Raw genomic sequence first — 118,609 nt, forward strand, 5'->3', positions numbered from 1 at the left:
TGTTCAGTAATGGAGTTTTGCGTGGTGATAGTGCGTACAGGCCACGGAGGTTGAGTGCATTACTTATAGTTTTTGGGTTTTTTTAAACAATTGTACCTGCTGACTCCAGGTCTTCTTATAGCTCTCAATAGGTGGTCTTTGGCGTTTGCACAACTCTTATGATAAATTCTTTCACTCCTATGTCTTAAATCTTACAAGGTGTATCTGATCATGTCCACTTTATAGTAACATGATATTCTTTCCACTTCCGGATTATGACCCCCAACAGCGCTCACTGGAACCTTCAGTAGTTTAGAAATTCTTCTGTAGCCAATGCCATCACTATGTTTTGCAACAATAAGATTGCAAAGGTTTTGAGACAGCTCACTGTTTTTACCCATCATGAAATGTTTCTTGTGTGGTACCTTGGTAATGAGACAGTTTTTTATGGGCCATCAATTGAACCAGTTGATATTATTTTTCACATTTATGGACATCAATGGTTTGATTTCTTTCCTGTGCGAATTAGATGGGTTGTTATCGACCTCTGTTGAGAAATATATTTACTGAGAAAATTGATGATGTGTATGATGTGTTCAATACTTAGTCCACTGAATTTCATAACACTCTCCACTTCCTTCGCACGAATACACTTTCCCACTAGCAAAGAAATCCCCAATTGTTACCTGTGCTTGCTGTCAGCGTCTCACATATTCTTAGTCAAGGAGTGTTATTTTTACTGCTGTTGCCACTTTTTTTTTTTACTATACATTTCTGACAACACTATAATTAAAGGGGTTATCTGGGCCTTTTTGTAATGTGCCTACACCAGACCTGGGCAAGGGGTGGCCCGCGGGCCGGATGCGGCCCGCCTACTGTCTGTGACCGGCCTGCCCATCTTAGCTCAGAGTTGGAGGTGTGGCCTGATCTATGCCTCAGCCCCACTCTCACTGCCGGGAGCTATGTATCCCGCAGTGCAGTGATAAGCAGCTGCCACGCCCCCACTCTGCCGGTCACGCCCCCTCTTGCTGCCAGTTATGCCCCTCTGGATGCTGGTCACAGTCTCTGGATGCCTTCCATGGTGTCTATGCTGCTAGGCACATCCCTTTTTCTGTCGTCCACGCCCCCTCAATGCTGGACACACACACTCCTCGGATGCCTTCCTTGTCCCCTCCTGCTGCTGTTGATGCTGGCCACGCCCTCTTTGCCTGCCCCTTCTACCCAGGATGCTCACATGTGACCGGCTCATCTGCACAGCGGCCACTTCAAAAATGTCTGTTCTGCAACTGAGGTAAGTGCACCAGTAGCAACAGGGAGAGAGCAGAGTGTCTGCAGGAGGGGGAGCAGGGGAGCAGCACTTGTGTCTTCTCAGGTCCCCCTGTGCCTGCAATAGAAGAAGCAGACACACAGGGGACACAGAGAAGGCAGCCAGAGGAGCCCTCATTCTCTGCTGCTGCAGTGCTGCCTGCCTGTGCCTTCAGCATCCCCAGGGCCAGTATGTATGCTCTCCACTGGCCACCAGGGCCAGTATGTATGCTCTCCACTGGCCACCAGGGCCAGTATGTATGCTCTCCACTGGCCACCAGGGCCAGTATGTATGCTCTCCACTGGCCACCAGGGCCAGTATGTATGCTCTCCAGTGGCCACCAGGGCCAGTATGTATGCTTTCCACTGGCCACCAGGGCCAGTATGTATGCTTTCCACTGGCCACCAGGGCCAGTATGTATGCTTTCCACTGGCCACCAGGGCCAGTATGTATGCTCTCCACTGGCCACCAGGGCCAGTATGTATGCTCCCCACTGGCCACCAGGACCAGTATGTATGCTTTCCACTGGCCACCAGGGCCAGTATGTATGCTCTCCACTGGCCACCAGGGCCAGTATGTATGTTCTCCACTGGCCACCAGGGCCAGTATGTATGCTCTCCACTGGCCACCAGGGCCAGTATGTATGCTCTCCACTGGCCACCAGGGCCAGTATGTATGCTCTCCACTGGCCACCAGGGCCAGTATGTATGCTCTCCACTGGCCACCAGAGCCAGTATGTATGCTCTGCACTGGCCACCAGGGCCAGTATGTATGCTTTCCACTGGCAACCAGGGCCAGTATGTATGCTCTCCACTGGCAACCAGGGCCAGTATGTATGCTCTCCACTGGCCACCAGGGCCAGTATGTATGCTCTCCACTGGCCACCAGGGCCAGTATGTATGCTCTCCACTGGCCACCAGGGCCAGTATGTATGCTCTCCACTGGCCACCAGGGCCAGTATGTATGCTCTCCACTGGCAACCAGGGCCAGTATGTATGCTCTCCACTGGCCACCAGGGCCAGTATGTATGCTCCCCACTCGCCACCAGGGCCAGTATGTATGCTCCCACTGACCTCCATATTTTCATTGAATCTTAGTATTGTTTAACTTACTGTTTGTTTATGGAGGGTTAGTGTATATACTATATACAGTATTGGGTAGAACTGAGTTCATTATATTAGTCTGGCCCTCTAAAACCATCCCAATTTCTCATGCGGCCCAATGTGAAAATTAATTGCCCACCCCTGGCCTACACACTTAAAGAAAGGTAGATGCTAACGATTTGCCTATTGTACCCGGCGCCTATCTCTGCGGGAAGAGAGCTGTCACTGAATACTTCTGCCATCAAATTAAACAGTCTGTAATTTTAAGGGTAGATTAGTTTTAACAGTGAGAGATAGAATATCCAAAATAATATCCAGAAAATCACATTGTATAAATTTATATACATTTATTTGCATTTTGCAGAGAGAAATAAGTATTTGATCCCTCTGGCAAACAAGACTTAATGCTTGGTGTCTGTTCCCTTGTTGGCAAGCACAGTAGTCAGACTTTTTTGTAGTTGATGATAAGGTTTGCGCACATGTCAGGAGGAATTGTGCTCCACTCTTTGCAGATCATCTCTAAATCATTAAGATTTTGAGGCTGTTGCTTGGCAACTCGGAGCTTTAGCTCCTCCATACGTTTTCTATGGGATTTAGGTCTGGAGACTGGCTAGGCCACTCCATGACCTTAATGTGCTTCTTTTTGAGCCACTCCTTTGTTGCTTTGGCTGTATGTTTTAGGTCATTGTCGTGCTTTAAAATCCAGCCACGACTCATTTTTAATGTCCTGACGGAGGGAAGGAGGTTGTCACTCAGGATTTTACAGTACATGGCTCCATCCATTGTCCCATTGATGCTGTGTTGTGGTCCTGTGCCCTTAAGCAGAGAAACACCCTCAAAACATAATGTTTCCACCTCCATGCTTGACAGTGGGGATGGTGTTCTTTGGGTCATAGGCTTCATTTCTCTTCCTCCAAATACGGCGAGTTGAGTTAATGCCAAAGAGCTCAAGTTTTATCTTATCTGACCACAGCACCTTCTCCCAATCACTCTCAGAATCATTCAGGTGTCCATTGGCTAACTTCAGACGTTCCGGCTGCACATGTGCCTTCTTGAGCAGTGGGACTTTGTGGGCACTGCAGGATTTTAAGCCATTACGGCGTAATGTGTTACCAATGGTTTTCTTGGTGACATAGGTCCCGGCTGCCTTGAAATCATTAACAAGTTCCCCGTGTGTAGTTTTAGGCTGATCTCTCACCTTCCTCTTGATCCTGGAGACCCCACGAGGTGAGATTTTGCATGGACTCCAGATTGATGTCGATTGACACTCATTTTGTATTTCTTCCATTTTCTTACTATTGCACCAACAGTGGTCTCCTTCTCACCCAGCGTCTTACTTATGGTTTTGTAGCCCATGCCAGCCTTGTGCAGGTCTATGATCTTGGCCCTGACATCCTTAGAAAGCTCTTTGGTCTTGCCCATGTTGTAGAGGTTAGAGTCTGACTAATTAATGGAGTCTGTGGACAGGAGTCTTTTATACAGGTGACAATTTATCACAGGTGTCTGTAATGCAGGTAACGAGTTGATTATTAGCATCTAAGTGTCTGTAGGAGCCAGAACTCTTAAGGCTATGTCCGCACGTTGCTTTTTACCTGCTTTTTTGCTGCTTTTTCAACTGCAGCGTTTAATGCCAAAATGGATGTGTTCTGCTTTTCAAGCTTAGTCTATGGGAATTTGGGTTTCTAGACCGCACTATGCAGTTCAACATGCTGCCTTTTTGTGGCAGAAATTTGGGCAAAAACTCTGCTTTGCAGTTCTAAACGCAAATGGCAAAACAATTGACATTGTATCGATATCACTAGCATGCGTACCCGCCCCCATCGGTTGTGCGTCATGGGTAAATCGCTGCCCGTGGTGCACAACAACGCCCGGACCCATCACACTACTTACCTGCCTAGCGACGTCGCTGTGACCGGCGAACCGCCTCCTTTCTAAGGGGGCGGTTCGTTTGGCGTCACAGTGGCGTCACTAAGTGACCGCCCAATAGAAGCGGAGGGGCGGAGATGAGCGGGACGTAACATCCCGCCCACCTCCTTCCTTCCTCATTGCCGGCGGGACGCAGGTAAGGTGAGATTCCTCGTTCCTGCGGTGTCACACATTGCGATGTGTGCTGCCGCAGGAACGACGAACAACATCGCTACTCACCTGTCAACGATTTTTGGTGTTGGAGTGACCTCTCCAATACCAACGATTTTTACCTCTTTTGCGATCGTTTTAGGTCGCTCAGAGGTGTTACATGCTGCGATGTTGCTAACGACGCCGGATGTGCGTCTCAAACACTGTGACCCCGACGATATATTGTTAGCAATGTTGCTGCGTGTAAAGCACCCTTTAGACTACAAGTCTGAAGTCACTCTCTGTGACCTTAGGCTTGTGAATCATCACAGGGCGCACACTGTACACTGTGAGGATTCTTCAGGCGCGTGACCACAAGTATGCGATTTGCATACATTCAGCCACATGCTAACTAGACGTGAGCATTCTCACTCAATGTATTGAGCAAGGCTGGACAAGTCTAGTTGAAATGTGGCAGACGTATGCAAATTGCATATATAGAGTGACTGCAGACCAAACTTGGGGTTATCCAGTCTTAGGGATACTTTGCACGCTGCAACATCGCTAGCCGATGCTTGCGATGCCGAGCGCGATAGTCCCCGCCCCTGTCGCACATGCGATATTTTGTGATAGCAGCCGTAGTGAACATTATCGCTGCGGCAGCTTCACATGCACTTACCTGCCCTGCGATGTCGCTCTGGCCGGCGACCCGCCTCCTTCCTAAGGGGGCGTGTCGTTCGGCATCACAGCGACGTCACACGGCAGGCGGCCAATAGAAGCGGAGGGGCGGAGATGAGCGGGACGTAAACATCCCGCCCACCTCCTTCCTTCCTCATTGCAGGCGGGACGCAGGTAAGGAGATGTTCCTCGCTCCTGCGGTTTCATACACAGCGATGTTTGCTGCCGCAGGAACGAGGAACAACATCGTACCTGTCGCTGCAGCGACATTATGGAAATGCCCGACACTACACACATCATACAATTTCGACACTTTTGCGCTTGTTAATCGTATTAAAAACGATTCACATACTCCGATGTTGACAACGACGCCGGATGTGCGTCACTTTCGATTTGACCCCACCGACATCGCAGCTGCGATGTCGTAGTGCGAAAAGTACCCCTTAGACTACAAGTCTGCAGTCACTCTCTGTGACCTCAGACTTATGAATCATCACAGGGCACGCACAGTAAGCCGGTGCAAATGGCTGGCGCATGACCACAAGTATGCGATTTGCATACATTCGGTCACATGCCAACTAGACGTGCACATTCTCACTCAATGTACTGAGCAAGGCTGCACAAGTCTAGTTGAAATGTGGCGGACGTATGCAAATTACATACTGTATATAGAATGACTGCAAACCAAACTTTCTTCTGCTTAAAAAGTTTGTCCAGTCTTAAGCCCCCGTCACATTTAACGACTTTCCAGTGATCCCAAAAACGATACGACCTGATAAGGATTGCTGGTAAGCCACTACGTGGTCACTGGTGAGATGTCAAACAGTCAGATCTTCACCACGACGTAGCAACGATACAGCGACCATACCGACCTGTATAACGATCTCGGTGGTATATATCTGAGCTCTGAGTCATCAACGAGGTCATTGGTAAGGCGTCAAATATACCGATGCATCCTGCCCAACAGGACCTCGATGATCAAAATATGGTCCAGGCCATTCCGACAGGACCAGTGATCTCACAGCAGAGGCCTGGTCGCTGCTATGTGTCAAACGTAGTGAGATCGTTGGCGAGGTCGTTGTTGCATCACAGAATCTGTGACTCAGTAGCTGCAATCTCGCTAGTGATCTCGCTATGTGGGAAGGTACCTTTAGACTACAGGTCTGTAGTCACTCTCTGTGACTTCAGACTTATGAATCATCACAGACGCGTACTGTAAGCTGTGAGGATTCTCCGGTGCCAATGGCAGGTGCATGACAACAAGTATGCAATTTGCATACATGCGGTCACATGCCAACTAGACGTGTGTGGTCTTAATATAGTAAGCAAAGCCGGACAAGTCTTGTTGAAATGTGGTGGAAGTATTCAAGTTGCATACATTGAGTGACTGCAGACCAGTCCCACAAGGCTAGACAACCCCTTTAAGGCCTAGGACACACTTCCGCAAAAAAAAGTACGTGTCTTACGGTCCGTTTTTTCGGGGCCGTGTTCCGTTTTTTAGGGGCGTTTCTCCGGTACGTATGGCATCCGTGTGATGGCGCATGCGAGCCGTGTGTGCGTGTTGAATGTCCGTATTGACATAAAATACGTACGTGTGCTGTCCGTGTGCTGTCCGTTTTTAAAGGCCCGCATTCTTACCCAATTAACGATTATAATCATTCATCATGAGATCCTGGTGTTGTTGTTTGCCTTCAATTGTCCTGATACATTGGAAACAAGTGTTTCAGATTTTGTGATGGAAAACGGACACGGACGATACGTGCTGAACACGGACATACTCACTGTGCGGTCGGTGCAGGCACGGACCCATAGACTAAAGCGGGTCTGTGCCTGCGTGCTGCCGGCCAAAAACGGACATGTCGTCCGTGTAGAAAACCGCACACACGTACTTACCACACGGACACACGTTCCGTGTGATTTTAAGTGTGTGTGCCATCTACCATTGAATAACATGGGTCTCTGTGTCTACGTGTCTCCGATACGTGCAAATACGTACCGCACACGTACAAAAAAAATGGATGTGTGTTGCGGGTCTAAATGAGATTTATGAAATTCCATTTTTAACGCTACTCGTATAATTCATATCAGACTTTCCACATGTGGACCTGCAGTGGAAAATACACTGCATATTTGGAACGTGGGAATATACTCTAAGTTAGCCATCTGTTCTAGGGACTCGACCTCTCCGGTCTATATGCAAATAGGGCACGTTCACTGGATAACAATAGATAACGTCCTAAGTATGTGAGCACTGATCTATGAAGATTGCGTTTAAACCGGCTAAAGTCCAAAGAGCAAGGAATCCTAGTAATCTGCAATGGTTGAATAAAGTCATATCACACATCCACTAATTAAAACTAGAATAGAGGGAAGGGTCAATAAATAATCTTATTCATCTTTGTAATACATGTGTATGGCATCAAGAAAGTATCAAAACTCCTCTTTCAGTGAGCTACATACTCTTCTTCAAAAAGTTTCTGATATTACCTAGGATAAAAACAATGAGCCCTGCAGTACATAAATAGTAATAATATATGTAAATAATATAGGGCACTTACCGTGGTTGATACTATTTTGATCAAAAAGCATAAGTACCCTAAGTTATTTAAATGTACTATTACTATTCACTCATTTACTGCAGGGTATTTGCGTTTTTTGACTGTTAGTGGCCACAGTGTGAATGTGCACCTAGGCATTGCAGTTATACGAACAGGTGTGCGGACCTATTTCTTTGCTTTTACTTTAGTTTGTATACATACAGGGACATGGCTTCCCTTTTTTGGGCTGTACATCTGGTATATAAAACTTTCGATGGACAGGTGCAAACCAGTCAGGAATGAATCCTGTTCTAACTCTGCCTATTGAGGTCTGCTGGCACATTGAGAGGTAAATATCACGCCAAGGAGAGGGAACGCCTGGCATGCGGTGCAACACAGAGGGAAAGCCGGGGAATATGTAAAAGAAGGCCCTGGCATTAGGGAGAGGGAAAAAGGGTCCCCACACCTGTCGCTCCCTAACGTCCCTAAACGAGTCCTTCCCCCTATGTGCCATCACGTGCCCTCTCTAACTCTGAACTTACCCTGACTAGTGAGTAGATCAGCGAGACACTAGTCCCACTACTATAATAACACAACACAAGGAAGATAAGACAAATGGGTGGAGAAAGAGACAACAAAAAGCACTCAAGTACTCCTTGGTTTCTTCAGCAGGAAACTACACAGCTGCAACTGAAACACCTCAGCTTTTGCAGGGATAGGCTCCTTCAAAGGGATCAGTATAGAAAATCTATCACCGGCATGGAGTAAAACCAGGAGTGGGTAAATATAGCATATGGGTGTGATGACATGATACAGCAGCTGTAGTTAAGGCTATAAGTAATATCAGCCAGAAAGGAAAGAGTCCTTAACCCATTTAGCATCAAATGAAAGTAAATCCATTCCACCACAAGTTCTAACCTGCGGATGCTACACACCTGTGACAGTAAAATACTAGAGCTGGTACCTTCCTAACTGGGTAGACCTTCTCATGGGACTATATTTGTGACAATGAAAACGTGTACTCAACTTCTAGTTCGTAAGTAGTTACAAAAGAGATGTATTGTTATGCTGTTAAAAGATAAAGACAAAATAAGATATTATTCCTGGATAAGGTGGGTCCTGATGAGATAAAAAGACTCATGTTAAGAGATGTAATTGGAGTGTAATGTGAGAATGAAAAAGAGAGAACAAAGATGTGATGGTGTGATATTGTGGGTTGTATATCATTTTGTGTAGGTTCGTATTTTAGGCGTGGTATTCTGTCCATTCTATGTATTATTTGTCCTGTCTGCAGGTTTATAACCCCCTGCAGTGCTTCTGTCTCTAGGTCTGGGGGAGAGTGCCTGGATCCCCCCAAACTCTCTGCTTACCTGTCTGTCTGAGAACTACCAGAGACAAGCAGTAAAGGGGGCTTTACACGCTACGATATCGCTAATGTTTGGTCGCCGGGGTCAAGTTGTTAGTGACGCACATCCGGCGTCATTAACGATATCGCAGCGTGTGACACTGACCAGCGACCTTAGGCGACCTCATAAATGGTGAAAATCGTTCACCATGGAGAGGTCGTCCCAAAGTCAAAAATCGGTAAGGGTTGTTTAGCGTCGTGGTTCATCGCTCATGCGGCAGCACACATCGCTATGTGTGACACCGCATGAGCGAGGAACGTCTCCTTACCTGCCGCCGGCCGCAATGAGGAAGGAAGGAGGTGGGCGGGATGTTACGTCCCGCTCATCTCCGCCCCTCTGCTTTGATTGGCCGGCCGCTAAGTGACGTTGCGGTGACGTCGCTGTGATGCCGAACGTCCCTCCCCCTTGAAGGAGGGATTGTTCGGCAGTCACAGCGACGCCGCCGACCAAGTAAGTATGTGTGACGCTGCGTAGCGATAATGTTCGCTACGGCAGCGATCACAAACAATCGCATGCGCGACGGGGGCGGGTACTTACATGGTCGCTATCGCTAGAAATTGCTAGCGATATCGCTACCGTGTAAAGCCCCCTTAAGATTCATCCTCTGAGGTAGAAGCTGAGGCTCCACAGAGAGACTCGGACATTTATCTCTTACTGGACTATTTCCATGTTTCTGGACTATATTACCCTCTGTGTGGTGAATTATTTTTATGGACCTTCTGATTTGCTTGGAATAAATGTTCTTTAGATTGCCCACTGATCTCTCGCTCTGTTGATTGCGTGATATCAGAGAAGGACCCCGTGATCACACCATCACAAAAGGAAATGTTAATTGCTTATTTGCTATCGCAGTAGAGTAACCCCCCCATACATTTTAGATAGCTGAGTATCAGTCCGAAATTGGTCTTGTCAAATGCTTATTTCCAACTATACACATTAGGTCTAGGACACACAGCGACTAAACTCAGACGAGTGGAATGCGATAAAAAATTGTATTCCACTCGGACCAATATTACTTTATCAAGGAGTTCCCATCTGCTATTTTTTTCTCAGGCGGAATCGCACACATAAAGCAATTGCAACATGCTGTGAATGTATGCTGAGTCGTATTCATTCGCACCCATGTTTCCTTTCTGATGAGGCTTCATTTGAGTACCCAAGTGAATGTTGGGATTATCAAAGCCTTAGGCTAGATTCACACTTGCGTTGTGCAGCATCCGTCGCATTGCGTTGTGTGACGGATGTAACGGATGCGTTGCATAAAGTGGCACAACTGATGAGACAGATGCTGCAAAACAACGGAATCCATTGTAGCTTTTTTTTCAGCATTTTACTCAACTGAGCATGTGCAGTTGTGTAAAGACGGATCCGTCACAGGAATCCGTAAAATGACCGATTCCGCCACCATAGGCTTCCATTATAAAAATGACGGATGTTGACGGGATCCAGCACCTTGCGTTTTTTTTTACGCTCTGGGAACTGCAGAAAAACGCTACATGCTGCGTTCTTTCCGCCAGGCAGATGCAACGCAGCGTCGGACGGCGGATTCAACGCAGAACCATCAGTCGCAATGCGTCATCCATACAAGTCTATGGGCAGCAGCGGAATCTGTTAATGGATTGCGCTGTTCTCCAATACGGCGGATTGCGACTGAAGGAAAAAACCGCAAGTATGAAAGTACCCTTAGGGGACAGAGGCTGCGATCACTGTCACAGAGCCTCTGCCCCTCCCTAAAAAGAGCGTCATCAGTAGAGATGAGTGGTGTTCGAATCGAACTGTTCGCCAATCTCAAATTCAACCTGTTTTAGGCGATGTTCGAGTCGTTCGACGAACGCGGACAATTAGCTTCAAGTTCGACAGTTCGAGGTTATGTTCGATAACTGTTCAATCACCAAAGGCGTAACTGGCTTTTCACAGTAATACTGTCATTCAATGTTAATACAGTAGAACCTTAGTTAACGAGAACAATCCGTTCTGGGACTGTGCTTGTTAACCAAGTTACTCATTTAGCAAAGCAAGATTTCCCATAGGAAATTATTGCAATGCAGACAATTCCTTCCACAACTTGTTAAATGTCCCATCCTGGTGCCCTATTGTGCCATTCCACACACACAAACACACACAAACATACACAAACATACACGCACACAAACATACACGCACCTTACCTTCCGTTCCATCGCCAGCCTCCTGGGACTTGCAGTTCACTGGTACAAGATGTGTATCGGGTAACCATCGTGACCGATGCCAGAACGTCCACTGCCAGAGGGCTGACGTCAAAGGCAGGAGCCGCTTGCCTCTGATTGGCCAGCACGCTGCCTTTGAGTAGCGTCTCACAGAGGAAGTTCCTCCCTCGTTGCGATGGTTACCCGATACACGTAGTTCGCCGGTACAGGATGTGTATTGGGTAACCATCACGACGAGGGAGGAACTTCCTCTGTCAGACGCTACTCAAAGGCAGCGTGCTGACCTATCAGAGGCAAGCGGCTCCTGCCTTTGAAGTCAGCGCGCTGGCAGCGGAAGTTCCGGCTTCGGTCACGATGGTTACCCGATACACATCTTGTACTGGCGAACTGCAAGTCCCAGGAGGCCAGCGATGGAACGGACGGTAAGGTGAGCATAATATGTGTGTGTGCGTTTGCATTTGTGCATGTTTGTATGTGTTTGTGTTTGCCTGCCATTGTTTTCAATGGTGTTCGAAGCTGTTCAAAAGTGTTCGACGAACTGCACAAGAAAGACGGGGGGGAGGGGGTGATGGGGAGATAGTGTATGGAGGGAGGTGGAAAGATTCAGTAACTGCACTAAGATGACGCTCAGGGACACAGCAGTCACAGCATCGCCCCTGTAACTAATGACACTCCTTTTCAGGGAGGGGCAGACGCAGTGACAGAGACCACAACCTGTGCCCTCTGATGGCGCTTTGAATATTCCGGCATGCTCTGGAGTACTCAAACAAATTGTCATCAGAAAAGAAATAGGGGGAAAAAAACACAAGTTTTAGCATAGTTAGGGGAATGGTATGGAATCTTTAAAGCAAATATCAGAAAGTAGCTTAGATTATGAGACTACAGTAAATAGGAAGTTAGAAGAAAAATGTTTTGCTTTCGGACCACTTATTTAATGTTTTGTGCATGTCATGTTATGCTAAATGGATTATTATATGACTAGATAGTAGATAAAAGGTCAGTGGGAAGGGGTATGTTCACACAGGCGTATAAGATATCGTTCAGAGTTTTATCCTGAAATCTTGGATGAATTTTTTTCTCACTTGTCACCAGTGCAATCCATATACAACTAGTATCTGCACTGTCCCAGTGAACAACATTGGCCCGAGTGCGGTCCAATTTCTTTCACAGATAGCCAAAAATACAATGGTGTTTTTAGGAGCCCTAGAGCCTCCTTCACACATTCATGTCTCCGATTTTCACTCGTACCAGAAATACATTTAGACCCATTAAAATCTAAAGGTCTGCGCACACATCCGTGTTTTGATGTGTCCGTGTGGAGCACACGACTGTCCATGTGTGCCACATGACAATATGTCCATTTTCTGCAGGTAGCAGGTATGTCACATGGACCACCACTGATGTGATCCGTGTGACATCAGTGTGAATTTTTATACTTACCTGTCTCCGCTGCTGCTGTTACTTCGGGGCTGCTCATTGCATATTGACTGCACTCACTGCAGACTTGGAAGTAACAGCAGCACGGGAGAGAAAAGGGCCAGTGACAGGTCTAAACCATGTGGCCCAGTGGCCTAATGGATAAGGCGCCAGCCTCCGGAGCTGGAGATTGTGGGTTCAAGTCCCATCTGGGTCGAACATTTTTGGAACATGTAATGTTTCTGAATAATTTCAGCTACTGACTTTAAAATAGGTTATATATTTGTTCCTTGTTGTTTTTGTCTGTAAATATTTAGAAAGCTTTCACTACTCCCCAAAATAAGCCCCGCCCTAATGAGGAAGATTCATTGGAAATTTTATACCATTTCAGAAAGTATAAAATTCTCAATAGGAAATGTAAAAAAGAAATCAAGCTAACAAAATTAGCTAGTGAAACAAAAATTGCCAAAGACATTAAAATAAAGTCCCAATTTTTTTTTATAAATGCGTCAATGCCAAAAGGAAAAAAAAAAGATGGTATTGGCCCTGTAAAAGATTATAACAGGATAATGATAGAGGACAAACAAAAGGCTGAGATATTAAACAATCACTTTTCATCTGTATTCACCAAGGAACTGACTGTTCCAGGGATCATTCAACAAGGCAAAAATCAAAGACCCCCATGATATAACCACCTGGGCCAGATGGCATTCTGTCATGGATATTGAGGGAATATAGCACAACCACACAAAGAGGAATAACATTTTCCCCATGTGGTGTACTTAGATTAGGCGGGCTGCCCATCACTATATAACAGTATGGGCATCATTAATAGGCTGTGAGCCAGACACTGTGCACCAGCATGTGTGAATGGCGCTCTTTACAAGCCATTTGTGTGCAATTTTAATACTGAGCAATCACCCCCTCCATGGATTGGTAATGAGTGGTTGCTTCATCAGTGTTTTGCACTGGTGTTGCCTCCATCTTTATTAGTGGGTTTCGCTGCATCCTGTTAGTGCATTGGATTTTTTGGCCTTGGAAGGTAAACATTGTTGCCCTTTGTTGGTGTTAATTTTTGGTGGGAATTGAGCTCAGTAATTGACAGACCGCTGTATCTTATCTTGTTAGGGGCACTTTGCACACTAAGACATCGCAGGTGCGATGTTGGTGGGGTCAAATCGAAAGTGATGCACATCCGGTGTAGCTGTCAACATCGTAGTGTGTAAAGCATTTTTAATACGATTAACGAGCACAAAAGCGTCGTAATCCTATCATCGGAGTAGCGTCGGAAATTCCCATGATTTGGGATAGACCGATGTTATGATGTTGTTCCTCGTTCCTGCGGCAGCACACATCGCTGTGTGTGAAGCCGCAGGAGCGAGGAGCATCTCCTACCTGCGTCCCGGCCGGCTATGCAGAAGGAAGGAGGCGGGCGGGATGTTTACGTCCCGCTCATCTCCCCCCCTCCGCTTCTATTGGCCGCCTGCCGTGTGACGCTATGACGCCGCACGACCGCCCCCTTTGGAAGGAGGTGGGTCGCCGGCCAGAGCGACGTCGCAGGGCAGGTAAGTGTGAAGCTTGCCTGAAAATGTTCGCTACGGCAGCTATTACCATGATATCGCAGCTGCGACGGGGCATTTTAAGAGATAGCATGCAACAATATATTAGAGAGAATAATATAATAACTGACAGACAGCATGGATTTATGAAAGATAAGTCATGTCTGACCAACCTTTTGGGGTTCTATGAGGAGATAAGTGCAAATCTGGATATTGGTAATGCAGCTGATGTGATTTATTTGGACTTTGCAAAGGCATTTGATACTGTACCACATAATAGCCTTATACTAAAGCTCCAGAATCAAGGACTAGGGGAAACTATATGCAACTGGGTAAGGAATTTGATAAAAGATAGGAAACAAAGAGTAGTCATAAATGGTACATTCTCTAAATGGGCTATAGTCAGCAGTGGGGTGCCGCAGGGATCTGTGCTAGGACCGATTCTTTTTAATCTCTTTATTAATGACCTTGTGGATGGGATAGATAGTAAAGTGTCAGTCTTTGCTGATGACACCAAACTATGTAGGATATGAAAAAGGGACCTTGATAGTATAATATTACAAAAAGATCTGGATAAGATGTCAGAATGGGCAGATACTTGGCAAATGAGATTTAATGTTGATAAATGTAAAGTAATGCACATAGGATGGAGTAATCCTATAGCTGCATATACGTTAAATGGAAGTAAACTCGGGACTACAGAACAGGAGAAGGACTTGGGTATTCTCATTACAAATAAGCTGAGCAGCAGCACTCAATGTCAGGCAGCAGCTGCTGATCCCAACGTAATGTTACCCCTTGTATAAATCATTTGAAAGGCCACATCTGGAATATGGGATCCAGTTTTGGGCTCCACATTTTAAAAAGGACATTCTGAAGTTAGAGTCAGTTCAAAGGCGGGCAACTAGTCTACTACAAGTAATGGAAGCCTCCCATATGATGACAGGTTGGAAAAGTTAGATATGTTTAGCTTAGAACACAGACGTTTTAGACTGGATTTCATTTAGATGTATAAATACATGTGTGGTCAATACAAAGGACTAGCACATGCCTAAAGGGGGCTTTACACGCTGCAACATCGCTAATGTGGAGTCGTTGGGGTCACGGAATTTGTGACGCACATCCGGCCTCATTAGAGATACCGTTGCGTGTGACACCTGTGAGCGGTTTTGCATTGTTGCAAAAACGTGCAAAATCGCTAATCGGCGACATGGGGGTCCATTCTTAAAAATCGTTACTGCAGCAGTAACGAAGTTGTTCCTCGTTCCTGCGGCAGCACACATCGCTCCGTGTGACACCGCAGGAACAAGGAAGCTCTCCTTACCTGCCTCCTGGCCGCTATGCGGAAGGAAGGAGGTGGGCGGGATGTTACGTCTCGCTCATCTCCGCTCCTCCGCTGCTATTGGGCGGCGGTTCAGTGACGCTTCAGTGACGTCGCTGTGACGCCGCACGGACCGCCCCCTTAGAAAGGCGGTTCGCCGGTCACAGCAACGTTGCCGGACAGGTAAGTATGTGTGACGGCTCTGGGCGATGTTGTGCGGCACGGGCAGCGATATGCCCGTGTCGCGCAACAGATGGGGGCGGGTACCCACACTAGCGATATCGGGACCGATATCGCAGTGTGTAAAGTAGCCTTAAGACCATACTATGAACCAGCTGGCAGTCATTATGGGTATAAGAAAGGTGATTCCGACAGCTAAATAGGAAAGGGTTCTTTACAGTTAGAGCAGTCAGACTGTGGAATGCCCTACCACAAGAGGTAGTAATGGCAGACACTATAACAGCTTTTAAAAAAGGGCTGTATGATTTCCTCAGTACACACAACATTGTCGGATGTAAGTGACTTTAATGTCAAAATGTAGAATTGGTGGAGGAAGGGGGAACTAGATGAACCTAGGGCTTTTTTCAACCAAAGTAACTATGTAATATTGGCCCAAGTGCGGTTCCTTTTTTTATCACAGATAGCACTTGGACCAAAAATACAGTCGTATAAAGGAGGAGTGAGTGCACAAAAGCTTCATGAAGTGTATAAATGGAATGAATATTTGCCTTTCTTCTGGCTTCAGTATTTGTGTCTGGAAAACTAATTGCTGAGATACGTTTTCTTCCACAGTTCTGGACAAGGACATAAGTATCCCTGCTATTTACTTTATCCCTAATGTTTAACTAGATAGACAATGCAACTAATCATCTGTCTATTTGCAGGACTGAAGAAAAGACCCCAAACTATGTGACCTTGTAGAGTAGATGGGCAGTTGCTTCAGTACTGACAATTTGGAAAAGAAAATACACAAAGTGAGATACAGATCTGATTATAAACAATGCAAATACAAGTTTTCAATTTTTTTTTTTTTTATAGAGCGAAGTGTTTCGTGGGTTTTTTTTTTTTTTTGTTTTTTTTGTCCCAATCTCTGGCATATAGCCTTCAATTTGTGAATGGAAACCAATTTGTTAGTCTGCTATATGTGCATAATGGGCCCCCTGAAGGGAATTTGTTGCCACAAAAAATCTATATATATAATTGCCTTATTCTGTCTGTCTGTCTGTCTTGCTCCAAAATTGTGTCCTTACGGTGACAAACAGCGGATTGGCCGCTGGGCTCGCCATGGCCCCGCCCCCCGCACGGATTGGCCGCTCGCCTCGGCTCCGCCCCCTCGCACGGATTGGCCTCTCGTCCAGGCCCCCTGCACGTATTGGCAACTCGGCCACGCCCCGCCCCCTCACGCATTGCCCGCTCGCTCTGGCCCCACCCCCCGCACGCATTCCCCGAACCGACTCCCAGGTGAGTGCTGTACCCCCGGGAGCCCACATCAGCATACGCCGGCGTACGCTGGTGTGGGCTCCCGTGCAAGCGGGGGGCGGGGTACGCTGGTAACCATGTAATATTGTAGCATGGTTACCAGCGTACACCGGCTCCCAGGTGAGCGCATCAAGGTCCTGCAGCAACGGAACACACACGCACATAAGAACAGACACACACACACACACACACACACACACACCAGATCACACTCACTCTCAAGGCCACTTTACACACAGAGATAAATCTTTGGCAGATCTGTGGTTGCAGTGAAATCATGGACATATTGTTCCATTTGTTCACAGCCACAAACCTGGCACTGATTGTCCACAATTTCACTGCAACCACAGATCTGCCACAGATTTATCTCTGTGTGTAAAGTGGCCTTTACACACACATCAGATCGCATCCACATACTCACAACATCCCGTGATATCACTTGCTTCTCGGCAGCGATCCTGTGCGTGCAGTGATCTGACTCGCCCACCCCAGGGCCCACCCCGGGCCGGACTAGTCCGGGGGTCGTCAGTGGTGGCGGGGCCCGACTCCGTGGCCCTGGTGGGTGTCAGTTTAATATGGCTGGTGACTTGGGAGTAATTAAAGTTTTTATTTCGTGACGCCACCTGTGGTTTGCGGCTATTAAGCCGCCGCTGCTGTGTGAGGCCTCCGGGGTGATGTTATGGCAGCAATGGTGGTACTGCTCCCCACAGGCGGAGCGGTGCCCCGGGGACACTGTTGGTGCTCGTGAGAGTCTATGGTGTTGTGTGGATAACACGGTGCAGGGCCGACAGGCAATGAAAGAACCAGGCACAAACAACAGTCTCTTTACCTTTTCCTCTTTTACTTCACAAACGGTTAGTCCTGGGAGACCGTCACAGGTGGTAGAGGGCTCCGGCCGGCCTGGAAGTAACTGAGATGTCGTTTTGGCCAGATGAGTATGAGGCCTACTCCTGTTCTTTCCTTACTGTGATAGGACCCTGCTCTGTGAATTTAGCAATGGCCCTCTTGCTGCTGGGACCGGTGGTACGTCCCTTTCCCTCTATGGTAGGCTGCACAGGCCCTCTCTGGTGCTTCTCTGCTGGAGTCCACACCGGGCCCTGTTGATGCAGCTGTACCTTCGGGCTGTTTATGGGCCAGGTGCTTGCAGCTCTCCTGCCCTTCGGATTCGGCTACCAGGGAGTATTTTAGGCCCTGGTGGCCACAGACTCCGATGTACGAGTCTCTTCTGTGCCTCTCTGCTCCTCCTGCTTCACTGGGCCAAGCTGCTCCAGCTCTAGGCCCCAGTTCCACAGGACAGCACTACTCTGCGTCTGCTTGCTATGACTTCTCTCTACAGACTGACCACTAACCCCTCCCTCAGGTCAGGCTTAAGGAATGCTCCCTGTAATTCCAGGTTCAGAGCTCCCCCTGCTGGCCCGAGGGAGGAACTGCGTTGGATGTTAAACTTACTGGCCAATAGAACTCCCAATTACCTCCAGGCTCAGCATTAACCCTTTGGAGGGGCAATGCTGTTGTGGCGACCAGGTCCTGGGGCGCCACAGATCTTCCAGGACCTGACGGAGGATCACATGGCCGGAAGCATGTGGTATCTCCGGATGTTGTGATTGTGTGAGCGCTGTGCGATATCGTCAGTGTGTGTGTGCGTGTATGCGATCGGATGTGTGTGAGTGTGTTCTGATGTGTGAGTGTGTGTGTGTGAGTGTATGCGATCGGATCTGTGAGTGTCGGCAGAGGAGCACGGCGTGCAGCACAGCTGCTGGGACCGCCCACCGGTGGGCACAGGGAGAAGTGGGGTGTGTGTGTGAGTGTATGCGATCAGATGTGTGCGTGTATACTGTCTGATGTGTGACTGTGGAGCACGATGGGGGGTGCACAGCATGGGGGATGGAGCACGATGGGGAGTGCGCAGCATGGGGGATGGAGCACGATGGGGAGTGCGCAGCATGGGGGATGGAGCACGAAGGGGGGTGCGCAGCATGGGGGATGGAGCACGAAGGGGGGTGCGCAGCATGGGGGATGGAGCACGATGGAGAGTGCGAAGCATGGGCGATAGAGCACGATGGGGAGTGCGCAGCATGGAGCACGATGGGGAGTGCGCAGCATGGGGAATGGAACACGATGGGGAGTGCGCAGCATGGGGGATGGAACACGATGGGGAGTGCGCAGCATGGGGGATGGAGCACGATGGGGAGTGCGCAACATGGGGGATGGAGCACGATGGGGGCTGCGCAGCATGGGGGATGGAGCACGATGGGGAGTGCGCAGCATGGGGGATGGAGCACGATGGGGAATGCGCAGCATGGGGGATGGAGCACGATGGGGAATGCGCAGCATGGGGGATGGAGCACGATGGGGAGTGAGCAGCATAGGGGATGGAGCACGATGGGGAGTGCGCAGCATGGGGGATGGAGCACGATGGGGGGTGCGCAGCATGGAGCACGATGGGGAGTGCGCAGCATGGGGAATGGAACACGATGGGGAGTGCGCAGCATGGGGGATGGAACACGATGGGGAGTGCGCAGCATGGGGGATGGAGCACGATGGGGAGTGCGCAACATGGGGGATGGAGCACGATGGGGGCTGCGCAGCATGGGGGATGGAGCACGATGGGGAGTGCGCAGCATGGGGGATGGAGCACGATGGGGAATGCGCAGCATGGGGGATGGAGCACGATGGGGAATGCGCAGCATGGGGGATGGAGCACGATGGGGAGTGAGCAGCATAGGGGATGGAGCACGATGGGGAGTGCGCAGCATGGGGGATGGAGCACGATGGGGGGTGCGCAGCATGGAGCACGATGGGGAGTGCGCAGCATGGGGGATGGAGCACGATGGGGAGTGCGCAGCATGGGGAATGGAACACGATGGGGAGTGCGCAGCATGGGGGATGGAACACGATGGGGAGTGCGCAGCATGGGGGATGGAGCACGATGGGGAGTGCGCAACATGGGGGATGGAGCACGATGGGGGCTGCGCAGCATGGGGGATGGAGCACGATGGGGAGTGCGCAGCATGGGGGATGGAGCACGATGGGGAGTGCGCAGCATAGGGGATGGAGCACGATGGGGAGTGCGCAGCATGGGGGATGGAGCACGATGGGGGGTGCGCAGCATGGGGGATGGAGCACGAAGGGGGGTGCGCAGCATGGGGGATGGAGCACGATGCGGGGTGCACACCTCCCCCCAAAACACACACACACTGCCACACACGCACTGGGAACCACAAACACTGCCCTACACAGACACCCACACACACAGACAACGCCGCACACACACAACACCCAACACACAAACACCGCGGCACACACAAATATACGCACATACCGCACAACACACACATTGCACAAAACATACCTCCCCCAAAACACACAGACACACACCACACCCACACAAACCGTGCAACACACACACACAACGCTACAGACACACAGCGCTCCACAAACAACGCAACACACAAACAACACCGCTCTCACCCCCCATCACACCCAGACAACACCCAGAACATGTACAGCGCCCTACACAAGCACTTGCTAACTACACACAACATCTATATATATATATATATATATATATATATATATATATATATATATATATATATATATATCACAAAAATCATACATGAAGTACACAATACGTAAATTCTAGAATACCCGATGCGTAGAATCGGGCCACCTTCTAGTAAATAAATAAATAAATAAATACAGTAAATACAAAATCAATGTTCTCTGGAGCAATTTTATGAGTGTTATTTTTTGGGGAGTGTTTTCTTTCTTTTTTCATTGTTGAAAATATGAAATCTTTTCATATTTTCTACTGTTGGACACTAGAGGGAGCTCCTGTTCATCTTTACCATCAAAGGTAATTCTTACACTTAAAGGGGTTGTCTGACATAACAAAAATTTTTGAGTTTAAGCTAATCTGTGCTGTATTGTCATATAAAACACCCCTACATTGTTATTTTTTGTTTTCTAACTTTTGTTCCTCTTGAATTATCCCTTTATTCTCTGCAGCTCCTTGTTTACATTCATCTCCAGCAAACTGAACACTTCCTGTGCTAAACCTCCCAGTCAGAGCTGTCACCGCCCGACCTCCGTGTCCAGCCCCTCCCCAGTGTCCAACCTCGCCCCCTGCACACACAGTCCCTGTCAGTATATTCTGCCCCAGCACTGACCTGTTATCACTACAGCATTGCAAATAACAGCCCCACATCGGGCTCTGCACCGCATACACACATCGGGCTCTGCACCGCATACACACATCGGGCTCTGCACCGCATACACACATCGGGCTCTGCACCGCATACACACATCGGGCTCTGCACCGCATACACACATCGGGCTCTGCACCGCATACACACATCGGGCTCTGCACCGCATACACATCGGGCTCTGCACCGCATACACATCGGGCTCTGCACTGCATACACACATCAGGCTCTGCACCGCATACACGCATCAGGCTCTGCACTGCATACACACATCGCTCTGCACCGCATACACTCATCAGGCTCTGCACCGCATACACTCATCAGGCTCTGCACCGCATACACACATCAGGCGCTGCACCGCATACACATAGGGCTCTGCACCGCATACACACTTCAGGCTCTGCACCGCATACACACATCAGGCTCTGCACTGTACACACACATCAGGCTCTGCACCGCATACACATAGGGCTGTGCACCGCATACACACATCAGGCTCTACACCGCATACACACATCAGGCTCTGCACTGTACACACACAACAGGCTCTGCACCGCATACACACATCAGACTCTGCACCGCATACACACATCAGGCTCTGCACTGCATACACACATCAGGCTCTGCACTGCATACACACATCAGGCTCTGCACTGCATACACACATCGGACTCTGCACCGCATACACACATCGGGCCTGCACCGCATACACACATCGGGCCTGCACCGCATACACACATCGGGCTCTGCACTGCATACACAAATCAGGCTCTGCACCGCATACACACATCAGGCTCTGCACCGCATACACACATCAGGCTCTGCACCGCATACACATATCAGGCTCTGCACCGCATACACATAGGGCTGTGCACCGCATACACACATCAGGCTCTGCACCGCATACACACATCAGGCTCTGCACTGTACACACACATCAGGCTCTGCACCGCATACACACATCAGGCTCTGCACTGCATACACACATCAGGCTCTGCACTGCATACACACATCAGGCTCTGCACTGCATACACACATCAGGCTCTGCACTGCATACACACATCAGGCTCTGCACTGCATACACACATCAGGCTCTGCACTGCACACACACATCAGGCTCTGCACCGCATACACACATCAGGCTCTGCACCGCATACACACATCAGGCTCTGCACCGCATACACACATCGGACTCTGCACCGCATACACACATCGGGCTCTGCACCGCATACACACATCGGACTCTGCACCGCATACACACATCGGGCTCTGCACCGCATACACAAATCGGGCTCTGCACCGCATACACACATCAGGCTCTGCACCGCATACACACATCGGGCTCTGCACCGCATACACATCGGGCTCTGCACCGCATACACATCGGGCTCTGCACCGCATACACATCGGGCTCTGCACTGCATACACACATCAGGCTCTGCACCGCATACACGCATCAGGCTCTGCACTGCATACACACATCGCTCTGCACCGCATACACTCATCAGGCTCTGCACCGCATACACTCATCAGGCTCTGCACCGCATACACACATCAGGCGCTGCACCGCATACACTTCAGGCTCTGCACCGCATACACACTTCAGGCTCTGCACCGCATACACACTTCAGGCTCTGCACCGCATACACACATCAGGCTCTGCACTGTACACACACATCAGGCTCTGCACCGCATACACATAGGGCTGTGCACCGCATACACACATCAGGCTCTACACCGCATACACACATCAGGCTCTGCACTGTACACACACAACAGGCTCTGCACCGCGTACACACATCAGACTCTGCACCGCATACACACATCAGGCTCTGCACTGCATACACACATCAGGCTCTGCACTGCATACACACATCAGGCTCTGCACTGCATACACACATCGGACTCTGCACCGCATACACACATTGGGCCTGCACCGCATACACACATCGGGCTCTGCACTGCATACACACATCAGGCTCTGCACCGCATACACACATCAGACTCTACACCACATACACACATCAGGCTCTGCACTGTACACACACAACAGGCTCTGCACCGCATACACACATCAGACTCTGCACTGCATACACACATCAGGCTCTGCACTGCATACACACATCAGGCTCTGCACCGCATACACACATCAGGCTCTGCACCGCATACACACATCAGGCTCTGCACCGCATACACATATCAGGCTCTGCACCGCATACACATAGGGCTGTGCACCGCATACACACATCAGGCTCTGCACCGCATACACACATCAGGCTCTGCACTGTACACACACATCAGGCTCTGCACCGCATACACACATCAGGCTCTGCACCGCATACACACATCAGGCTCTGCACCGCATACACACATCAGGCTCTGCACCGCATACACACATCAGGCTCTGCACTGCATACACACATCAGGCTCTGCACTGCATACACACATCAGGCTCTGCACTGCACACACACATCAGGCTCTGCACCGCATACACACATCAGGCTCTGCACCGCATACACACATCAGGCTCTGCACCGCATACACACATCGGACTCTGCACCGCATACACACATCGGGCTCTGCACCGCATACACAAATCGGGCTCTGCACCGCATACACACATCAGGCTCTGCGCCGCATACACACATCAGGCTCTGCGCCGCATACACAAATCAGGCTCTGCACCGCATACACACATCAGGCTCTGCACCGCATACACACATCAGGCTCTGCACCGCATACACACATCAGGCTCTGCACCGCATACACACATCAGGCTCTGCACCGCATACACACATCAGGCTCTGCACCGCATACACACATCAGGCTCTGCACCGTATACACACATCAGGCTGTGTACTGCATACACACATGGCGCTCTGCACCGACCCCCCCCCAAAGGGAACACATGTAGGGAATACATACTCACCCCTCCTCGGTCCCCACCGCTCTTGCACGTTCGCGCGCTGTCTGTGCTCTGGCCATATCAGCACAGTAGTGACGTCACCACTGTGCTGAAGAGAGCACAGACAGCGGGACAGTGATGAGAAGCAGCGCTGCTTCTCATTAGCGCTTTCAAATATACCGGCATCTGTGATCTGTGATGCCGGTATATTTGAATGTGTGATCCTGAGCAGGGGGCCCGGTGCTGGAGCTGACACCACGGCAGCCGCTGCCAAGCCCCTCCCCAGGTCACGGACCCCATAGTAGTGACGGGGGAGGTTGTGGGCAGAGTACGGGGTGCGGGGGAATGTGTGGGAGGGTGCAGGGAAGGGGGGTGGGGACTCCACGCACTGTACAGCCCAGCACGCCGGCGACATGCTGTTTCCAGATTTGCATGTCAACATGGCCCTGCCCATGTTGACATGAAATGACTGGAAGCAGCAAAATCGCTGCAGGAGCAGTCACATGACCACTCTGAGCCGGGGGAGTGGGGCTTACAGCAGGGCAGGTAAGTGGTCACTATCTACTTACCTGTCCCAATGTAGCCCAATAGGGTAATAATGAAAAAAACTCAAAATAAGCCGGATAACCCATTTAAGGGGGCTTTACAAGCAGCGATATTGCTAGCGAGCGCACCCGCCCCCGTCGTTTGTGCATCACGGGCAAATCGCTGCCCATGGCGCACAATATTGTTTGGAGCCGTCACACCGACTTACCTGACTAGTGACGTCGCTGTGACCGGCGAACTGCCTCCTTTCTAAGGGGGTGGTTCGTTCGGCGTCACTAAGCGGTGTCACTAAGCGGCCTCCCAATAGAAGCGGAGGTGCGGAGATGAGCGGCCGTAACATCCTGCCCACCTCCTTCCTTCCTCATTGCTGGCGGCCGCAGGTAAACTGTAGTTCGTCATTCCCGAGGTGTCACATGTAGCGATGTGTGCTGCCTCGGGAACGACGAACAACCTGCGTGCTCAACAATCAATGAATTTTTGAAAATGAACGACATGTCAACGATTGACGATTTGGTGAGTATTTTCCATCGCTAACGGCCGCTCGTTGGTGTCACACGCAACAACCTCGCTAACGACGCCGGATGTGCGTCACAGAATCCGTGACCCCGGCGATATATCGTTAGATACTTCATTGCGTGTAACGGGGCCTTTAGGGTATGTGCCTATGATAAGGACCCACCACGTCCTGGACGCAGCGGGTCCTGACCCGCAGGCCCACGAGCCTCTCCTGCAGGAGACCACAGTGGCCTGTGCCCATGATCAGGGTTCGGGGTACTGCGGTCTCTAGCTTCTGTTCTCCCTACGGACAACACTTGCGGCTCCGCAGCAAAGAATTGAAGTGCTTGTGGCTCGTGAAGATGTACCACAGGTCAGTTTTCACTGTGGGCCACACACAGGATTTCTAGAAATCTCATCCACTATCCTTGTATTGTACAACCAGTGTTTTGGACGCAGCGAAAACACGCTGCGTCCAGAACGCTGCAAGCACTGATCGTAGGCACGCACCCTTAGGTAGGCTTGTGATTGCTGCAATGGTGGGCTGGCACTTTTCCCCCTACCCTTTGAGTGTTGGCAAAAAGAGATTGGAGAATAACGTTTTTGAATCACTGTTTCCTTGCTGAGTGCATTGTGATTTTCATCCGTGTAATCTCACTTGTGGTTCTAACACACAGAGCGGCGCAGTAACTAGTCACATGATAAAAGATCTGCGATATGTATAATTGCGGTTACGTGCACCTAGTCTCACAGAGATTCTCTCCTTAGAACATAAATAAGAACAGTGCAGAAGTCTAGTCTGCATGTGATCGTAAGTATGCAGATTGCCTACATGTGGTCATGTGAACAACCACCTACACATTGATTGCATAGGAACCATAACAGCACCACACATTGTCATAATTCAGCAGTCTAAAATAACAGAGTGCCTGCAGGCTTTTGGTGGCATATATTGTCCAACAACAAGACAATAGTCACAGGTTTGCCATTTCAGAAAGGCCTTGTAGCTCTCTTGACTGAGGGTGGACCTAAAAAGATTATTTTTTATTGTTGTTCCTTGTTTTAAGGGAACCTGTCACCAGGTTTTTGCTCCCCCATCTGAGAGCAGCATAATATAGAGACAGAAACTCTGATTCCAGCGATGTGTCACTTACTGAGCTGTTTGCTGTCATTTTGATACGATCAATGTTTTCTCTGCTGCAGATCTAGCAGATATACAGAGCTCATGAATATGCTGCATTACCTGCAGCACGCAAAGTAGTCTTGTAATGATAAGCTACTGCTGATTAATCAGTGATTGTATCAAAGCTACAATAAGCAGCCCAGTAAGTGACACATCACTGGAATCAGGATCTCTGCCCCTACTTTAAACTGCTCTCAGCTTAGGTGGCAAAAACCTGGTGAGAGATTCCCTTTAAGCCCAGTTATGACCAAATATGAATGGGGAGCAGGATGTTGCATTTGGTGTTATCGCTCACACACTCTCTCATACTGGTCACTGGTAGTTCAGCATGGCTCCTCATGGCAAAGAATTCTCTGAGGATCTGAAAAAAAGAATTGTTGCGCTACATAAAAATTGGCCGAGTCTCTAAGAAGATTGACAATAACCGGAAACTGAGCTGTAGCACGGTGGCCAAGACCATACAGCGGTTTAACAAGACAGGTTCCACTCAGAACTGTCACAATGTGACTGTCAGATAGCAAGAGACAGGGGCTCCTATATTGGTCCCCAAACTAGGGGACCTCTAGACTATCCCTCACATCTGGATTACCCCCGACGGTGGAGATGCAGGAGTACTGTGCCTTACTATGCTCCTGAGTAATGCTGATCTGTTCCCCCCCTTCCCCCTGGGAAGAAAGGGAAGGAGTGCGATGGAAATACAAGAGACACACAGGGATCATAGAAATTCAGTCACACTGCACACTTACAGGAACAGACAGTAAGAAACTAAAGTGAAAAGTAAGGGAAGTAATACAGTAACAAAAGGAGAGCAAGGGTTAACACCACAACCACACACAACAATAAAGTACTTCCACCACCAGTAAGTTTGGATCACAACATCTCACCAGACCAGTTTAGAGAAGCTATAGCTGGCATTAAAGGAAGCGTCCAGCCAGTATATATAGGAGGGGACCGAACGTGACTGGTTCTCCCATAGCATGTGATCATGGAGACTAACAAGCAGCCCAGAGATTAACTCTTGTGAGCCTGCCCATAAACCATAGGTCTGTGAGTCGATACCCGAGTCTGCCTGTGCTGATCACAGACATCAGAGAAGTTAGCAAGCAGAGAGCCAGAATCTGAAGTCTCCCCAGATGACAGTTGGTGATGCCTGCATAAACCTTCTTGTGACAAGAACAGGCCTCGCCATGCTCGACCAAAGAAGTTAGTGCATGTGCTCAGCGTCTCATCCAGAGGTCGTCTTTTCAAAATAGGCGTATGAGTGCTGCCAGCATTGCTACAGAGGTTACAGGGGTGCGGGGTCCGGCTATCAGTGCTCAGAGCATACGCTACACACTGCATCAAATTGGTCTGCATGGCTGTCGTCCCAGAAGGAAGCCTCTTCTAAAGATGATGCACAAGAGAGATTATACTTAATAGTACAGAAATTAGAGAGACTTTATACTTAGTGAAAAAATAATCTATGTAAAATATGTGCCACAACAAAAAATAAAGGGTAAATAAATATATGGATACATTTATATAGCCATAGTCACATATATTGGTTCTATAGCAAGGACCAAGATGGTCATATCCTATACAAGGTCAGAAGATTAGTGAGGATAACACAGACAAAGTAAATAGTATTAAAAGTTAATACCACATTGTTAATACAGACCCCACAGCATGTATATTATGCCCAACGCGCTTTCAGCTCTGCCTTTGACGAGGTACTTGTATGTCTGGGGGGAGTGTAGTTCCCCTTATACAACTACAATTGATGCCGATGCAGCAGGGTCTTAGCTGTAACATACAGCTGACGCTCTCTGCTGATGGAATGGCGCTACTACTACTGAGTGTAGTACGGTGGCTCAGTGGTTAGCACTGTATACCTGCAGCGCTTGGGTCCTGGATTCAAATCCCATCAAGTTGAAGATCTGCAAGGAGTTTGTATGTTCTCCCCGTGTTTGCGTGGTTTTCCTCTGTGTTCTCCAGTTTCCTCCCATACTCCAAAGACATACTAATAGGGAATTTAGATTGTGAGCCTCAATGGGGACAGTGTTGCTGATGTATGTAAAGTGCTGCGCTGCAGAATATGTTAGCGCTATATCAAAAATATAAAAATAAAGACTATTATAATTACTACTGATACATACCTCTGCAAATGTGAGATTGGTATCAAAATATGTTGGATGCTGAGATTTTTTGGTAGTGGTAAAAACAATGATTTTTCTTCAAGAAAAGGTCCTTTTTTGAGGAGTCTTTTTAGGAGTTTCTCTTTTTTGAAGAAGTTTTTCAGGGTATGGGCACACAGTTTTTTTATGAAGCTTTTTGGAGGTGAAAATAATCAGAAATTCATTTTTCCCAAAAAAGCAAAATTCCTCAAAAATTTGGAGTATCTGCTCAGTTTCCTCTCCAGAAACTCAGCAGAAAAGACTCCTAGGTGAACATGGCCATAGGATTTTCAAACTTGAGGTGGTTAAAGGAAGTGACATAAGATAGAAACTGTGCACAGCAATGTCGATTTAATATTGCTGTGCATTCTGATCGTTTTATGGGGAGCTTTAGTGGCCCGAAATCTGCCTTAAAAAAACACAGTGTGGACATACTCCAAATCCTCCTCAAATAACCTCTGAAATTTGGAGATTATTATTTATTATTAAAGCACCATTTATTCCATGGCACTTTACATGTGAAAAAGGGGCATACATAAACAAGTACAATAATTGTGAACAATTCAAGGCACACACTGGTACAGGAAAAGACAGGACTCTGCCAATGAGGGCTCACAGTCTACAGGAGGAGAGAGGACCCTGCCAACGAGGGCTCACAGTCTACAGGAGGAGAAAAGACCCTGCCTGCAAGAGCTCACGGTCTACAGGAGGAGAGAGAACCCTGCCCATGAGGGGTCACAGGCTACAGGAGAGAGCACCTTGCCCACGAGGGTTCACAGTCTACAGGAGGAGAGAGGACCCTGCCCACGAGAGTTCACAGTCTACAGGAGGAGAGTGGACCCTGCCCGCAAGGGCTCACAGTCTACAGGAGGAGAGAGCACCCTGCCCACGAGGGCTCTTAGTCTACAGGAGGAGAGAGAGGAACTTGCCCGCGAGGGCTCATAGTCTATAGGGGATGGATGAGGATACAGGGTAGGTTAGGGTAGAGATGGTTGTGTGGTGGTACAGTGGACTGAGGATTACTGCAGGATGTAGGCTTGTTGGAAGAGGTGGGCCTTGAGGTTCCTTTTGAAAGTTTCCATGGTAGGTGTGAGTCTGATATGTTGGGGTAGAGGGTTCTAGAGTATGGGGGAAGCATGGAAGAAAATCTTGTATCTGATTGTGGGAAGAAGAAATAAGAGGGGAGTAGAGAAGGAGATCTTGTGAAGATCGGAAGTTGCATGTGTCGCAGGCGGAGGGGACGCGCTTGCCAAGCTCGGGTCCGGAGCTTCTGCTGCTGCTGCTCGGTGGCTCGAGCGGTGGACCGGACCCGGGGACTCGAGCAGCGCTCCTCACCCGTGAGTGAAAAAGGGGTGGTATGTTTAGGGAGATTGTTCGTGACGCCACCCACAGGACGTGGTGATGATGGCACCATTGCTGCTGGTAACGGGGATCCCGGGAGAGATGGTAGGGTGCAGCTGGGATATTGTCCCCTCCGTGGGTAGGGGGGTTGGTGATCCTGGGGCCCGGTGGTGTAACGGGGAGGCTGGATGGCTGGGGTGCAAGGACTGCGCGGCGCGGTGCCGGACGGCACTGGTGTACTCACTCAGACAATCACTGACAGTCTCTGGTAAACCAAAACGGCCGGATGGACGGGTCCCGCAGCCGGCTGCAGCATTGTTGTTGTGCTCTTCCCGGACGGCTGATGGTGGCTGTCTTTCCCTGCACCTTTTAGAATGTTCTGACTCCTGTGGTTGCCCACCGGTAGTCCGCTCCCCGGCGTATAGGTGCCGTAGGAGCCCGTTTTGCCCGCAGGCGCTGGCCCTTGGATCTCTAGCCTGTGGCAGTGGCTATATATCCTCTCTGGGTGGACTGTTGCCTTCAATCGGGACTTGGTTGTTAGGAAACCCCTTGGGTTCCTGTCACATTCGGATTTGACTATTGACGGCGGCTCCATGCCTGGTCGGGGTCCGATGGCCCTGCCTGTGTGCTTAGCTTCACTCCGTTCCCTGGTCCGGTACCGGCGGGCCGACGCCCGACCCCGGTCCTTACGGCTCTGCGGAGTTCCACCAACTCCAGACGGCCACCACCGTCTGCCAACCTTTCTGTCAGTGCCTGGGCTCCTACCCATACACCTGAGGTGTTTACTCCTCTCACTTTCACCTCAAAGACTGATCTGACACTTTTCCCGCCTCCAGGCCTGTGAACTCCTCGGTGGGTGGGGCCAACCGCCTGGCTTCGCCCCACCTGGTGTGGACATCAGACCCTGGAGGGAGGCCACAAGGGTTTTTGATTGACTGTTGTTGCTGCCTAGGGTGGGGGGTGTGTATGTTGGTATGTATGTGACTACCTGGCTAGTCCAGGGTGTCACACTCCCCCTTGGTAAAATGCAGACCTTCCGCAGGCTGCCCGTCCATCACCGGTTTTATTTTTCAAACTGTAAAAAAATAATTTAACATATTAAACATTCAACATAAGCATGTGTAGAAATCTTCCCTTATGGGAGGCACGGTACTTTAACGTTACAACTATTGAACATTTTTATTAAACGGACGGGTTCATGGTCATCCACTCCCCCACCCAAATAACCTAAACCTTGGTGCTGCCCCTAAGAAATGGGCAGCACCCCTCTTCCCCAGTTCAGGTCCAGGTTACTCGAGCGGGAACGGGTACGGTGTCTCGCACCCGGCTGTCACTTCAGGGGACCCCACGTCCAGGGGGACCCCTGACCCCCGGAGGATGGCCACCGGTCCAGGTGGTGGCCGGGCCCCAGCCTGCTCTGCTGCAGGCCCTTCCTCCTATCTGCCTCTCCGGAGGCGGCACGGACGGAAACCAGCCCACCAAACTATTTACAAACCCACAAGTTCGTGGGTGGCCTGCCAGTTCTCGGCCATGTTCGTGAGCAGTTTCTCATGTGGGCGGTAACACACATAGGATCCCTCCGGGGACAACTTGCCGGCCACGGCCGGGATAATCACTGTAGACAATCAGATGAAAACTCAGGTTGATTTGTGTTCATTCAAGCTGCTGAGGGTCCCAACGGGGACAACTTGGTTGCAACGGAGGACCGCTGCCACTATTGCTCACTTTGTACTCCTCACCCGTTTCCAGGTGAAGAAACACGGGTTCCAGCCCCTCAAGCGCACGGCAGGCGCAACGGGGAAGGGCTGCCCGGCATCCATTATTTCCGCTCCGAGGTATGTAAGTGGCCTCCATGTCATACAAGCCGAAGATTCCCTCCTCCTCCGAGACAGGCTCCGTTTCAGCCCCCGAGCCGCTGTCATCTGACTCCAGGGGGCTAATGATGGGACCCGGCAGGACAGCAGCGGTTTCTAGCTGAGCCCAGACTTGTGGTTCCTCAGTGGCAAGCGATCCGTCATCGGTCGGTGTACGGAGGCCCGCCATCGGTTCTTCTAAGTCAACCGCTCCAGCTATTGGTTGGCTGGCATCCTCTCAGGCATCCGGGCCCTGGCGGGGCAGCACGGACTCCGTCACCTCCATTGGGGACGGCGGCCTGAGCGGGGCCGTACAGGCGGCCAGCACGGGCGATGGAGCGGGCTTTGCTGGGGCCAGAGGTAGACCGAGTCCTTCAGCCGCAGCGGCCGGTCCCTCAGGGACACAAGGGCGTGGGTCACTCACCAGCTCCTCTAGCATGGCCTCTATTTCATGCGCCCGCACGACCGCAGCCAGCTCTTCCATCTCAGCGGTCCAGCGATCCAGCAGGTTCCGTACCAGGACCCGGTTACGACAGCACAGCAGCATCACTTGGGTTTTCAGCCACGCCGCTGTCCCGGGGGCAGACTCTGGAGACTCAGGCCTCTCAGGTGGTGCGGACATGTTGCAAGCTGCTTCCAGGAACCGGATATGTTGCAGAGTCCTGGCATCCCCGCTTTTCATGCCCTCGGCTACATTAGGCAGGCTTTCACCCGCCCCCCATTGGTTCTTTCTAGCACTTCCGCTTGTTGGGGGCGTGGCTTCGCTTTCGCGCCTTCTCCGCTCGGGGAAGACGCTCGAGCGGGAAATCTTCGCGCCAAATATGGCGGCGCTTCAAATTTTTTGGCCGGACGCCGCCGTTGGAGACTGCAAGGCGCACCTATACCGGTAGGTAGATCGGTTCTATCCTGTTCATGACGCCAAGTTGTCGTTGGCGGAGGGGACGCGCTCGCCACGCTCGGATCCGGGGCTTCTGCTGCTGCTGCTCGGTGGCTCGAGCGGGGGACCGGACCCGGCTACTCGAGCAGCGCTCCGCACCTGTGAGTGAAAAGGGGGTGGTATGTTTAGGGAGATTGTTCGTGACGCCACCGACGGGACATGGTGATGATGGCACCACCGCTGCTGGTAACGAGGATCCCGGGAGAGATGGTAGGGTGCAGCTGGGATGTTGTCCCCTCCATGGGTAGGGGGGTTGGTGATCCCGGGGCCCGGTGGTGTAACGGGGAGGCTGGATGGCTGGGGTGCAGGGACTGCGCGGCGCGGTGCCGGACGGCACTGGTGTACTCACTCAGACAATCACTGACAGAGTCTCTGGTAAACCAAAGCGGCCGGATGGACGGGTCCCGCAGCCGGCTGCAGCGTTGTTGTTGTGCTCACCCCGGACGGCTGATGGTGGCTGTCTTTCCCTGCACCTTTTAGAATCTTTTGACTCCTGTGGTTGCCCACCGGTAGTCCGTTCCCCGGCGTATAGGTGCCGTAGGAGCCGTTTTGCCCGCAGGCGCTGGCCCTTGGATCTCTAGCCTGTGGCGGTGGCTGTATATCCTCTCTGGGTGGACTGTTGCCTTCAATCGGGACTTGGTTGTTAGGAAACCCCTTGGGTTCCTGTCACATTCGGATTTGACTATTGACGGCGGCTCCATGCCTGGTCGGGGTCCGATGGCCCTGCCTGTGTGCTTAGCTTCACTCCGTTCCCCGATCTGGTACCGGCGGGCCGACGCCCGACCCCGGTCCTTACGGCTCTGCGGAGTTCCACCAACTCCTGCAGACGGCCACCAATGTCTGCCAACCTTGCTGTCAGTGCCTGGGCTCCTACCCAGACACCTGAAGTGTTTACTCCTCTCACTTTCACCTCCAAGACTGATCTGACACTTTTCCCGCCTCCAGGCCTGTGAACTCCTCGGTGTGTGGGGACAACCGCCTGGCTCCGCCCCACCTGGTGTGGACATCAGACCCTGGAGGGAGGCAACAAGGGTTTTTGATTGACTGTTGTTGCTGCCTAGGGTGGGGGGTGTGTATGTTGGTATGTATGTGACTACCTGGCTAGTCCAGGGCGTCACACATGCAGGTAAGAACCGGGAGACTAGGTCACAGATGTATGGAGGAGACAGATTGTGAATAGCTTTTTATGTCATGGTTAGGGTTTTTTGAGACTGTCTTTGGGCAATGGTAAGCCAGTGAAGACATTGGCAGACAGGAGAGGCCGGGGAATAGTGGGAGGACAGGTGGATTTGTGACACCCTGGCAAAACCAGGTAGTCACAAAAGTGTCCATCCTCCTTATCACCACCAGAAACTCACACTCAGGTACAACACACAGCCATTAAAGCCTAGCCACCCTCTCATGATAATAAGGAGACACCAGTGGGCAGGATCAGGCAGATGAGAACGCTCACCTAGGGGTCCTGAGGTGTCAGGGGCGGGAACACGTCAGTCTAGTTGAAGGGTGGAGTTGAGGAGTAGTGGAGTAGTCAAGTGCTGACAGAGAAGTGGAGTCAGGGGTAGGGGCCCCTGGACTACCTGACTAGGTGGCAGACAGTAAGCAGGGCCACAGGCGACGGAGATCCGGTCGCTGGAGACCTAAAGTGGACCGGGGCAGGGTCGTAGCCCGCCGGTGCCGACAGCGGGAATCCGGTCTGGAGGCCGTGCACAGTTGGGGTGCCAGGACCCTAGGACGAGGAAGGTTGCAAGCCCCTTGTTAATTCACCAGCAGAGGACGAGGTTTCAGGCCTTGTTCTCCCGAAGCCCAGAGAGCGAAACGGAAGCCCAACGCGGGGGATATGGTGTCCGTCAGAATCCACAGAGATCTCAAGGGTCAGATTTCGCGGGCCACATCTCCTAAATACATACAGAACCGGCAGTGGACTTCTCCGTTCCATGCGTAGTCGTCCAAAAGGAGAAACAAACACAGCATGCAGGAGGAAGGGACACCTGTTCACTAACCTGGGTGTGGAACCCAAATACACCCTCCAACGGCAGCTGGTCACTGGCAACTTGGTTTACTACTGGACTTGTGTGCAATTACTGAATCGTGAGTACACCATTGACCCCCGGTCCAATCCGGCGTGCCACTTCCAGCAGCCATCACTCCCGTGTACCGACACAGGGCCCCGGGACTACACCTCCCCTACCCATGAAGGGGATCCCATCTAGCTGCCCCGTTCCACCAGCCCCAAGCACCCCATCACCAGGCAGCGGCGATGTCACCATCCCTCACCGCAACCCATGGGTGGCGTCACAGACAAAATCCCCTGTAAATACCCCCTTTACGACGGGCGAGCCCGGGTCCGGTCACCACTCGAGACGCAGCAGTAACCCGGATCCGAGCAGCCCCAGAAGTGGCAGCGGCCCTCGCCCGCAACAGATTAGTCAGGCAGCAGAGTTTTAGGCCTGTTTCACACGTCAGTGATTCTGGGACGTTTGTGCTTTTTTTTTTAAACGTACCAGAATCACTGACATACGCAGACACATTATAATCAATGGGTCTGCTCACACATCAGTGATTTTTCACTGACCATGTCTCCGTGCAGCGTTCACGCGTGTCCGTGATTGCCGCACAGAGACATGTCCATTTTTTTCTGGCATCACTGATGTCCCACAGACCACGCAGTGGTGTGATCCGTGAAACACGTGCCAGAAAAAAACGTGCTTTTAAAATAAAAATCATTTTTACTCACCCGGCTCCAGCGATGTCCTCTGCAGCCCGTGCAGCTAGCTGCTTCTGAGCCGGCTCATTACTGTCGCGCATATTCATGATGCATGACACAGCCGACCCTGAAGCAGCTGCTGCGGGGGTCAGCGCCGGCCGGATGTTGCACCGCGGGAGCGATCAGTACCATGGAGAGCGGGAGCGCGCACAGGTGAGTTAATCTCTAAGTGCAATCACGGGCCATGGAGAGCGGAGCCCGGATTGCACTTAGACAACCCACGTGTGCCGAGATTCACGGCACACGGAGGGACATGTGCGTGTTTTACACGCCAGTGAAAAACGTCAGTGTTTTTTACTGACGTGTGAAACGGGCCTAAGATAGATTGTACGGGTACAAGAGTGTTAGAGGGGAGGCCACAGAGCAGGGGGTTGCAGTAGTCCAGGTGGGAGATAACAAGTTTATGCACTAGTTTGTTTGCAGATTTTTGGTAAAGAGTCTTCTGTTTCTGCTCCAAAAACTCTGCAAACAGACTCCGTGTACTCATATCTTAGGGCTCTTGCACACCTCTGTGCAATTCAGTTCAGTGTTGGTTGCTGTCCCAACCCGAGCATGACAGCTTCATATATTTCTATTTTAAGACGCTCAAAGCATGAGCATATGAACAGCAAGTCGTTCTTACATGGAAATTAATACATTCATTATTTTTTACTGTATTTAACATTTATTGATGCATTTGTCTGCTCAAAATAATATGGGAAAAAACACTGTGAACACACAGTTTGCCTATACCCTTTAACATGTTTATTTTGCATGACATTTTTTACTTTTATTTGCTTTGCCATGTTTTCCCTTTTTAGTTTTCATTCGCCAATTTCTTTTTGGCTTCCTTTCAGACCAGAATATGATGACTCATCCTGTATTTTTCGGTGATTTACCCCTCTGCTGCTTGAATTAGGAGGTCAAAAATATAAATCAAAGATGAAGTGGTTAACAAAGCATTTCGAACAAGAAAATAAGGAATCGGAGGGAGGTGTGTGCACTTGTTTTTCAACCGTAAAGTGGTTTCGAATTAAGTTGAGGCGTCAGAAAAAGATTGACAAATCCAGAGTTCAGCCTCCTGGAAGCAATCCAAGAGAACTTTGATATTCCTTGCACAATCTCAATGTGAAAGTCACTGCCAAGCTTCAGAAACACTGTGCACAGCATGCCTCATCAGCTTCTCTCCCGAGCTCTGGTCTCCATAAACTGGCTCTCTGAGGCCTTGAAAACCTGCAAGCCTGGTGCAGCCCTACGTGTGCTGGATGCCTCCTTCTACTACCCACCTATCCGAGATGGACGCAAGGAATATGAAGAAAAACATATACCAGGCGCTTTATATTTTGATATCGATGAATGCAAAGACCTGACATCTCCATATGAAACGATGTTACCCAGCGAATCCTACTTTTCTAAGTACGTGGGCAATCTTGGCATAAACAACGACACCCACGTTGTCATTTATGATGCCGATCAACTGGGTATTTACTACTCTGCAAGAGCCTGGTTTATGTTTCGAGCTTTTGGGCACAGTAAGGTGTCTGTTCTGAATGGGGGCTTCAGAAATTGGGAAAATCAAGGCCTCCCTGTGACTTCTGAAGTGGAGAAGCCAAAAGCTGAGTCTTTTCGAGCAGTGCTGAACCCTTCTTTGGTGAAGTCATATGAGGATATTCAGAGGAACAGGAACACGAAGGAATTCCAGTTGGTAGATTCACGTCCTGAGGGACGTTACCTGGGTATAGACCCAGAACCTGGAGAAGGTGAGACTTCAACTTTTTTTTTTTTTTTTAAAGGACGTAATGAGCCGGTAAAGAAAAGAAACATTAACTGGTGGGGTTATTCCGGGACAAGAGAGATCTGCATAGTTAGCTGTGTTTGCTCAATTGATAGAAACTTTAGAATTTGTAGTTCCTAAGCTGTATATCAATGATAACTATGTATAGAGGTACAGTTCAGGTTTAAACCCTAAGGCTGTGTTCACACAGGGCTTTTTTGGTGCGTTTTTTTTTTTTTTCTGCTGCAAAAACTTATCTTGTGGCAGGAAGTCTCCTGGTGGTTCTTGGTGCAGTTTTGATGTGTTTTCTTTTTGCACTTCACCATGGCAAACACGCTGACAGAATAGACATGCTTAGGCTATATGCGCACGCTGCAGTTTTTGTTGTGTTTTTTGGTGCAGTTTTGTTGTCAAAAAGTTCTCACTTTTGACTTCCCACCAAAGTTTATAAGAATTCAGGTTTGCTGTGCGCACGTTGCAGTTTTTTTGTCTGCAGTATTTGCCACAAACTTCTGACAAACTGCAGCATGTTCTATGTTCTTGCATTTTTGGCTTGCTTCTATTGAAAAACGGACCAAAATGCACCATCATTACACGCGTTTTTTTGGGGGGGAGGGTTTAGGCTACATGCGCACGCTGCGTTTTTTTGCTGCGTTTTTGGCTGCAGTTTTGTCAGAACTTTCTGACATTTGACTTCCCAGCAAAACCTATGAGAAGTCAGATTTGCTATGCGCACATTGCAGTTTATTTGTCAAAAGTTTGTGACAAAAAAAATGCAGCATGGTCATTCTTCCTGCGTTTTTTTTTTCTCAACATTTGTCACATAAACGCATCAAAAACACATGTTGTGAAAAACGCACCAAAAATGCAGCAAAAACGCATCTACAATTACAAGCATTTCCAGGCTCTCTCTGACAAGGTGCAGTTTTGGCTGCAATTTGTGATTACAAAAAGATGCAGCGTGCGCATGTAGCCTTATTACATTTCCATGCTCTCTGGGACAAGGTGCAGTAAGGCTATGTGCGCACGTTGCGTCGGAGTACCTGCAGTTTATTCTGCATGTTTTCCGTCCCTTGGTTTTTGACCAAATGGCTTTTGGCCATTTTTCTGCGCTAAAAACGCATGCGTTTTTAACCGCGTTTTTAGTGCGTTTTTAGCACTTTTTACCTGCGTTTTCACCTGCGTTTCTGCAGATGCGTTTTTGAGATCAAGACACTGAGAAATAAAGTTGAAATAGTCAAAAAGAATGAAAAAAGAGGAAAAAAGGATAAAATTAACTTTTATTAAAACAATATGGGAAATTATCAATTTTAATTTAATAATAGTGGTTATGCACATTTTAACAGAAAAATAGGTAAAGTTTATTATTTTTTTACATTTAAATTTTCGGTTATTGTGTGTGTGTAAAGGAACATTAGAACCCATTAATTTTTGCCCAGAAAAGCATGCGTTTTTGGAGCCAAAAACGCAGTGGAAAAGCAGGTAAAAAGCATGAAAAACGCAGGAATTGTGGTTTTGGTTGCGTTTTGCCATTTCTCATTGACTCCAATGTTAAGGAAACGCTGCAGAAATGGCAAAAACAACTGACATGCTGCTTCTTTTTCAGCATGGTTTTTGACCACAAATATGCAAATTAAACGCTGCTGAAAAAAAAGCAAAGTGCAGACAGGATTTCTGCTTTTCCCATAGACTTTGCTGGCAATCAAAAACGCATGCGTTTTAGCGCAAAAACGCTGCCGCCAAAAACGCTGCAGAAACGCGATAAAAAACGCAACGTGCGAACATAGCCTTATTGTGACAACAAAACTGAAGCGTGCGCATATAGCCTTAGCTTATGTTCACATAGCATTTTTTAGCATGTTTTTTTTTTTTTTGCAAATCCATGCTAATAAAACGCTGCCTTTCTCAGTCCCAGCAAAGTCTATGAGATTTCAGAAATTTCATATACTGTACTACAGTTCAAAAGTTTAGGGTCATTTAGATATTTCCATATTTTTGAAAGAAAGGCACATTTTTGTTCAATGAAGCTAACATTAAACAGAAATACACTCTGCACATTGTTAATGTAGTAAATGACTATTCTAGCTGCAAATGTCTGGTTTTTAATGAAATATCTACATAGGTGTATAGAGGCCCATTTCCAATAACCACCATTCCAGTGTTCTAATGGTACACTGTTTGCTAACTGTGTTAGAAGGCTAATGGATGTTTAGAAATCCCTTGTGCAAGTATGTTAGCACAGCTGAAAACAGTTTTGCTGATTAGAGAAGCTATAAAATTGACCTTCCTTTGAGCTAGTTGAGAATCTGGAGCATTACATTTGTTGGTTCCATTAAACTCACAAAATGGCCAGAAAAGAGAACTTTCATGTGAAACTCGACAGTCTATTCTTGTTCTTAGAAATAAAGGATATTCCATGCGAGAAATTGTCAAGAAACTGAAGATGTCCTACAACGTTGTGTACCACTCCCTTCAGAGGAGAGGAATAACAGACTCTAACCAGAATAGAAAGAGAAGTGGGAGGCCGCGCTGCACAACTGAGCTACAAGACCAGTACATTAGAGTCTCTAGTTTGAGAAATCGACACCTCACAGGTCCTCAACTGGCAGCTTCATTAAATAGTACCAGTAAAACGCCAGTGTCAACGTCTACAGTGAAGAGGCGACTCTGGGATGCTGGCCTTCAGGGCAGAGAGAGAGGGGAGCCAGCACGATCTGAAAATGGCATGCATCATATAAAAAGTGCAAATTCACAGATTTATTCCAACTGTACTGTAATATAAATGAGATTTTTAGCAAGTAATTGATCAATTCTTTGGGCTACCCCTGCCAACATCACGGCAAATCTCAATAGGGGGGTCCTACTCTATATTCTGTATTTCATGTGCCATGCGGCCTCCTAGATAACGTTAAAAGCAGAACCATAATGGAGCACACATACCTGTAACCTGTATATATAACCGCTTCTATGTTGCAAAAGAGGCAATTGTGGATAGAGGCCAGCCCAGGTCCCAGCATGTGGAGCAAGCTCTACACATACCAGGACTATATCAGAACTGACCCTCCCAGTGCCAGAGAGCAACCAGAGTGGAAAAGCAAAAGCCATATCTGAAACTGGCTAATAAAAGGAAAAGATTAATATGGGCAAAAGAACACCGACATTGGACAGAAGATTGGAAAAAAGGGTTATGGACAGACAAATCAAAGTTTGAGGTGTTTGGATCACACAGAAGAACATTTGTGAGACGCAGAACAATTGAAAAGATGCTGGAAGAGTGCCTGACGCCATCTGTCAAGCATGGTGGAGGTAATGTGATGGTCTTGGGTTGCTTTGGTGCTGGTAAAGTGGGAGATTTGTACAAGGTAAAAGGGATTTTGAATAAGGAAGGCTCACTCCATTTTGCAACGCCATGCCATACCCTGTGGACAGTGATTGATTTTGTATTTATTTTCTGAAAATGAGAAATGGTCAAAATAACAAAACAATGCATTGCTTTCAGACCTCAAACAATGCAAATAAACCAAGATCATAATCATTTAGAAACAACAATACTAATAATGTTTTACTTCAGGAAGAGTTCAGAAATCAATATTTTATGGAATAACCATGATTTTTAATCAGTTTTCATGCATCTTGGCATGCTTTCCACCAGTCTTTCACACTGCTTTTGGGTGACCTTATGACACTCCTGGTGCAAAAATGTAAGCAGTTCTTCTTTGTTTGATGGCTTATGACTATCCATCTTTCTCTTGATTACATTCCAGAGGTTTTCAATGCGGTTCAGGCCTGAAGATTGGGCTGGCCATGACAGGGTTTTGATGTGATGGACCTTCATCAACACATTGATTGACCTAGCTGTGTGGCATGGTGCATTGTCCTGCTGGAAAAAAACAGTCCTCAGAGTTGGGGAACATTGCCTGAGCAGAAGGAAGCAACTGTTCTTCCAGAATAACCTTGTATGCGGCTTGATTCATATGTACTTCACAAAGTTTAACCTGCTCAATTCCAGCCTTACTGAAGCTTCTCCAGATCATCACCGATCCTCCACCAAATTTTACAGTGGTTGCAAGACACTGTGGCTTGTACGCCTCTCCAGGTCTCCGTCTAACAATTAGACGACCAGGTGTTGGGCAAAGCTGAAAATTAGACTCATTAGAGAAGATTACCTTACTCCAGTCCTCTATGGTCCAATCCTTATGGTCTTTGGCAAACTTCAGTCTGGCTCTCCTTTGCTTCACCCTCCTTGGTTTTTGCAGCATTTTTCAAAGAATGAGCATGGCAATTCTTTGCAGCATTTTTGCCATGGTTTGGCACTAAAAACCACCCATAGTATAGAAAAACTGCTGCAAAAACACCATAAGAACCGCACCGAAACCGCAGATGACTCCCAGGAGACATCCTGCCATAAGATCAAGTTTTGGTCAGGAAAAAACGCTCCAAAAATGCCCTGTGTGAACATCGTCTTATTCTTTCAAAAACGCAGTAGGTTAACAAAACAGTCACAAAAAAACCTCAGGTGCTTTGTCTGTTTGTGCATTAGATTTCTGGAATCTCATAGGCTTTGCTGGGACTGTGAAGGCAGCATTTTATTAGCATAGATTTGCATAAAACCAAGGCAAAAACCATGTTAAAAACGCCCTGTGTGAACATAGCCTAAGGATATGTTCACACTGAGGTTTTTTTAACGTGTTTTTGTAACCTGATGTACCTCCAAAATCCACATAAAAAGTCTTTAAGGGTATATGCATGTAAGGAGATGGACATATTGCCAACGTTCCTGCTTGAAGACACTAATATTATTGTTGTGATGTCTAAGGTGATAAGTGTTGGTAGCGTTCAATGTGAACTGTGATGTGGTAGTGTAATGTTGAATTGTGTTATGCCGACAGTAGGGCAAGGACATGTCTGGGACTAAAGGGCCGTGAGTGCAAGGACAGAGGACAGTTTCCAGTGAGAACATCAGATAGAGCCCAGCGTGTCACAGAGACAGACCTAAGGCCTTGTTATTGATAAGACCACATGACGTGGGTGTCCCTAGGGTGAGAGGAGACCAAGGCAAATGATAGCAAGTTCCTAGAAACAAAGAGACAGAGTGATCTGGTGGACTGTGATCTGGTGGACTAAAGTGTCTGAATGGATTTGAGTCCTGATTGAGGATGCCTAGCAGTTTTGCCCCAGAATTTACAGCTCAGACAAGGAAATGGGCCAAGACAGAACTGAAACGTGAGACGTCATGAGTAGAGATGAGCGAACTTCGAAGGTTCAGTTAGCTGGCAGCAAACGAGTTTAGCTCCACAGGCTCGAGCTTGACCCGAACTCTGGATCAAGTCACTGATTGGCAGTTTGGTTCCCCTCCCACATACAGCCAGCCATAAGTAGATCACTACCATGGAAGAGTGAGCAGGCTTTTCCCTCAAAAATGTTTGAGTTGCACACTACATGTGATCACGCTGTTGTTACCCCCAGTGTGTACCGCTCAAACACTGAAAGCAACTTGCACTGGGCTGAGCACCAAGCGTACCTGAGCATAGCGTTGCTTGCTCGAGTTTTGTTTGCACGTAATCCAGCCGAACCCCGAACCCAAACCTTGATTTTTAAATGTGGTGATCGGTTCGAAAACCGAACCTCAGATTCGCTTATCTCTAGTCATGAGTGTCCCAGGCAGGAGTTCTTTAGGCATCAGGAAGTTTGAAGCTAAGTCAAGCCAAATTAGCAAATCAGTCCTCTAAGGGGTACTTTGCACGCTGCGACATCGCTACTGCGATATCGTCAGGGTCAAATCGAAAGTGACGCACATCCGGCGCCAGTAACGATGTCGCAACGTGTAAAGCCTAGATGCGCCGATAAACGATCGCAAAAGCGTCAAAAATCGGTGATCTGTGTAGCGTCGGTCATTTTCATAATGTCGCACCAATAGGAGATACGATGTTGTTCCTCGTTCCTGCGGCAGCACACATCGCTGTGTGTGAAGCCGCAGGAGCGAGGAACATCTACCTGCGTCCACCGGCTATGCGGAAGGAAGGAGGTGGGCGGGATGTTTACGTCCCGCTCATCTCCGCCCCTCCGCTTCTATTGGCCGCCTGCCGTGTGACGCTGTGACGCCGCACGGCCCGCCCCCTTAGGAAGGAGGCGGGTCGCCGGCCAGAGCGACGTCGCAGGGCAGGTAAGTCCGTGTGAAGCTGCCGTAGCGATAATGTTCGCTACGGCAGCTATCACAAGATATCGCATGTGTGACGGGGGTGGGTACTATCGCGCTCGGCATCATTAGCATCGTCTAGCGATGTCGCAGCGTGCAAAGTATTCTTAAGAGGCAGATAAGATGACGAACCACTGGTGGAAAAGTGACTTTCATGGACTGTACCTAACACCTAAGCTGGGTGTTGGTGAAACAAGAGAAGTTATTGCAGGGTGAAACAAATGAGGTGGAAGATGTAATGAGACGATGTGTGGAGATGCTCTGTATTCGTGAAGAAATGTATGACAAGTTGTGTACCCGCTGTCTGTTATATAGTTGCCATCAAGTGGTTATGAAGTAAAATCACATTTTTAAAGAGCTGATGCTCTCCCTCAATGACATATTTAACATCTAGTCCTGGCCATCCGAAGCCATCATCATCATGGATCCTGAAAAGGTGTATCAACTCTTTAACATGAGTCCACACACCCAGCGAGGACCCCCAACTTCATGTAATGTGGTGGGACTACATCACCAACGGCTACCACCCCGCACCACGCTGCACATAACACTGTTCTGTTAACACAATTTTCTTGTCCTTTTGGAAAAATGTATTGTTTGCTTTTTTTTTTAACATGGTAGTGTCGCGGGCGGAGGAGGGGACGCCGCGCTCTCCCACTGCTCGGGTCCGGCCGCCGCTGCGGCTGCTGCGGCCTGCTGCTGCCGCTCGGTGGCTCGAGCGATGGGCCGGATCCCGGGGACTCGAGCGGCACTCCTCGCCCGTGAGTGAAAGGGGATTGGTTTTTGGGATAGTTTATTGTCCGTGACGCCACCCACGGTTGTGTGATTTGTTGACACCACCGCTGCTATGTATGGGGATCCCGGAAACTGATGACAGGGAGCAGCAAAGTTGTTGGTTCTCCCCTCCGTGGGTAGGGGGTTGTTGTCCCGGGGCCCAGTGATGAGGTGGGTGATGCAGGGCTTGGTGGGGTGCGTGGTCGTGGGGCAGCGCTGTGCCTTGCGGCACTGTGGTACTCACTCAGCCTGAGACGATGACACAGTTCTCGGTAAAACACATGGCTGGAAAGACGGTTCCCACGGACGGCTGCACTTGCTTTCCCCAGTAGGTGACGGTCCCTCTGTCCTGCACCTATGATGATAATGGTTGCGATGGGTTCCCACCGGTAACCCGCTCCCCGGCTTGGATATGGGCCGGAGGAGCCCTACTTTGCCCGCAGGCGCTGGCCCTGAGAAACTGGTGCCCTGGCGGTGGCGGTGTCTCTCTGTTACGGTTGGACGGTTGCCTTCAATCGGGACTTGGTTGTTAGGAGACAGACGTCCCCTTCACTGACGGATTTGGCAAATTATGGCGACTCCTAGCCTTGCTGGGATCCGAAAGGCCCCTGCCCTGGTGCTGACTGTTCTTCGTATTCTGCTCCAGACCGCCGGGCCACCACCCGTCCGCAGTCCTTCCAGCAACCTCCGAGCAGTCCCCCTGCAGACTATCACCGCCGTCTGCTGACCTTGCTGTCACTGTCCGGGGCACACACCCGGACCAACTTCAGGCTTTACAACTGTCACCTTTACTCCTTTTCTCAAGCTCCTCTACCACTTCACTTGACTCAAGCTCTGCCTGAGCTAAACTGTTCTTTCCACTTCTCCCTCCAAACTCTATCTGCCTGGTTCTCCCGACTCCAGGGCTGTGAACTCCTCGGTGGGCGGAGCCAACCGCCTGGCCCACCCCCTGGTGTGAACATCAGCCCCTGGAGGAAGGCAACAAGGATTTTGGTAGCCTTGGTGTTCCTAACTGGGGTGTAGGGTGTGGTGGTGTGATGACCTGTGACCCCTGGCTTGCCCAGGGCGTCACAGTAGACTAGGGAGGACAGATCTAATAACGGATTGCTATTTAGCCATCTGTTTTTCATTCATTTGTTTTTTTCATACTGCATCCGTTTTAAATGGAAGATAAATAGCAATCAGTTAATAGATTTGTTTTCCATAGACTCCCATATTAGAAAAAACATCTTTCCAAATCAATTTTTTCCAAACGGAAAAGAAAGTTGTGTTTGAACGACTTTTTTGTCATTGGATTGCCGCTAGATCCGTTCTAATGGATGATTACTGTGTTACGCTATGTGCCCACGGGAGATTAAACCTGCGGATTTATCTGTGGAAAATCTGCGGATTTTCTAGATAAATCCGCAGGTTTCAGCAAGTGCAGACACTCCTCATGTTATCTTATGGGACATAGGGAGTGTCTGTATCCATGCTGCGGATACGTGCGGCTGCGGAACATGCTGTGGATGTCCCGCAGCCACACCTAATTGCATGTCAATTATTCCTGCGGAATTACCTGCGCAAATCCCGGCCCTCCACTATGGAGATAGAGGCCGGGACTTCCGTAGGTAAGTCACACGAATGTCCGCAGGTTTACTGCAGCTATTTCCCTGTACTACCGCAACTAAAAATAGCTGCGGGAAACCTGCGGCCATACCTGCGGATATATCAGCAGGTACAAACTACCGTGGGCACATAGCCTCAGGGTGAACTCTTAACCAGGGTTCACTTGTTGCCTACTTCCTGACGTAATTGGTGTGGATCAAGTGCATGCTTAAAAGAATTTACACCAGACAAAGGGTCAGATGTGAACTCTCTTCTTGATTAGAGCAAAATGGCACCGAAAGAGACAGAATCATGCTCCTTCTTATATAGGCTAGGGGCGTGGATATGTTGGGATATGTCCATTTAGTGGGACAGTTCATGGGTTAACCAATGGGCGGATCTGCGGTGATGCTGATGGGCAGGATTATGATGTCATCTGGGCGGATCTGCAGTGATGCTGATGGGCAGGTCTGGGATGTCATCTGGGCGGATCTGCGGTGATGCTGATGGGCAGGATTATGATGTCATCTGGGCGGATCTGCAGTGATGCTGATGGGCAGGATTATGATATCATCTGGGCGGATCTGCGGTGATACTGATGGGCAGGTCTGGGATGTCATCTGGGCGGATCTGCGGTGATCCTCATGGGCAGGTCTGGGATGTCATCTGGGCGGATCTGCGGTGATGCTGATGGGCAGGTCTGGGATGTCATCTGGGGGCATCTGCGGTGATGCTGATGGGCAATGATTTCATTGAACACACTTCCCACAGTCCTATATGTCCAGAAGTTAAGTACTTGATCCAATGGCTCTCCTCAACAACTGGACATGGGAACTTATCCTAAGTAGAGATGAGTGGACCCCTTGAAGTTCAGGTTCACTGGGTTCAGCTCGGAACCCAGATTTGACCTGAACTTGATCCCAGAGCCCCAACCTCGTTGGAAGTCAATGATTGGGGCAGTTCGGTTCTTCGCAAGTTTTTTTTTTTATTTTTGTACACACTACATCTGAAAACATTTTTACCCCCAGAGGGTGCCGATCAGAGACAACAAGTGGCTCGCACTGAGCACAGCAACACTTGATCGAGTGGTTCGCTTACATACAAGTCTCGAATGTTGAACTGGACACTGAGCTTTTTAGGCTATGTTTACACAGTGCATGTTTTCTAACCACAAAGATGCAGCGTTTTTGGCACTAAAATCTTACAAAAAACTAACCTGCTGCAGATACGCCTAAAAAAAACGCATGCGTTTTTGCCGAGTTTTTACCGCATTTTCCCAATGCGTTTTTTAAGTCAAATCTATTGACTGGAAGGGCTCAAAAATGCAAAAACAATTGACATTCTGCATCTTCAAAAACCTAGCCAATATGCAGACAAAAAAAAAGATGCCCAGTGTGTACAGCAAAATAGAAATCTCATGGACTTTGCTGGGGGAAGGAAATGCATGCATTTAGATGCATCTTTGTGACCTCAAAAAATGACCAAAAATGCAGTAAAGATGCAGTGTGTGAACATAGCTTGTAAAGCGGCCTTAAGGCTATGATTTATCTGACAATATGTCGTTGGGGTCACGGTTTTCGTGACGCACTTCCGGCATCGTCAGTGACGTCGTTGCGTGTGACACCTACGTGTGACTCTGACTGATCGCAAATAGGTTGAAAATCGTTGATCGTTAACACGTCATTCAGTTTCAAAATATTGTTGGTCGTTTGGAACGCAGCAGACATATTGGTACGTTTAACACCCTGCAAGCGACGAACAACATCCACACGACCGCCTTGGTCAAACAATATATCGTTGAACAATGTAGTGTCGTTTGTGAGATGTGTACGTTTGACCGCTACAAAACGACCTATGAGCGATCTCGGCAAACCGTAGCAATGATCTGGGCGTGTCACATCGCTAACCAGATCGCTAGCGATATCATGTATAAAGCAGCCTTTAAACATCCATATTCGGTACAAACCCTTAACTTTACAGTTTGGATCCGCTTACCCTAAATTGTGCATTTGCTTTGCAAAATCCACAAAAATACCATATAATGCAAGGCAATGGAGGTTAGAAAGTCTATTACAGCGTGTATACAAGTGTGGTTTTTAGCCTGAAAACTAAAGTGTTAGTATCTGTGGTGGATGTTGACATTTATTGACTTCCTCATACAAAGAATTCACTGATGCAAATGTTTATTAGATGGTACTTTTGCAACCTACAGGCTTGTTCCCACATTTGTAGGTGTGGATTTAACGCGCCCTCAAATTTTTGCTTGTGCAATTTTGATTAATTGTTTTTAGTCAGTTAGAATCATTTTTTTTATTAACTCTTTATGAAAACTGGGGTATGTAAACTAAAATAATCTTCAAATTAGAATATCATGTATTACTCATACTGTTTTGCAATCTTCAGTGTTCAGTAGGAGCAAACAGTCTATGCATGCTGATCAGTGTATGGATTCCCACACATGCTTTATTACAGTAGACTTGTCGATACTAGTAAACATGTCATCATGACTTTAAAAAGTGCTGAGTGATCATTGTGCATTTAGATGGCTGTAATATGCCCTTGTGACGCCCCTGGACTATCAGGTCATCACAGGGTATTGTACAATCTGCCCTTCCGTGCAATATCCAACTCTTTCTTGGTTATGGGTCCCCAACTACATGGTGTTGCCTACAACAGCTAGTTAAAATCCTAGGTACACTCTGCACCACACCCACCAGACACACCAGTGGACGGCCTGAGTGGAATAGGGTTGCCCACTTGGGGTGTTGGTTAAAGGGAGGTCAGGAGTGTCAGGAGAGTAAGTCAGTCGGAGGAAGTAGTTTTGAAGTGAAGGAAAGAGGAGGTCAGGAGCAGGGCTCCTAAGTAGTTACCTAGGTGGCTTACGGTTGTCTGGGCCTAGAGGAGTTGGACCCCCGGTCGCAGGGGATCGTGGAAAGGGGCACGGAACTGTCGAGGAGGACAGCCGGCGGCCTTGCATCCCCGAGCTGTGACCTGGGTACGTGGACCCTAGGTCAGGGAGTAGCTTCAGGCAACCTGACAATTTACCCGACGAGAACGGAGCCTTCAAGATCCGCTCTCCACCTGCTCCAAAATCGGGGTACTAGAGCAACGAGGGAGATAGGACTTTTTCTACTCAAACGGTCCAGAAAATCCCAAGCATGAACCAAGCAAGCTCCCACACTTAGCCATAGTGGGGAGCGGAACCCAACTAGTTCCATACTACCGGGACCAACAGAGAAGTAAACTTAGTGCCAGGAGGAAGGTCATGGATCACCAGGCAGCACCACTGGGGACGGGACCCGAAATAGCTCCCCTCAGCGGCAGCGGTATACAGAACTTTGGTTTATCCAGTTGTCGGTGTCAGCTTAATGGACTGAGTACGCAAGTGACCCCTTCGCTCCCCACGGCACCCCCAAACACGATCACCGAGTCCCAGGGCATTCCCCCCTACCCGTGGAGGGTCCTAACACCTGGCTGCCCCACTCCATCACCCCCGGGTACTCCCAACTGCAGCGGTAGTACTCCTCATTACCACACACCACGGGTGGCGTCACGAACTCTAAACACAATCCCCTGTAAATACCACCTTCATTTGAGTGGCCGCATGACCCCTCGGGCCACCGCGGATCCGGATCCAAGCAGCCTGGCTGCTGGCACGGGGTTGGCACACCCTACTACTATATTATTCATATAGAAAGAGAGACTAGAGTATATAATATACACATGTGGTCAACATTGTTGGTACCCCTCGTTTAATGAAAGATAAATCCACAATGGTCACAGAAATAACTTGAATCTGACAAAACTAATAATAAAAAATCTATGAAAATGAACACCTGAAAGTCAGACATTGCTGCTTTTCTGCTTCCACAGAATTTAAAAAAAAAAATTAAACTCATGAACTAGGCCTGGACAGAAATGATGGCACCCTTCTCCTCCTCCTTTTCCTGCTCCGCCTCCTCCTTAATGTAATATTTTTGTTGTACAAACTTTTGAGGCAATCATTGCAATCAAACGATTCCTGTAACTGTTAATGAGACTTCTGCGCCTCTCGATATGTATTCTGGCCGCTCCTCAAGAGGAAACTGCTCCAATTGTCTGGTGTTTGAAGGTTGCCTTTTCCAGCAGTTTCAGTTCTCTCCAAAGATGCTCAATAGGATTTAGGTCAGGGCTGATAGAAGGCCACTTCACAATAGTCAAATGTTTTCCTCTTAGCAATTCTTGGGTGTTTTTAGCTGTTTGTTTTGGGTCATTATCCTGTTGCAAAGCCCATGACCTGCGACTGAGACCAAGCTGTCTGACACTGGGCAGCATATTTCTTTCTAGAATCCCTTGATAGTCTTGAGATTTCATTGTACCCTGCACAGATTCAAGACACCCTGTGGCAGATGCAGCAAAGCAGTCTCAGAGCATAACAGAGCCTCCCCCATGTTTCACAGTGGGGACAGTGTTCTTTTCTTGATATGCTTCATTTTCCATCTGTGAACATAGAGCTGATATGCCTTGCCAAAAAGTTCAATTTTTGTCACATCTGTCCATAGGAAATTCTCCCAGAAGCTTTGTGGCTTGTCAACATGTAGTTTGGCAACTTCCAGTCTGGCTTTTTTATATTTATTTTTTTTTTTTTTTCCAACAATGGTGTCCACCTCCTTGGTCATCTCCCATGAAGTCCACTTTGGCTCAAACGACGACAGACGGTGCAATCTGACACCTGATGTTCCTTGAGCTTGAAGTTCACCTTTAATCTCTTTAGGAGTTTTTCTGGGCTCTTTTGTTACCATTCGTATTATCCGTCTTTTTGATTTGTCATCAATTTTCCTCCTAAGGCCACGTCCAGGGAAGTTGGCTACAGTCCCATGGATCTTAAATTTCTGAATAATATATGTGCAACTGTAGTCAAAGGAACATCAAGCTGCTTGGAGATGGTCTTATAACCTTTACCTTTTAACATGCTTGTCAATAATTATTTTTCTGATCTCCTGAGACAACTCTTTCCTTTGCTTCCTCTGGTCCTTGTTGAGTGTGGTACTCACCATGTCACCAAACTGCACAGGAAGTATCTATAGCCCTATATACAGGCCCACTGACTTATTACAAGATTGTAGACACCTGTGATGCTAATTAATGGACACGCCTTGATTTAACATGTCCCTTTTGTCACATTATTTTCAGGGTTACCATCATTTCTGTCCAGGCCTATTTCATGAGTTTTATTTTGTAAAAATGTTTGTGGAAGCATGGTTGAAAAACAATGTCTGACTTTCATTTGTTCATATTCATAGATTTTTTTTTATTAATTATTACCTTTGTCAGATTCAAGTTATTTCTGTGACCATTGTGGGTTTTTCTTTTATTAAACGAGGGGTTCAAGCTGCATACAAGGTTATCCTGGAAAAACAGTTGCTTCCTTCTGCTCAGGCAATGTTCCCCAACTCCGAGGACTGTTTTTTTCCAGCAGGACAATGCGCCATGCCACACAGCTAGGTCAATCGATGTATGGATGAAGGACCACCACATCCAAACCCCCTGTCATGGCCAGCCCATCTACAGACCTGAACCACATTAAAAACCTCTGGAATGTAATCCAGAGGAAGATGGATAGTCACAAGCCATCAAACAAAGAAGAACTGCTTACATTTTTGCGCCAGGAGTTGCATAAGGTCACCCAAAAGCAGTGTGAAAGAATGATTCTGAACTTGTTTTCTTTGCATTATTTGAGGCCTGAAAGTAATGCATTGTTTTGTTATTTTGACCATTTCTTATTTTCAGAAAATAAATGCAAAATATGTTGCTTGGAAATTCAAAGACATTGTCAGTAGTTTATAGAATAAAAGAACAATTTACATTTTACTCAAAAATATAAAGAGAAAAATCAGAAAAATTGCAAATTTTGCAGTGGCCTCTTTCGGTAATTTTTGCCAGTGTTGTGTATATATATGGCCGCTGATGTCAGGGATATATTACATAGTTTTCCAATATAATCTCACTACTTCTTTATTCTTTACAGTGATATTCCCCGGACATATTCCTGGATCCTTGAACCTCCCATTTACAAGTTTCATGACTGAAGAAGGATTTGAGAAGTCCCCGGAAGAAATGCAAAAACTTTTTAGCGAAAAAGGAATTGATCTGACAAAACCGTTGACAATTACTTGTCGGCGTGGCGTCACTGCGTGCCAACTGGTTATGGCCTCATTTATTTTGGGCAAGGAAGATACTGCTGTGTATGATGGGTCATGGTTTGAATGGTTCCACCGGTCTAAACCAGAAGACAGAGTTACTCAATGGAAGGAAGCGAAGTGACACCATGAAGATCAAATAATCGTCGTGTACAAATCAGTAAAACTATACAAAGCAAAGGGATTGGTAAATTTTAGTATCATAAAAATGGAATCTGTGAGCAGATTTTTGCTACTGAGATCAGCATGGTGTAGGGGCTGAGGCCCTGATTCCAGTGATGTATCATTTACTAGGCTGTGTTTTCTTCTTTCAATAAAATGTGTTTTATCAACAGGAGATTATCACTACAGGACTAGGTGTCTCATGCCTCCTAGTCAACTGTGTAACTCCACCCCAACACTAATTAGCAGCTTTCTGTCAATGCACAGTGTACACAAGTAGCTGCCAATCAGTGGCGGTTACACAGGGCTCAGCATTCTGAGCTGTGCTAGATCTGCAGCATTGAAAAAATACATTGTATAAAAATGAAAGCATGTAGACACATCGCTGGAATCAGGATCTTTGCCCCAACATCATGCTGCTCTCAGAATACATAGCAAAAACCTACTGATTGATTCCCTTTAACAAAGATTTCTAACCAAATCTTTAGTGAATAGAAAGTTAGAAATGTTTGGCAAGGTCCAACCACAGGAGGTGCCACCAGGTGACTTTTGAATACCAATACTGCTAATGCCAAATTACAATTTGGGTGGAAATAGATCTTCAAATCAATACATTGGTCTGTGGGGAAAGGCTCCGTTGAAGTAATTCTCACTTCAATTAATAGTTTCTGGGGTTTATTCTATGACGCTGGTGAGAATGAAAGAAATACACAGGCATGTGATGTCCAAAACTCTCCAAAGTATTTTACTGAGAATCATATCTTTTATAGTCCTCAGAAATATGGACATACCATGCATAAGTTTAGGCATTTCTTTCATGATGGCAAATCTTAGAATACATAACTGCATAGTAAATGCAAACACTCCCAGCATCCACTCAACGTAGCCAATCCCACCAAGCAGTTCTTTGTATAAAAAATGGACTCTCACCCATTACAAACTTTTTTTTTTTGCAGATTTGAATATCTTAAATCCTTGCTTACTTTAACAGTTCATTTCTCATTTCTCTGGTACTGCAGATTTTTCAGGTGCTTTAATACATACATGTATCTGTCCTTGGATGCTTACAAGTGATATGAATAAATACTAAGAAAAAAAGCCTCAGTGTTGTCATGTATTATACAATGTGGTTGCCTTTAGCTATAATGGAAACAATATTCATATTGTACAGACATGGCACAGTAATGGGGCAGGAGGATGCTGAGTCCGAGCCAGTTGCCGTAATTAAAAGGCTGGCCTCCTGAAGATGGCCCTTTTCAACATGCCCCACGAGCATATGGCATCATAGACGGGGGTTACTTAGAGCAGAGAACCTCTAACAAAGAGTGCCTCTTCTCTGGCAGACCTGGCCTGTATTACATGGTCGACTATTTAGTTGTTGGCTCTCGTTTTAATGAAAATTAAATGGAGCATCACTTACCAAGATGTCCATTTTCTCGATACACTATGCTGCACATTCCCTATACAATCTGCGCACGTCTGCTCTATCTCCGAGGCTCCTATATTAGAAAACATTACTGTAAGTATAAAATTTTATAATTTTTTTTTATTTTCTGAAATTTCTTTGCTATTATAATGAAGACTGGATTTTTTTTTTTTTGCCCTCCGCTAATGTATCCTTACAAATGCTTTCTAGTGCTTTTAAGACATATGATATTGGCTGTATTCATTGTCATTTTATATACAAAGATACATATTGAATATAAACTTAGATATACTGTGGAATAAAAGATTACTGCCCACTATGTTCTGTAGATAACGCAATGTTATACATTATTAACAAACTATGGATATTTGTTATTATGGGAAATATTTCCTCGTTCATGAAAAGCTTCATTTACAATTTCCTTTAGACTCATTTTAATACATTATTCACAGAATTGCATTTTTTCCCAAAACATAGAAAATGCATAGTTATGGCTAATATACAGACTAAGCCCAACATATTTTTTTTGCTTGTATCTTTTGAGTAATTTTTATTTTCCCTCAGTGCATCCAGCTTCACATAGTAGAATTGGCAATCCTATTCTTGTGTTAAACGATATTTTCCTGCAGCTTTTGCTTCTTCTCAGTGCTGCGGGCCCCCTCATGTGTGCTCCTGACAAGCCCTTACTCTGAGTTATCAAGCTAATGAAAGTGCAGAATTCACCTTAGATCTTTTGTGCACTTTCTGCTCCTGTACAATATGACACGTGACCAATTATATCTACATCGGCATAGTGCCAGAGTCATTTTACATCAGTAACTGCATCTAGCAGAGCTCAACTCTCCTGCACTACTCAACAATAGCAGTAAAAGTTGTGTTTATTGCTTTTGCTGGCAGATCTATCAGGAGATAGTTCTGTCATATGCATAAGTAGAGTGACATTTGCAGTTTTTTATCACTGGTTTCTCAGCAGCAGGCCAGCTCAACTAATCTCAGCCACTGTAAACAGCACTATCCTGCAGTGTATCTCTCCTCTCAGCCCCCTGTAAACAAAGCTCTATCCTGCCCTATATTTCTCCTTTCTATTCCTTGTGTACAGCCCATCCTGCAGTGTATTTCTCCTCTCAGCCCCCTGTAAATAGATCCATATCCTGCCATATATGTCTCCTTTCTATTCCCTGTGTACAGCCCATCATGCAATGTATCTCTCCTCTCAGCCCCCTGTAAACAGAGCCCTATCCTGCCATATACAGTTAGGTCCAGAAATATTTGGACAGTGACACAATTTTCGCGAGTTGGGCTCTGCATGCCACCACATTGGATTTGAAATGAAACCTCTACAACAGAATTCAAGTGCAGATTGTAACGTTTAATTTGAAGGTTTGAACAAAAATATCTGATAGAAATTGTAGGAATTGTACACATTTCTTTACAAACACTCCACATTTTAGGAGGTCAAAAGTAATTGGACAAATAAAATATTTTTATTTTCAATATTTTGTTGCGAATCCTTTGGAGGCAATCACTGCCTTAAGTCTGGAACCCATGGACATCACCAAACGCCGGGTTCCTCCTTCTTAATGCTTTGCCAGGCCTTTACAGCCGCAGCCTTCAGGTCTTGCTTGTTTGTGGGTCTTTCCGTCTTAAGTCTGGATTTGAGCAAGTGAAATGCATGCTCAATTGGGTTAAGATCTGGTGATTGACTTGGCCATTGCAGAATGTTCCACTTTTTTGCACTCATGAACTCCTGGGTAGCTTTGGCTGTATGCTTGGGGTCATTGTCCATCTGTACTATGAAGCGCCGTCCGATCAACTTTGCGGTATTTGGCTGAATCTGGGCTGAAAGTATATCCCGGTACACTTCAGAATTCATCCGGCTACTCTTGTCTGCTGTTATGTCATCAATAAACACAAGTGACCCAGTGCCATTGAAAGCCATGCATGCCCATGCCATCACGTTGCCTCCACCATGTTTTACAGAGGATGTGGTGTGCCTTGGATCATGTGCCGTTCCCTTTCTTCTCCAAACTTTTTTCTTCCCATCATTCTGGTACAGGTTGATCTTGGTCTAATCTGTCCATAGCATACTTTTCCAGAACTGAGCTGGCTTCTTGAGGTGTTTTTCAGCAAATTTAACTCTGGCCTGTCTATTTTTGGAATTGATGAATGGTTTGCATCTAGATGTGAACCCTTTGTATTTACTTTCATGGAGTCTTCTCTTTACTGTTGACTTAGAGACAGATACACCTACTTCACTGAGAGTGTTCTGGACTTCAGTTGATGTTGTGAACGGGTTCTTCTTCACCAAAGAAAGTATGCGGCGATCATTCACCACTGTTGTCATCCGTGGACGCCCAGGCCTTTTTGAGTTCCCAAGCTCACCAGTCAATTCCTTTTTTCTCAGAATGTACCCGACTGTTGATTTTGCTACTCCAAGCATGTCTGCTATCTCTCTGATGGATTTTTTCTTTTTTCTCAGCCTCAGGATGTTCTGCTTCACCTCAATTGAGAGTTCCTTAGACCGCATGTTGTCTGGTCACAGCAACAGCTTCCAAATGCAAAACCACACACCTGTAATCAACCCCAGACCTTTTAACTACTTCATTGATTACAGGTTAACGAGGGAGACGCCTTCAGAGTTAATTGCAGCCCTTAGAGTCCCTTGTCCAATTACTTTTGGTCCCTTGAAAAAGAGGAGGCTATGCATTACAGAGCTATGATTCCTAAACCCTTTCTCCGATTTGGATGTGAAAACTCTCATATTGCAGCTGGGAGTGTGCACTTTCAGCCCATATTATATATATATATATATATATATATATATATATATATATATATATATATATATATATATATAATTGTATTTCTGAACATGTTTTTGTAAACAGCTAAAATAAAACTTGTGTCACTGTCCAAATATTTCTGGACCTAACTGTATTTCTCCTTTCTATTCCCTGTGTACAGCCCATCCTGCAGTGTATCTCTCCTCTCAGCCCCCTGTAAATAGATACATATCCTGCCATATATTTCTCCTTTCTATTCCCTGTGTACAGCCCATCCTGCAGTGTATCTCTCTCTTAGGTATTGCATTATAAGGTACAAGCAAACCAGAAATCCCAGATTCAAACCCCAAGGAATCTAAACAAATGATTGTGTTTCTTCATTATTTACAAAAAAATAATTACAAAAAGAATTGAATTCCTATTTTTCCCTATTGAAAAGTCAGAAATAATTAAAAAAAAATGCATATTTGGTATTGCCACATTTATTTAACCTCTAGGAGCAATGCCAAATAAAAAATCAAAATGTCAGAAAAGCTAGGATTGGTTACCAAACTCCCCTAAAAGATGCAACATTTAGGGCCCAATTCACGAAGGTGTTTTCTAGTGTAAAATACCTTCATTTGTAGCAAACTTGTACGATTTTTGCCATTTTCATACCAGTTTCGGCCAGCATCACCAAAATAGGCAGAGCATAGACAGGACAGCAGGTGACCCTATGTCCGCTCATCTTATCCATTACCTTAGGGGTGTACATTTTGCCTATAAATTGCTACAGTCCCAATGTGCCTACTAATTCATTAATTGCTGTGTGCCTTTTAATGAATTAGGCACATCATTTTTCAGTAAGCCCATACACAAACAATGATGGAATTGTGTGATTTTTAACACTTTACCATACTTTTTATTATTTTTCCCCATTATTCAGTACAGTATTATGGTAAAATGAATGGTGTAACTTAAAACTACAACTTGTTGCCCCATCATAAGCCCTCTTACCACTATGTCAAAGGATAAATAAAAGAAAGTTATATCTTTTGGATATAATGGGCCCCACATAGCTCTCCATACAGAATAATTGGTCCCACATAGCTCTCTATACAAAATAATGGCCCCCACATAATCATCCATAGAGAATAATGTGCCCCACGTAGTCCTCCATACAGAATAATAGGCCCCACATAGCCCTCCATACAAAATGATGTGTCCCACATAGCTCTCCCTACAGTATAATGTGCCTTACATGGCTCTCAATACAGAATAATGTGCCCCAGATAGCCCTCCATAGAGATGAATAGGCCCCACATAGTCCTCCATACAAAATAATGGGCACCACATAGCCTTCCATACAAAATAATGGGCACCACATAGCCATCCATACAGAATAATTGGTCCCACATAGCTCTCCATAGGGGATAATGGGCCCCATATAGCCCACCATACACAATAATGGGCCCCACATAGTCCTCCATACAGAATAATGGGTGCCACATAGTCCTCCATACAGAATAATGGGCACCACATAGTCCTCCATACACAATAATGGGCCCCACATAGTCCTCCATACACAATAATGGGCCCCACATAGTCCTCCATACACAATAATGGGCCCCACATAGTCCTCCATACACAATAATGGGCCCCACATAGTCCTCCATACACAATAATGGGCCCCACATAGTCCTCCATACACAATAATGGGCCCCACATAGTCCTCCATACACAATAATGGGCCCCACATAGCCCTCCATACACAATAATGGGACCTACATAGCCCTCCATACACAATAATGGGCCCCACATAGTCCTCCATACACAATAATGGGACCTACATAGCCCTCCATACAGAATAATTCTTATTATTATTTATTATAGCGCCATCAATTCCATGGCGCTTTACATGAGAAAGGAGTGTACATAATAGGGACAAGTACAATAATCATAAACAATACAAGACACAGACAGGTACAGGAGGAGAGAGGTCCCTGCCCGCGAGGGCTCACAGTCTACAAGAGATAGGTGAGGATACAGTAGGTGAGGGTAGAGCTGATTGTGCGGCGCTGTATCCGACTGAGGGTTACGGCAGGTTGTAGGCTTGTCGGAAGAGGTGGGTCTTCAGGTTCCTTTTGAAGCTTGTCAAGGTAGGCGAGAGTCTGATGTGTTGTGGCAGAGCATTCCAGAGTATGGGGGAGGCACGGGAGAAATATTGGATGCGATGGTGGGAAGAGGAGATGAGAGGGGAGTAAAGAAGGAGATCTTGTGAGGATCGAAGGTTACGTGCAGGTAAGTACCGGGAGACTAGGTCACAGATGTAGGGAGGAGACAGGTTGTGGATGGCTTTGTATGTCATGGTTAGTGTTTTGAACTGCAGTTACATAGTTACATAGTTACATAGTTACTAAGGTTGAAAAAAGACCTAGGTCCATCTAGTTCAACCTTCCTCCACCAGTTCTACACCTGGTCACCAAGTCATTTATAACCAACAATGTTTTGTGTACTGAGGAAATCATCCAGCCCTTTTTTGAAAGCTGTTATAGTATCTGCCATTACTACCTCTTGTGGTAGGGTATTCCACAGTCTGACTGCTCTAACTGTAAAGAACCCTTTCCTATTTAGGTGTCGGAATCGCTTTTCTTCCACTCGCAGTGAGTGCCCCCTGGTCCTTAGTATTGTCTTCGGAAGAAATAAGTCATGTGCCAGTCCTTTATATTGACCACACATGTATTTATACATATAAATGAGATCTCCTCTGAGACGTCTTTTTTCTAAGCTAAACATATCTAACTTTTTCAACCTGTCATCATATGGGAGGCCTTCATTCCTTGTAGTAGTCTAGTTGCCGCCTTTGAACTGACTCTAACTTCTAAATGTCCTTTTTAAAATGTGGAGCCCAAAAATGAATCCCATATTCCAGATTGGGCCTTACAAGTTATTTATAGAGGGGTAACAATACGTTGGGATCACGGGATCTAATCTCTCTTTTTATACACCCTAGAATCTTGTTTGCTTTTGCAGCTGCTGCTTGACATTGAGTGCTGCTGCTCAGCTTATTTCTAATGAGAATACCCAAGTCCTTCTCCTGTTCTGTAGTCCTGAGTTTACTTCCATTTAATGTATACGCAGTTATAGGATTACTCCGTCCTAGGTGCATTACTTTACATTTATCAACATTAAATCTCATTTGCCAAGTATCTACCCATTCTGACATCTTATCCAGATCTTTTTGTAATATTGTACTATCAAGGTCAGTTTTTAATATCCTACATAGTTTGGTGTCATCAGCAAAGACTGACACTTTACTATCAATCCCATCCACAAGGTCATTAATAAAGAGATTAAAAAGAATTGGTCCTAGCACAGATCCCTGCGGCACCCCACTGCTGACTATGGCCCATATAGAGAATGTTCCATTTATGACTACTCTTTGTTTCCTATCTTTTAGCCAATTCCTTACCCAGTTGCATATAGTTTCCCCTAGTTCTTGCTTCTGGAGCTTTAGTATAAGGCTATTATGTGGTACAGTATCAAATGCCTTTGCAAAGTCCAAATAAATCACATCAGCTGCATTACCAAGATCCAGGTTTGCACTTACCCCCTCATAGAACCCCAACAGGTTGGTTAGACACGACTTATCTTTCATGAATCCATGCTGTCTGTCAGTTATTATATTATTTTCTGCAACATATTTTTGCATGTCATCCCTTAAAATGCCCTCAAAAACTTTGCATACTACTGATGTCAGGCTTACTGGACGGTAGTTGCCTGGATCTACCCTCTTACCTTTCTTAAATATCGGTACCACATCAGCAATCCTCCAATCCTGAGGCACGAACCCTGTTACAAGCGAGTCTAAAAAGATGAGATACAGCGGTCTGTCAATTACGGAGCTCAATTCCCTCAATATTCGTGGATGAATGCCATCTGGCCCTGGGGATTTGTCAATGTTTAATTTTCTCAGACGTAGGCGTACTTCTTCTTGTGTTAAATTAATTATATCGGGTGGTGAACTTTGATTTTTCACTTGTTGAATAATGCCTGGTACAGTCAGTTCCTTGGTGAACACAGATGAGAAATGCCTATTTAATATCTCAGTCTTTTGTTTGTCCTCTATAACTAACTTGTTATTATATTTTAAGGGGCCAATAATATCCTTTGTTTTCCTTTTGGCATTAATGTATTTATAAAAGATTTTGGGATTTATTTTAATGTCATTGGCGATTTTTGTTTCAGTAGCTAGTTTTGCTTGTTTGATTTCTTTTTTGCATTGCCTATTGATATCTTTATACTCCTGCATTGCTATTTCTGTATTCTCAGCCTTCAAGATTTTAAACGCCCTTTGTTTTTGTTTTATTATACTTTGTACAGTCTTATTTATCCATAGTGGTTTCTTTTTATTCCGGGACGTTTTATTACCAGAGGGTATAAGTATATAAGTTGATGGGCAATGGGAAGCCAGAGAAGGGATTGGCAGAGAGGAGAGGTCGGGGAGTAGCGGGGGGACAGGTGGATTAGCCGGGCAGCATAGTTTAGAATAGATTGTAGGGGTGTGAGACTGTTAGAAGGGAGGCCACAGAGCAGGAGATTGCAATAATCCATACAGGAGATAATAAGGGCATGTATTAGAGTTTTTTTCCTTTCAGCCAAGATGGCAGAAGAACAGGCTGTGAAGAAGGTCAGGAAGCATCATGGCAGCCGCAACCCAGTACTGGTACGCGGAATTGGGAAGTATTCTCGATCTGCAATGATTGCAAGGAAAGCACTGTACAAGCGCAAGTACAAGGCCCCTGAGACTAAGATTGAGAAGAAGCAGCGGGAGAGGCCACGTGCTACCGTGTCTAAGACAGTTGGTGGAGATAAGAATGGCGGAACACGCGTGGTTAAACTGCGCAAAATGCCCCGTTACTATCCTACCGAAGACGTTCCACGTAAGCTTCTGAACCACGGGAAGAAACCCTTCAACGAGCACAAGCTTAATCTGCACTCCATCATCACCCCTGGGACCGTGCTGATTCTCCTTCATGGACGTCACAGGGGAAAGCGTGTTGTCTTCCTGAAGCAACTTCAGACTGGCCTTCTGTTGGTATCAGGTTCTATGACCATCAACAGAGTTCCTCTCAGAAGAGCTCACCAGAAATTTGTCATTGCCACATCTACTAAAATTAATATCTCCAAAGTCAAGGTCCCAAAACACTTAACGGACTCCTACTTCAAGAAGAAGAAGCTGAGAAAACCCAAACACCAGGAGGGAGAGATCTTTGACACAGAGAAGGAAAAATACAGTTACACAACAGCGCAAAGCAGACCAGAAGTTTGTTGACTCGCAGCTCCTGTCCGTCATCAAGAAAGAGGCGATTATAATGGGACCTACATATACATAGCCCTCCATACAGAATAATGGGCACCACAAAGTCCTCCATACAGAATAATGGGCACCACATAGTCCTCCATACACAATAATGGGCCTCCCATAGCCCTCCATACAGAATAATGGGTCCCACATAGTTCTACTTACAGAATAATGGGCCCCACATAGCCCTCCATACAGAATAATAGGCCCCACATAGTCCTCCATACAGAATAGCATTGCAGGCAAAATAAAATATTTGGCACATGGGCCAGAGTTTAACACATGTGCTCTAAGTGGTTAATATTAATTGCCCATACCTTAGATAAAAGGTGAGTATTAATGTTTAGAATTGTCTTTTGCAAACTTTAACTTTCCTGTCTTTATATATATATATATATATATATATATATATATATATATATATATATATATATATATATATATATATATATATATATACATACATGGGCGGACTGGGCTGTCTGGGGCCCACCAGGGGAATTGACTCCAGGGGCCCACCCTACAGCTAAATATAAACACCCATTAGCGTTATCCCCATTATTGTGTTGCTTTGACTGTATACACAGGTGGCTCCTGCACATCTATATTGTGCACCATAACTGGGATGTACAATTATAGTCGTTTGCAGTAATGGGGTCTTTGGTGAAAACAAGTTATCACCGATCCACAGGGTAGGTTGGTGATAACTTATTGATCGGTGGAACTAGACCAGTGGAAACCGCACCGATCGGAAGATTGGGGAACTTTTTGCAGCAGCAGGTGGGGTGTGTGACAGCAGCTCCATTCATCCTCTGTGGGGTGTGTGACCGCAGCTCCATTCATCCTCTGTGGGGTGTGTGACCGCAGCTCCATTCATCCTCTGTGGAGCAGCCGGATAATAACAAGCGCAGCGCTCGCAGCCACTGAGGGAATGAATGGATCAGGGGTCGACACGAGCTCCAGTGTAATGGGGGATAAAAGTTGCACGATCGGTGCGGGTCCCAGCAATCGGTCCACACAGATGAATAAGTTATCACTTATCTTTAGGCCACGTTCACACACTTTTTCTCTGATTTTACTGCTCCTGGTTTTGGCTTCAAATACTGAGGTAAAAAAACTCACTGAATACTCAGTGTGTGCACGTGGCCTTAGTAAAGGTGATTACTTGTTTTCACTGGAGAATCTCTAAGTGCATATTTACTGCAGTGTAATAGTCACAGGACAGGGCAGGACAGGGAGGGGAGGGGTTAAATGTTTAAGTATTTAATTTCTACTGGAAAAAATCTCCCCCTTATAGAGAGAAAAAGTGACCTCCATACACAACACAATCCACTATACCAAAATCAATAATACCATATACAAGGGGGAAATACCGCCACACCGCGACCAGACAACATATTACCACCACATAGTGACCAAATACAACCACATACAAGGGATAAATACCGCCACACAGTGATCAGACCACATATTACCACCAAACAGTGAACAAATACAGCCACATACAAGGGAGAAATGCCACCACACCGTGACCAGACCACATAGTGACCGAATACAACCACATACAAGGGAGAAATACCGTGACTGACTTACCAGTGACATCTCTAGCTGACTTTATTCATCTTTGCTTTTTCTCTTCATCCGGCGCTGACTGTCATCACTTCTTCCTGCCATGACGTGACTCTGCAGAAAATAACAGTCACCTATAGCCGATCACTCCCAGAGCACATTCCTCACTATTTCCCCAATTTCTACACCATGTCAGACTCTTGTTCCCCCATTGGAGACAGTATCCTCAAAATTAACTTATATTTCATCAGTAATAATGTCCCCTACTTTGCCCCTACAGTAATTATGCCCCACGTGCCACCATAAACTAATAATGTATGTCCCTCATTCTGGCCCCATATAGTAATTATGTCCCTCATCCTGGCCCCATATAGTAATTATGTCCCTCATCCTGGCCCCATATAGTAATTATGTCCCTCATCCTGGCCCCATATAGTAATTATGTCCCTCATTCTGGCCCCATATAGTAATTATGTCCCTCATCCTGGTCCCTTTTATTTAATAATGTCTGGGGAAACAAGTGGAATCAGAAGGGGTTGTTAATTGCTTCCTGCACAAAATATCACCCCACAATCCTGCTCTCCAAAATAGCCCCACTAAGTGCCCCTTTCCAAAATGTCCCCCCAAAAATTGCCCTTTCTATAATATCTCCCCCAACTACAGCCCTGTATAAATCCCCCCCCTCCTCATTATACTATGCTGCCTTCCAAAATCTTTGATGCCTCATAATGTCCCCCATTGCCCTATAATGTTCCAATTTCTTTCACAACGTCCCCCACTGACCTATAATGCCCCAATTTGCTTCATAATGGCCCCCATTACCCTATAATGTCCTTCCACTGCCCTATAATGTCCCCCACTGCCTTATAATATCCTCCACTGCCTTATAATGTCCCCCGCTGCCCTATGATGTCCCCCACTGCCCTATAATGTCCCCCACTGCCCTATTATGTCCCCCACTGCTGTATTATGTCCCCGACTGCCCTATAATGTCCCCCACTGCCCTATAATGTCTCCCACTGCCCTATTATGTCTCCCACTGCCCTATTATGTCCCCCACTGCCCCATAATATGCTCCATAAAGTCCCCCACCGCTTCTTAATGACACTTGTAAAATAACACTGCTCCTCCCCCACCCGCAGCCCCTCATATAAAAGTACATCTTCGGCTCCTCTGGAGTGCTTACCTGTGCCTGCGCGTCCTCCTCTTCATCCCTGATGTCGGTGCAGGACTGGGGCGCGCTCCTCTGCAGCCCTGGCGATGACGGTACGTTGCGGGGCTGAGCAGAGCTGCTCTCCCTCCTGTCACCGGCCGCACTGTACAAATGTATTGCGCACCTGAAAGACGCGCATACATCTGAATACCGGCGCGGTCGGTGCAGGCCTGGGGACTCCCGCAGTGCACCGCTAGGACCTTTGGTGAGTCACATGACATATGTGATGTCACTAAAGGTCCTGCAACTGCAAAAACTTCAGTGATCATACAGAACTTGTACGATCACTGAAGTTTACGGTTGAAAGGCTGGGTGTCGGGGCCCACTCAGGCCTGTGCATGGGCGTACCCAGGATCAAAACTAGGGGGGGGCAAGCCATGGTCGTTCACGTTGTAAAATATTAGAACGGAAACGGTGACTGAAACGAAAATTTTGAGAATTAAATGTAACTATAGCTCGATTAATGACTCCGCGCCCCTCTCCACACACACACACACATACACAATACAATACATCCCCCCCATCACCCACTACATACACACACACAAATACCATGCACCCCCCATTAGCATCTCCCCACACACACAATATAATGCACCCCCCCATCACCCCCTACACACACACACACACACACAAAACAATGCACCCCCCCGTCACCCACTACGCACACACAATGCACCCCCGATCACCCCCTACACACACACACAATACAATACATCCCCCCATCACCCACTAATATACACACACACAAATACCATGCACCCCCCATTACCATCTCCCCACGCACACAATACAATGCACCCCCCCCATCACCCCCTCCAAACACACACACACAATACAATGCACCCTCCATCACCTCCTACACACAAACACACACTACAATGCACCCCCATTACCCATACACACACACACACACACACACACAATACACGGTCCATTACCCCCCCACACACAATACATCCCCCCATCACCCGCTACACACACAAATACAATGCACCCCCCATCACCCCCTACACACACACTCACAATGCAATGCACCTCCACTACTCCCTACACACACAATGCACCCCCATTACTCCCTACACACACACACACACACAATGCACCGTCCATCACCCCTTACACACACAATGCACCCCGCATCACCCCCTACACACACACACACACAATGCACCCCCCATCACCCCCTACACACACACACACAATGCACCCCTCCATCACCCCCTACACACACACACACAATACAATGCATCCCCCATCACACCCTACACACACACACAATGCACCCCTCCATCACCCCCTACACACACACACACACACACACACACAAAATACAATACATCCCCCATCACCCACACACACACACACACACAATACAATGCATCACCCCCTACACACACACAATACATCCCCCCATCACCCACTACACACACACAATACCATGCACCCCCCATTACCATCTCCCCACGCACACAGTACAATGCACCCCCCATCACCCCCTCTAAACACACACGCACACACACAATACCATGCACCCCCCATTACCATCTCCCCACACACACAGTACAATGCACCCCCCATCACCCCCTCTAAACAGACACACACACAATACAATGCACCCCCCCATCACCCCCTACACACACACACAGTACAATGCACCCCCCATCACCCCCTCTAAACAGACACACACACAATACAATGCACCCCCCCATCACCCCCTACACACACACACACACACAATGCACCCCCATAACGCCCTACACACACAATGCACCCCTCCATCACCCCCTACATACACACACACACACACACACACAATACAATGCATCCCCATCACACCCTACACACACAATACAATGCATCCCCCATCACACCCTACACACACACACACACACACACACACAATGCACCCCCCATCACCCCCTACACACACACACACACAATGCACCCCCCATCACCCCCTACACACACACACACAATGCACCCCTCCATCACCCCCTACACACACACACAATACAATGCATCCCCCATCACACCCTACACACACACACAATGCACCCCTCCATCACCCCTTACGCACACAATGCACCCCGCATCACCCCCTACACACACACACACACAGTGCTCCCCCCATCACCCCCTACACACACACATACAATGCACCCCTCCATCACCCCCTACACACACACACAATACAATGCATCCCCCATCACACCCTACACACACACACAATGCACCCCTCCATCACCCCCTACACACACACACACACACACACACACACACAAAATACAATACATCCCCCATCACCCACACACACACACACACACACACAATACAATGCATCACCCCCTACACACACACAATACATCCCCCCATCACCCACTACACACACACAATACCATGCACCCCCCATTACCATCTCCCCACGCACACAGTACAATGCACCCCCCATCACCCCCTCTAAACACACACGCACACACACAATACCATGCACCCCCCATTACCATCTCCCCACACACACAGTACAATGCACCCCCCATCACCCCCTCTAAACAGACACACACACAATACAATGCACCCCCCCATCACCCCCTACACACACACACACACACAATGCACCCCCATAACGCCCTACACACACAATGCACCCCTCCATCACCCCCTACATACACACACACACACACACACACAATACAATGCATCCCCATCACACCCTACACACACAATACAATGCATCCCCCATCACACCCTACACACACACACACACACACACACACACACACACACACAATGCACCCCCCATCACCCTCTACACACACACACACACACAATGCATCACCCCTACACACACACCCACACACACACACAATACAATGCACCCCCTACACACACACACACACACAATGCATCACCCCCTACACACACACACACACACACAATAGAATGCACCCTCCATCATCCCCTACACACACACAATGCAGCCCCCCATCACTCCCTACACACACACACAATACAGTGCACCCTCCATTACCCCTCCCCCACATACAATACAATGCACCCTCCATTACCCCCTCCCCAGACATAATACATTGCACCCCACATCACCACCCCCTGCAGACACAAATTGCACTACCCCATCACTACACACTCCTGCCTTCCCCCCTCCCTCGGAATACAGTGCTCCTCCTCTGCCTGTCACAAAGCTGTGTTCCTTCACAAATGTTCACCGTTATGTGTCCTCAGCCCCTCCCCACACATCTCCATTAATTACACCTGTCTCTTCGGCTCCTCCATGGAGCGCTTGCTTCCTGATGAATCCAGTGTTGCGCCCGCAGCACTGTGATGACATCAGCAATGTGCTGATCTCATCACGTTGCTGCACGTCGGGGGCGGGGCCCAGTCCCGGCGCACTGTTCAAATGTATTTACGTCTGAAAGACGCAAATACATTTGAATAGGAAGAAGCTGCGGTCACCGGCACCGGCGCGCTCCTCTGCACTGTGTGCATGTCGGGCACACAGCACACAGCAGGGCCGGAACAGCACAGCGCTGCCTCCTGCTCCTGCTAGTGTGCCCGGCATGCACACACTGATGAGGAACGCGTCGGTGGCTGCAGATACAGGCAGGTGACTGGTAAGAAGAAGAGCCCTCCCGCACATACCCCCGGGGCCCCTGCCCCCTTCCACGTGGCCCGCGCACAACCTCCTCCCTGGGCCCCCGCACATGCCCCTGCTTGCCCCCCTGGGCCCCCGCTCACCCCCCCGGGCCCCCGCTTTCTATACTCACGCGCTGCCAGCACCTGCACAGGAAGGAAGCAGTCATCCCTCTGAGACTGCTTCCTCCTGCAGTGTCGCTGCGCACAGGAGTCAGAGCGGCACTGACAGTGACAGCAGGCAGAGTAGGGGAGATCGCTCTCCCTGCTTGCCGCTGCAGAGGAAATGGGATTGTCACTAATCATATCGGCAATGTGCCGATATGATTAGTGAAATTACCGGCCGGGGGGGGGCCCTCTCACACATATCCAAAGGGGCCCAGGGGGGGTAGGGGGCGGGGCCTAGGGGGCGTGGCCATCAATAGCAGGGGCCCACCGGGGGTTCTCCCGACCTCCTGGTGGGCCAGTCCGCCCCTGCATATATATATATATATATATATATACTACAGTTCAAAAATTTGGGGTCACGCAGACAATTTTGTCTTTTCCATGAAAAAATACTCTTTTATTTATCGCATGGGTTGCATAATGAATGGAAAATATAGTCCAGACATTGACGAGGTTAGATATAATGACTTTTACTTGCAATAATAATTGTCTCCTTCACACTTTGCTTTCGGCACAGAATGCTCCTTTGCAGCAATTCCAGCTTTGCAGACCTTTGACATTCTAGCTGTTAATTTGATGAGGTAATCTGGAAATATTTCCCCCCCTATGCTTTCCCCCCCCCCACAAGTTGGATTGGCTTGATGGGCACTTTTTGCACCATACGGTCAAGCTGCTCCCACACCAGCTCAATAGGGTTGAGATCTGGTGACTGGGCTGCCACTCCATTACAGATAGAATACCAGCTGCCTGCTTCTTCCCTAAATAGTTCCTGCATAATTTGGAGGTGTGCTTTGGGTCATTGTCCTGTTGTAGGATGAATTGGCTCCAATCAAGCGCTGTCCACAGGGTATAGCATGGCGTTGCTAAATGGAGTGATAGCCCTCCTTATTCAAAATCCCTTTTACCTTGTACAAATCTCCCACTTTACCAGCAACAAAGCAATCCCAGACCATCACATTACCTCCACCATGCTTGACAGATGGCGCCAGGCACTCTTCCAGCATCTTTTCAGTTGGTTTGCATCTCATAAATGTTCTTCTGTGGGATCCAAACATCTCAAACTTCGATTTGTCTGCCCATAACACTTTTTTCCAATCTTCCTCTGTCCAATGTCTGTGTTTTTTTGCCTATATTAATCTTTTCCTTTTATTAGCCAGTCTCAGATATGGCTTTTTCTTTGCCACTCTGCCCTGATGGCCAGCATCCCGGCGTCACCTCTTCACAGTAGACATTGACACTAGTGTTTTGTGGGTACTTTTTAATGAAGCTGCCAGTTGAGGACCTGTGAGGCATCGATTTCTCAAACCAGAGACTCTAATGTGCTTGTCTTGTTGCTCAGTTGTGCAGTGCAGCCTCCCACTTTTCTTTCTACTCTGGTTAGAGCCTGTTTGTGCTCTCCTCTGAAGGGAGTAGTACACACCGTTGTAGGAAATCTTCAGTATCTTGGCAATCTCTCACATGGAATATCCTTCATTTTTAAGAACAAGAATAGGCTGTCGAGTTTCACAGGAAAGCTATACTTATATCAAGTACTGTCTACTACTCGCGTATTCGTTCAGAATAGCGTGTGCAATACAAGTCAATGGGGAAAAACTCACAATGTGACGAGTAACCTGAATGTCGTACTATTCGCGCGAGCAGCGAATAGTGCGGCATTCGGGTTACTCGTTACATTGCGAGTATTCCCCATTGACTTGCATTAAACACACTATTCGGAATGAGTACGCGAGTAGTAGACAGTACTTGTTATGATTATAGTGAATACGAATAGTTAGGTACTCACTCAACTCTAGTTATCACCATTAAGAACCTACAGTATATGATAAAGTGAATAGTCACTGATACAAACTAGGCATGGGACATTAGTGACAGAGAGGAGATGAAAGAAAATGTAGTTACATGGTATCGCCCAAGGGGTTCTGATTACTACTAGAAAAACTCAGTGTTTAAATATTTTGCACCTTTAGTAATTGTGAGAATTTTCACACTTCTCTCATGTTGCTAAGTGAAAATAAAGTTGTAAATTAGGTTCTATTTCAACCACATAAAGTATGTAACTGTAAAATCAACCATTCTCACAGGTTTGTATATATGGAACATGCAGTATACTAAAACCCATATCTATCCATCCATCCATGCCAAAACATTTGAAAGCATATAGGATTATTGCATTTACCGGTATGTATATGTAGCTCCCCTGAGCCACTCAGGGCACTACAGGGAACTGCTTTCTCCCGGGGATGCAGGACCTACCCCCTCGGTCCTGTAACACCAGTGCCAGCAACAGCAACACACACCTAAATTCCCAGTTCCCATACCACACCATGGGGCACTGCTAGTCAAATAGGGGGAGGGCCACCCAGTGGGCAGAGCATGACCAGGAACTCGGCAGCCTGGTGGGGGGAAGAAGAGGAGTCTATACAGAAATGTAGTGAAGGTAGCAGACGTGCCTCAAGATGGGTCTGTGTAACGGTGACCCGGGACCACGGGAGTCAGGTTGCCAGCAGAGGGCAAACGAGTACTTCTGGGCCAGAGTCAAGACCCCAGGGAAGGTACAAGGGAGCACTAGTGGAACCTGGGCACGCACGGGGCACAATGCCCTAGGTCAGGTGTCAGTTTCATACGGCCTGGCAATTACCTGCACGGTGAGGGCTCTCCAGGGGCTTCACCGACCTTACAGATCCGGGGGCATCAGCAGTAAACTAGGATCGGGGTTCAGACAGACCACTGTATCACAACTGGTGGACCCCCAAAGTTCCAGGTTTCGGGGGCTCAACTACACTGAGAGTGCCGGGGATAGAGCACCCAGGTCACCAACTGGCACTGGCAAAACTGGACCGGAACTAGCACCCGAGAGTCCACAGTGAGTAGACTGTTCAAGACAACCTGGTGTGGTCTTCGTTATTGCCCCTCACATCTCCCAGACACGGCCCTACCTGTGGAGGACCTAACATAATTGCTGCTACCACCACCAGCCCTGACCCACATTCAGCAGCGGCGGTTCTACACCTTTAACCGTAACCTGCAGATGGTGTCACGTGAACATTAACTCTTATCTCCCCTGTAAATATTCCCCTTTTACAAAAAAAGCCCCAGGGCACGGGACCGGGCAACGGCCACCAGAGTGACATTCCCATTTGCAACCGCCCGGGACCGAGTACCCCCTTCCCTGGGCGACATATATATGTTCTAATATAAGGGCTTCTAGGTACATGGAATTCAGTAAAAATGGAGCGCAGGTCTCAATATAAATCGCTAAATCAGAAGCTAAAAGTACAACCCTAATTCCAAAAAGTTGTGAATCTGTGTAAAATGTAAAAAACAATATCAAATATAAAAAGAGCATGTTAGACAGGCAGAGTCTTTCAGTAGCAAACATGGTCAGAGGTTCCCTCAATCTGTCAACTGCCGTGTCTAAAAAAATTTGGAACAATTTCAGAAAAATGTTCCTCAAGGTAAATTACAGAGAATTTAAATATCCCACCATCTACAGTATATAACATCATCAAAAAAATCACACATTCTGGAGAAATCCATGTGACAAGGCCAAAGGTCAACATTGGATTCTCGTGATCTACGTACGAGCCACTTGATGAAATGGCATTAACAACCAACATGGTGCGATCATACACATCACTTCATGGGGTCAGGAATACTTCCAGAAATGATTGTTTGTGTACATGGTTCAATCTACAAATGCAAATTAAAGCTCTACCATGAAAAGAAGAGGCCAGATATCAACACTATCCAGAAACGCTGCTATCGGCTCTGGGCTAAAGCTCATTTACAATGGACTGAGGCAAAATGGAAACCTGTTCTATGGTCAGAGGAAACCAAATGTGAAATTCTTTATGGTAAGCATGGACGCCATGTCCTGCGGATTCAAGAGGAGAGGGACCATCCAGCTTGTTATCAGCGCATAGTTCCTGCATCTTTGGTGGTATGGGGCTGCATTAGTGCCTATTGCATGGGTAGCTTACACGTTATGAGAGGCGCTATCAATGCTGAGCATTGTAAAGAGGTTTTAGAACATCTGCTATGTCCAGACAATGTCTATTTCAGGGAAGGTCTGGCATATTTCACCAAGACAATGTAAACCAAATACTGCATCCACCACAACAGCATGGCTCCACAGAAGAAGAGTTCAGGTGATGGATCGGTCACTGCCTGCAGTCCAGACCTTTCACTAATGGAAAACATTATGAAGAGAAAAATCCAGCAAAGACCTTGGAGCAGCTAGATTCCTAGCTCAGACAAGAATGGGACAACATTCCTCTCTCCAAAACTCTAGCAATCTGAGATCTATGTTCTGTTATGACTAAAATATGGTTATAAGACATTTCCAAATCCTTGCATTGTTGTTTTTTTAACATTTTACATGTGAATAGGCACTCCACTAATAGGACGTGCATTGATTAAATTGTTTGCTCTGAAGGCGGGGAGACAGAAGTCAACGCTGACCGGATGTGAGGCTTGCTAAACATCACAACCCCGCATGAGCCCCGGCACCATGAGTGTCACAATGTGACTGCAGGATAGTGAGAGACAGGGGGCTCCTAACCTATCCCTCACACTAGGGGCCACTAGGCTATCCCTAACTTCAGTGTTACTCCTAATGGGGGAGATGCCTGGGTCCTGTGCCGCACTATTCTGCTGATCAATTCCAACTCATGAATTTACGAGACAGGGAATCTTGGGAGTTCAGAGAATCTGCAGACGCCTCAGCGTTTCCTTACATCCAACTATATTCTGAGACAATACAGAAAACTAACACTTTTGAATGGATTTCCTCTGGATTAATGAATCTCAGTGTGGATCACCTACAAAGGGCCATTATGACAGCAAAGAAGAGAGCAAATGATCCGGAAACTCAACTGACCCCATACTACTGTATATCTGAATAGATAGGACATCGACAGGACGATGCCCGACACTTTTCCCCGCACCCACATGGAGCCCCGACTCCCCGGTGAGTGCTGCACCCCAGGGAGCCCGGCCGCCACATAACCACCGCTCGCCTCCACCCCCGCACACATTACCCCACTCGGCTCCACCCCCCAGCACGCCACCCTCCGCATGTATACACTGAACACACACACACACACAAATAGTCACCTGTCCCCATCCATGCAGTCCCCAGCACTGACATCCTCAGCGCCATGGCCCCGCTCGGCTCCACCCCCCGCACTCCGCCCCCTGCACACATTACTCCGCTTGGCTCCGCCCCCCACCCCCGCACTTTGCCCTCCGCATGTATGCACTGAACAAACACACACACACACACCTGGATAGTCACCTGTCCCCAGCCATGCAGTCCCCGGCACTGACGTCCTCAGCGCCATGGCCCCGCTCGGCTCCACCACACCCCGCACTCCACCCCCCGCACACATTACCCCACAGGATGGGGGCACATGTCAGGATGGTGGCTGCACCACGATGGGGGCACATACCAGCATTGGGCCACATCACAGCATCAGCATATTTTTACTTAACTTTACGCTGTTCATGGCCTTCTTTCATTACAAGCCATGGACATCATTAAACATTAGACTCATCTATTAAAACTGTTTCTTTCTGTTGTTTGTCATTTTAAAACCAATAAACAATTATAAGAATACTAAATTAAACCTAACCCATCCAGTCCATTCATTACCTAATTATTCAATCTGCTAACCTGCATACACATTCTAGACTACCCGATACGTTAGAATTGGACCACCTTCTAGTATAGTATATTTATGTAGATAGACAGTCCTGTGCAAAGGCGGCACTCTGCTCATCCGTCTTTGAAGATTTTCTGCAATTTGATTGCTTTGCTTTGTTATGTACTTATGTTCTCTCTTTGGCCCCCCAATTTTTTTCCATGTGTGTCTAATATGTACATCCAAACTTGTGTTTTATCACGCAGCCTAACGAAGGGTATAAAACCTGAAATTTTGCTATCTGTCACCCTATGTCAAGTAATTTCATTCATACGTTGTCAACTTTGGATATGGGAAAGAATAAAAAAAATTGAGGAAGCATGTTTTGTGCTTTACGGTGTGTGGCTCCTCCAAGAGACTATGAAAGGCCCCCTTCACACGTCAGTGATTCTGGTATATATGTTGCAGTTTTTATACATACCAGAATCACGGACATAGACAGACCCATTAAAATCAATGGGTCTGCGCACACATCAGTGATTTCTCGCTGACGTGTTTCCCTGCGGCGCACATGTGTGTCTGTGCGTTCTGCATGGAGACATGTCCATTTTTCTCCGTTATCACTGATGTCCCACGGACCACATAGTGGTGTGATCCATGAAACATGTACTAGAAAAAACACGTACATTTATAATAAAAAGCTTTTTAAACTCACCCTATCTCACCTCTTCAGCCGCTGCTGTCTCCTGCTTCCAGGCCGGCTAATTATGCTCATAAATATGCACTGCACAGCCGACTCGGAAGTAGCTGCAGCAAGGAGACAGCAGTGGCCGGACACAGCATCACAGGGGATATCAGCACCACGGTAGTGGTGTGGACAGGTGAGTATAAGTGCCTGATCTCCGTGTATTATCATGTAGATCACACCTGTGTCAAAATCATGGCACATGGAGTGACGTGTGTGTGTTTTTCACTGACATGTGAAGGGGTCCTAATGCAGATTTTAAAGGGAGAAAATGGGTTTGCTTTATTGAAACAAGTACCCTGTCTTGTTCCTGCAACAACTGAGGGCTGTGCAGCCCATTCCATTAATATTTGATGTTGTTTAAGGACCACTCCGGTATAGCACCCCTCTGGGTTTCATAGACAAAGGCATAACAACATCTTTCTTGGATCCTTCTCCCCTCATGTCCTTTCTGTGTAATCTTCAACTGGAATGTTCTTTTACAATGATGAAGATGTACATCAAATTTCTGGTGCTATAAGTGGTTCAAAAGACTTAATCCTCCTGACTTCTTTATCTCACAACAATAATATCAAGACTTTGGAAAACTTAAAGAAAAACAAAATCTTCGACCTGCATGCCACAATAATTGCCGAATATCGTTGGACAAATCACATTCCTATAGACCCTCAATGCAACCTGAGATCGGCTTTATTTTCTCATAATAATGAATTTGGCACTATGTTTGAAAACAAAAAATACTAAAGAAGACTTCTTTTGATATTATTTTACTTGTATTCAAGACTCAAGAGTAGAGTTGAGCCACCCCCCTAGCGTTCGAGTTCAGTTTGGTTCGTCGAACGGAGGCTCCGTTCAACGAACTCCTTCGAACCCCATTGAAAATAATGGCTTGCAAACACATAAAAACACATTATACATGTACACATACAGTTAATAAACATTGCCATTACACTTACAGGTCGCCGCGACGCGTCCTGCACTCGGTCTCCCGCCACTTTTCCTGACGATAATCGCAGCGTCCTCCCGGTAACCAGCACTGATGATAGGACCTTCCGTGATGTCAAAGTAGCATGTCACCAGTCACGTGCTAGACATCATGCTAGTGCATCTCTCCGGTACGCGTGCTCGTTCCAGCATCTCCGTGTACCGGCGAGATGCTCTGGCACATGGTCGGCTTCCCCGTTCCTGCATGTGGGCGCTCTTTACAGAGTCAGCCCACATGCAGGGATTGGCTGCCACAGCCGGTAAATAGCGGCACTGGGAATCACGTGATCGGAGATTGCTATAGTAACGGTGGCAGCGGTGACATCACCGCTTACAGCCTGCAGCCTCTGCTATCTCACTGAGTGATTAGACTGCATGGGAGCAGCAGCATCTTCCTCCCATGCAGTGCTGTCTGATGTAGCAGAGCTGCATGGGTTGAAGGAGAAAGAAGACAGAAGACCAGGATCGTGGAGGGTTGAGAGGGGTACCCACCCCCATCGGTTGTGCGACATGGACAAATCGCTGCCCGTGGCGCACAACATCGCCCAGACCCATCACACTACTTACCTACCCTGCGACGTCGCTGTGACCGGCGAAACGCCTCCTTTCTAAGGGGGCGGTTCGTTCAGCGTCACAGCGACGTCATAGGTGCGTCACTGAACCGCCGCCCAATAGAAGCGGAGGGGCGGAGATGAGCGGGACGAACATCCCACCCACCTCCTTTCTTCCGCATTGCAGGCGGAAGGCAGGTAAGGAGAGGTTCCTCGTTCTTGCGGTGTCACACATAGTGATGTGTGCTGCCGCAGGAACGAGGAACAACTTCGTTACTGCTGCAGCAACGATATTCGAGAATGGACCCCCATGTCACCGATGAGCGATTTTGCAAGTTTTTGCAATGATGCAAAATCGCTCAAAGGTGTCACACGCAACGGCATCGCTAAAGCGACCGGATGTGCGTCACAAATTCCGTGAACCCAACGAGATCGCTTGAACGATGTCGCAGCGTGTAAAGCGGTCTTAGAATCTCTGGCTTAATACTAGTTAGTAAAACAAAGCTAGTATTAACTCATTATTACCCAGCAAGCCACCTGGCTTCAGGGCTGCTGGAAGAGTTGGATACAGCGCCAGATGATGGCGCTTCTATGAATGCGCCATTTTCTGGGGCGGCTGCTAACTGCAATTCGCAGCAGAGGAGCCCAGAAAGCTCGGGCCAACCTGTGCTGCGGATTCCAATTCCCAGCTGCCTAGTTGTACCTGGCTGGACTCAAAAATTGGGCAAAGCTCTTGTCAATTTTTTTTAATTATTTCATCAAATTCGTGAAATAATTAAAAAAAAAAGGGCTTCCCTATATTTTTGGTTCCCAACCGGGTACAAATAGGCAGCTGGGGGTTGGGGGCAGCCGTACCTGCCTGCTGTACGTGGCTAGCATACAAAAATATGGCGAAGCCCACGTCATTGTTTTGGGGGGGCAAAAATGTCCTTCATACAGTCCTGGATGGAGTATGCTGAGCCTTGTCATTTTGCAGCTGCTGTCTGCTCTCCTGCATACACTAGTGAATGAAGCATGCTGAGCCTTGTAGTTCTGCTCCCCCTGTCTCTCCCTCCAGCATACAGTCCTGGATGCAGCATGCTGAGCCTTGTGGTTCTGCAGCTGCTGTCTGCTCCCCTGCATACAGACAGATAGCAGACAGCAGTTGCAGAACTACAAGGCTCAGAATACTCCATCCAGGACTGTATGCAGGAGTTTTTTGCCCCCCCCCAAAAAAAAAAATTACGTGGGCTTCGCCATGTTTTTGTATGCTAGCCAGGTACAGCAAGCAGCTATGGGCTGCCCCCAACCCCCAGCTGCCTATTTGTACTCGGCTGGGAACCAAAAATATAGGGAAGGCCCCCTTTTTTTTAATTATTTCATGAATTTCATGAAATAATTTAAAAAAAAATGATGTGGGCTTCGCCCAATTTTTGTGGCCAGCCAGGTACAACGAGACAGCTGGGGATTGGAATCCGCAGCTCAGGGTGCCCAAGCTTTCTGGGCACCCCTGCTATGAATTGCAGTTCGCAGCCGCCCCAGAAAATGGCGCTTTCATAGAAGCGCCATTTTCTGGCGCTGAATCCAACTCTTCCAGCTGCCCTGTTGACGGGTGACTCGCTGGGTAATAATGGGGTTAGGGCTAGCTGTATATTATCAACTGGCCCTAAGCCCAAAATTCATGGTGTCATGCCAATATTAGACATGGACACCATGAATTTCTAGTACAGATAAAAAAAAACACAACACAGAAAAATATTTTTATTAGAAATAAAACACAACACAATTAGTGACTACATCTTTATTGAAATAAAGAACCCCCCTCCGCAGTAATCCTGGGTCAAGGGTCCCGCGCCGTCCAATCCGGATCCAATATCATCCGATCGGTTTGCTGGAAGGCAAAGCGATCAGATGATGTGTCAGGTTCAAGGGCCTGAATCACATGACACAGCAGCTGATTGTATAAACGGCTTTTATACAATCAGCTGATGCATGAGTGCAAAAAACCCCAAAATACTACACACTTCTGTGCAGACTCCTGTCCGACAGCATCAGCTGATAGTTTAGCCGGCCAGGCAGTAAAAAGCCGGCCTCACCGCTCCACTTATAGTCTCAGTTGATTCCGTCAGGTGACCGCATCAGCTGATCATCGCCAGGTCTGAGAGAGAAAGAAGAGAGAGAGAAGATAGAGAAAAGAGAGAGAAAAGAGAGAGAGGGAGAGAGAGAGAAGAGAGAGAAAAGAGAAGAGAGAGAGGGAGAGAGAGACAGAAGAGAGAGAGAAGAGGAGAGAAGAGAGAGAGGAGAGAGAGAAGAGAGAGAATAGAGAGAGGAGAGAGAAAAGAGAGAGAGGAGAGAGAGAAGAGAGAGAGGAGAGAGAAGAGAGAGGGAGAGAGGGAGAGAGGGAGAGAGAGAAGAGAGAGAGAAGAGAGGGAAGAGAGAGAGAAGAGGAGAGAAGAGGAGAGAAGAGAGAGAGAAGAGAGAGGAGAGAGAGAGGAGAGAGAGAGGGAAAAAGAGAAAAAGAGAGACTGAGAAAAAGAGAGAGAGAGAGAAAAAGAGAGAGAGAAAAAGAGAGAGAGAGAAAAAGAGAGAGAGAGAGAAAGAGAGAAAAAGAGAGAGAGAAAGAGAGGGAAAAAGAGAGAGAGGGAGAGAGAAAGAAAAAAAGAGAAAGAGAGAGAGAGAAAGAGAGAGAAAAAGTGAGGGAGAGAGAGAGAGAGAGAGGAGAAGAGAGAGAGGAGAGAGCAATGCAGCCTCATTCCGTGAACTGCTCCGATTTTAGAGGTTTGTCCCGCGGCTCACAGCTGATGTCCGGCTCCTCCCCTCAGTGCATAATTAAATTAAATTATAATTATAAATAAATAATAATTATAATTTAAAATAAATAAAAAATTTTACCGGGACAGCCGACACTCGAACTCGTGAACTAATTCTCCTTAGGCGGGTGCTCTATCCATTGAGCCACTGCCTCTCATGAAAAGCATAGGAAGATTTGGTAATCTTGACCTCTATACTGCAGTAGAGAATCTAGAAGCAGATTGTTCAGCTGTAAGGATGGATGGAGGGATGGGCGGATGGATGGATGGAGGAATGGGCGGATGGATGGGCGGATGGATGGATGGATGGGCGAATGGGCGGATGGATGGGCAGATGGATGGATGGATGGACGGGTGGATGGACGGACGGATGTATGAGCGGATGGACGGATGGACGGGTGGAGGGATGGGCGGATGGATGGGCGGATGGATGGGCGGATGGATGGATGGGCGGATGGATGGCACTACAACTCCCATCATCACCGCACACTCAGGCACTACGGCACTCATCCTCGCACACACGCAGGCACTACAACCCCCATCATCACCGCATACGCAGGCACTAGCTGGGTGAAGTCTCCGCTGACAAAGCGGCTCACTTCAGCTGCTGCGTGGATCTGACACAGAGCGCTCGTGTTCTACTGCCGCTCCTGTCAGCTTCATGTAGCAGAGCTGAAAGCGTCGCGGAACCTCTGTGGATTACGTCAGACCTGGAGGGGTATTTGGGGATTTTAATAAAATGGTGAAAGAGAGTGCTTTTTTGTCTTTTATTCCAAATAAAGGATTTTTCGTTGTGTGTGTTTAAATACTTTCACTTACAGTTTAATCATGGAAGGTACCTCGGGGAGACACCTGCCATGATTAACTCCTTATTACCCCGATTGCCACTGCACCAGGGCAATTCAGGATGAGCTGTGTAGAGTCCCGGGACTGCCGCATCTAATGGATGCGGCAATTCCAGGCATCTGCTGGGTGATATTATTAGGGTGGTGGGTTCCCCATAACGTGGCGCTCCCCATCCTGACAATACCAGCATCGAGCCGTGTGGCTTTATCCTGGCTAGTATCAAAATTGGGGGGGACCGCATTTTTTTTTTTATTATTATTTATTTATTTTACTGCACCATATAGACCCATCCGCCGGCGGCTGTGATTGGTTGCAGTGAGACAGCTGTCACTGATTGTGGGGGCATGTCTGACTGCAGCCAATCATGGGTGCCGATGGGCGGGGAATGCAGGGATTACCTGATTGAATAATGAAGCGGAAGCCATTTTCAAAAGAGGAAAAGCCGCCGGAGATTTGTGACAGCCATGTAGCGTCGCGCCCGTGATCGGTGAGTAGGAAAGAGAGAGGGATTGTGCTGGGAGCGCAGGACGCATGCAGATACGCAACATGCGCACATAGCCTTACTGTGAAAAGCCACGCTTTTGGTGATCGAACTGTTATCGAACGTAACTCGAACTGCCGAACTTTAAGCAAATAGTTCAAGTTCGGCAAACGACTCGAACACCGCCCAAAATCACTTGAACTTGAAATTGGCGAACCGTTTGACTCCAACATCGCTCAACTCTACTCAAGAGGAACTTCTCACTTGGGTGCAATAAAAAGAGATGCTATGGATCTACAGGTTTAATGCCCTACATCTTAACGGGTTGAACAGAAACTACCACCACATGACTTAAATGGTGGGGTGACAATGGACCACTTTTGCAATTACTCTTCATTGCACTTTGACTCATTAAATGATTGACTTTTTATATGGCAAGAACAGGTTATCACCCTTGTACGATAGCCTCTCACTTGAATTTTGGTAATGATTTACTTTGGTCATCTTTCTGTTTTCTTTCTACTGTTGCCTGTTCCATCTTTTTGATTCTTGCTTGTTCCACTCCCTTCATGTTGTAATACTGTGACTATCGCTGATTGTTTGTAATTCATACCTGTTTTTCTTGCTCTTTATATACGCTCTCTGATGTTACATAATTTATATATTATCTCTCCCGTACTCTTATGTTTGCCTGGGCCATTCCAGGGGTGTCGGCACTCGCTCTTCTGGGGCTCACATGAAGTTGTTGCATCACGCGAGTCCTGCGCCCAATGAACAATGGCTTCCCTCTCCCCACCTTTGGGAGTAGGTAAAACCCAATCCAATACAGTAGATATCTAAAAAAAGAAGTGCTGATAGTGTAACACCAAAAGGACAGTCGAGTATATACAGAGAATATACACTCACCTAGTATAGTTGTGAAAGTCACAACTACTATTACGCATGAGATCCTGGCGTCTGCTGCAGCCCCACGTGGATGAACATTCAAGAGATATATAGAAGGGGTTAAAGCCGCGCATCAGCCAATAATGAAGCTGTAGAAGCATTGATGAAGTATAATATTCTTTTTAATCCATCGGTCTACGCGTTTCAAGGTCCAATGACCTCTTCCTCAGGACCAGTCCATCAACAAAAGACATCAAAAGACTGCCGGCTTTGAGCTTCAGACAGAGAATTAATGAGCCACAACGATGAGCAGTAATGTCACTCAGGTTAGTTGCGGTCACAGCTGGAGGTACCCAGGATCCTTCACCTGTAACTGCAGGTAACCTGACCTCAGAGGACCTCAGGTGACCTCATTAAACTCAGTGAACTCGCCTGCATCTGCTGTCAGAAAAGCACATTTTTTTGCTAAGAGATGCAGATTTGGGGCTGAAATTTTTACACCATATTCCTGCACCCATTCTACACCTCCTGGCAAAAAAAAAAAAATTGCATCACTACCACATCATACTGCATCCAATTTTGATGCATTTTTTTTTTTAGCCAGCAGGTATAGATTGGGTGCATGAATATAGTGTAAAACAACACCAAATCTGCGTCTCTTAGAAAACAAATGTGGTTTTCCGACAAGAGATGCAGGTGAGTTCACTGAGTTTAATGAAGTCACCTGAGGTCCTCTGAGGTCAGATGACCTGCGGTCACAGGCGAGGATCGTGGATACCTCCAGCTGTGACCGCAATTAACCTGAGTGACATCACTGTTCATTGCTGTGGCTCATTCATTCTCTGCCTGAAGCTAAAAGCAGGCGGTCATATTCCATAATAGTGCGCTGTCAGTTCAGATTTAGCGAGCAAAAATCATTGTGGGACCTCGTGTGGATTACGTTGGACCTGCAGGAGTGTTTTGGGGTTAAAAAAAAAATTAAAGAGGGTGTTTTTTGGACCAAATTTGCATCTCTTGGCCCAAAAATGCAAATATAACCCACAATACCTATATCCTGAAGAAGAAGCTGGATAACTTTGAAAGGCGTAGAATAAACCACATGTTCCCCACTCGCGTGTCCTGGAATTCTTCCTCACGAATGATCCTTCACAGCAGTGCAGAACACACATTTTTTCCTATATGATCCCTAAGGTTATGATCTAATTTCGCAGCAGAAGGTAAATATGATACTGATGGGTCTCGGATTTATGGGCCACTGTTGTGTGCTTGCCCCGCCAAGCTTGGCTTGAGGTCACTTGCGCGTCACACCACAATGATGAAGAGCCACCGATGCGGTCACGAAAGAGGCGGTTCACCCGCTTCTGTCTGGCAGTCACAGATTACTGTTGTGGCCTATGGACTGTGACATCTCTAATTATGACTGATCAGTGTTCTGGTCAAGATATAATGAATATCCAAGTTTTCTGCATGGCTATGAATCTCCACTGAAAATGGCACTAGGGTTAATTCATCTACTCTAAAAATAAAAAATATCTTTGGCCCGAGTGTTGGATTATTGCCTGATGACTCAGGATGTTCTGGCCGTAGACGACTCGCAGATTAATAAATTGCAGTATTAAATAATGGCTTCTGCCAGTAACCTCCACTTCTGTGTAAAATCAATGCCATAGTACAAAAAGTAAATGAGGCAGGTTTATCAATGTATTTACGCAGACGTAACGCGGCATATATCAAGCCCCTGCGCCACTTTTCACTACAGGTCTGGACATTTGGCAGCGGCGTGATCCCATAGTTCTCATTACGGAAAGAAAACAATCTGCGAATTGCATCTTTGCCCTGAGTGTAAAGGGTGCTTTACACGCTGCGACATCGCTACCGATATATCGTCGGGGTCACATCCGGCGCCGGTAGCGACATCGCAGCGTGTGACACCAAGGAGCGACGATCAACGATCGCAAAATCGTCCAAAAACGGTGATCGTTGACACGTCGCTCCTTTCCTTAATATCACTGCTGCCATGGGTACGATGTTGTTCGTCGTTCCTGCGGCAGCACACATCGCTATGTGTGACACCGCAGGAACGACGAACATCTCCTTACCTGCGTCCACCAGCAATGAGGAAGGAAGAAGGTGGGCGGGATGTTACTTCCCGCTCATCTCCGCTTCTATTGGGCGGCTGCTTAGTGACGTTGCGGTGACGTCGCTGTGACGCCGAACGCACCTCCCCTTTGAAGGAGGGATTGTTCGGCGGTCACAGCGACATCGCTGACCAGGTATGTGCATATGACGCTGCCGTAGCGATAATGTTCGCTACGGCAGCAATCACCAAATGTCACAGTGTGTAAAGCACCCTAAAGTCTGGCCAGGAATGGCAAAGTTGTTGTGGTCTCTGCCTGGAGTTTACCGCAATAGATCTGGACAGGACGACATTACTGAACTGCGGCGTTCATATTGGATTCAGATGTATTTCCAAACCTGTGGGGAAGTAAATATAGCTTTGGATATTTTTTTTCCCCCCACTAAAATTTCTCAACTAATCGAGAAAATGGCTACTTTTATTAAAAGCGACTTAACTTTTAATAAACTTTGGGGTTGCAATTCCCAGAACAATCTTCTGGAGCTGTAGGAAGAGTTGATGAATGACTGCGCTTTCTCCTGCTATGAAGCAGCGCCATCTACAGGCCAGAGGGAGAATTGTGCTGACTGACATTCTGGCCTCCTCTTCCCTTTTCCTTTGCCATAACGACGACAACAATATAGTTTCTTAGCAACCAGTGTAATGGGTGAAAGAGAATAAGCATTGTGCGATTCGCTTCTCTGCGGACGTCTTAAATGGAGGCTAAAAGCTCAGGTGAGATAAGACTGACGGGAACAAGCCCTTTCCTCTTGTATTTATAGCACGGCAATAAGTGCATAAAAACTATTTATTTATTTGTAAAGATTTTCCATGTAACAGATGAGCAGAACGTTCGTATTTGTCGGTCATCTATATACCATCGAGTATTTTTGTATCCTTTTTTATCCATAAGAGCCTCGTAGATGTTCCTGGAGATTATTATAGATCTCAAAGCCCCAATACACAGTCAATAAAGGTCATCCAAGATTGGCGATTTTAGCCAATTATCTAATATTTAAGGGGGCCCCCCGAATGTCTGATGACGGATTACATCGCAGGAAAGCAGCATACGGCGACTTATCTCCCCATTTCGTGGGGAGATAATCCGCTGCCGAAGGAGAGATCACCGGGTCTGCCACAGAGAACATAGGAATGCTCAGCCAAGTCCTACTTGCCATGCTGGAGTTAGGAGAGATAGCTATCTGATATATTTTGGTGGTGTTAAAGAGGTTGGCCACTACTTTTATAGATGGCCTGTCCTACGATATCTGATCATGGCAGATGCGACTCCTGTCACTGCCATCGATCAGCTGTTGCCAGCGGTGGCCCAAAGTTCTCAAAAGCTGCCAGAACACAGCAGCTCCATCAAAACTATAATGGCCACTGCCAGGGGCTACAGATACTCCCCTACATAAAAAGGGGATGGATATGGCGTACCTGGCCACAGCCACTATAGAAACGCTGTGTTCCAGCAGCATCTGAGAACTACCGGACACTACCGGGTGCAGCATGTCGCATACCCACCAATCAGATATTCATGACCTATCCTAAGGGTGGGCCATCAATAAAAAAAAGTAGTGTCCTACCCCTTTAAGGCTATGCTATTTTATAATTTGATGAAATAATTAGAAGCTCCCATAAACAGTAGACAAATGTCTTCCATAGCCATCAATATGCATGGAGAAACCTATCAATCAAGGGAAGTAGGGGGGGTAGAACTGAGGAGCCCCCTTTACAGCTCCTGTGTGGCTTGGTCCCTGACAACTTTTAGTGTTTCAAACATATATATCTGAAATTATACAGCCAGTGTCTGATACCCAGGCAGCATGCATCAGGTGTCAAGTTCTTTTTTTAAGTAGTTTTATTTACATTCTGGGGGTGGCAGACTCCTTTTTAAATGTAAATACTATAGGAAATATCCCTATTAGTGATGAGCGAGCGCTAAAATGCTTGAGCACTCATTACTTGAATCAAACAAGTTGGGTGCTCGGATGGCTCAATTCGAGAAACTTATATAATGGAAATCAATGGGGAACTCAAGCATTTTCCAGAAGACCCTAAGAGGAGTGTTTGGGGGCAGAAAAATCCTTGAAATTGATACAAACAGCTCTCAAATGGACTGGGAACTTCATAGGGAAGACACCTGGACTCCCAGGTTGCTGCTAGGAACTAAATAAATAATTATTTGTTAAAAAATAATGTAGGGTCCCCCCTATTTTTCAATAACCAGCCAAGGTAAAGCAGACAGCAAGGGGCTGATATTATCAAGCTGGTTAGGCCCATGGTTTTTTGGCCCTTTCCAGCCTAAAAATACCAACCTGCAGTTGTCCTAGAAGTGGAGCATTACATTAAATGTACCAATTCTGGCTCTTCACCCCGGCACTTCCCGAATGCCCTGGTGCAGTGGCAATTGGAGTAATATTTTTGATAGTTGATGACAGTTGTATAATGTCAGCTGGCCTCAAGCCCAAGAGTTAGTAATTAAGAGGTGTCTATCAGACATCTCCATTACTAACTCATTCTGTTTAAAGATAATAAAACACACACAAAGATATTTTATTTAAAGAAAAATACTCCCTGACTCTGGTTCACTAATTTATTAAAATTAAAAAAAAGCCATAAAGATCCGAAGTAGTCCTCCAAATCTGATGTAGTCCATAAAAGGGAACCTGAAAGACATAAAAAGAGAGAGGTAAAGAATAAAAAACAAGATACTCTCCCTCGTTTACCACTTTATTATTTAAAAAAAATCTCCGCAGCTCCAACATAGTCCATGACGTTCACACAACGTCCACCAATAATGTAGCAGAACCTATGGAGCCACATTCTCATATCTATGCTTCATATTCTGGGGCTGCTGTGGGCTGATATTTTTAGTCTGGGAAGGGCCAAATAACCATGGGCGTTCCCAGCCTGATAATACCAGCCCCCAGCTCTCTGCTTTAAAGGGAACCTGTCAGGTCAAAAAAGCATTCTGACCTACAAGCAGCAGCCTGTGTGAGCTGCTAACCCCTTCCTACCCATCCCTGTGTTGTAATATTGTGTAATATGAAAGTAATAAAAATACGTTTTATTACTTTCATATTCCCTATGTAAATAGCATAGGTCTCTAGCCCCATGGACGTCTCAATGCCCTGTGGACGTCTACATGCTTTCCATGGTATCACGCCCCTGTGGGTGTGATACCATGGATTTACATCAGCGACGTGACAGAAGCTACTTTAGAATCTCGTGTGTGTGCGCGCTTACCATTCTCGCTGCCTCATCCTGGTGTTCGCTGGTCAGCTTCTGACGCGCACTGCGCATGCACAGAAGACGCCTGCAGTTCTTGTCATGCGTAGTGCGCGTCAGAAACCGAGAAGCAAGCACCAGGATGAGGCGGCAAGAATGGTAAGCTCGCGCACGCGAGATTCTAAAGTAACGATGGTCACGTTGCTGATGTAAATCCATGGTATCATGCCCACAGGGGCGTGATACCATGGAAAGCATGTAGACGCCCACAGGGCGATAAGATGCCCATGGGGCTAGAGACCCTGCTCATTTACATAGGGAATATTAAAGTAATAAAATGTATTTTATTACTTTCATATTACACAATATAACAACACAGGGATTGGTAGGAAGGGGTTAGCAGCTCACACAGGCTCCTGCTTGTAGGTCAGAACGCTTTTTTGACCTGACAGGTTCCCTTCAACACAGCTAGTTATCAAAAATGGGTGGGGCACAAGAACGTTTTATTAAAATATTTAATAGGTTAAACAAGTCTAAAAACACCCTTTAGTGCCACGTGAAATGGACTAACGGATGCAAGTATACAAACCCTGCTCTAATCTAAACTCTCCCTCCGAGATCACCTCTCCCTGAACTGCTTCTAGAGGACAGTGTGCCAAGCATCACATCACTGGGTTCTATATAAGACCTGATGACGCTATGCAAACCGGCCAATCACAGTAATGCCACTTGCCAACATGGCTACGGCATTATGAATTGTGTATGGGAAGCAATCTCCACAAGTTTATTGGATGTCTAACAACAGCAAAACATGCGGGGCTGGGACTGGAGCATGGCGCTCGAGCACCCGCGATACTCAGCCGAGTAACGAGCATGCTGAGCACCCCAATTCTCAACCGACTATCGAGCAGCGCCGAGCACGCTCGGCCATCACTAATCCCTATCTATGGAATCAAATTGCATGCAAAATATAACCAAAATGATAACAGTGTGTAGACTATCCTCCTCCACAACACTATTTTTTGTGTCTTAGCCCCCCTCTTCCAATGTAGCCGGTAAAAATGGTAACATACGTGCAGAATCCATTAAACTACAGTAATCTCAGTACAGAATAGCATTTTATTATTCCAGACATGTTTATTATTGCTCTGCTCTCCATCAGGAAAGTTGCATCACTCACCAGAAAATGGAAAACGTGCTGCCGCAATGTACGCCATTACTCATTACATGACTTTTAGATACCGATGCTTTTAACACATTGCTTTCACAGTTTTGTTAAATGGAACAGAATTGTCATATTTCTATTGTACTTTAAGTGATACATTAGGGCCTCTTTCTTTACTTTTTTTCAGCTTTTTTTCTGCTTACATCAAATTTATGACTTTCAGGATTTTTTCATTGCGTTTTTTTCTTTTTACAGTAAGCGCAACATGCATTTTTTGCTCAAGGGAGTGAAACTGCAAGAATCAAATTTTGCATTGAGACCATCTTGAATAGCTTCTGCTTAAAAAAATGCTCAGAATGTGACTTATTAATCAAATAAAGCAGAAAAACACACCAAAAGCACACCCAAAACTGTGCTAGAACCCTCAGCCAGATAAATTCTTGTAAAAAAAAACTATTTGTAAAAAATACCATAAAGGAATTCAGCATCTCCTATTATCTTTTATCTCCAGTCACCAAGTGTGGTCCATCATTACCTCCCCCAAGATCCGCACCCTCTCGTGGAGTCCATCACTATATTAAGAAGCTTCAAGTGAGCTCAGCTAATGTTTGCCATGCAAATCAAAGGACTACAAGCAGCCAAAATGGAAATTTGGATAGAAGAAGTAATACATCTCCAGCACACATAAACAATTATCAAGAACTTACCAGGAATTTGGTCCCAGCTAACATCAGACATAAATATGGCAGCTGCGTGGTTGACCAACTTGTCTCTCCAGAGCAGGTAAGATGAATGGTGCAATTCATTTTCCAAACTTCTTCTCCATGCTCGCTCAATAAAGCCTTTCTCCTTGCCCTGCTTAGGTAAGAAGATGTTTGAGTGAGGAGAGGACACAGTGTCACCAAGATTATTATATACCCAGACTGAGAATGGAGTCCTGTTTCACGGAAGATTACCCACACAAGATCTATTATGAGTTGGGACATTGTCTTCGTAGTAATCTATTCCCAGGTCTTTATCCATCTTGTATTGCTTACCTTCTTAAATTTTCCCTACTTTCGAGCCATCTTCTAAATATTTCTTACCCTGGATTGATATTTCTTATTCTTTTGCTTGTTCAAAATAATCCATGTAGACTACAAGAGTCCTAGCTTTTGAAAACTTCAGGCTACATGTATGCAAGACTAAAGGTTTCCATAAACATTAGATGGAAGTTGTGGAAAGGTTCAATGACCATTGATCTAGAGAAGGTCATAAGCATTTGATGACTGTCGACTGGTGTGTTTGTCTGACAGCCATCTCTCCTGACTCCTTAGCAGCTTATGTCCTTAACAAACAAAAGGATCAGGCTACCGAATTCCAACTGTACCATCCTCATAGCCACCGATAGAATAGTCTAGAGCAGAGTTCCCCAAATCCAGTCCTCAAGACCCACCAATAGTGCATGTTTTCGGGATCTCCTTAGTATTGCACAGGTGATAGTTTAATCACCTACACATGTGACGATTCCAACAATTGTACAATGCTAAGGAAATCTTGAAAATGCACTGTTGGTAGGCCTTGAGGACTGGAGTTGGGGAACTCTGGTCTAGAGGCCACATACAAATGAAATTGTCAACTGATTCTGCCAAAATTGGTGGTTTTGAACTACCTCGTTCTTATATTTATGTGGGCTTTAAAGGATTCTATATTCATTGGATAAAAGTCAGTTCAACTATCCAACTTCGGCAACACCAGCCGACCATCTGATGTGTATGGGGACAGGTGAGGTTGGGAGAGAAGGACCAAGTATTGCAATTTTATTCAATGACCCTTTTATTTTCAAGGGAGATAAGCAGTTGCCAGATCTGTTCCATAGAAATCACAGTAATGCTTGGCCCAGCCAAGCGTTCTTGTGTATGGGGGAGTTGGGAGAGATGGCTATCGGCAGAATAATAGCTCTCGTGTTCAATGGGAAAAGAAGAGAACGCCAAAGCCAGACGTGTTAGCAATAATGTCTCCTCGTTCAACATTGAAAAGTCATGAGTGCTCCAGTGTATGGGAGAGAGAGGAGAGATAGTTATCTCATGTACAGCCAGCTTAACGATCGTTTTGCAGATACAGCTACATATATTTTAGTCTACATTGGCTGATATGGTCATCCAAACTGGCCATGCATGCCCAATAACAATGGATTCAGGATGAGAGATCCTTCTAGGACTATTCTTTCAGAGAAAGATTGTTCATGGATTTAAAAAAAAAATTGTCCAAAAATTGGACAAAAATTTTAAACACATTTGACTTTGATACAGCCAATGACGGTAGCCTAAAGCCATCGTTCTTGTAGACAATTGTACACTTTCATCAACTTTTGTCTGATGTATTTGGGTATCTTCGGTAATTGGGAGAATTAAAAATAGGCAAGTAAGTTCCAGTTGTCAGATACAGGTTGGGGGGACATAGACTGTGTGATTGTGTGATTGATTCTATCACCTAAACCTTTCTAAATATGTCTGTAGTGTGTAGGTGCATTAATATATTCACTGATCTTCCCTGGTTTCCAGCACTGCTTTAGTCCTCTTCTGAGTCACATGACTTTAAATCAGATTTTCCAGATCATACTGGGGTTTATGTGTTTACTGGGGTTTATGTGTTGACCAGAAATCCCTTTTTGGTCTCTCTCACATTTGTTTATAAATCGGACAAGTGCTATCTGATAGCCCTCGCTCCAATGTTACACTATGGGGCAGTGCCGATCAGTGTATTTCTATTAATACCGATTCAACTGCAGAAAACAATTTCTGTGTTTGGGAGAGTATATCGTACAAGTCTATGAGTGCCTTCGAAGCCTCAGACTGCACTGATGTCCTCCGAGGGCAGTCCGACATATGCAGAGACACATAAGGAAGACAATGAAGATGTGACGCCTCTGGACTATCAGGTCGTCACAGGGTATTGCACAATCTACCCTCCCGTGCAGTATCCACCTCCCTCTTGGTTATGGGTCCCTAACCAAATGGTGTTGCCTCCAACAGCAAATCAAATCCTAGATACACCCTGCACCACACCCACCAGACACACCAGTGGCTTGAGTGGAATAGAGTCGCCTACCTTGGGGTCAGGGAGGAGAGGTGAGGAGTGTAGTCAGTAAGAGTGTGGCAGGAGAGTTGGAGAGTAGTCCTCAAGCTGTGAGGAGCTCTGAGGAGGTCGGGAGCGGGGACTCCCATAAGGAGATTGTCTAGGTGGCAGACGGTGGTCTGGGGCTAGAAGAGCTGGAACCCTGGTCGCAGGGGATCGTGGCAAGGGGCTCGGATCTGTCGAGCAGGACAGCCGGTGGCATTGCACCATCACCGGGCTGGGACCGAGGCATGACGGGGTACGTGGACCCTAGGTCGGGGAGTAGCTGCAGGCAACCTGATAATTTACCTGTGGAGAACGGAGCCTTCAAGATTCATTCCCAATCGCTCCAGAATCGGGGCATTAGCGCAACGAGGAGGATAGTACTTTCCATCCAAAACGATCCAGAAAATCCCAAGCGTGAGCCCTGAGAGCAAGCTCCCACACTTAGCCATAGTGGGGACTGGAACCCAGCAAGTTTTACACTACCGGGACCACCAGGGAAGTAAACTTAGTGCCCGGAGGCAGTTCACGGGTCACCAGGCAGCACCATTGGGTACGGGGCCCCGAACTAGCTCCCATCAGCGGCAGCGGTGTCCAGAGACTTGATTTACCCAGTTGTCGGTGTCTGCTTAATGGACTGAGTGAGTACGAGAGTGACCCCTGCATCCCACGGCCTTACCCCCGCACCGAGTCCCGGGGCATTCCCCCCTACCCGTGGAGGGTTACAACACCTGGCTGCCCTTCATCACCCCGGGTACTCCCCAACGGCAGCGGCGGTATTCACCCCAGTTACCGCGCACCACGGGTGGCGTCACAAACTCTATAATCCCTTGTAAATACTCCCCTTTATTTGAGAGGCCGCACGACCCCCAGGTCCAAAGACCCTCGAGCCACCGAGACCCGGATCCGAGCAGCTCGGCTGCTTCCACGGGGCGGCACAAAGAAGATAGAGAAATTAAGGGAACCTGTCATCAGGATTTTTCCCTTATGAACTGCGGCCACCACCAGTGAGCTCTTATATACAGTATTCCAGAATGCTGTATATAACAGCCTAGGCCTCTCTGTATAAACTAAAAAAGACCTTTATAATACTCACCTAGGGGGCGGTCCAGTGTGATGGGTGTCGCTGCTCCCAGTCCGGCGCTTGCTCCATCTTGTGTAATTGCTGTCCTCCTGCCCAGCCCCGTGTGCATGATGTGTCCTGCATCATTCACAGAGAGGCCTCTATTGCGCTCCTGCACATGGGCACTTTGATCTGCCTGTACTGTAGTGCGCATGCGTGGGCCATCTTTGACCTTTTCTCGCGCCTGCGCATTATAGTATATTGCTCTGCCCTCAGCTTAGGTAAGGAAATACATTTAAAAATTGAGAAACATAGAGCATAAACCATGCCAGTTTTATGTCAGCCCAGCAGCCAGCGATACACCTTGACATTGGTTGTCGGGCTCACATAAAACTGGCCCCTTTATGCTCTACGTTTCTCAATTTTTACATTTATTACCTTAGCAGTAATGCATGTCCAGTGTCTCAAAGTGCAGCTGTATATTTGTTAGTGTATATTTCATGTTCAGTTTGCACCTGTTCACATTTGTCTGTTAGGAAGTGCCATCAATTTTCTCATTTTGGACTTTCTCAGGCATTAGGGCCTTGGTGCAACAGCAGGACGGGCAATCATGCTTTGTCCAATGAGTGAGTGAACGAGCAGTGAGCCTATTATGAGTTATTGCTTTCCATTGCTCGGTTATCACTTTTTTATACTGCAATGTTATTTATTTTCTCAGCCCGGTATATGAGAAGCTGTCACTTGTCAGCCGGCGTCTGAGAAGCTGCCACTTGTCAGCCAGCGTATGAGCTGTTGTCTCTTGTTTTATTTCTGCTCTCTGATATTCTAAATCAGCCTCTGTTCCCACTTTCCAATTTCCTCGCTATGAACAATCACTTCTCCGCTCTTGAAATATATCGGATCTCACAGCTTACCCGTCTTGCAGGGGTGCCTATAAAACAGAACAGCTTGGTGCAAGACTCCTATACAGCAGAAGTGAATGAAAAGGGAAGGCTGGAAAAATACAATAATCATCACTGGCATGGAAGGAAAACCGACGAGTTAGGTATTTATCATTTTATTTAATATCCTAGAGAGTTTGCGTTCATACCCAGAGGCATAGCCTGAAGCTCCTGGGCCCCCAAAAATGTCAGGGGCCATGATAGCACACAAACCCATCTGTGCATTAGACAGAATCATACCTCCCAACCGTCCCGGATACAGCGGGACAGTCCCTCTTCTGAGCCTTTGATCCCGGGTCCCGCCCGTGAGGCTGTTTGTCCCGGCTCCACCCACCCACTGTAGCCCTGCCTCGCTGTTTCTCCCTTCTATTCATTACAGAGCCGAGCGCGCACCTACTCCTGTGACTGCTGCTGAGGTATGAATCACCCCCTGCAGCAGAGCGACCCCCCTGCAGCAGAGCGACCCCACCTGCACCAGAGCCGACCCCCCCCAGTCCCGGAGCCTGCGTTTGTCTGCAGCTGTTCTCTGACTCCCCGTGTGCGGCTTCTCACTGCTGCAGACACACGGGGAGTCAGGAAGCTGAAGAGACCATGCAATCAGCACTTCTCTCTCCTGCAGATAGCAGTGACAATAACCACCTATGCAGAGTGACATCTGCAGGCTTCTATTAGCTTACCGATCAGTGGTCTCCTGCCTGTGGAGCTGCTGGGTCCTAGCTTCCCAACAGCTTCAGCTCTGCTTTATCCTGGCTGCCCTACCAGTTAAAGGGAACATGTCAGCAGAAATTTCACAATAAAAATAAAAGATTCCCCTCTGCAGCTCCTGGGCTGCTTCTAGAAAGGTTCCTGTTGTTATTGTGCCCCCTTTGAGACCTACAAAAATACTTTATGAAGTCTTACCTTTTTGTATGCAAATGTGTTTTTATGGTCACGGGGGCGGGCTGTCTGGCGTCCGTTATTCCCCCTCCTGCCGCTTTACGCAGTCCCCCATTGCTCATTTACATACACAAGGACGCCTTCCTCATGTAACTGTCCTCCCGAAGTTTTGCGCATGTGAACGCTTTTTCAGGTGATTGCGCAGGCACGAGATTATGGGCGGCGCTGTGATTGTCATCAGCAGCGTTAACCAAGTACCCGCCCATAATCTCGTGCCCGCACTTTTCCCTCTGACTCCACCGTTATGCGCAAGTGCTGGCCATATGAACCATGTTACCTATTACTGCTTGCACGAGATTATGGGCGGGTACTTGGATGACTTTGCTGATGACAATCACAGTGCCGCCCATAATCTCGCGCCCATGGTAATAGGTAACGTGGTTCATATGGCCAGTGCTTGCGCATAACGGTGGAGGCAGAGTGAGAAGCGCGGGCACGAGATTATGGGCGGGTACTTGGATGACGCTGCTGATGACAATCACAGCGCCGCCCATAATCTCGCGCCTGCGCAATCACCTCAAAAGCGTTCACACTTTGCACAGTGCTCACTCCCGCGAGAGTGGCACTGGGCATGCACAAAACTTCAGGAGGACAGTTACATGAGGAAGGCGTCCTCATGTATGGAAATGAGCAATGGGGGACGGCGTACAACGGCAGGAGGGGGAATAACGGACGCCAGGCAGCCCGCCCCCGTGACCATAAAAACAGATTTGCATACAAAAAGGTAAGACTTCATAAAGTATTATTTTAGGTCTCAAAGGGGGCACAATAGCAACAGGAACCTTTCCAGAATTCATCCCAGGAGCTGCAGAGGGGAATCTTTTATTTTTTTTGCTAAATTTCTGGTGACAGTTTCCCTTTAAAGGGAACCTATCAGGTGCAATCTGCACTCAGAGCCAGGAGCAGTTCTGGGTGTATATTGCTAATCCCTCCCTAACTGTCCCTGTATACACTAGCATAGATAAAGGCATCTATAGAAAAAGTATTTTTAAAGAGCTTATATCTTATGCTAATTAGCGCGGGGACTAGTCCCAAGGGCGTTACTTCACTTGGCTAGTCGGCTCATATAGCGTGTTAGTACTCACACAGGGGCGTAATAACATGCTAACATGCTATGCGAGCCGACTAGCCAAGTGAAGTAACGCCCTTGTGACTAGTCCCCGCGCTCATTAGCATAAGATATAAGATCTTTAAAAATATTTGTTCTTGATCTCTTTATCTATGCTAGTGTATACAGGGACGGTTAGGCAGGGATTAGCAATATACACCCAGAACTGCTCCTGGCTCTGAGTGCATATTGCACCTGACAGGTTCACTTTAAAGGGAACCTGTCACCAGATTTGGGGCCTATAAGCTGCGGCCACCACCAGCGGGATCTTATGTACACATTCTAACATGCTGCATACCTCCCAACCGTCCCGGATACAGCGGGACTTTCACGCTTTACGTTGTTTGTCCCGTTGCCACGGGCGGGACGGCCGGCTCCCGGGCTCCGCCCACCCACTCTCTCTCCGCCTCCCTGCTTTTCCCTCCTACCATCCTAGTAGACGTGGCATAGAGAGGAGCGCTGCCTGTGCTGCTGCTGGTACAGTAAACTAATCTCCCCAGCGCTGATTTCCCTCCCTCCCCCCTCACCCCCGGCCGGAGCCTGTCTGTGCGGTCGGCCGGCCGCCTGTCTGTGCGGTCGGCCGGCCGCCTGTCTGTGCGGTCGGCCGGCCGCCTGTCTGTGCGGTCGGCCGGCCGCCTGTCTGTGCGGTCGGCCGGCCGCCTGTCTGTGCGGTCGGCCGGCCGCCTGTCTGTGCGGTCGGCCGGCCGCCTGTCTGTGCGGTCGGCCGGCCGCCTGTCTGTGCGGTCGGCCGGCCGCCTGTCTGTGCGGGCGCCCCCCTGCTGCCTGTCTGTGCGGGCGCCCCCCTGCCGCCTGTCTGTGCGGGCGCCCCCCGCCGCCTGTCTGTGCGGGCGGCCCGCCGCCTCATTGTGCGGGCGGCCGGCCGCCTCTCTCTGCGGGCGGCTGGCCGCCTCTCTGTGCGGGCGGCCCGCCGCCTGTCTGTGAAGGCGGCCGGCCGCCTGTCTGTGAAGGCGACCGGCCGCCTCACTGTGGCTGCCTGCGTGTCCGTGCTGGAGGCCCGCCGGCTGCCTGCATGTCCGTGCTGGAGGCCCGCCGGCTGCCTGCGTGTCCGTGCTGGAGGCCCGCCGGCTGCCTGCGTGTCCGTGCTGGAGGCCCGCCGGCTGCCTGCGTGTCCGTGCTGGAGGCCCGCCGGCTGCCTGCGTGTCCGTGCTGGAGGCCTGCCGGCTGCCTGCGTGTCCGTGCTGGAGGCCCGCCGGCTGCCTGCGTGTTTGTGCTGAATGGGTGTGGATGGGGAGTGGATATGGGCGTGACTGTGAAATGGGTGTGGTTAGGGGGCGTGGCCTAAAAATTTGCCGCGGCGCGCTATGCGCGCCACAAACTTTGTCCCTCTTTTCCTTCTTTAAAAGTTGGGAGGTATGCAGAATTATGAGCCCTTTTAGCAGTTGCATTGCTGGAGTTCGATAGGCCCTGGTGCAAAATTTGGACCTGCATCCCCCCTTATGTTGCTCAGATGTATGTATATGTATGTATACATTTAGCTTTCTAAATCATATAAGGACATATGAATTGCCCCCCCCCATTTTGTAGTAATGTCTTCCCATCCTGTTCTAATGTCCCCCATCCTGGGCTTCTTCCTGGTAAATATGTCAACCAATCTGGTATATATGCCCCCCATCCTGATATATACAGTATGTGTCCATCTTAGTATATATGTTCCCCCTTCTAGCCCACATCCTGGTATATATATAAACCTATCCTGGCATATATGTTTCTATCCTGGTATATATGCCACCATCCTGGGCCCCTCCTGGTATCTACTGTCCCTCTCCTGGGGCCCTTCTGGTATCTACTGTCCCCCTCCTGGGGCCCTCCTGGTATCTGCGGTACCCCTCCTGGGGCTCTGCTGGTGTGTACTGTCCCCCTGCTGGGACCCTCCTGGTATATATTGTCCTACTTCTGGTATATACTGTCCCTTTCCTGGTATCTACTGCCCCCTACTGGTATATATTTCCGAATCCTGGTAAATATGTCTCCATTCTGTCTAATGCAAAAAAAAATCAACAACATTGTACTCACCCTTCTTGGCTCCCACGTCGTGCAGCGTCCTCCTGTGTAGCCAGCACACAGTGGCCGACAGCTTTCATTGGTGTCGGTGCTGTTGCAACTCATGAAATCATTGCCATGCGCCCACCTCAGTCACTGGGACACAGATGAAAGCTGCCGGCTTCTGTTTGGCTGTATCGCAGTACAGGGATCCAATGGGGCTCTGCATCGTAATGCATTTCAGCTGGATGTGCGGCCAATCCCCATTAGGTGGTCCCGTTGGAGCTTCCATCTGAACCCTCCACAAAATACGATTCAGTTATATGCGCCGACGGTGCCACTGACTATAATGGTGTATATGAAGAGGGGAGTCAGGTGATGGCCGCCAGTTTGTTCCCCTGCTTCAGATATTGTGAATGTGCGTGTGCGGCTTCCATTTGAACCGTAGGCATCAGCCATTACCTTTGGGATCGCCTCCATTTCTCCTTGATGTCTCCTCGTCTTAGACGGGGGAAGGGCGGCAATAATCACACGACAGTCTCTAGTAAAAAGCAACTGGAACTCCTTTATTGTGGCACACTCTGACTCCGTATTTCAGGTCCCTGGGACCGCTTGTGCTGCTTCCAACTAAACTCGGGGGGAAAACTCCGCTTCAGGCCAATTTGCCCTGGGTGCTGTCCTCCAGCAGCTAAGTCCCTTTTATCTCTTCCCCCGAAATCCCTTCTGTGTGGCTACCGTGTCTCACTCGTGCCCCCGTCTGGTCGCACATCTGCTCCTGGCCAATAAAAGGTCCCGCTGGGGTCTCTGAGTCCCAACTTTCCACGGGTCCGAGGTCGACCTGACGCCCGTTCGCTGGGTGAGGTCTTGACACCTGGGGGGGTACCCCCTTGCTAGGCAGGCCCTGGCAGTGGGCCCTGCTATATCCTTAAGCTCCTGCCGCTTGACTCACTAATCACTTCCTGCACACATTTGTCGCGGGCGGAGGAGGGGACGCTGCGGTCTCCCACTGCTTGGGTCCGGCTGCCGCTACTGCTGCGGCCTCCGCTGCTCGGTGGCTCGATCGGTGGCTCGAGCGATGGACCGGATCCCGGGGACTCGAGCGGCGCTCCTCACCCGTGAGTGAAAAGGGGTTTGGTTTTGGGGATTTATTGTCCGTGACGCCACCCACGGTTGTGGTGATTGTGTGGACACCACCGCTGCTCTGTATGGGGATCCCGGGAGCGGTGACAGGGAGCAGCAGAGTTGTTAGTTCTCCCCTCCGTGGGTAGGGGTTGGTTGTCCCGGGGCCCAGTGATGGGGTGGAGGATGAGGGATGGCAGGCCGGGTGCGGGGCCTGGTGAGGTGCAGGGTCGTGGGGGCAGCGCTGTGCCTCACGGCACAGTGGTACTCACTCAGCCTGAGACGGTGACACAGTTCTCGGTAAAACACATGGCTGGAAAGACGGTTCCCACAGACGGCTGCTGTTGCTTTTCCCCGGTAGTTAACGGTGACTGTCTCTTTCCCTGCACCTTGTGTAATGTTGGTAGCGATGGGTTCCCACTGGTTACCCGCTCCCCGACTTGGATATGGGCCGGAGTAGCCCCTCTTTGCCCGCAGGCGCTGGCCCTGAGAAACTGGTGCCTTGGCGGTGGCGGTGTCTCTCTCATACGGTTGAACGGTTGCCTTCAATCGGGACTTAGTTGTTTGGAGACCCGGAGGTCCCCTTCACTGACGGATTTGGCAAATTCACGGCGACTCCTAGCATTGCCGGGATCCGAAAGGCCCCTGCCAATGGTGCTGGCTTCTCCTTGTATACCGGTCCGGTACCGCCGGGCCACCGCCCGTCCACGGTCCTTTCGGCAACCTCCGATCAGCCTCCACTGCAGACGGTCACCGCCGTCTGCTAACCTTGCTGTTTCTGTCCGGGGCACACACCCGGACCAACTTCAGGCTCTACTTCTGTCACTTTTCTCCTCTCCACTCCTTTCCTCCTTCCACTTCCTCCTCCAAACTCTATCTGCCAGTGTTTTCCCTCCTCCAGGACTGTGAACTCCTTGGTGGGCGGAGCCAACCGCCTGGCCCACCCCCTGGTGTGGACATCAGCCCTTGGAGGAAGGCAACAAGGATTTCTGGTCTAGCTTAGGTGTACCTAACCGGGGTGTAGGGTGTGGTGATGTTAGTACCTGTGACCCCTGGCTTGCCCAGGGCGTCACATTCCCCCTTAGCAAAATGCAGACCGTCCGCGGGCTGCCCGTCCAACACCGGTTTTATTTTTCTGAAAAAAGATGAAAACACATACAAGTAGAAGAACATCATCCCACAACGGGAGGCACCTTTCTTAAACGTTGCAAACGGTTTTAAACGGTTAACGGTTACGGCTTCCGCTCTCACCCACCCAAGTAACCTGGCCCTGATGCTGCCCCTAAGAAACAGGCAGCACCCCTTGACCCCAGTCCTGCACCAAGGTACCCGAGCGGGATCTGTCCTTTCCAGGGGACCCACGTCCATGGGGAGCCCCTGGAACCCCCAGAGGGTAGCCACCGGTTCCTGTGGTGGCTGGGCCCCAGCCTGCTCCACTGCGGGCCCTCCCTCCATTCTGCCTCTCCGGAGGCGGCAACGGTGGAAGCTGCAACAACATTATTATTTACATTCCACAAGTTTGTGGTTGCCCTTACTGTGCACTTTTGTCCTCCCCACCCGGCTCTGGGTGGAAGAACACGGGCACCAGCCCCTCCAGCGCATAGCAAGCGCGGCGAGGAAGGGCCACCCGATACCCGTTATTTCCACTCCGGGGGATGTATGTGGCCTCCATGCCATGCAGAGCGACGACTCCTTCATCCTCTTCCGAAACGGGCTCGGTGTCAGGCCCGGAATCACTATCGTCCATCCCTGCGCCAGGCGGGTTGCCGCCAGCTGCCGCAGCTTCCAGGCTCGCCACTCTCTCGGCCACTGTTACGAAGGGGTGTACACCCGACGGGCCAGGCGCAGTGCGGTGCACGGGCAAGGAGGACGGAGGCAGCATGGGGGCCAGAGGTAGACCGGGTCCCTCAGCCGCAACGGCCGGTCCCTCGGGGACACAGGGGCGTGGGTCACTCACTAGCTCCTCCATCATGGCCTCCATTCCATACACCCGTGCAACTGCAGCTACTTCCTCCACCTCCGCGGTCCACTGCTCCATCAGCCTGCAGATCTGTCTCCGGTAGTGTCGGCAGATCCCTGCCGTTCAGGCCCTCAGCCATGCCGCTGTCCCGGGCACCGGCTCTGTAGCCTCCGCATAGCTTGGTGGAGCGGACATTCTTTGCAGGGGTCGGCGGATCATGGGGTCTCGGCGTCCCTATCTGTATAGCCGCGAGCTACACGCGACCAGTCGCCATTTCGTCCCCCTTAGCCTCTTTCCGGCTCCTCCTCTCTCGGGGCGGGGTTTTGGCCTTCGCGCCTCCACTACTCGAGGAGACGCTCGAGCGGGAACTTTTCGCGCCAAAGATGGTGGCTTCTGAAATTTTTCGGCCGGACACCTCCGGCGGTAACAAGGCGCACCTCTACCAGACGGCAGAGCGGTAAGATCCTGTTCGTGACGCCAAGTTGTCGCGGGCGGAGGAGGGGACGCTGCGCTCTCCCACTGCTCGGGTTTGGCTGCCGCAGCTGCTGCGGCCTCCGCTGCTCGGTGGCTCGAGCGATGGGCCGGATTCCGGGGACTCGAGCGGCGCTCCTCACCCGTGAGTGAAAAGGGGTTTGGTTTTGGGGATTTATTGTCCGTGACGCCACCCACGGTTGTGGTGATTGTGTGGACACCACCGCTGCTCTGTATGGGGATCCCGGGAGCGGTGACAGGGAGCAGCAGAGTTGTTAGTTCTCCCCTCCGTGGGTAGGGGTTGGTTGTCCCGGGGCCCAGTGATGGGGTGGAGGATGAGGGATGGCAGGCCGGGTGCGGGGCCTGGTGAGGTGCAGGGTCGCGGGGACAGCGCTGTGCCTCACGGCACAGTGGTACTCACTCAGCCTGAGACGGTGACACAGTTCTCGGTAAAACACATGGCTGGAAAGACGGTTCCCACGGACGGCTGCTGTTGCTTTTCCCCGGTAGTTAACGGTGACTGTCTCTTTCCCTGCACCTTGTGTAATGTTGGTAGCGATGGGTTACCACCGGTTACCCGCTCCCCGACTTGGATATGGGCCGGAGGAGCCCCTCTTTGCCCGCAGGCGCTGGCCCTGAGAAACTGGTGCCTTGGCGATGGCGGTGTCTCTCTCATACGGTTGAACGGTTGCCTTCAATCGGGACTTAGTTGTTTGGAGACCCGGAGGTCCCCTTCACTGACGGATTTGCCAAATTCACGGCGACTCCTAGCCTTGCCGGGATCCGAAAGGCCCCTGCCAATGGTGCTGGCTTCTCCTTGTATACCGGTCCGGTACCGCCGGGCCACCGCCCGTCCACGGTCCTTTCGGCAACCTCCGATCAGCCTCCACTGCAGACGGTCACCGCCGTCTGCTAACCTTGCTGTCTCTGTCCGGGGCACACACCCGGACCAACTTCAGGCTCTACTTCTGTCACTTTTCTCCTCTCCACTCCTTTCCTCCTTCCACTTCCTCCTCCAAACTCTATCTGCCAGTGTTTTCCCTCCTCCAGGACTGTGAACTCCTCGGTGGCCGGAGCCAACCGCCTGGCCCACCCCCTGGTGTGGACATCAGCCCTTGGAGGAAGGCAACAAGGATTTCTGGTCTAGCTTAGGTGTACCTAACCGGGGTGTAGGGTGTGGTGATGTTAGTACCTGTGACCCCTGGCTTGCCCAGGGCGTCACACATTCTAATACCCTCTGCTTCTCCTCCCTCCTGTCTCATTTTCCTGGTAACCATCTGTCTGCGCTTTCCTGTGTTCCCTGTCTAACTCCTATGGCTAACTAACTACTCCTCCCATCCTCCTCCTGCTGCTTGTTTCCCTAGTTACTACTTATTCCTATCTTATTACTAATACTACACCTAGCCTTACCTTACTCCCTATTCCTAAATCTGCTTGTATAATAAGCCTGGCTTGTACCACATCCCCTGCCTAACACACAGCACGAGGTACTAGTACACTCTATACACTCTACATGGTATTTACAACACAAACAAATATATTTTCCTGCTACCTAGCCTATACCAGTGGTGACCACTGGGCGAAGCCGAATGGCGCGCCCCTTCGGCTCTGCTACATTCTCCATATATATTAGAATAGACAATATACTTTCAGGTACATACAATTTACACTAACACCAACTTCATAGGAGAGGGCGCTTTTCGCCCCCCTCTTACACATACGGAGTCACCGTGTGCTCTGTCTTGCAATATTTTCGGTGGTATACACCTATTGGAGGCGCGCACACACACACACATAGTAGACTGCAAGTGAATACAGTGCTCAACAAAGATGTCTGGTCTCGCTGATCACAGTGTTGATCCGCCAGCCCTGATGATGAGCGTTGTAGTCACCCAGTGTGTGTGATTAGCTGTATTTTACTGCTACTCATATTTGCCTGAGTTGGAATCCAGGATCATGGAGCTTTTAGGAACATTTTTTTAATATATTGGTGAACGAGGGACAATGTGAGGGAATCTTTATTCATATAAAGTATTTTTTCCTGTATGTGTTTTTTTTTTAACTTTACACTTACTTTTTTAGCAATGGGGGTGTCTAGAGGCCTCTACATTAACAGCCCCTGGGCTTGATGCCAGCTGACATTACACAGCTGACATCAACCCCATTAACTGATCACTTTGATTACCAACACACCAGGCCAATCAAAAAGAGCAGAGATTAAGCAACAGAATTGGTGCATTTAATGTGAAATGCCACTTCTGGGGCTGCTATTTTTAGGCTGGGAAAGCCCAAATAACCATGGACCTTCCCTGCCTGATAATATCAGCTCCCACCTACCTGCTTTACCTTGGTTGGTGAATAAAAATTGGGGAGACCCAATGCCATTTTTTAAATGATTTATTTATTAAATTAAACCAGCCTAAAAATAACCTTTAACACATGAATGGCACTAAAGGGTGCAAGTGTAAAACCCTACTCTCATCTAAGCTGTTAGTATTTCAATTAATAAGAGTTGATGTAAGACAATGTCCCAAGAATGGCAAAAGTATATTAGGAGTGATACCTTTATAGGCTAACCAGAAAAATTATTGAAATGCACTGTGCCGAGCATCGTGCCTCTGGCCAGTCACAGTAATTCCAGTAGCAAAAATGGCTACGGCATTACCATGATTGGCTGTCAATCCTTGCATGTTTAGGGGCTGAAAAATAGTTGTAAAACATCTGGCGCGGGGACTTGAGCTAGCGCTCAACCACCCCCGATACTCGACCGAGTATTGAGCGTGCCAATCCCCCTTATGCTGGATCAAGTAATGAGCAGTGCCGAGCACACTCACTCATCACTAATAAATACTGCATGTAGCAAACATTTACTTTATCTAGAATTAAAGGGAATCTGCCACCAGGTTTTGCTATGTAATCTAATATCACCATCAGGTAGGGACAGAGTCTCTAATTCCAGCAATGTGTCACTTTGTTTACTGGGTGCAACAATAATGATAGAGTCACAATTTTCTCTATTGCAGAGCTAACTTTAAGGGATTATCCAACTTTTTAAAACCAACTAGGAGTGTAATTAAAAAAGCAAAAGGCAGGGTAATTACTTACTTTTTTTCCCGACGAACAAGCCCTGATCCTGCAGACGTGCTTCTTGTCTTTATTTACTTGTGGCCAGCTTGTGATCGCTATAGCCAGTCGTTAGTCGATACAATCATGAGCCTTTCTACTGGCATCATGGCTCCTATGGCTCAGTGATAATGCTGTAATACTACACATGACGCATCTATCATGGATAAACGGGTCTCCAATGTAAAACTCCCTTTCCCAATCTATACTTAAAATAATGACACAACAACGACTTTATTGCTCGAATGGCCACAGCTTTTATTGAATCATATATATATGTACCCAAAACTCATGGCTCAACATGCCACCCATTGTTAACACATAACCTGTACATATATATATATATATATATATATAACCAACACACCTGATAGATCCGTCCGAGAGGCCAACCATCCTTCCTATCCACCGTCCGTAACCTCCAACCAGCCCAGAGGACCACCTCGGCCGTGACCAACCGACCCGAGGTGTGGGGTAACAACGTTCCATCGTTAATTACCCCTCCCCAGAACCTGCAGGACCTCTGCCCGCAAATTCCAAACCAATCCGAAGCCACTCCCCCTGAGTGACTTCATACCAACCAACCGACTGTCGGTACTCCCAACCTCTCTGAACAGACCTATCACCCCAGCTGTGACAAAATTTCTTTTTTTTTTTTTTTTTTACATTATACAAATTTTTTTTTATTTTTTTTTTTTATTCTTAGGGCGGGCGGGTGGGACACACAGCTTGGGCAGCAAAGAGGAGGTCACCAGGGCACAGCCCCCTTTATACTCCTTAGTACCACCCCACCCCTTCTTTGGTTCCCCCCAATCACCTCCACCGACACTCCCACCAATCCTAAAGCCCGGTACACTGCCCCCTAGCCAAATCCCATTAACCCCTTCCTACCCTGACCCTTCCGCTCGTCATGGGGCCTATTCACCCCTATGGGGCTCACTGCCCATCTTGACAGCAGCTGTTTTTAAATAATATTCTTAAGTTGGATCTTCATGGAGAACCAAAACAAAGCCAACCTGACATTGCATTCTCTACAAAATCTCAGATATCACAACTGTTTCTGCATAGATCTTAAATAAATTGTAAATACTGTACAGCAGGGGTGCGGAACCTTTTTACTGCCAAGGTCCATTTGGATATTTATAACATCATTCGCGGGTCATACCAGAACTGGTGTATATACATCACATAGAAGACACCAAGGCTGAAGGATATACATCACATAAGAGACATTGGTTGGAGCATATACAGCACATAGGAGACACTAGGGCTAGAGCATATACAGCACATGGGAAACCCGAGCTGGAGCATTTACAGCACATAGAAGATATTGGGACTAGAGCATAAACATCACATGGGAAACATTGTGTCTGCAGGATATAAATCACATAGGAGACAATAGAGCTGAAGCATATACAGCACATAGGAGACATTCGGGCTCAAACATGCAGCACCTAGGAGACACTGAGGCTGGAGCATATACTACACATAGGATACACTGAGATTGGATCATATACATCATATAGGATACAATGTGGCTGGAGCATACTGTATATATCACATAGGAGACATTGGGGCTGGAGGATATACATCACAGAGGAGACACTGGGGCTGGACCATATACATTACATAGGAGACACTAGGGCTAGAGCATATATATCACATAGGAGACAATGGAGCTGGAGGATATACATCACAAAGGAGACACTGGGGCTGGACTATATACATTACATAGGAGACACTAGGGCTAGAGCATATATATCACATAGCAGACATTGGAGCTGGGGCATACAAAGCACATAGGAGACACATAGGCTGGAGCATATACAGCACATAGGAGACATTGGGTCTGGAGCATATAGAGCACATAGGAGACAGTGAAGCTGGATCATATACAGCACATAGGTGACATTAGGGCTGGAGAATATACATCACATAGGAGACACTGGAGCTGGATCATATATATCTCATAGGAGACATTAGGGCTGGAGCATATATAACTCATAGAAGACATTGAGGCTGGAGCATATACATCATATAGGAGATACTGGGGTTGGAGCATATACATCACATAGGAGACATTGGGGCTGGAGCATATACATCACATAAGAGACATTAGGGCTGGAGCATATACATCATATAGGAGACACTGGGGTTACCGCATATACATCACATACGATACAGTAGGACTGAATCATTTACATCACATGGGCTGCAGCTGCTGTCTTTCAAGATGGGATAGGAGAGCATCAAGCACTAACTCTGCCCACAAAGAATGTCTTGGCACTGGGAGGCGTCAGGACATAATCCTTCATTGTATGCACCAGTGTGTTCAGTAGTGAATGCTGCATGCTTGCTTGTGCCCTTAGGGTAAGGAGGAATTAAATGGCCAGCGGCCGGCATTGCAGTCCCCAGATATCTACCCGGGTGCCAGAGAAAATGTCATCACATACCTTAAACACCCCACCCCTGCCCTACAGTATAGAGACCACACAAGGCTAGTGTAGCCGGGTGACGGCATAACACAATTCTGCATTCGGCAGTGAAGCTGAGGCTGACCAGTGTCCTCTATTTTTCAGGCAGGTGGCATGAGAAGAACTTTACTTATCTGAACATAAAGAAAGATGTAGAACAAAGAACCAGGGAATCTCAGAAGTGATAAATAACAATAAAACTGATTTCCTCGCAGCCTGGCTCTTCTGTTTCTTATATATTGTCCTGAAAGTCTAGGAAATTTCTTTGTCTTTAAAGTTTTGATTTTCATGTTTTGGTTTGTGTGATGTTAAAGTATATGTGTGCCACCCTAATGGGTCTCTTACAAAATAGCTTTTTGGGTATTTTGGATTCTTTGATCGGGGTAATAGCACTGATGGAGGTTTTTAGCATCAGCTTATTGACTCCTCCTTATAGCAGTATATCAGCAGGATTCATACATTTGGCGATAGCTGTATAAACTATTCATATTTTTTTAAATTTTTATGAAATGTATACAAAGTATACAAGGAGGGACCACAACATAATAGTGTGGCTAGGTTCAGACAGCCATATTTCATGGCCTGTATATGGAGCACAATGCAAGGACTGACCACTTGTCTCCTAACCTTAACTTAAGCCTGCTTTACACCTTTCAATTTCGCATACGATATCGTATGCGATGTGACCCGCCCCCATCGTATGTGTGGCACGTTAAATTTTTTGACCGTGTCGCACAATCGATTAAAGGCTGTCACACGTACTTACCCGTCCATACGACCTCGCTGTGGGCGGTGAACATCCTCTTCCTGGAGTGGGAGGGACGTTCGGCGTCACAGCAACGTCACGTGGCAGCCGGCCAATAGAAGCGGAGGGGCGGAGATGAGCGGGACGTAAACATCCCGCCCACCTCCTTCCTTCCGCATTGTCGGCGGGAGCCGCGGACGGAGGTTAGCTGTCGTTCAATGTTCCCGGGGTGTCACACACTGCGATGTGTGCTGCCTCGGGAACATTGCACAATCGCACGTTCAATCTTTGAGAAATTAACAACATGCATGCAATGAATGTATTTTCGTTCAATCGCAATTGCACGGAGGTTTTACACGCTACAATCATCCTTACGATGCCAGTTGTGCATCACTTACGACGTGACCCCGCCGACACATCGTAAGATTTATTGTAGCGTGTAAAGTGCCCTTTACAACCTCTTATATGCCCATCAGGCTGTAATTTCGGTTCAGGAGTCCCTAGGTCAGTCCAGGATTTGCAGCATATATATATATACAGTGCCTACAAGTAGTATTCAACCCCCTGCAGATTTAGCAGGTTTGATAAGATGCAAATAAGTAAGAGCCTGCAAACTTCAAACAAGAGCAGGATTTATTAACAGATGCATAAATCTTACAAACCAACAAGTTTTGTTGCTCAGTTAAATTTAAATACATTTTCAACATAAAAGTGTGGGTCAATTATTATTCAACCCCTAGGTTTATTATTTTGAGGAATAACCCTTGTTTGCAATTACAGCTAATAATCGTCTTTTATAAGACCTGATCAGGCCGGCACAGGTCTCTGGAGTTATCTTGGCCCACTCCTCCATGCAGATCTTCTCCAAGTTATCTAGGTTCTTTGGGTGTCTCATGTAGACATTAATCTTGAGCTCCTTCCACTAGTTTTCAATTGGGTTAAGGTCAGGAGACTGACTAGGCCACTGCAACACCTTGATTTTTTCCCTCTTGAACCAGGCCTTGGTTTTCTTGGCTGTGTGCTTTGGGTCGTTGTCTTGTTGTAAGATGAAATGACGACCCATCTTAAGATCCTTGATGGAGGAGCGGAGGTTCTTGGCCAAAATCTCCAGGTAGGCCGTGCTATCCATCTTCCCATGGATGCGGACCAGATAGCCAGGCCCCTTGGCTGAGAAACAGGCCCACAGCATGATGCTGCCACCACCATGCTTGACTGTAGGGATGGTATTCTTGGGGTCGTATGCAGTGCCATCCAGTCTCCAAACGTCACGTGTGTGGTTGGCTCCAAAGATCTCGATCTTGGTCTCATCAGACCAGAGAACCTTGATCCAGTCTGTCTCAGAGTCCTCCATGTGATCATGAGCAAACTGTAGATGAGCCTTGACATGACGCTTTGAAAGTAAAGGTACCTTACGGGCTCGTCTGGAACGGAGACCATTGCGGTGGAGTACGTTACTTATGGTATTGACTGAAACCAATGTCCCCATTTCCATGAGATCTTCCCGGAGCTCCTTCCTTGTTGTCCTTGGGTTAGCCTTGACTCTTCGGACAAGCCTGGCCTCGGCACGGGTGGAAAGTTTCAAAGGCTGTCCAGGCCGTGGAAGGCTAACAGTAGTTCCATAAGCCTTCCACTTCCGGATGATGCTCCCAACAGTGGAGACAGGTAGGCCCAACTCCTTGGAAAGGGTTTTGTACCCCTTGCCAGCCTTGTGACCCTCCACGATCTTGTCTCTGATGGCCTTGGAATGCTCCTTTGTCTTTCCCATGTTGACCAAGTATGAGTGCTGTTCACAAGTTTGGGGAGGGTCTTAATTAGACAGAAAAGGCTGGAAAAAGAGATAATTAATCCAAACATGTGAAGCTTATTGTTCTTTGTGCCTGAAATACTTCTTAATACTTTAGGGGAACCAAACAGAATTCTGGTGGTTTGAGGGGTTGAATAATAAATGACCCTCTGAATAAACTTTTCACAATTTAAAAAAAAAAAAAAAAAAAAAAAAAAGAAATAACATTCTTTTTTGCTGCAGTGCATTTCACACTTCCAGGCTGATCTACAGTCCAAATGTCACAGTGCCAAGTTAATTCCGAATGTGTAAACCTGCTAAATCTGCAGGGGGTTGTAGGCACTGTATGCTTGAATATCAGCCTTTGGGTGCCATGAATATACAATGTGTTTTTTCAGCAGGAGATTATCACTACAGGACTAGGTGTCTCGTGCCTCCTAGTCCAACCCTGTCCCCACCATTGATTAGCAGCTCTCTGAAAACATACAGTGTGCACAGAAAGCTGCTGATCAGTGGTGTGGGCGGAGTTATACACAGCTCAACATTCCAAGCTGTGCTAGATCTGCAGCAGAGAAAATTGTGATTGTATCAAAATAACAGAATGTAAACCATCAAGTGATGCATCTCTGGAATAAGGGTCATTGCCCCTTTACCATGTTGTTCTCAGATAGTGATTTAATGACAGATTTTGTCTCAATGGAAGTTTTGCCAAATCTTTTGTATACATGATAGCAGCTGATGACTTTTGTCAATACATTTTTAATGAAGATTTAATCAGTCTATGTGTAGCGCCCATGAAGCCCTCAGGGTGCTACAAGGTTCTGCATCCCCCCCAGGATGCAGGGCCTACCCCCTTAGGGACACAGAGCCCCAGTGCCGGTAACACCAAGACCCCAGGTAATACCAGTTTTCCCCAAAAATTCCCCCATACAATGGTACTTAGCTAGGGTGGGACCAATGGATGGCCGCCTAGAGGTGGAGCCACTCCAGTCCACTAGTTGACCAGGTGGGAGGGGCATACTGTGGAGAGTAGTCAGTGTGTGAGTTGACAGTGGAATTTTGAAGTTGTGACTGAGCAACGTCCTGACTCGGGTTGACGGTGACCTGGTACCCAGGAGAAGTGGTTGCCGGTGGAATACTCCCGGAACTACGCACCGACGAGGTACAGGATCCTAGGACAGGAAAGAGCTTCAAGCCGACCTGTTAACACCTACACAGCAAAGGGAACTATCAAGGACCTTGCTGACCCTAAAGAATCTGAAGTCTCAGTAGGAAAGGGAGAACCAGGGACAGGACCAGAGACTCCAACCCCACAGGTTTCATGCTACCGTCAGCGGACAGAAGTGGACAAACCACAGACCGGAGACCCCCAGTGTTCCATACCATGGGGACCCACTTACCAGAGACAGGTGCAGGGGAAAAAAGTACCAGAGAACCAGACTGGCACAGGGGCAAAGGGGACCTGGAGGCGAAACCAGCCGACCTCGGGCCCCAGTTATCAACTCAAGTGAGTAAACCAGTTGCACTGAATACCTGTCTGGACTCCTTCTTCTGACGCCCAATGCACCATACACCCGCTGGGGCAAAACCCTACTTGCGGAAGGGACTACCATACTAGCTGCTAATACCACCAGCCCCAGTGCAGACATTCTGCAGCGGCGGCTCCCTACACTTAACCGCAGCACCGCAAGTGGCGTCACAAATAAACTTTATTCACCAATCCCCTGTAAATATCTCCATTACAAAAAGGGCCCAGGGCACGGAACCGGGTAACGGCCACCACCGTGACATTCCCAAGATGTACACTGCCCAGAACCATGTACCCCATATCCCTGGGTGCTACACAATGCATTCAAAGTTCACCAGTGTCTTCAGAAATCGTGAAGCACTCTCAGAAATTTAGGCAAGTTATAGCACTTCTCCAGTTATTGTCACGCTAGGTATGGAGAAGAACCAAGCAAACGGCAAAAGAGAAGGAAAACTCTTGTGTTTAGTGGTAAGGGGGAGATGGTGACCCCATGACCCAAGTTACCGCTGGGCCCTGGCTTTCCTCTCCGCCTTAGATAGATTCCGCACCTATGTGCCAAGCAGGATACCTGTCACGCTCCCCGGGTCCTCACCCCCGTTCCCCGGCTCACCTGCCACGCTCTCCGCTCCCCAGTCACCGGATTCCGTCCGTCCCAGGGCTCCGGGCCCCCGATCCCGGCGCCCGACAGCTTCCCTGGACCTGGCCGGCTCCCCTGCGTCCTCCTCGCAGCCTCCTTCCCTGGCTTCTGGCACCCGGGCGGCGCGCATGCGCATTAGGGCGCGCGCGCGGTCACTGACCCTTTCTTAAAGGGCCAGCGTCCATTAACAGGAAATGAGGTTGCACAGGTACAGGGTATATAAGGGGTCATTGTCCAAGGGGGCGGGGCCTGATCTTCGTGTTCCCTGAGCTAGGAGTCAGGTCTCCTGGTGTTACTGTGCTCGTACTCACCTATCTCTCTTTGTAGAGCCGTGCCTGCTTCGCCATCCAGTCTGCCGTGTCCTGATCCCCGCACGCTGTCCGTCTGCCATCTGACAGTCCGTACCATCCCGGATCCCTGCGGTGACCCGTCATCTTGCTCCAGAGGTTCCGGACCCCGCCTGATATCACCTCGGCCTCCGAACCTGAGCTACGTCACCAAGACCACCTTCTGTGACTCCGTGGTCCCTGGGACTCCTCCGCTGCCTTCACTTACACGGACTGTTCTACGGCCCATCAGTGCTTCAGCTGCCGGACTCCCTACCACCATCTCAGAGAGTTCGGTCCAGTGGATCCACCTCCTGGGTCTGCCCGACCGCCCGGCCGTGACAGTAAGATCAGGCCATGGATCCCGCTGCAGCACTATTGGCCCTGCAAGAGGAACTCCAACGCCAGCGTGAAGTCCAGACCCGCATGCTGCAATTTATGACCTCCGTGGACACCCGCCTGTACACGTTACAAGCATCCATGACGCCTGCGGCACCCAGGTCCTCCAATGGACAATCCACGGCTCCCGCACCAGTGGCAGCCTCGTCGGGTGCTTCCCAGCTCCGGTTGGCTTCACCACCTCGTTATTCTGGAGATCCCAAGACCTGCAGGGGCTTCATCAACCAATGTTCCCTTCATTTCACGCAGCTGCCACATCTATTCGCCTCCGACCAAGCCAAGGTCGCCTTTATAATGTCCCACCTAGAGGGCGAGGCACTGGCGTGGATGAACCCCTTGTGGGAGAAGGAGGACCCTGTGACCAAGAACCTTCGAGAGTTCCTGCAGGCCTTTCGCAGTACCTTTGACGAGCCGGGACGCGCCTCTGCGTCTGCTTCATCACTTCTCCGCCTACGTCAAGGAACACTGACGGTGGGCCAATACGCCATCCGTTTCCGCACTTTGGCTTCTGAACTCGGGTGGAATAATGAGGCCCTGACAGCCGCCTTCTGGGAGGGACTCTCGAGTCGCATCAAAGATGAGTTGGCGGGTCGTGACTTGCCCTCCACCCTAGATGCCCTGATTGCCCTGGCTACTCGAGTGGACATTCGTTTTCAGGAGCGCTCTAAAGAGCTGTCTCGTGAGAGACGACCGGTACGGCATTCCTCACCTCCCCAGAAGCCCTCCGCACCTCAGTCATCAACAGCTGGGATTCCCGTCCACGAGCCCATGCAGATTGACCGAGTACGACAGTCTGAACAGCGTCGAGCAGAGCGGCTCGCCAAGGGCCTCTGCTTTTACTGCGGAGAGGGCACACACCTGCTACGCGCCTGTCCAGAGAGGCCGGGAAACTCCAAAGCCTAGGGTTGGTAGGAGAGGCCACCCTAGGTGCTGGGACTCTCTCAGACCCGGTTATGTGGACTGTGCAAGTGTCAACGGGAGAGACACGGTTCACGGCTGAGGCATACCTCGATTCCGGGGCAGCAGGCAATTTCATTCAGCAGGCCACGGTGGACAAGTACCAGCTGCCTGTTACTCCACTTGACAAACCCCTCGTGATAGCCTCTGTGGATGGGAGACCCCTCTCTGATACCATCTCCTGGGTCACCAGACCGGTCGAACTACGTATCGGTGCCCTGCACACCGAGAACATCTCTCTCTACGTCCTTCCACACATGTCCCATCAAATCCTGCTGGGACTTCCCTGGTTGCGGACACACGAACCCTCAGTCAGCTGGGGTACTGGCGAAATCACCCGATGGGGCCCTTCTTGTCATGAGAAGTGTCTGAAGTCCATACCACACATCCGACGACCTCCGGTTCCAGAGAACCTACCGGAACTGCCCTCGGCCTATTGGTCCTTCGCAGACGTTTTCGACAAGAAGGAGTCTGAGGTACTTCCGCCACACCGTCCCTACGATTGTGCCATCGACCTGCTCCCAGGAACAACACCACCTCGAGGACGGATATATCCGTTGTCCCCAGCCGAAACCAGGGCCATGTCTACCTACATCACAGAGAGCCTGGCTAAGGGATTCATCCGGAGATCCTCCTCTCCTGCGGGAGCGGGCTTCTTCTTCGTTAAGAAGAAAGAGGGTGACCTACGCCCCTGCATCGACTACCGGGGTCTGAATCAGATCACCGTAAAGAACAAGTACCCTCTGCCGCTCATCCCCGAATTGTTCGACCGGCTCAGAGGAGCCCGTGTGTTCACCAAACTGGATCTTCGGGGTGCTTACAACCTAGTTCGTATCCGCTCTGGGGACGAATGGAAGACCGCGTTTAATACTCGCGATGGGCACTATGAATACTGCGTGATGCCCTTCGGCCTATGTAATGCACCAGCAGTCTTCCAAGAATTGGTGAACGACATCTTCCGGGACCTCCTCTACGTCTGTGTAGTAGTGTATCTGGATGACATCCTTATCTACTCTCCGGACCTCCAGACCCACAGAGAGAACGTGCAGCTGGTCCTACAACGACTGAGAGAGAATCGTCTATACGCCAAATATGAGAAGTGTGTCTTTGAGCAGTCTTCTCTCCCTTTCCTGGGATACATCATCTCGGGTACTGGACTGCAAATGGATCCTAAGAAGGTGTCCTCCATACTCAACTGGCCTCCCCCTTCTGGACTAAAGGCAATCCAACGGTTCCTGGGATTTGCCAACTACTACCGCCAGTTCATCCCTCACTTCTCTGCCCTGACTGCTCCTCTCTCCGCTTTGACCAAAAAGGAGGCTAATCCAAAGGACTGGTCACCTGCGGCCGACGCCGCGTTTTGCTCACTGAAGCGAGCATTTGCCTCCGCTCCTGTACTCCACCGTCCGGAGTTAAACCGCCAGTTCACCTTGGAGGTGGATGCCTCCTCCTCGGGAGCCGGAGCAGTGCTCATGCAAAAGTCCTCCTCCGGGAAGATGGTTACATGCGGTTTCTTCTCCAAGAGCTTCTCTGCACCTGAACGTAATTACACCATCGGTGACCGAGAACTATTGGCGGTCAAACTGGCTCTGGAGGAATGGCGCTACCTCCTGGAAGGAGCAGTGTACCCCGTGATTATCTACACGGACCACAAGAACCTGGAATACCTACGGTCCGCTCAGCGACTGAACCCACGGCAAGCCAGGTGGTCCTTATTCTTTGCCAGGTTCGACTTCCAGCTCCATTTCCGACCCGCAGACAAGAATGTACGTGCGGATGCCTTGTCTAGGTCTTTCATGCCCATGGAGCAGGAGGAAGAGACTACCCAGCCTATCATCCCTCCTAGCAAGATTATTCCGGTGGCCCCTGTCACCCTGGCCCAGATACCGCCCGGAAAGACCTATGTCTCTGAGACTGACAGGCAAAAGGTGTTACACTGGGGTCATGCCTCGAAAACAGCCGGTCATGCAGGCCAGAAGAGAACATGGGGTGCGATTGTACGCCATTATTGGTGGCCATCCCTTCGCACGGACGTCGCTGCTTTTGTCTCTGCCTGCTCCTCTTGTGCCAGGAACAAGACGCCCAAACACCTGCCCTATGGCCGTCTTCTGCCTCTGCCGATACCCACAATTCCGTGGCAACACATAGCGATGGATTTTATTACGGACTTGCCATTATCCTCTGGACACACAGTCATATGGGTCGTGGTGGACCGGTTCTCCAAAATGGCTCACTTCGTCCCTATGGCTGGACTGCCCTCTGCTCAGGAACTCGCGGAAGCCTATATACATCACATCTTCCGCTTGCATGGTTTCCCATCCCACATCGTGTCCGACCGAGGAACTCAGTTTACCTCCCGCTTCTGGAGGGCGCTCTGCAAACATCTGGGTGTGACTCTGGACTTTTCTTCTGCTTACCATCCTCAGTCTAATGGCCAAGTGGAGAGGGTCAATCAAATCTTGACCTCCTTCTTACGTCACTACGTCAACGCCCATCACGACGACTGGTCCACGCTTCTACCTTGGGCTGAATTCTCACATAACCACCACATCAGTGAGTCGTCCTCCAAATCTCCCTTCCATGTAGTTTACGGACTTCAACCCTCCGTCCCGTTGCCTATATCCCCTTCATCGGATGTTCCGGCTGCTGATTCTGCAGTTCGTGACTTTGCTACCATTTGGGACTCTGTCAAAGCGTCCCTTGGGCGCGCTTCCCAGCGGATGAAGAAACACGCTGACAAGAGACGTCTGGATCCTCCGTGTTTCTCTCCTGGTGACCTGGTCTGGCTTGCTTCCCAGTACATCCGATTGAAGATACCTTCCTACAAGCTGGGTCCTCGCTACATCGGGCCGTTTAAGGTCCTCAGCAAGATCAATGAGGTATCCTACAAGCTACAGCTCCCGGCCACGATGAGGATACCCAACTCCTTCCACGTCTCTCTGCTCAAGCCGGTTGTCCTTGGTCCCTTCTCCGCTGCTGCCAGTCCGGCCCCTCCTCCTATTGCCGATGATGACATCTATGCGGTAAGGGATATCGTGGCCATGAAGACCGTACGAGGTCGACAGTTCTTCCTGGTGGACTGGGAAGGGTATGGTCCTGAGGATAGGTCTTGGGAGCCCAGGGAGAACGTGGGCACTCCTCTTATCCGTGCCTTCATGTCCCGGTTGCGGGGAGGGGGGCGTGGGGGGGGGGGTACTGTCACGCTCCCCGGGTCCTCACCCCCGTTCCCCGGCTCACCTGCCACGCTCTCCGCTCCCCAGTCACCGGATTCCGTCCGTCCAGGGCTCCGGGCCCCCGATCCCGGCGCCCGACAGCTTCCCTGGACCTGGCCGGCTCCCCTGCGTCCTCCTCGCAGCCTCCTTCCCTGGCTTCTGGCACCCGGGCGGCGCGCATGCGCATTAGGGCGCGCGCGCGGTCACTGACCCTTTCTTAAAGGGCCAGCGTCCATTAACAGGAAATGAGGTTGCACAGGTACAGGGTATATAAGGGGTCATTGTCCAAGGGGGCGGGGGCCTGATCTTCGTGTTCCCTGAGCTAGGAGTCAGGTCTCCTGGTGTTACTGTGCTCGTACTCACCTATCTCTCTTTGTAGAGCCGTGCCTGCTTCGCCATCCAGTCTGCCGTGTCCTGATCCCCGCACGCTGTCCGTCTGCCATCTGACAGTCCGTACCATCCCGGATCCCTGCGGTGACCCGTCATCTTGCTCCAGAGGTTCCGGACCCCGCCTGATATCACCTCGGCCTCCGAACCTGAGCTACGTCACCAAGACCACCTTCTGTGACTCCGTGGTCCCTGGGACTCCTCCGCTGCCTTCACTTACACGGACTGTTCTACGGCCCATCAGTGCTTCAGCTGCCGGACTCCCTACCACCATCTCAGAGAGTTCGGTCCAGTGGATCCACCTCCTGGGTCTGCCCGACCGCCCGGCCGTGACAATACCTGACCCTGACTGACCATGAAATAAGCCCTAGGTAGGGAACGGATGGGATGAGTGCTTAGTCAACACCACTAAGCTGTAAAGAACACAAAGGGAATACAAACAAGGGAGAGGGACTGCAACAGCAAAGTTTCTCCAGATTAATCCAAGCGACTGCTTGTACTGAAGTCCTGAAAAGGGTGTTAGACCTATCACCAACACAGACCAGAAGGGAATGAGGGTTTTTAAGGACATAAAGGGAAGTGCTAATTAAAACAGCTGACAGGGTGAGGAACCCCGTAGGGTCCTAAAGGGAGAGGGATAAACCCCAAGAAGAGGAGCTATGCAAGGTACCATATACACCAAGCAGGAATAATAGAAGGTCAGGGACCAGTTTGTGCTGTCAAACGCTGGGACCTTCTATAGCCAGACACTACAGGGCTGTCAATTACCCTTGACAGTTATACTCAGAATCTGGCTTTAGGATGCTGAGTTTCTACATTGAGGAGTTAAATCAGCAAAAATTGATAAGCCAGTCAATGAGCCCTTTGCCTTCAGGTTTTAGAGGTGGTTCTGCCAGTTGAGGTTCGTTGACAGATTTATTTCTTGAAAAAATTCAACTACCTGTTTGAAACTTGATAAATGTATTATCGGCTTGGAATCCTTACTTACCGTATTTGATTTCTTCTTTTTTTTTGCTCTGGTGCTTTTTCTTTTCATTTTCTATATGATTTAATCCCATGTCACTAATTGCTCTTATTCTTATTATATAAGCCATTTGGTCTGCAATGTTAATGAACAGAGAGGCCATAGCCAAGATCCTGCAGAGTCAGTCCAAACCATTTCGTACCTTCCCACTTACCACCAGGACTAAAGCTCCCAAAGAAGTTCCTCCTCCTCCACCACCAGTACATTCACCTAAGAAGCCAAGAAAACAGAGACACCAAGCTAAGAGCGAGAATCCAGAGGTGCCGCCTCCTCCAGTGACCCCACCCAAAGAAGAAGATGACTTTTGGGACTTCTATGATAAAACTATTTAGTAAAGTCAGACAGCAAATTGTGAGCAATTATGATTAAAGGGGTTTTCAATCATACATTGCTGTAGTCGCTCTTCAGTATTTAACTGCAGATTACTGGATCCTGACCGTTTCCAATATACACACTGTCAGGATTCCACTCTTTTGCCAGTTTGAGCAATGTGCCAGCTGGTGTTGAATTACTTCTCATAGGCTTCTGTCACTATAGCAATAATATTAAAATACAACGCATTTCGGCTAAGCATCGTCAGCCTTCTTCAGGCTAGTACTCAGCCGAAACGTGTTGTTTTTTTTATATTAATGTATTTTAATGTCCATTAGACTTGATCAACAACTGATTGTATCGAGCTTTTAATAAATCCTATTGGAAAACTACATTGTTAGTTCTGAATTCAGTCCAAGAAGAGAGCTACAACTCCATAATTCATCCTGCATTACAGCTTGGCCTGTGGAGGTCCACTGGATCAGATCTCCACATCCACCGGAAGAGCAGCACTTCCAAAGTTTCAATGTGAGCATCGTTCCAAAGCTTGCTTTACCCACAGTAAAGGTGAGTGCGATCATACACTCGCCCCTATCTTTCTACAAAACACTGCACTCAGATATTGCCATTTTTTTTTAGTTTTTATAGTGCATCCAGTCTATATTTTACATGCACTAGTGATGAGTGGGCACTACCATGCTCGGATGCTTGGTGCTCGTAGTTAGTGATGAGCGGGCACTACCATGCTCGGATGCTTGGTATTCGTAATTACTAGTGATGAGCGGGCACTACCATGCTCGGATGCTTGGTACTCGTAGTTAGTGATGAGTGAGCACTACCATGCTCAGGTGCTCGGTACTCGTAACTAGTGATGAGCGGGCACTACCATGCTCAGTACTCGTAAGTTGGACGCTCGGACGGGTTCAACTCATATACCAAGTATAATGGAAGTCAATGGGGACTCAAGCATTTTTTCAGGTCTCTGATTTCCATTATACTACAGTGTTTGAGTGGAGCCAATCCAAGCATCCAACTGTTCATTACGAGCACTGAGCACCCAAACATGGTAGAGTTCACTCATCACTAGTTGTTACAACTACTGAACACCCGAGCACCTGAGCATGTTAGTGCTCGCTCATCACTAGTCGTTCCAAGTACCAAGCATCTGAACATGGTAGTGCCCACTCATCACTAGTTGTTCCGAGTACCAAGCATCTGAACATGGTAGTGCTCACTCATCACTAGTTGTTCCAAGTACCAAGCATCTGAACATGGTAGTGCTCACTCATCACTAGTTGTTCCAAGTACCAAGCATCTGAACATGGTAGTGCTCACTCATCACTAGTTGTTCCAA

General features: G+C 48.1%; 2 protein-coding genes, 1 non-coding gene and 1 pseudogene across 3 annotated transcripts; all 4 read left to right on the forward strand.

Moving 5' to 3' along the window:
* Window positions 1-12,810: 12,810 nt before the first annotated feature.
* TRNAR-CCG (transfer RNA arginine (anticodon CCG)) lies at window positions 12,811-12,883 on the forward strand. Its single transcript has one exon. It is a non-coding gene; the product is annotated as a tRNA-Arg (tRNA).
* Window positions 12,884-36,266: 23,383 nt separating this feature from the next.
* Window positions 36,267-53,169, forward strand: LOC142249835 (thiosulfate sulfurtransferase-like). The gene is made up of 2 exons (XM_075321760.1): window positions 36,267-37,149; window positions 51,728-53,169. The coding sequence occupies exons 1-2, from the start codon at window positions 36,558-36,560 to the stop codon at window positions 52,021-52,023; spliced, it is 888 nt and encodes a 295-aa protein (XP_075177875.1). The 5' UTR covers window positions 36,267-36,557; the 3' UTR covers window positions 52,024-53,169.
* Window positions 53,170-60,898: 7,729 nt separating this feature from the next.
* Window positions 60,899-61,645, forward strand: LOC142250020 (large ribosomal subunit protein eL6 pseudogene; annotated as a pseudogene).
* Window positions 61,646-83,887: 22,242 nt separating this feature from the next.
* CIMIP4 (ciliary microtubule inner protein 4) lies at window positions 83,888-117,460 on the forward strand. Its single transcript, XM_075320837.1, has 5 exons — window positions 83,888-83,989; window positions 88,162-88,433; window positions 88,514-88,661; window positions 92,738-92,857; window positions 117,010-117,460. Exons 1-5 carry the CDS (start codon window positions 83,971-83,973, stop codon window positions 117,273-117,275), a joined length of 825 nt encoding a protein of 274 aa, XP_075176952.1. The 5' UTR covers window positions 83,888-83,970; the 3' UTR covers window positions 117,276-117,460.
* Window positions 117,461-118,609: the final 1,149 nt, after the last annotated feature.

The sequence above is a fragment of the Anomaloglossus baeobatrachus genome, chromosome 8, assembly GCF_048569485.1.
Source record: "Anomaloglossus baeobatrachus isolate aAnoBae1 chromosome 8, aAnoBae1.hap1, whole genome shotgun sequence".
Classification (NCBI taxonomy): domain Eukaryota; kingdom Metazoa; phylum Chordata; class Amphibia; order Anura; family Aromobatidae; genus Anomaloglossus; species Anomaloglossus baeobatrachus.

Coding starts and splice junctions, on each gene's coding strand:
- LOC142249835 (XM_075321760.1), top strand. CDS start 36,558: ATGCCTCATCAGCTTCTCTCCCGAGCTCTGGTCTCCATAAACTGGCTC. Junction 37,150..51,727: donor AGACCCAGAACCTGGAGAAG/GTGAGACTTCAA, acceptor TATTCTTTACAG/TGATATTCCCCGGACATATT.
- CIMIP4 (XM_075320837.1), top strand. Junction 88,434..88,513: donor AACTTGTCTCTCCAGAGCAG/GTAAGATGAATG, acceptor TGCCCTGCTTAG/GTAAGAAGATGTTTGAGTGA. Junction 88,662..92,737: donor TCGTAGTAATCTATTCCCAG/GTCTTTATCCAT, acceptor CCCGTCTTGCAG/GGGTGCCTATAAAACAGAAC.